General features: G+C 49.4%; 2 protein-coding genes across 2 annotated transcripts in view; both read left to right on the forward strand.

The window, feature by feature from the left end:
* CLASP1 (cytoplasmic linker associated protein 1) overlaps positions 1-4,511 on the forward strand; it is a 262,736-nt gene extending 258,225 nt beyond the window's left edge. The window contains exon 41 of the mRNA XM_044913587.1: positions 1,344-4,511. Coding sequence (XP_044769522.1) covers positions 1,344-1,430 — 87 coding nt within the window. The 3' untranslated portion in view covers positions 1,431-4,511. The remainder of the gene's footprint in view (positions 1-1,343) is intronic.
* Positions 4,512-43,348: 38,837 nt separating this feature from the next.
* TFCP2L1 (transcription factor CP2 like 1) lies at positions 43,349-99,288 on the forward strand. The gene is made up of 15 exons (XM_021695872.1): positions 43,349-43,410; positions 46,809-46,960; positions 76,574-76,650; positions 77,205-77,310; positions 77,993-78,099; positions 79,186-79,338; positions 82,565-82,675; positions 85,467-85,558; positions 87,230-87,278; positions 87,372-87,465; positions 89,754-89,844; positions 90,557-90,657; positions 93,986-94,128; positions 98,108-98,159; positions 99,041-99,288. The coding sequence occupies exons 1-15, from the start codon at positions 43,349-43,351 to the stop codon at positions 99,085-99,087; spliced, it is 1,437 nt and encodes a 478-aa protein (XP_021551547.1). The 3' UTR covers positions 99,088-99,288.
* Positions 99,289-142,615: the final 43,327 nt, after the last annotated feature.

A 142,615-nucleotide genomic window follows, 5' to 3' on the forward strand; every position in this document is an offset into this window, starting at 1 on the left:
TAGAACATTAGAATCCCCGTGTAAAATGATGGTACTGCCCTCTTGGGGTGCCTGGATGGCTCAGTCAGTTGAGTGTCCGACTTTTGGCTTCAGCTCAGGTCATGATCTGAGGGTCACAGGATCGAGCCCCACGTCGGCTCTGCACTCAGCAGGGAGTCTGCTTGAGATTCTCCCTCTCCCTCTGCCCCACTCGTGCACATTCTCTCTCTCTCTCAAATAAATAAATAAAATCTTAAAATAAAATGAAAGGTTTAAAACTTGAAGGGGTGAGGAAGGAGAAGCAACCTGTGTCGTACTCTGCTCAGTTAAAATGGCTAAGGCAGCGCTTCAGGGGCCGGTGCGTGGGGACCCCAGGGCGGGCTGTGCAGTAAAAGCAGCAGACCTGAGACCGCCTGCTGCAGACTCCCTTTGTGGAGAAACACACGACACAGCTGTTCACTTCATTCTCTACATCTGCCTTGGTGTGATACGTCAGGGAGATTTAGCCTCTCCTAGGAGCTCTGTAGAGTGGCTGTTCCAGTTCCTGCTTGTCATGGGGGGCCTGCTTTCTTGTGCACCACATGCTGAGCCTCTCTTCCTGGGTCCCCCTGGAGACCAGCCGCATGGCCTGTTTAGAGCAAGGCAGGTAAAGAGCCGTGGATGGGAAATAGTTCATAATTCCCTCAGTCTTATAAGTTGTGTGTTATGTGGATGTTTATGGGCATTCTGTTTCCACAAATACTTGTTTCTTTTTGTTCTTAATGTGATCAGCCTTGTTTAGCCTAGCCGTCCCCGGGGCGCATGGGCCCGCGCCCCGCTTTCCGCACCAGCTGCGTGCAGCCGTTGGCCGCAGTCGCCCCTGGAATGTGTGCCTCTGCCCTTCACGTATCTGCTTCCCCAGCGCCCTTGTGGCTCACTTTCCATTCTGTTCCGGAGAACCATCGCCGCTCCCTCTCCTCTAGACCCTGACCTCCTCCCACCGCTGTGGCCCTCGCCCCGGGGCACATGTGTGCTGCATGAGCAGTAGGCCCTCAGTAAATGTTCGTATGACGAATTTCTCAACTAAGGATCATACTGTTTTCTTCTTCTTCTTTTTTTTAAAGATACTTCTTTTCGAGAGCACGAGCATGAGAGGGGGGAGGGCAGAGGCAGAGGGGGAAGCAGACTCCCCGCCGAGCAGGGAGCCCGATGTAGGACTCGATCCCAGGACCCTGGGATCATGAGCTGAGCCAAAGGCAGATGCTTAACAACTGAGCCCCCTGGGCGCTCAGAACATGCTGTTTTCTTACTGTCGCCTGGGTTTTTATTGTCTGCTCTCGGATTGCTTTCCTCCTGCTAATGGTGTTTGTGTCTTCTCTTTGCAGATGAAACTACTAAACTTATATATAAAGAGGGCCCAGACCACGAATAGTAACAGCAGCTCCTCATCTGACGTGTCCACACACAGCTAATGGCAGCGCCGGAGTCTCTTCGTGTAGCCCTAGAAGCAGTCGGTGGTGCCTCTCCGAGACCTTCCCCCACCCTCCCCCGCATCGGCTGCCCAGTCAGTACAAGGAGGCCCGCAAATATTTATTACAATCAGTATTTTGGTCCCTTGCAGCTTCTGTGTAGAATCTTACTGGTATTGAATGTAAAGGAAGCAAGGCCTGTAGTGCAGTCCTCAAATGGAACAAATGGAATAAGAAAAGAGCCATACTTAAACGCGTCTTGTACAGCCTGCTGAGATCATAAAACCATGTGTGTGGGGTGCAGTTTCAAAAAATCGGAGCTCTCTGGCCAATACTTGGTAGAAAGTAGCATTTTCTCTTAGTTACTAACATTTGAGGAAGGTATGTTAATTTGTGCTTCTCTCTCATCTTCACTTACTTCCTTCTGGATACGGCCTGTGATGCCAGGAAAGGGTCGTACGTCTTTCAGTTGTATTGTGAGACCTACTAAGAATGTGCGTCAAGTCTTGGCAAGAAACAGAGAAAAGCCTGAAGACGGTCTTGTAACAACCACGTGGGATTCTGCTTGTACACGATCTAGCCTGGAGGCCCAGGGCCCCCTCTGCAGGCTCCTTCCAGGATGGACTCCCCGCCCCTCTGAACGCTCTACTCGCGATGTCCCCGCCCAGAGCTTCCAGTCGAAAGAATTCTTTCTTCCGTTTAAATCCAAACACAAAAATCAAGGTAAATCTGTAGCAGCCGTTCGTGGGTGCCTAAGGTGGCATTTCATGAAGCTGGAGGGTACAGAAGAAGGTGCGTGTGTGTGAGTGTTCCACTCCTCAGCTCTTGGGAAAACACTCTGTTAACAGGGCTCCGCCTTGACCCTGGTGCTTGGTGGTTCGGATTTTTAGACTTAGCGCCCTCTCTTTGCCTCCCCCGCAGCCTCTGCCTCAGCTGCTCAGTTCTGGAGTGTTCTCTGTCAGTCTGGTAAACGGCAACTCTGCCATCCCGGTTTTGACTTCTTGGTTTAATATAGGAGTAAGATCAAAGAAAAGTCCAGAAAGGCCAAGTATCAGAATCTTTTTTTTTTTTTTTTTAATTTTATGGACAAAAGTACTTCCTTGCTCATCTGTTGAAATAGTCCTTCTTGTTTAAGGAAAAAGTAATTTGGCGGCTAGCAAATTGCAGAAAAACAGGATTTGAAACCCAGTTTCAAAGTCTGTTTCCTTTTCTCCAATGAGAAATGATCAGAGAAACTACCCTTACAAATTTTTCTTAAGGGTTTGATTGCTCCAGTAAAAGGAACTCTAGATTTGGAATCTGGTTAAATACATTTCGAGTAAAATTCTTAAAGCCAAATGGAAATGCTTGATGTCATCGCAAAGGCTTCTATCCTCTGTCTAAATGGAACTGGTTTTTCCTTCTGGAAAATGCCTACTCTGGTGGTATTTTTTTAATGAGATGTTTGCTGTTCCGATGCAGAATCCCCTGCAGCCTGCAGCCCTGAGAACAGAGACTGTGTGGGGTCCCCGCGGACATCCACAGACCCCCCTGCTCTGGCCCTCCGCCTTGTGTTGGAAGTTGCGACACCGTAGCACACGTAAACTCAGTTTCATTCGGAATTTATTTTAGATACTTTATTTGGAACTAGGCACTGAAAATGAAGGTCCAGGAACAGTGAAGCCAGGGTGCCTTCACTGAGAGAGAGAGAGAGAGAGAGAGAGCGAGAGCGTGTGTGTGTGTGTGTGTGTGTGTGTGTGTGTGCGCGCGCGCGCAGGGGGTATCTTGCACATGGAAGGAAGTACCCCACTGCTGCTGTTGAAGGAACTTCAGGGGTGCATTTTAAGTGGTTGAATATTGACTTATTTTTGGCTCAGAACATAGCAGGACCAGGCCTTACTTTCATTGATAAATACCGTTTGTTAATATTTCACTAATGGGATTTTCTTTTTACACTCGACAAGTGGGTCAGGGCACCTTTTGATTACTCCTCTGTTGTAGAAACGTGCATTCTGGCTAGGTTATTTATGAGTTCTTTTACACCTGATGCGTTTGGAAACACCTTCCTCCTTGAACTCTCTGACTCCCTGGTCTCCCGGTCCCCGCCGCCTACAGTTGGGAAGAATCTTGAACATTGCCGAGTTGTCCTCACAGTACTCCCAAAGGGCTAGCCTTGAATGTCACTTCCCCAACCTTCAGTCTCCCGACCTAGAGAGAGCTACAATCACTTACAGGTCTCTTGGCCTCAGTCAAAACCCTGCCCTCGCCGCCGGGGAGACTCGCATGCTGCCACCACCTCATGGGGAGGGAGCTGCGCCTGCGTCGCCTTCTGAACCCCGGACAGCCGCCACCGCCTCCCAGCAGGCCTCCTGTTTGGCCCAAACACCACAAAGAGCAAAGCACCCAAAACTGCGAAATGTGTTTGCCTCCCCCTTCACCTGACCGTCCAGGACCCTGACGAACCCACCCACACAAGCCTCCCTCCCGCTGGGGCCGGCTTCCCTCCTGGCTCCTACTTGGCACGGTGCGGCCGGCAGGCTGAGGCCGAGGGTGGGCATGCAGCTTCCTTCAAGTACACCGTGTGTGCTTCGCTGGGCCGGCGCCGCGGACAGCCCGGGACTGCCTCTCTGTGGCTCCCCCCGGCTTCTCCTCTCCTGTGCAGGTGATGCAGCTGATCCTGGTCTCCTCTGTCTTTTTCTTTCCCTGCCGCCCTTTATTTATCAAGCATAATACTACATGTTAACAGCAAGTAAGAACTTTGTAGAATCCCACCAGGACTTTGCTAACAATGATGTTTGGAAATGAAAAAAAAAAAAAAAAAACCCCCTGAAAACTATCGGCCACCAAAATAGTTTTGTCGGCACTGTGTTCACACGCATGGTCCCCACACCCCCAGGTTGGGTTTTTTGGGTTTTGTTTTTGTTTTTTGGGGGCTTTTCATGTTACATCCATATCTGTATTTATATCTTATTTGTTTCACTTTCAAGTGTATCATGGCAAATGTACAGATTTTTTTTGTTAATAATGTGCTAGGATTTGCTAAAAAAAAAAACAAACAAAAAAAACCCTTTTGAGTTTGCCCTAGAATAAATGAAACTTAATTCAGTTTCTTGCCCTGGAGCAGTCTTTTTCCTCCCTGGATCCTGTAGATGGCTTGTCCCGTCTCCTTGACCCCAGAAGGTGGCACATTTGTAAAGAATCTGAGGGGCCTCCATCAAGGGAGTTTTCTTGATGTCAACACATCACTCTCTAGGGGGGTGTCCCACCTGCCCTGAGTGCTTTCGGGAGCTGCCACCTTGCAGTGTGGAGTGGAAGGGTTGGGTGTAAAGACCCAGGTGGGCTGTCTGAGCAGAGAGAAGTTAGCTCCCAGGAGCTCAGCTCAGGAGCTGCTGCTGGGACCAGGCTAGACCTCGGGGAAGGGCTTGGAGGGAGGGGGCTGCCTGGCAGCTGACCGGAGCATGGACTTAGGAGGAACACGTGCAGGACACCGAGGGCGCCAATCCACTTTTTTGAAGTCTTTTACTAAAAAAAAGATGGTGAGTTTTCCATTGTTTACTGTGATGTACCTCAAGTACCACCACCCCATGACTCAGCCCCCTTTCCCTGTGGCCCACCACGTCCTTCCCCCGTTTGACTTGTGACAGCAGGGTGGTAGGATCACAAATGCCTGGGCCCAAATCCCAGCTCCCACCCTCCCCAGGCAAGTCGCCACTCTTCCAGCCGGCAGTTCCATTTTTAAGGTGGAACAAGAGCTACGTCCTGGTGGGGCTGTGAGGGTTCATGCAGCTGAGGTAAGCTGCTGGGACAGAGTGAATGCTGGGATGCCCCTGCGCTGCCTCCTGCAGGGAGAGGGAAGTCGGGGGAAGCCACCACCCGCCACGAGCCTGCACGCGCACTCCATTATTCATTAGCGAATGTGGAAAACCCCTGCTGGGGGCACAGACCACGGTCCTTTGGGTCTCTAACCCCGGGTGCCATTGCCCTGCCTTTCCCAGGACTGCCGTCTTGAAGAGGGTCACGGGCCATGGTTGCGGCGGGGTGGGGGTTCAGAGGCCCACTGCAGTCCACAGCGCTTTGTTCAGAGGGTCTGAAAGGTCGTCGCTCCAGAAAGTGCACCTTTCCACTCAGTTTTGCACTCACTCATAGAAGGTTCCAGGACCCCCTGAACCTGTCCCAGATTCCCAAGGTGAAGAGTTCTGACCTGAAGACCATATATGCTCTTTTTTTTTTTTTTTTTTAAAGATTTTATTTCTTTGAGAGAGAAAGAGAGAGAGCACTAGAGGGAAGAGGGTCAGAGGGAGAAGCAGATTCCCCGCCGAGCAGGGAGCCCGATGCGGGACTCGATCCTGGGACTCCAGGATCATGACCTGAGCCGAAGGCAGTCGCTTAACCAACTGAGCCACCCAGGCGCCCCGACCATATATGCTCTTGACATTCTTGGGTCATTCATGAGGGGGTGGGGACGTGCAGCTGACAGGCAGCATTAATAAACTTCTCTGACATTTAGACTTGGGAGAATTCTCATCTGTAACATCGGACTGGTTTTTCCACCAGTTCTGTGATGCAGATAAGGGATGTGCTGTCCTGTTCAATTGTCAGAGGAGGAAACTGAGTCATGAGGCACGAGGAGAAGCCCCAGTTAGATGGTGACAGATGTTAGGGCAAGACCCCAGGCTCTGCCCCTGTCTAGCTGGTGTCTTCCCAGCCCCCCCTGCCTCACACCCTTAGCACATTTTTCCAGGAACAACAGATGGGCACGTGGGAGTCCCCGGGGGGGGGGGGGCTTGTGAAGCAGCGTGCTGGGTGCCACCCCCTGAGCAGCAGATTCTGGAAGGCTGTAGGCGGGCCTGGAAAGGTGCATTTCTGACAAGTTCCCCAGCGAGGCCGATGCTGCTGGTCTGGGGTCGCAGCTCGAGAACCACCGCCGTGCACTTTGCTTAAAACAGGACGGGTGGTTTGGTCCCCAGCTTTTGGGCGATCCTGAGAGAAGCTGTTGCAGAACACAGCCCTGGGCTGCAGCAGCTGGGCCAGGCCACCGCGGACCTGACGGGTAATGCTGGTGCCTGTCTAACTTAGCCTCCCGACTAGGACTTTCGGAAGGGAATTAGGGGCCCGTTAGCAGAGGGAAGCCAGGAATGTCGGGGCAAACTGGGCACTCAGCCCTCACCCCCCTCGAGCATAAAGCTCCCTGCCCAGGGGAAAGCGCTTCCTGCAGAGCCTTTGCCCAAACCGGTCGGCCTCGCCGTTTCCTCCAGTATTTATTAACTCCCGCCTCAGTGGCTCCAGGCAAGAACGGACAAAGGTCATGTGAATGGGCATCTAACCCCGGATTATGTATTTAAAAAACACTACAATGCTTCCACACCAGTGCCCTCCGCAGACGGCGGGCCTGCTGCCAGCGCTGAGGCCCCGGAGGCTGGCTGTGGGGCGCGGGGCCGTGGGGGCGCCCCGGGTGTCCCCAGCTCCAGTGCCCACCAGCGCCTCTCCTCTGGTCTCCCGCTTCCCCGTCTGCAGGCTGCGACGGCCTCACCCTGAGCTGTTGGATGCCGGGCTCACCGCACTGTGCCTCTGGGCGGGGGGGCGCCCATGGTGCTGCTCAGGGGGCCCGGTGAGGGGGTCAGGGGCCCACCTGGGGCAGGAAGCCTGGATCTTGAACCCTACTTGAGTGTTGCAGGGTCTATGACTTCACCCAGATGACTCCAGCCTAGGATGAGGTCAATTTCTTACTGTAAAAAGAATGGAGGAGTGAGGGGTTGGTCGGGGTGAGGGGTGGGGGTGAGGGGTGGCAGGCCCCGCTGTTCCTTGGCCCCCACAGCACCTCCTGCCGGGGCTTCTGGGGCACCCTCTCCACAGGGCACTACTCCTGCCCCCACTCCTTTCCACACCTGCTGTGTCCTGAGGGCCTTGCCTCGTGTCCCCTAAGCTCCAGCTTCACACCCCGCACTGCCTTCGCGAGGTGTGCGCATGGACGTCTCAGGGGCTGCTCAGTGCCCACAATGGGACTTTCCACCTGGTCTCCCAAACCTGCTACCCTCCCTTGCGGTAGCTCCCCGCCTCGCAGATGCCAAGGCCAGGCCCTCCCCTCATCCTGCCCCCCACCCCCCCCCACACACCCTCAGCTCCCCAGTACAACGAGCCCCACCCCCACAGTGGGTCTCTCTCCCCTTGCGAGGACCACGGCCTTTGCTCTCCCCTGCATGGCCGCAGAGGGGCTGCTCCATCCCCTCCTGCCTCCCCTGTCCTGCCCTCTGTCCTCACTCTTCAGCGGCCCCCTTGAGAGTTTTAAGAACGTTCATCTGATCTTCTGATATGCCATCGCTTTGCTTCAGACCTTGCAGCAGCTACACACACACACACACACACACACCACACACACACACACACACCACACACCACACACACACACACACACACACACACCACACACCACACACACACACATACACACACACACTTTGAAAATCCTGAATGCCACCTACAAGGCCCACCACCCAGCCCTGCGCTCCTCTTTAACTACATCTCGTATCACTGTTTCCCTGCCGCGGGTGGGGCCTTTGCATGTTTGCTCCTTCTGCATGGCCCGCTCCCCTACCCCCTGCGCCCGTGTGCACACACGCCTGGACACACACTTCCCTTGGCTAACTTTGACAGGTGCTTTATGTCTCAGCTTAAATGCCAGGTCATTATTTCTTTGGAGAAGAATCTGAATGAGTCCTTTACCTTTCTTACCTAACGTGTTCATATCCGTTTGTGTGATTGTTTCACCCACCCCTGCGGGTGGGAACTGGGCCTGTCTCATTGACATCTGTATTCCAAGTACAGCCCATGCGCTGGTTGGCGGTAGGTGCTGAATGAATGGATGGATGGATGGATGGATGAAAGAATGAATGAATGAATGAATGAATGACCAGTTTGCAGTTCCTGGAGTAGCCTGTGATCTCAAGGGCATGCCCCATGACCCAGAGCTTTTTCTGTTTCTTCAGGGGCCCTGCCATGAACACGGGACCCTGCTACACCGCCTGGGTCCCAGTACCAGCTCTGGGGGCTTCGGGCAAGTCGATAACCTTTTCCCCTCTGTTTCTTCCTCTGAATGGGCTGAGTGCCAATAGTGCCGACCTCGCAGGCTCTCTGTAAGTCACTTAAAAATGAAAAGTGCCCTGGCCCCTGCCTGGCATGTTGTGTTAGCCACTGCTTTTTATTCGGTGGTCAAGTAAACCAATTAAGTGAGGGAGTGACCTTGGCCTTTGGAGTGGGGCCTGGGTCCCAATGCTGGCTTCCTTCCATTGCTCATCTGTGCGAACTCAGCTGAGTCTTTGGGCTTCCACCAACCCCAAAATGATGAGAAGCCTGCTTCCCCCCCTCCCACTCCCCCGGCTTATGTTCCCTGTGTCTCTCTCTCTGTCAAATAAGTAAATAAAATCTTAAAAAAAAAAAAAAAGAAAAGAAAGACTAATACAATTAAAAACATCCCCAAATCAATAAACACTTGGCAAGATTAACTGAGATTTTAAAAAGACACAAATTATCAATATCAGGAATGAAAAAAGAAACATCTTCAGAGATCCTGTTAAAAAGATAATCAGGAACAACTGGAAAACATGCAAAAGAAAAGAATAAATTTAGATCTTTACTTCATACCATATACAAAAATTAATTAAAAATAAGTTAAAGGGGGCACCTGGGTGGCTCAGTCGTTAAGCGTCTGCCTTCGGCTCAGGTCAGGATCCCAGAGTCCTGGGGATCGAGCCCTGCATCGGGCTTCCTGCTCAGCGGGAGCCCGCTTCTCCCTCTCCTTCTCCTGCTCCCCCTGCTGTGCTCTCTCACTCTCTCTGTCAAATAAATAAATAAAATCTTTAAAAATTAATTACTTAAACATCTAATGTAAGCTAAAACTATAAAACTCTTAGAAGAAGGCACGTGTCAAATCTTCACAACCTTGTATTAGGCAATATGACACCAAAAACACAAGCAAATTGGACTTCACCAAAATGAAAAACTTGAAAAATTTTTTGTACTTCAAAAAACATCATCAAGGGGGCGCCTGGGTGGCTCAGTCAGTTAAGAGTCTGTTGATCTCAGCTCAGGTCTTGATCTCAGGGCTGTGAGTTCAAGCCCTGCACTGGACCCCGCGCTGGGTGTAGAACCTAGTTAAAACAAAACAAAACAAGGGGCCCCTGAGTGATGCAGTCGGTTGAGTGTCTGACTTTTGTTTTTGGTTCAGGCCATGATCTCAGAGTCGTGAGATCAAGCCCTGTGTCTAGCTCTGAGCTCAGCAAGGAGTCTGCTAAATTTTCTCTCTCCCTCTCCCTCTGTCCCTCTTGTGCTTACGCTCTATCTCTTTCTCTCTCCCTCTGAAATAAATAAATCTGTAAAAACAAACCTGACATCAACATCAAAAAAGTGAAAAAGCACCCACAGAACAAAAACAAAAAATTTGCAAATCATGTATGTGATAAGGAACTTATATCCAGAATATATAAAGAACCCTTAAAAGTCAACAATAAAAGACAACACAATTTTAAAATAAGCAAAGGATCTAATAGACCTTTCAGAAAAAAATATGAAAATATGAAGCATGGTCAACATAATTAGTCATTAAAGAAATGCAAATCACAACCACAATGAGATCACTTCACACTCACTGGAAAGGTTAGAGTCAAGAGGCAGACAATTATAAATTTAGCAAAGATGTGGAGAAATTGGAACCTTCATATATTGTTGGTGGGAATGTAAAATGGTACAATCATGTTGGGAAACAGTTTGGCAGTGCCTCAAAGTTGGACATACAGTTACCATATGAACTAGTAAGTTCAAGCCTAGATATTTACCCAAGAGAATATATGTCCACACAATAACTTAGAATGTTTATAGCAACATTATTCATAACAGCCCAAAAATGGAAACACAGATGTCCATCCCCTGATGAATAGATCAATAAAATGTAGTATGTCCATACAATGAACCATTATTTGGCAATTAAAATGAATGATGTCCTGCTATATACTACAACAGGGACCGAACTTGAAAATACTTTGCTAAGTGAAAGAAGTCAGTCACAAAGGCTACATACTCTATGATTCCATTTATATGAAATGTCCAAAGAGACAGAAAATAGACTAGTAGTTGCCAAGGCCTGGAGGAAGGAAAGAATGGGAGTGATTGCTAATGGATAGAGAATTTTTTTTGAGGTAATTAAAATATTCTGGAATTTAATAGTGGTGAAGGTTGTACAACTATGTGGATACACTAAAAACTACTGTATTGCACTCCTAAAAAATAAAAATAAGCAAGATGAGTATATACAATGTAACAATAACAATATTCCGTTAAAATGTGGACAAAATGGACAAATTGTAAAAAAATACAATCCAAAACGGCCACAACAAAAAAGGAATTAATAGTCTTATAGCTATTAAAGAAATTGAATACATAATTTTAAGACTTCACACAACAAAAACTCCAAGGCCAGAGGACGGCATGGGTGATTTTTACCAAACACATAAGAAAAAAGTGCCAATCCCACACAAACTCTTCCAGAAAATAGAACAAGAGGGAACACTACCTGATCAGGTCAGCATAACCTTGATATCAAACCCGATAAGACATTATGAGAAAGGAAAATTACAGGCCAATCTCACTCATTAACATAGACACAAAACTCCCAAACAAAATATTAGCAAACCGAATCTTGCAACGTATAATGATCAAGGAGTGTTTACTCCAAGGTTGGTTTAACAGAAAATCAATTAATGAAATTCATCACATGAATAGGGTATGAGGAAAACTCATGATCATTTTAATAGATATAGAAACAGCACTTGATAAAACCCAACGTCCATTCATGATATTCAACATACTTTTAAAAAACTCAGAATAGAAGGAAACTTTTTTAATCTGATCAAGCTTGCCTGTAAAAACCTAGGGCAAATATCATACTTAATGATGAGATGTTGACAGGTTTTCCTTTGGGATCTGGTACAAAGCAAGGATGCAAATTATTGCTACCTCTGCTGAATGTTTTACTGCAGGCCCTGAAAAGATCTAAACGTAGAATGTCAAGAAAAAAGAGAGTAAAGTCATAAAGATTGGAAGGGAGGAAAGAGAACTATCACAGTTTGTGGATGAAATAACTATGTTAATAGGAAATCCAAAGAATTTACAGATAAATTATTTGAATTAATTAGTTCAGCAAAGTTGCTGGACAAAATTCAGTAGAAATAAACCACATCTATATGTCAACAAAAAACAGAAAATGAAAAATTTAAATAGTTACTGTTTACAACAGAATAAAAATTCTTAGGACCTAGAAACAAATCTAACAAAAAAGTGGACAAGACTTCTCTGAAGAAAACAATAAGAATATTCTTGGGGGAAAATGAAAATTTAACTACATGGAGAGATATGTTCATTGGAAGACATAGTATTATAAAGTTGCCAGTTCTCCCCCAAATAAGCTGCATGTTTAATGAAATTCTAATAAAATTCCCAAGTGTTTTTAACTGTGTGGAAATGCAAAAGGACAAAAATAGCCGAAAGACTTAAGAAGAGAAAACAGGAGGGGCACCTGTGTGGCTCAGTCAGTTAAACATCTGCCTTCGGCTCAGGTCACGGTCTCGGGGTCCTGGGATCGAGCCCCGCATAGGAGGCCCCTGCTCAGCAGGGAGTCTGCTTCTACCTTTCCCTCTGCCCCTCCCTCCCGCTCGTGTTCTCTCTCTATATAAAGAAAAAAAGAAAGAAGAAGAAGATGATGAAGAAGAAGAAGTTGAGGAGGAGGAGAAGAAGAAAGAGGTGGGAGAATTTGTTCTACCTTGATTTGTTCTGGAATTTAATAGTGGTGAAGGTTGTACAACTATGTGGATACACTGAAAACTACTGTATTGCACTCCTAAAAAATAAAAATAAGCAAGATGAGTATATACAATGTAACTTTTAGAAATCAAGAAACTTTTAGAACGATCAAATAATTAAGGTAGTATGGTATTCTGCAGTAATAGACAAACAGGAAAGGAACAAATAAAGAGCCCAGAGATAGACCCGTGCATAGCTGGACATTTAATTTATGGCAAAAGTGGCATTGCAAAGAAGTGGGAAAAGGCAAGTATTTTCAATAAATGGACTGCGTCCACCAGATATACATGTGGAGAAAATGAAGAGAAACTTGACCCCTACCTCATACGATGCACAAAAATGAATTCTAGGGGGAGTTAGGCCTAAACATGAAAGGCAAAACAAGATATCTTTGAGAAGATAATTGGGAATATCTTCACGACCTGAAGGTAGGGAAGATTTCTTAAATAAGACACAAAGAGAAATGGTCATAAAGAAATGGACTGATAAATTGATTCAAAAATAATAATTTCTACTCATCAAAAGAACCTTTATTAAAACAGTGAAAAAGTGGAGCGCCTGGCTGACTCAGAAGGTAGAGCATGTGACTCTTGCTCTCTGTCATGGGACTGAGCCCCACACGGGGTGTAGAGGTTACTTAAAAATAAAATCTTAAATCAAAAGAACAGTGAAAAAGAGAGTGGGAAAATATATTCACAGTATATCTAACGACCAAAGAGCTTAATATCAAACTATATAAAAGAAAAACTCTTGTAAATCAATAAGAAAAACACTAGAAGACAAGTAGGTCACAGGCTAGTGGTTTACAAAACCAAATATCCAAAGGAGAGTTAAGAAAAGGTGCTCAGCCTCATTAGGAATCAGGGAAATGCAAATTAAAATCCCAGGGAGATACTTCAGCACACTTGGACATTTTCCTTGCTATCAACACACCACAGCTTTATCAAGGGAATTCAGCCCTGAATTAGTTCCCAAGAAGGATCAAAAGGGACAAAAGTGTAAATGCTGCCTTCAAAGAGTTTACGGTTTTACTGAGGAGAGAAAGGGACATTTGGTGAAGTAATTGCCATGTTCCCACAAAGAAAAAATGAGAGTCTAGTTCCTAAAGGAAAACCCTCCTTTTTGAAGGGGTTGACCTCACTGTAGAATCCAGACATATCCCCAGTCAGAGAAAGACAAGTATCATATGATTTCTCTGATATACGGAGTTTAAGAAACAAAACAGAGGACCATTGGGGAAGAGAGGAAAAAATAAAACAAGACGAAAGCAGAGAGGGAGACAAACCGTAAGAGACTCTCAGTCATAAGAAACAAACTGAGGGTTGTTGGGGGTGGTGGTGGAGGGATGGGGTAACTGGGTGATGGACATTAAGGAGGGCACTGGATATAATGAGCACTGGGTGTTATATAAGACTGATGAATCACTGACCTCTACCTCTGAAACCAATAATATGCTATATGTTAATTAATTGAATTTAAATTAAAAAATTTTTAAAAAGAATCCAGGCATACCCCATTGAACACACAAACACACACGAGACACAAACATACAGGAGACAGAAACACACACGATAGTTACCTTTTTAAAAAAAAACCGAGCTATCAAAATGGTAGCCAATGGGAAGGGGTGTGAGTGAGTGAGTGTGTAAGGGAGCACGCTTACCCCTTGCTTGGGGGAGTGTGAACTGGCACAGCCCTTCTGAGGGATGTTTCAGCTTAATGAATGAGAAATCTTGAAGTGCAAACCTTGTGACTTAAGAATTCTACTTCCAAGAGTGCCTGGGGGGCTCAGTCGGTTAAGCGTAGGCCTTCAGCTCAGGTCATGATCCCAGGGTCCTCGGATCCAGCCCCACAGCCCCAAGGTCGGGCTCTCTGCTTAGCGGGGGGGCTCTGCTTCTCCCTCTCCCTCTGCCCCTCCCCTTCCCCCTGCTCGTGCTCTCTCTCCCTCTCTCTCAAATAAATAAATAAAACCTTAAAAAAAAAAAAAATTCTACTTCCAGGACTATCCCCTAGCAAAGTCACAGGACAAGTGTATACAGATGCATATACAAGAATGGAATTTAGACTGGGGTCTAAACTATGATATGCCCATACTCTGTGTGGTTATTGGAGTTCAGTTCTAGATAAGTATTTAATGATAGGGGAAAATGCTTAGGACATTAAATGACAAAAGCCATTTGCAAGAGTAGACATTATATGAACCCAAGTTTATTTGTGTATGCTCATATAGGAAGTAAGTATATTAAAATCAGATCATGGGGCACCTGGGTGGCTCAGTCGTTAAGCATCTGCCTTCATCTCAGGTCATGATCCCAGGGTCCTGGGATCGAGCCCTGCATCGGGTTCCCTGCTCGGCGGGAAGCCTGCTTCTCCCTCTCCCACTCCCCCTGCTTGTGTTCCCTCTCTCGCTGTGTCTCTCTCTGTCAAATAAATGAATAAAATCTAAAAAAAAAATGAGATTATGCTTACTGTAATAGCTCTCTGTGGCTGCATAACAAATTACCATGAACAAGCAGCTCAGAACAACACAGATGTCTGATTTCAGTCTCCATGATCAGGAGTCCATGGGTTATCTGAGTCCTCTGCTCAGGGTCTAAGAAAGCTGAAGTCAAGATGTCGGCTGGGCTGCATTCCTTTCTGGAGCCAGATCCTCTTCCAAGCTCACGTAGTTGTTGGCAGAATTCATTTCCTTGTGGCTGTAGGACTAACATCCCTGCTCCCGCCCCTGGGGGCTGCCCTTTCCTGCCCCCTGTCCTGCCCCATCACCTTCTCCAGCAACATGGCAGTTTGCTTCCCCAAGGTCAACAGGAGAGCATCTGCTGCAGCTTTCAATCTCTCTGATTTCCTTTCTCTGACTTGTAGACCCAGGTTTAAAGGGCTCGTGAGATTAGGTCACATTCACCCACACGCCTGCTCTCTCTCTCTCTCTCTTAAATAAATAAATACATCTTAAAAAAAAAACCACACAAATTTGTTTGGTCTCATCCCTAATTTGTGGTTTTAAAATATTTGATATTTAGGGCGCCTGGGTGGCTCAGTTGGTTAAGCGACTGCCTTCGGCTCAGGTCATGATCCTGGAGTCCCGGGATCGAGTCCCGCATCGGGCTCCCTGCTCAGCAGGGAGTCTGCTTCCCCCTCTGACCCTCCTCCCTCTCGTGCTCTCTGTCTCTCATTCTCTCTCTCGCAAATAAATAAAATCTTTAAAAAAAAAATTTGATATTTAGTATTCCTCCCTTTCAGAGATGGAGCCTAATTACTCTTCCTTTGTGTATGGACTGGACTTAGTAACTCACTTCTAGTGAATAAAAGGAAAATGATTGTGTGTGATTCCTGAGACTAGGTCATAAAAAGCACTGAGACCTCCTCCTCATTTTCTCTTGGGTCACTCGTTCTGGGGGAGCCAGGCGCCATCTTGAGATGACACTCAGATAACCCTGTGGAGGGGCCTGTGTGGTGAGCAGCTCAGGTCTCCAGCCAACAGCCACCTGAGCGAGTCACCTGGGAAGCAGCATCTCCAGCCCCAGTCAAGCCTTCCTGTGACCAGAGTGGCGCTGACAAGCTGACTTGCAGCATCATGAGAGATCCTGAGCCAGAACCATCCAGATGGGTGTGGGAGATTTTAAAATGTTTGTTATTTTAATCTGGTAAATTTTGGAGCAATTTGTTAGGCAGCAGTGGATGATCTGTACGCCCTATAACATCAGTGCGATGTGGATTCCTTGCCCTAAGCATTTTCTGGTTCGTAGGTAATGGTAGTCAGCATGGAGGCTGAGAACACAGGCTTTAGTGATGCATACAGTCGTCAGACACTGGTGAGGCCACCAAGTTGTCGTCACTCCTCGGGCAAGTGCTCGGATTCTCAGACCTTCTGTCTTCTCCTTTGCAAAATGGAAATGTGAGTCGTTCGGCAGAGTATGTGGCTCCGTGCAGGGAATTCAATAAAGGAATTGTGTGATTAGATTATTTCACTGTCATCTCTGCCTACATAGCTCTGAGCGGAGAGACTTGCTTCCCGCCCTACTTGTTCCTGTTTGGAGCTGTCTCCACCAGGCTCCTGGCCTCCAAATCCAGGTCACAGTTCTCCCTCTGCTCTTTGGACCTGGTTGTGCGTTTGTTCTGTGAGGTGGCTGGGGAGTAGGAACATCCATGTGGCTGGAGCCTGCCTCTCTGGTGGGTGGCTGGAGTCTTCAGGTTGCAGCTCTGGGAGGGCATCAGCAGCCTCCCCTGGGACGGCCGCACTCAGCCAAGCTGTCTTCCCCGGGCAGAGCCCACCCCACCTCTGCCTCCTGGGCTCCATCTTCAGGTGGCTCTGAGCACCTCTACCATGCTGATCCCTGGGCAGGCACCAGAGATAGGTCAAAAGCTCCTGTCCTCCGAGAGGAGAAAAGCAAGGACATGTCCATGGAGTTAGGGGTACAAGGCCAGAGGAGCCCAAGGGCTGTGGGAGCCCAGAGGAGGGAGCTCCATCCAGCCTGAGGTGAGGAGGGGAGGGGAGGCAAGGACAGAGTGAGGAATGCAGAGAGGAGTGATGACCTTTTCTCCTTCCCTCACATCTGACCCCAGAGCAGACACTCTGCCATATACCCAAGGTCTTATTCTTATTCTCACCCCTAAAGGTTCTTTACCTAATGAGGTGACCCAAAACTATTCCTGAGGGATCTGAGCTCTTAGTGATTCTGTTTATGTTGGATTACTTTTGTCTTCCATTTACTTTACCATTAGACATAGCCATGCTGGGAACAGTCCCTGAAGATTCCCTGCCCCTCATTGTGTAGCAGTAATGATATCTCCTTTTGAAAATTAGGGTCAGTCATGCTAGTTAACATTCTTATTTGTTCAGCGGAGCCCCAAATGGGCCAAGGAAGGGTCTCAAATTCTAATTTTTTAAAAGATTGTATTTATTTATTTGAAACAGAGAGAGAGAGTGAGCTGGAGAAGGGGCAGAGGGAGACAGAGAAGCAGACTCCCTGCTTAGCAGGGACCCTGACGCGGGGCTGGATCCCAGGACCCTGAGATCATTACCTGAGCTGAAGGCAGACGCTTAACCAACTGAGCCACCCAGGCGCCCCCCAAATTCTAATTTAATTTAAATTAACTAAATTCTTCTAGTGAAAAATTACCTTGAGTAACCCAGACTACTTAAATAATAGAGCCCCAAATGGTGGGGGTATACAAACAAATGTCTTGGGGCACCTAGGTGGCTCAGTCAGTTGAGTGTCTGACTCTTGATTTTGACTCAGGTCATGATCTTGGGGTTGTGGGATCGAGCCCTGAATCAGGCTCTGTGCTTAGCATGGAGTCTGCTTGGGATTCTCTCTCTCTCCCTCTCCTTCTGCCCCTCCCCCCTACACACTCTCTCTCTAAAATAATAAATAAATCTTTGAAAAATGTCTTGTGAGTTGGTCATTAGCTGTATAGTGAGGGAGGTGATTAGCCCTTCAACCCCCTCAACCCAAGTATTCTGCCTAAGAGGAAAAAACAGGGCCACATATTGATTCAGGACATATACTGTATTGTGTAAAATAGAAATTCACTTTTGTGAGGTGTTGTCTCTTATCTGGTGGGGTTACAGTCATTGGCCATTCCATTGTTCTAAAACACCAGCTACTTTGGAGTGATCAGGTACGTGGTAAAACCCATGAGTCTCATGGGTATTATTAGCCTATTGTATTACTTTTCTTTATGCCGTGAAATAAGTTTCTTTTTCTTTTTGAAATAAATTTCTTGATCAATAGCAATGTTGAGAGACAGAGACCTCCATTAAGTCTATAGATGGTGCTCCCAGCAAAAACATGGCAGAGAGGGAAGGAAAATTCATGTGCAGAATTGATTTCTACCCCAATAAAGAAAAATCACTGCCACGCCCATGATGAAGGAGTCCAATGCAGTCAACCTCCACCAGGGGGCAGACTGGTCCCCCACTGTAGGGTGCCATATTGAAGGCACTTGGTAGTGATAAGTAGCCAAGTTGGTTTTGGAGTGGTCAATTCCATGCTGTGGAGCCAATATAAAACGCCCATCCTGCCACTGTTCCACTTGGTCAATGAATAAGTACTGGTTGTGGAAAGAGATTGATTATTGAAAACTTCCTCTGCAAAGGGTGGCCTTGTGGGGACCATTCCCATGAGACACAAGTATCTCTGCCTTCAGGGCCCATTCTACCTCTTTCTCTAACCTCCATGTTATCAGTTTTTTAATCTTGTTACTTCCAAATTCCTGAATACTGCCTTTAGCGATCACCCTTATATCAGGAGGGAGTCTCATCTCACATAATCTTTCCTCTGGGCAAAGAGGACCCCACAGTGATGTGCTGCCTGGAGTTCTGTGCTTCGGGAGGACTCCCCATCTCCACTGTCCTTCAGTGCACCACTGAATAGGGCTGTACCCACACCGCTGGTGGGAGCTTGTCATTCAGAGCCATCTGAGCACCAGGGTTCAAGCAATGCTTTCCTCCTCAGTCAGCCAGTCACAGGGTGGTTTGAGGGAGGAAGTGTGCTTGGAGCAAGCACACGGAGTGGGGCAGCCCTGCTCAGTAGCTGATGTGTGTCTCCTGGACTTGCATGAGCCAGATCCCATCCATTTGAAACTGGAACGGTCAGACAACCTCTCCTTTGTCATCTCATACCCCATAGATGTTCACTCTCAAGCAGAGCCAAAGCTGTTTCTCAAAAAAATACTTACCTGCGGAAGAGGGTATGGCTTTGCTCTAAATTTGCCACAGACACATTGAGTACCACTGAATCCACTGGATCATAAGGGCCAAGGGACCAGTCGGATGTCCAGGTGGATGTTGAGATGATCCAGACCCCTGGGATTTAAAACATGGCCCAGAACAGGAGAGTTGACATCGTTTTGAGGCATGGTGCTAAAGGTATGTTCAGGTCTCTGTTAGATACAAGTAAGCTCCGTCTGGATCTTTCTAGGGTCATGAAAATGTTCTGGAATTAGAAAAACTAATTGCACAACTTTGAGAATAGACTAATAATCACTGAATTTTATGCTCTACATGGGTAGATTTTATGATATGCAAATCCTACATTGATTTAAAAGAAAATGTCTGGCATTCCCCATTTCTTTGCCATATCAATAACTGAATACAAAGCACTAGGGTCTGTGATAATTTGTACCAGTAAAGAAAAGATATATGGAAGATCTGTATTTAAGTTCACCACCTTATTTTTTTTTCAAGATTAAAGAAATTTTTTTAAGGGGCACCTGGGTGCCTCAGTCAGTTAAGCATCTGCCTTCAGCTCAGCTCATGATCCCAGGGTCCTGGGATTGAGCCCCACAATGAGCCCCGCATCTGCTTCTCCCTCTCCCCCCTCTCATGCTCTCTCTCATTCATTCTTTCTCTCAAATAAGTAAATAAAAAATCTTAAAAAAAAATTTTGGGGGGTGCCTGGGTGGCTCAGTTGGTTAAGCGACTGCCTTCGGCTCAGGTCATGATCCTGGAGTCCCGGGATCGAGTCCCGCGTCGGGCTCCCTGCTCTGCAGGGAGTCTGCTTCTCCCTCTGACCCTCCCCCCTCTCATGTGCTCTCTCTCATTCTCTCTCTCTCAAATAAATAAATAAAATCTTAAAAAAAAAAAATTGGGGGGGGGCGCCTGGGTGGCTCAGTCGTTAGGCGTCTGCCTTCGGCTCGCGTCACAATCCCAGGGTCCTGGGATCGAGCCCCACATCGGGTTCCCTGCTCAGTGGGAAGCCTGCTTCTCCCTCTCCCACTCCCCCTGCTTGTGTTCCCTCTCTCGCTGTGTCTCTCTGTCAAATAAATAAATAAAATCTTAAAAAAAAAAAAATTTTTTTTTTTTAAGTAATCTCTACACCCAACATAGGGCTCAAAATTACAACCCTGAGATCAAGAGTCCCGTGCTCTTCCACTCTTAATAAGGTGGTCTAAATTCACTGTGTTATTAAGATTTCCAATCCCTATGAATCAGCTGTCTTGTCTACAGGCCAAATAGGTGAACCACACGAAGCTGTGGTGGGCTTTGATTACCATTGTGTATCTCTGATGTCTTTGATGGTGGTATTAATCTTTGAGGTTCACCAGGAATGCAGGATAGCTTTTTTTTTTTTTTAATTTTATTATGTTATGTTAGTCACCATACAATACATCATTAGTATTTGTTTTTTAATTTATAGTCACCATTATGCATATTACATCTACAGGATTTATTTATCTTATAACCAGAAGTTGATACCTTTTGACAACCTTCACCCATTTCAGCCACCCCCTCCAACTCTCAATCTCTGGCAACCACCAATCTGCTATGAGTTTTTTTTTTTTTTTTCTTATGAGTTCAGTTTTTCTGTTTTTTGTTTTCATTTTTAGATTTCACATTCAAGTGTGATCACACAGTGTCTTTCTCTGACTGATTTATTTCACTTAGCATAATGCCCTCAAGTTCCATTCTTATTGTCACAAATGTCAGGATTTCTTTCTTTTTTATGACTGAATAACATTCCACTATGTCTATACATCACATTCTCTTTATCCATTCATCCATCAACAGATACTCAGGTTGTTTCCATGTCTTAGCTATTGTAAATAATGCTACAGTGAACAAGGGGTGAAGCTCTCTTTTTTATTGTTATTATGTTCAGTTAGCCGCCGTGTAGGACATCATTAGTTTTTGATGTAGTGTTCAAGGATTCATTAGTCGTGTATAACACCCAGCGCTCATCACAACACGTGCCCTCTTTAATACCCATCTGAAGGTACCTTTTTTCCCCTACACTTTATTTATTTACTTTTCATTGAGTTTAAATCCTTGAGGGGCACAGCATCACACAGATTCTGTGACCAATGGCTTTAGTAGGAAGGTTGCTTCGGAATTTGGCACGAACCCTGCCACTGTTTCTGGGAGCACGAGTTTGCTTTTCCCCAGATTCCTCTGGTTTTGTTCGATTTGCCACCAGGAGTCACTGTGTTGTGCTTTGCTTCGTACCCATAAGCACATCTCTTGCCTAGATAGTATTCCGTTTCATCTTGAGCATAAACACCTTCGATTTTAAGAAGAGCTATGTGCTCCCTCTGGTTCCCGAGACCCCGCTTACAGCCAGCAAAAATGGCCTTGGACCCCAGCCTTCCAGACATTATTTGGCCATTTAGGAAGTCCTGCTGCCAGTAGGCGGGCAAAGTGCATCCATTACTCCGCTAAGGCCCAAGAAACAACACCGATTACAGGAGAGCCTGTTCTCCGGTCGTCCAGGGACCAGCACAATCAGTCCCACGTCTCCTCAAGTCTGTCCTCCCTATTGCTGGAATCCATAGGAATCACTGGAATCCATAGAAATCACTGGCTGGCACAGCCTCCGAGCCGCTGAGGCATATAGTTGAGCTCACCGCACCCATTTGCTGAAGGTACCTTTTTTTTTTTTTTTTTTTTTTTAAAGATTTTTTATTTATTTATTTGAGAGAGAGAGAGAGCACAAGAGGGAGGAGAGGGAGAGGGAGAAGCAGACTCCCTGCTGAGCAGGGAGCCCGATGCGGGACTCGATCCCAGGACTCCAGGATCATGACCTGAGCCGAAGGCAGTCGCTTAACCAACTGAGCCACCCAGGCACCCTGAAGGTACCTTTTTAAGGTAGTGATTTCATTTCCTTCGGATAAATGCCCAGAAGCGGAATTACCGGATGGTATAGTAATTCCGTGTTAAAATTTTTTTGAGGACCCTCCATGCAGTTTTCTGTAGTGGCTGCACCAAGTTTTCCTTTTTTTAAAAAAATATTTTATTTATTTATTTGACAGAGAGAGGGAACACAAGCAGGGGGAGTGGGAGAGGGAGTGCAGCAGGCTTCCCGCGGAGCAGGGAGCCTGATGCGGGGCTTGATCCCAGGACCTTTGGGATCATGACCTGAGCCAAAGGCAGACACTTAACAACTGAGCCACCCAGGCGCCCCTGCACCAAGTTTTCTTTTCCACCAACAGTGCGTGAGGGTTCCCTTTTCTCCACATCCTCGCCAACACTTGTTATTTCTTGTCCTTTTGAAAATAGCTATTCTAACAGGCATGGATGATACCTCATTGTGGTTTTGAGTTCCATTTCTCTGGTGATTAGTAATGTTGAGCTCCTCCCTACATACCTTTTGCCCATCTGTATGTCTTTTTATGAAAAAGACCTATTCAGACAATGCTTGGTATGATTTCAGTCTTTTAAATTTATTAAGACTTGGTTTGTGGCCTGATGTATTGTTCCTACTGGAGAATATTCTGTGTATTGTGTGTTGTGTGGTTAGGTGGATGTTCTGTACATGTCTACTAGGTTCAGTTAGTCCAAGGTGTTACCTAAGTCCCTTATTGTTTATCTTCTATCTGGCTGTTCTATCCATTATTGAAAGTGGAATTTGGTCTCCTACTGTTATTTTAGAGCTATTTCTGCCTTTAATCCTGTCAATGTTTCCTTAATATGTTTAGGAGCTCTAATGATTGGTACATATATATTTACTATTATTTTATCTTGTTTTGTACTTTATTAATATATAATGTCCTTCTTTGTCCTTTGTAAACTTTTTGGGTTTCAAGTGTATTTTGTCTGACATTACTATAGCCACTTGGCTCTCTTTTGGTTGTTATTTGCAAGGAATATCTTTTTCTATCTTTTCGCTTTCCTTTTAATTTATTTTTAGTAATCTCTATACACAACGTGGGGCTCAAACTTATGACCCTGAGATCAAGAGTCACATGCTCTTCCAACTGAGCCAACCAGACACTCCTATCTTTTCATTTCCAACCTATATATGTCCTTAAATTTAGGGTCTCTTGTAGACAGCATATGGTTAGATCCTGTTTGTTTTTCAGCTTTATTAAGGAATAATTGACAAATATAATTTTAAGATATTTAAAGGGTGCATTGTGATGATCTGCTCTACATATACAGTTTGAAAGATTTCTCCCATCTAGGTAATTAACATATCCATTGCCTCACATATTTATGAGTTCCTGTGTGTGTGTGAGAACATTTAAGTTCTACTCTTTTAACAAATTTAAATTATGCAGCATGGTGTGATGTTATTCATTAGATCCTCAATCTTCTTCATCTTACAGCTGAAACTGTTTTTTGTTTAAAGATTTTTTTTATTTATTTGACAGAGAGAAAGAGACACACAGTGAGAGCAGGAACACAAGACGGGGGAGTGGGAGAGGGAGAAACAGGCTTCCCGCTGAGCAGGGAGCCTGATTCGGGGCTCTATCCCAGGACCCTGGAATCATGACCTGAGCTGAAGGCAGATGCTTAATGACTGAGCCACCCAGGCGCCCCTGAAACTGTTTTTTTTTTTAAGCCATTTTGCCAGTCAATGCCTTTTGATTGGCAAGTTTAATCCATTTACATGTAAAGTAATTAACCATAGGAAAGAACTTGCTATTGCTATTTTGTGATTTTTCTGTATGCCTTATAGTTTTTTGTCCATTATTTCCTCCATTACTACCTTCCTTTTCATTCTTGTAGTGATATATTTGATTCCCTTCTCATTTACTTTTGTGTATACTCTATAGCTATTTTCTATGTGGTTACTATGGGGATTGCATATAACATCCTAAAGTTATAACAATTTTTTTAAAGATATTTATTTATTTATTTATTTATTTATTTAGAGAGTGCACAAGGCGGGGGGGTGGGCAGAGGGAGAGGGAGAGAGAGAATCTCAAGCAGATGCCACACTGAGCGCAGAGCCCGACATGGGGCTTGATCTCACGACCCTGAGATCATGACCTGAGCTGAAATCAAGAGTCAGACGCCCAACCGACTGAGCCACCCAGGCGCCCCTAAAGTTATACCAATTTATTTTAAACTCATACAACTTCAGGGCATCTGGGTGGCTCAGTCGGTTAAGCGTCTGCCTTCAGCTCAGGTCATGATCTCAGGGTCCTTGGATCAAGCCCCACATCGGGCTCCCTGCTCAGCGGGGAGCCTGCTTCTCCCTCTCTCTCTACCCCTCCTCCCTGCTCTTGCTCTCTCTCTCTCTCTCACCCTCTCTCTCAAATAAATAAATAAAATCTTTAAAAAATAAATAAACTCATACAATTTCACTTCAGGTGAATACAAAACCTTTCTCCTTTGCAGGTCGGCTCCCTTCTATATGTGTCCATTTATTTACCTTTACTGCAGAACTTTATATTTTCATATAGTTTCGAGTTACTGTCTGGCATCCTTTCAATTCATTTTGAAGGAGTCCCTTTAGCACTTCTGCAGGGCTAGTATCAACGAACTTCCTCAGCCTTTGTTTATCTGGAAGTGTCTTAATTTCTCTCTTATTTTTTTGTAGGACAGTTTTGCTGGATATAGAATTCTCCATTGATAGGGTTGTTTTGTTTTGTTTTGTCTTGTTTTGCCTTCTAACAGTTTAAATATACCATCCTACTTCTTTTTGGCCAGCAAGGTTTCTGCTGAAAAAACTGTTGATAATCTTATTGAGGATCCCTCATACATAATGAGTTGATTTATTCTTGCTGGTTTAAAGATTCCCTCTCTGTCTTTGACAGTCTGATTTTGATGTGTCTCAGTGTGGGTTTCTTTAGATTCATCTTAGTTGGAGCTTGTCGAGCTTTTTTTTTTTTTTTAAGATTTTATTTATTTGTCAGAGAGAGAGAGAGAAAGCACAAGCAGGAAGAGCATCAGGCAAAGAGAGAAGCAGCCTCCCTGCTGAGCAAGGAGCCCGATGCCGGACTTGATCCCAGGACCCCAGGATCCCAGGATCATGACCTGAGCCAAAGGCAGACACTTAACCCACTGAGCCACCCAGGCATCCATTTTTAATTTTTTTAAATTTAAATTCAATTAATTAACAAATAGTGTATTATTAGGCTTAGAGGTAGAGTTCAGTGATTCAGCAGTTTTATATAACACCCAGTGCTCATTACATCACGTGCCCTCCTTAATATCCATCAACCAGTTACCCCATCCCCTCACCCTCTCCCCTCCAGCAACCCTGTTTGTTTCCTATGATTAAGAGTCTCTTATGGTTTGTCTCCCTCTCTGATTTTGTCCTCTTTTATTTTTCCCTCCCTTCCCCTATGCTCACTCCTGTTTTGTTTCTTAAATTCCACAAATCAGTGAAACCATATGATAATTGTCTTTCTCTGATCAACTTATTTCACTTAGCATAATCTCCTCCAGTTCCATCCACGTCATTGCAAATGGCAAGATTTCATTTCTTTTGATGGCTACATAATATTCCATTGTATATATATATCACATCTTCTTTATCCATTGATCTGTTGATGGACATCTTGGCTCTTTCCATAGTTTGGCTATTGTGGACATTGCTGCTATAAACATTGGAGTGCATGTGCCCCTTCAGATCACTACATTTGTATCTTTGGGGTAAATGCCCAGTAGTGCAATTTTGGGTTGTAGGGTAGCTCTATTTTCAACTGTTTGAGGGACCAGGACAATTGTTTTTAAGTCTTTGTGTAGCAAGTCCACACAGCCTGTGGTTCTTCATGGACAGTTTCTGGAGATTTATTTTATTCCTTTGAATGGGCCATACTTTCCTGTTCCTTTGTATGTCTTGTGATCTTTTGTTGAAAATTGAGTGTTTGAAAAAAACAGTCTTTCTTATCTTCTTTATCTTTCTTTATCTTCTCTCAGTCTTTGCAGATTGATTCTGAGCAAGGGAAGGTCTTCACTAATCAACCTGATATGAAGGCTTAAGACCTTTTCTGGGTGTGTATTTTCCTTGGCCTGTGTGTGTGCTTTTTCCCCCCATCCCTCCATATCCATGACTGCTTTTATTTTTTTATTTTTTATTTTTAAAGATTTATTTAAATCTTTAAAAGAGAAGAGAGAGAAGCGAGAAAGAGAAAAGAGAAAGAGAGAGTGAGCAGGGGGAGGGGCAGAGGCAGAGGGAGAGAGAGAATCTCAAATGACTCCCCGCTGAGTGCGGAGCCCTATGTGGGGCTTGATCCCAGGACCCTGAGATCATGACCTGAGTTGAAATCAAGAGTCGGCTACTTGGGATGCCTGGGGGGTTCAGTCATTTAAGCAGGTCATGATCCCAGAGTCCCAGGATTGAACCCTGCATCGGACTCCCTGCTCAGCAGAGAGCTTGCTTCTCCACCCACCCAGCCCTGCCCCTCACCCCGCTGCTGCCCTCTCTCTCTCTCAAATAAATAAATAAAATCTTAACAACAACAACAAAAAGTTGGCCGCTTAACCAACTGAGGCACCGGGGCACCCCCTGTGACTGCCTTTAAATGTCGTAATTTCCCTAAGAATCTAACTCAGCTTCCTCTCAGGGCCTTAGCGGTATTATTGTAATTCCTCCATCAGTAATCTCTTAATCTCAGGGGTCTGCAGCTCTGTAGTCCCCTTCCAGTTCTCATGAACTGTTCCAGCTGCTTTCTATGGCTTCCTCCAGCCTGAGATCCAAGCCGTGCTGCTTTTGGCCATCTGAGCTCCACATTAGATGACACAGAGACCAATCCCTTAGGCAGCTCCAGGACAGGTTAGAACATTGCAAACTTGGATGGTTTTGTTCTCTTTGGTTTACAGAAGGAACTGGGAACTCGGCTACCACTTCTCCCAAAGTATGCCATGCCAGGGAGTGGCTGGAGGAAGGATGAGTGAAAACACGATAAAATTTCCTATTGTATTTTTGCTTGCTTGTTTGTTTGTTTGTTTTCATTTTTTTTTTTTTTTAATTTTAACTAGGCTTCTTGCCCAATGTGAGACTTGAACTTGTGACCCTGAGGTTAGGAGTTGCGTGATCTACCCACTGAGCCAGCCGGGCACCCCTCCTACTGTTTTCAACATGGCTTTTTCTTGGTTGGGCATTCACTTGTTTGCTGTAGATCTCAACTGATTTCCAGAGCTCCTATAAAGTTATTTTACCCAATCTCTAGTTGCTTATTTAATATTTCAATGGAGAACAAGGATCTGGAGACTTCTAGTCCACCATCTTGCTGGTGTCTTGCCAGCATCCATAGGTTTTGATTTGGACACACACATTTTCATTCATTTCAAAGTATTTTCTAATTTCCCCTGCAACTTCTTTGACCCTTTCTTCATTTGACCCACTTAGGCATATGTTGTTTAATCTCTATATGTTGGTGAATTTCCCAAATTTTCTGCTTTTGACTTAATTCCAGGCTTGTTCAATGGTCTAGCATGTGGTCTATCCTGGAGAATGTTCCATGTGAGCTTAAGAAAACATGTATTCTGCTGTTGTTGGATGGAGTGTTTGATAGATGTCTTTTGGGTCTAGCTGGTTTACAGTGCTGTTCCTGTCTTCCATCTGCCTAGTTTTATCCATTACTGAAAGTGGGTTGAAGTCTCCATTTATCACTATTGAATTATCTATTTCTTCGCTCCTTGATTCACCTTACAATTCTTCAGCTTTTTAATCTTTTCTTGCTGCCATCATTAGCACGTGGCTTCTATATTAGTCAGCTTGGGCTGTCCTAACAACATACCCTAGACTGAGAGGTTTAAACAACAGAAATTTATTTTCTCACAGTTCTGGAGACTGAAAAATCCAAGATCAAGTTTCTAGCAGAATTCAGTTTCTTTTTTTCTTTTTTAAGATTTTATTTATTTACTTGAGAGAGAGAGAGAGAGATAGTGAGAGATAGAGCATGAGCAGGGGAGAGAGGGAGAAGCAGGCTACCCATTGAGCAGGGAACCTGATGTGGGGCTTGATCCCAGGACTCTGGGATCATGACCGAAGCCGAAGGCAGATGCCTAACTGACTGAGCCACCCAGGCGTCCCAGAATTCAGTTTCTAGTGAGAGCTCTATTCCTGGTTTGCAGATGACAAGACTTTTTTTATAAGTCTCTTTATGGGACTCTTAAAAAAAAAAAGACACTAACACTGACATTTGGTGTATAACAGCTTTTATCCTCAAGAGTACCTCATGGCCACAAAATACCTGCTGCTGTTCCGTCATTCACTTCGTGATCCAGGCACAGAAAGCAGGCAAGCACAAGGGCAGAATGGCACTTGCTAGCTGAGTTAGATTTCTTCTTGAGAAGCTTTCCCTAAAGTGCCACTCAAATTTCACTTAGTTTCATGGGCTAGAACCTTGTCATATTGTCATCCCATTTATTAGGAAGACTGCTGAATGTAGTGTTTGTTGTTGTAGCGAAGTGCATTGTTCCCCCAACAAAATTAGGGTTTCATTAATAAGGAGGAAAGGGGATGTTTATATGGGTGAGCAACTAGCAATCTCCACCCCAATCTCCTCCTTGGGCAACCTACCACCCATCACACACTCTTCCTCTCCATAGAACACAGTTAGCCTGCCCTGTGTCTCATGCACCGATTGCATCCAGCTCAAGTCCAGGCCCCTTGGATGGTGTCTTCTTCATCAGGGGCAGATGGAGCTTGTCAGGGACCTAGAAACTGAAAGACAAGTCATCTGTCCCAAACATGCTAAATATACAATGAATGGTAGAGGAAGAATGGGGTGTCCACAACAAAACTCATTCAGAAAAGAGATAGTGAGGAACACAGTGCAATCGCAGACCCAGAACATGGTCAGATCCCGAAGACTTGCTGCCTGGACAATGGAGTGAGTGCTTTTGGTTAGCCCACCAGGTGATCCTGGTTCTGACCTCTGTGAGGATCTTTGGGATCCATTCTCCTCCATTCTCACAGCTGGTGTGGGCACTGGGGAGATGTCCCTCTCAGAAACCATAATTAGGGCTCTAGCAGCCTGTTCTAGCAGACATGAGTTCAGGACCAGAGCCTGTGGCAAGACTTTCATTTTCTAATTTTTGGTAATATAGTATCTTACTCCACTTGGAGGCTATTGTTCCTCTGGTCAAATTCGGGGCACCTGGGTAGCTCAGTTGGTTAAGTATCTGCCTTTGGCTCAGGTCATGACTCCCGGGTCCTGGGCTTGAGCCCCGCATCGGGCTCCTTGCTCGGCAGGGAGCCTGCTTCTCCCTCTCCCTCCACTGCTCCCCTTGCTTGTGTGCGTGCTCTCTCTCGCTCTCTCTCTGTCAAATAAATAAATAAAATATTTAAAAAATATATATATTCATGTATAAGTAACCCTAATCCAGCAACTTGCCTTCCCATGGCCTTTTGTTTTGTTTTTATTGTGAAATGTGTCATACATAAGAGAGTGCATTTAATATCACAGACATTTAAAAACTAAAACAGGGGCACCTGGGTGTCACAGTTGGTTAAGCATCCGACTCTTGGTTTCAGCTCATGTGGTGATCTCAGGGTCATGAGATTGAGTCCTGTGTTGGGCTCCATGCTCCATGCAGAGTCTGCTTAAGATTCTCTCTCTCCCTCTTCCTCTGCCCCTCCTGCCCTGCTTGTGCTTTTTCTCTGTCTAAAATAAAATAAATAAAATTTTTTTTTAAAAAGGAAAAACTAAAATAAACCGCCATTTCCCTTCAGTGGTACTTGCAATCCTGATTCTGTACATATTTATGTATCCCTTTACAACATATTGTTTAGTTTTGCACATTTTATAAATGGATTTATAAATTTATAAATTTTAAAAATTCTTCTACAACTAGAGTTTTTCCTTTTAGTATTGTGTTTCTAAGACTGAACCATACTGATACATGTGGCTATTTTTATTTCATCTTTACTGCTCTGTGTATTTCTGTGTAAGAAATGTGTTAATCCATTCTCCAGCTGAGGATGTCTACTGCTTCTAATTTTTATGAACACTGCTGCTCTCAAGATTTTTTGCAACTGTCCCCTGGTGCATAAGTTCGAAAATTTGGGGCACTTGGGTAGCTCAGTTGGTTAAGCATCTGACTGTTGATTTCAGCTCAGGTCGTGATCTCAGGGTGGTGGGATGGAGCCCTGCATCTGGCTCCGTGCTCAGTGGGGAGTCTGCTGGAGAGTCTCTCTCCCTCTCCCGCTGCCCCTCCCCCTGCTAGTGCACGCTCTGTCTCTCTCTCTCAAATAAATAAATCTTAAAAAAAAAAATAAGTTCAAAAATTTCTCCAGGGCAAATACTTGGGGGTGCAGTTGCTGGGGAGTGGGATGTGTACACATTTAACTGTTTCCTGCCAGACCCTTTTCTGCAGTGGTTTGCCACTTCATCCCACCCTCAGCCCTGTTCCCCATCTTGCCCAACATTTGGTGTTTTCTGACTTTGAAATTTTTTCCAGGCTATGAAATTTTCTTACAGTCTAAATTGTTATTTTCCTGATTACTAATTAGGTTGAACAATGCTTTATATGTTTATGGGCCATTTGTGTTTCTTCTCTTGGGCAATGCCTCTTCAATTCTTTTGCCTCTTCAATGGAATGGTTTCTCTTATTCGTATTGATTTATGAGAATTCTTAAGATATTCTGGACACTGATCCCCACAATTACACTTAACGGCGATGACCTTTATTTTTTAAGTCTGAAAAATGTGGGCCCTGTCACAGCTGACCTCTATGCTGGCTCAGCCCTTGCCCTTTGGCCCCTCCTCCTTGGCCCAGTCCCCTCTGCCCATGCCTTGAGGTCATGTGAAATAATAAATTTAGGTGGAAGGCTCACCTTTATTTATTTATTTATTTATTTATTTATTTTTAAAGATTTTATTTATTTATTTGACAGAGAGCACAAGTACGCAGAGAGGCAGGCAGAGGGAGAGGGAGAAGCAGGCTCCCCGCAGAGCAGGGAGCCCGATGCGGGGCTCGATCCCAGGACCGTGGGATCATGACCTGAGCCGAAGGCAGCCGATTCACGGACTGAGCCACCCAGGCGCCCCGGAAGGCTCACCTTCAATCTGATTTTCCTGGTGGGGTTTTCCCTTGTCCTCTGGCAGCAAACTACCTTGTCTTCACTGGAAGGATTGAAAAAGCCTGAAGGTGAATTTTCTTGTCCTCTGCTAACGTCCCTTCACATTCATTTCACAGCCATGTGGAATAGGAGCAACTGAATTCAACTCTACAAGGTTCCAATTTACAGGACCCTTGATCAATTTACAATTGAGGCTGTAGGCAGAGTGTGTTTCCTTCGTCTCTGACCAGCTGGCTCCCGCCTGGCTGTCCTTGTTCTTGGAGGACTTGGTTCAAAGCAGCCGGAATGAGCTGAGCCAGCCTATGCTGATATTCTTTCCCTTCTCCCATGTGCCCTGACCTATGCCCTTGGTTGGCACAGAGTCCAGTTTCTTTTTCTTTTTTTTTTTAAAAAAACATTGATTTATTTGACAGACAGAGACACAGCAAGAGAGGGAACACAAGCAGGGGGAGTGGGGGAGAGGGAGAAGCAGGCTCCCCGTGGAGCAGGGAGTCCGATGTGGGGCTCGATCCCTGGACCCTGGGATCATGACCTGAGCCCAAGGCAGATGCTTAACGACTGAGCCACCCAGGCGCCCCAGAGGCCAGTTTCCAAAGCATCACAGTCAAGAATTTGACCAAATATTTCACTACCCCGAAACTAAAGGTAACAACTTTCCAGCCTTCCAGCCTCTCACATCTGTACCTCTACAGTTCCGAACTTGACCCTCTCCAGTCAGCCACTTCCAAAACGTTAGATTCTGTAACTTGCAGCCCCCACTCTGTAGTATCAAATTATGGTCAATGAATATCAATGAAGATTTGATGAGCAATCCAGGGCTGAAATGGTGTCTTCATGAGGTTTTCAGGGATGCAGACTCCTTTTGTATTTCTGCTAAGACAATGGCAAAATGAGCATATAGCCTTCACAAGATGGCTGCTTGAGCCCCAGCCCTCATATCTGCATTCAAGGCAATAGGGAGGAGGAAAAGGCAAGGGCAAAAGGAGATTGATCCACTGATTCAGCTCTCCCTCCTCTTGTTCTTTGCTCTGAGATATACAAGCATCAGGTCACTCTCAGGCAGGAAAGATGATGGTCCGATTTCACTACTGGGTTCAACAGAATATAATGTGGAAAAATGCTATTTCCAGTGTGGAATAGGGGTGACACACTGAAACAAATGTGAAAGAACACTTGATCCATAAAGAAATTTTTAATAATAATTTAAAACTTCATCAAGCCAGATTATTCCAATTTAAAACACTAAGAAATAGGACCATCAGGAAAACAACACCAGCTTCTGAAGGTACCAAAGGGATGTAGAGCAAATTTCCATGTAGATGGAAAATTAGTATTTGTCGAGTTATAAATATGGGTTTTTGCCATAAGACAGTGGTTAATTTCCCCCTCAACATTATTGAGGAATAATTGACAAATATAATTGTATATATTTAAAAAGTGCAAAGTGATAATTTGATATACATATACACTGTGGCATGATTACTCAAATCAAAATAATTAACACATCCGTCACCTCACTTAGTTAAGGATGTTAATTATTATTCAATGACAAACCCTGCGAATACAAAATAAAACTCAAATCCACGGTCAGGTAATAATCTACCTGGAAAAAAGGCAAGGCAATAAACTCAGAGTCTAGCCTGTCACATATTTCCTGCACTAACATTATCTACAGAAGCACTTTGCCTATTTGTGTCAGGTGATTCCTTCTGCAGCTGCCTGTGGTTCAGGCACAAAGCTGCAAAGTCTAAACATGTGTATAGAACCGAAAGAACATTCTCCACCAGCTGTGGGGGTTATCAGTAGACAGCAGGGGACCTAAGGTTCCTTATCTTTGTTGTCTTATCATAATTCCAAATATGCATTTTGAGGTGCGATTTTGTTTTGAAGACACTCCTCTTGAATAGGTGCCCTATGGTCACAATTAACAAAAATAAATGAAACTCTAGCTTTGAAGAGTTGACCCATACCAACCCATGGAGAGACACGACCTTGTGGGACACACTGAGGTCAGCTCACCTTCTGAGGAGTTTCTCCAAAAACCCCACCCACCATCACCTTACATCTCATTGGCCAGAACTTAGTCATGTGGTTAGCCCTCCCTTTGAAGGAGCCTGGGAAATGTAGTTGTTAGCTGGGCACAGATAGCTAAGACCCAACAAAATCAGGGTTTTGTTAACAAAAAAATGAAAGGAAAGATATTTCGGGTGGGCAACCCTAACTAGTTGGACAAAAAGGAATGTATTTCCCGCAGAATTATTAGAAGGGAAGAAGAAACAAGTCTAGGCAATGCTCTCACAGTGTTGCTTAATTGTCTTGATTAATCTCAGAAAATTAACTTTGTTGTTTTTGCCACCCATTTTGGCAAAATGGATGACCTCTCCCAGCCTGTCACTTCTTATCCCACCTTCTTGCTATTTCCAAATCAGAACCTTCCATGGGTGCATCTTATTGGTGGGAACTAGGTCACAGGTCCGAAAGGGAGTCTGGGAAATTTAGTTTTTTTTTTTTTTAAATCCGACCTTAACAAGGTAGGATTCGCAGTTGTGTGGACCCAGTGTATTTCATTCATTCTAAGACACATAATTTTTTTCATATTTTCATGTCTCTAAAATTAGGATGCTTCTGACAACCAGTAACGGCTCTTGGCCATTTGGCAATTTTGTAATGCCATCAGCATTGCTGTACAATCATGAGACTTCCTTACAGAGGTTAAAAGCATCTCTGTCAGAAGGGTCAGATGGCCTCACCCATCTGCTTTTCAGATCCCAAATCTTTGTGGCTGCCAGCTCTTCTCACTCTATTTGCCTGACCTAAAAACAGAAGTCTTAACTTCCACTGTGGAGGGTTTCTGGAAGACGCAATGATAGATACAATGGTAGGTCCATCCTCTTTCTGGGCAGGGTTGGGATGAATGAGTAGGAGGGAGAGAGCCTCTGAGGCAGGAGGCTCCTGGGTGTAAAGGCATGGTAGCAGTGGGGACAACCTCTCTAAGGATAGCAGGAGGATAGGTTCCCTGAGTCCCGCTTCTGTCTCCCAGGAGCTAAGGCTCCGCTCGCAGCCTGTCCAACATCTCCTGCCTCCCTGGGGGAGCCATCCCGAGTCTGGTCCCAGCTGGGCACGACAACACTGGGCCCCAACCTGGCTCCAGCCGAACAAGTTTAGACAAGTGGCTGAATGAGCCTGGGTTTTCTCATCAGTGAGTCGGGTGTGATGCTGTCCACCTCCCTAGGATGTTGAGAGAGTTAAATGGGATAATGGGTGGAAGCTTAAACCCCTGGGCTGAGCCGGTGGGGAGGGGCTCTCTGCAGTCCCACTCCTTGCTTTCCCCACCTCTCTGGAGTAGTAGCCCCCTGGGGAAGAGGTGCTAAATCTGGCCTCCCTGCAGAGGCTGACACTTGTAACTGGGGAAGTGTGCAGAAGGAGGTATAAAGCAGATTACAGGGCTCTTGTTTGGCCCCTGGAGAGAAGGCACTGTGCCAAAGTGCCTGTGGCTGACTCTGCCCAAGGCAATTCGCTGAGTGGGAAGCAGGGCAGTTGTCATCACAATGAGGATACTTGACTGCCCAAAAGACTGATGGGAGAATCTAAAGGGAGAGGGGAGAGTCGGTAGAAGGCCGTAGTAGGGTCTTTGGAGTGGGAGGGACTGGGGCTCAGATCCCAGCTCCTTCTCTTGTTAGCCATGTGCCCCTGCGAAGGGCGCCTGGTCACTCAGACCTCCACAGCCTCATCTGTAAAATGGGCACAGCAGCTGTCTCATAGGGCCGTTTGTGAGAACCAGGCTGGCTCGTAAACATAATGTTCCCATACAACTCTTGGAACATGCTAACGGCTGGGTGTACACTAGTTATTTGTTAGAATATATCCGCCCTGTCTGGGCTGTTTGGTGAATGATAAATGTGAGTGGTGGGGAAGCACTTTGCTTTAAGAAAACCAAACCACTCATGCTGAAATGTATCAGCTTGACTATTTGAATTCTGAAGGAATTTTTTTTTTTTAAGGATCTTTTTATTTTGGAATAACTTTAGACTTACAGAAAAGTTGCCAGTATAATACAGAGAATTCCCATATACCGTTCACCCAGTTTCCACCGTTGTTAACATCCTAGCGTTCTGTGTACATTTGTCAGAGCTAAGAAACTGAGATTGGTACAGTGCTGTTAAGTGAATTCCAGGCTTTATCTGAATTTGAAGGCGCATCTTTGAGAAGTTACTCTCTTCCTTGAGAGAGTGAGTGAAGTTCTTGACAGAGAAACTGCCACCGTGGGGATGGAGATGACAATGTGCACAATTGGCCAATGGGATTCGAAGGACAAAGTGTGATTTAGCCAAGTTTGTAGGGTAGCAGGGAGTGAGGAAGAGACAGCTGGGATTCAGGTGCCCTAGGTTCATGCTTGAGTCTGCCATTTAATCGGGACCATTCCCCTTACCTGGGTGCCGGGTTTCTTTTCTTTTTCTTTTCTGTAAAATGGGAATAACATTCCTTGCCTGGTGCTCCTAGCAAGGTATGGCAGATACCAGTCTCCTCCTCAGACCCATTTTCCCGTCTTCCTCAGTAAGAAACTCCTGATTTTTTAGCTGGGCACATGCCACTCCACTAAGGACTGCATTTCCCAGCTTCCCATATAGCAAGATGAGGCCAGGTGACTAGGTTCCAATCAATGGGGAGTAAGCAGAAGTGGTGCACACATCTTCCTTGAGGAAAGAAGGTGTGCCCTTATTCTGCCCTTCCTCTTTGTGCCTGGATAGAACGCTGTCATGATGGCTGGAGCTCCAGCAGCCATTTTAGAGTGTGCCACAATGTTGCCAATGGAAGGCACACATTGCTAAGAAGGTATAAGAAGGCCGGGTTCCTGATACTGTAGAACTCCATGGACTAATGGCGTGGACCTCTAGACCAGGGTTTCTCAACCTGAGCCCTATTGATATCTCATGCTGGATAATTCTTAGATAATTCTTAGGACGGGGACCATCCTATGCATTGCAGAATGTATAGTAGCATCCCTGGCCTCCACCCACTAGATGCCAGTAGCATCCCACTCCCTGAGGTGTGACAATCAAAAATGCCTCTAGAGATTGCCATCTGTCCTCTGGGGGCCAAAGTCACTTTTGGTTAAGAACCACTGCTCTAGCATGGAGCACTGGGTGTTATATGCAAACAATGAATCATGGAACACTACATCCAAAACTAATGATGTAATGTATGGGACGAACATAACATAATAAAATTAAATTAAATTAAAAAAAAAAAGAACCACTGTCCTAGGGCAGTTCTGTCCAACAGGAATATAATGCAAGCCACAAATGCAAACCACATATTTAAATTTAAATTTTAAGGAAAATAAAGTAAAAATAAACAGGTGAAATTAATTTAAATAATATAGTGTATTTGACTCAATATATTAAAACTACTGTCACTTATCACAGGATTCGTATAAAAATTATTGACAGGGGTATATTATTCTTTTTTCATATAAAATCTTTATTATTTATTTATTTTTAAAAGACTTTATTTATTTATTTGAGAGGCAGAGAGACAGTGCAAGCAGGGTGGGGAGGAGCAGAGGCAGAGGGAGAAGGAGGCTCCCCGATAAGCAGGGAGCCCGATGTGGGGCTCGAACCCAGGACCTTGGGATCATGACCCAAGCCAAAGGCAGATGCTTAACTGACTGAGCCATCCAAGCACCCCTCATATAAAATCTTTAAAACTGGTGTGTATAATAGTACCCCCTTATCCATGGGGGATATGTTTCAAGTCCTCCAGGGGATGCCTGAAACCGCCCATAGTACCGAACCCTGTATATACGACTTTTTCCTATGCATACATACCTATGATAAAGTTTAACTTATAGATGAGGCACAGCCCGGGATTCACAATAAGTAATAATAAAATAGAACAATTATAACAATACACTGTAATAAAAGTTACATGAATGGGGTCTCTCTGTCTCTCTCACAATAGCTTACTGTCCTGCACTCACCCTCCTTCATGGGAGGCTGCAAGATGGCAAAATGCCTACGTGTGAGGCGACGTGAGGGGGATGACGTAGGTGCAGTGACGTAGCGTTAGGCTGCCATTGACCTTCTGACGATGTATCAGAAGGAGGATCATCTCCCCGCCCCAGGCCACAGCTGACTGCAGGGAATTGGAACTGCAGAAAGCAAAATTGTGGATAAGAGGAAATCGCTGTACTTTCCACTTATGACACATCCTGACTAAGGCTGGCCATATTTCAAGTGCTCCATGGCCACATGGGGCTCCTGGGTACCGTACTGGATGGTGTTAACTCTAGACTTCTAGAATTTAAGGGAGAAAGAGTGTCTATCTCATTTAAGCGCTCTTTATTTTGGGGCTTTTGTTACTCGCAGCAGAACGAAACTCTAACCAGCACCTGGGGTTTTGATCCACCACACACTTTTGAATATTCGAGAATTAAAAACAAGATTGGTGATGGGCAGCTGGAAAGTGGAAAGTGCATTAGAGAAGGTAGGGAGAAGGTGCTCTGCACGCCCCGGGGATTGTCTCCCCCAGGCCTCTGAAGAGCTGCAAGACGCAGGTATCATCACCTTCATTTCACGAATGAGACTCAGCTCAGAGACCCTGGTGGGTGCTGCGGCTGGCTGAGGTCCCCTTCCCACTGAGACACTCAGGCCCCTGCGGGCCGTTCATACCACTGATTGGGTCCCTCTCCAGGACTCGCCTCCAGCTGAGTCACTTTGCTCAAGGTCATCAACCTTTCCTAGGGGCAACCTGCATCTGACTGTCATTGGTGAGTGTGGGTGTATCCCTTGCTCAAATTCTGGACAATTCTGAGGACCATCCCAGCCCCAGAGTTCCCATAGGGTCCACTAAGACCTCACAGCTTAATTTGATCCTCTGCCCACTCTTACCCTCACTCACTCCCCGACAGCTGCTGATCCCAAGAGCGCTCCTCAGCAAACATCCATCACGCAGTCAGCAACAGAGACGTTAAGTGACTTGTCCAAGGTGACATGACCAGTCTACTCCCTAGAAGTCAGAGGTCACTGAGGCTTACTGTGACTTGGCCCCTTCTTACTCCAGGGGGCTTCCCCGTGGCTCCCCCCATTATCGTATCCCTAGAGAAGCACACTCTTTCCTCCCTCTGCCCCTTTGTACACACTGTTACTCACGCCTGGAGAATCCCTTCTGTTCTTTGACCACAGAAATCCTACCTCCCTCAGGGCTCCAGCTCAAATTACCCCTCCACTCCTTCCCCAGGAAGCCTGTCTGCGCTACCTAGCTCTAACATCTCTAGATAGCTCTAAATCCCTAGTGTGCCTCCCATACATGTTTGGGAAGAGCCCACGGAAACTGCTAACCCTGGAAAGTTGGATGAAGAGAGAAGTGGAGGGGGCAGGGAGGATATTTTCCTTTCCAGGTACCACCCTTTGAATTTTGTGTGCATTTCTATGTTATTCCTAGAAGATTAGTTACTTATGTAATAGACCACACTAGTGCGTTTCCTATTGGAAGCATCCACCAGGGTGTCTCACGGCAGTTTATGTCAATCAGATTAATCCTGCGGCTCCTAAGTAGCCCCTCTGTGATGACCCTGTGTCAGGTGCAGGGCATGCATTTTGGAGGAGGACATGGCCCCTGCCTGGGAGATTCCAGAGCCTGATGGGGGCACAGACTCAAGGAAGATCATTGCCTTCCCAGTAGGGCCATCTGCTCCCAAGGGCCTCAGACATCCTAGCCTTCCCCAGCTGTTGGGTGCATGTTGGGTGTGACCTGGGTTGGGCTAGAACCCTGTGCACAGCTGCCCCTCCCATGCCCTGGCCTAGGCTGAGGGTCACGGGGTTGTGCCAAACAGGGCACTGAGTACAGGGGACCAGAATCAGATGGCCTGGGTTCAAATCTTGAATCTCCGTCACCTTGCCTTAGGTTAGTCACTGCAGCCTTTGGAGTCTGTTTCCCCTCCTTACAGAGGCGTAGTGGGGATTGGTGAATTAAATTAATAGCAGCGCTCAGCAGGTGGGAGCTTCCTCCCTATTCCCCCCCACCCCACCCCTCAGCGGGAGTCAGGGCCATGCAGGCCAGGGACCAGGGCTAGGCGGGCTCCCTCCTGCCAGCCCCAGGTCCATCCCATTTTCCTGTCTGGGCCGTGTGCACAGCAGTGAGGCTCTGTGTTTAGCCTGTCGGCATAACAGCACCCACAGGAGAGGCTCTCCCCAGGAGCAAATGCCTGCCCATGGGCTCTGCAGAGGCACCCTACCTAGGGGAACCTGCCAGGAAAATTGCCAAGGGGCAGATGAGGTGTCTCTCCAGGGAGGGGTGGATAGGCGGGCACCGCAGTCCGCACCTCCTCTTGGCCCTTTGGTCTTTTCCTTCCATCGTGTGGCCTTACACACTCGAGCGGCTCCCTTACTCTGTTGAAGCCTCTCCTTCCCCATCTGCAAAAGGGCTCACAGCCCCTCCCTCCCAGGGCTACTGTGGAAAGTGTCCAGCCCAGAGTAGGTATTCCCAAAATCACAGTTGGGGGGTCTCAGTTCTCCCCTTCAGGGAGCCCCAGTCAGGAAGATCAATGGCTTTTTAGCCTCAGACATTGTTGAGTGCACTAGCCCTGCGCTCCCAGGACGTGGACAGCGGGTATAGATGCCTCCCCACCTCCCCCCCAAACCAGCAGTCCCCCCTCTGTGTGTGGACCCTAAGTGGCTGACATCGGGGCATGGGGCACAGCCTGTCCAGGCAAAGGTCACGGGGTCTGGGCAGATGGCGAGCTGCTTGCTACCTGCAAATACCTGGGAGCATCCATACCTGCCTTTTCTAGTTGTTTTAGAAGGGGCTCTGTCCTCTCAAGGCAAGGCATGTGAAACTTGAACTCTGGCGCAGGGCAAACATGATCCTTTTCTTCTCTCCTATGCCACACCCTGGGCTGCCAATGCTTCTGGCCTTTGCATGTACTCAGAAATAAATCTATGAACGAGGGGCGCCTGGGTGGCTCAGTTGGTTAAGTGTCTGCTTTCGGCTCAGGTCATGATCTCAGGGTCCTGGGATCGAGCCTGGCATGCGGCATCGGGCTCTGCTCCCTCCTCAGCAGGGAGTCTGCTTCTCCCTCTACCCCTCCCCCTGCTCATGCTCTCTCTCTCTCTCAACTAAATAAATAAAATCTTTTAAAAAAAATGAATCTATTAATGAAATATTTCCAATTGCCAGAATATATAAAGAATGTTCTAATGGCCACTTATGGTAATGGCCTACAGTTGAAGGCCCCTGTGTGAGCCCCTATGTGAGCCCTCCTCCCCAGAGGTAAGCTTTGCTCTGAGAATTATATTTATCACTTCCCAGCCACATAGGTAGACTCCTGTACGATAGCTAGTGTTATTCTGCATGTCGCTAACCCTGATAAAGCATACTATACAATATGTAATCTACATCTTGTTACTCTTTGCCTTACCGTATGCTTGTGAGCATCATCCACGGAGCTCTAATTCATTTTCAAGCTTGTAGAGAATTCCATCATGTGAACAGGCCTCAGATGATGTATCTAGCCTCCTACTGATGGGACATTTCGTTTGTCTCCAATTTTTACCATTATAAACAATACCGGGATAAACATAATTATACAGACTTTTCCCTCTGGCTAGGATACCTCCCTGCCTACTTTGGCCATCCTTAAACTCCTGTTCATTCGTGGAAACCATCCCCCCGGGCATCAGGCCCCGGATTCTTCATGGTGACCTCCTTGAAGAGCAGCTGGACACCCCTGTGGCATGGCCAAGAGGGTGTGGTCCTTTGAGGACTCTGGGGGGCCCTGGGCTACTACTCAGGAGCTGACACACATCTGGATCCCAGCACATTTGCCCAATCTTGTTCCCAGAAAGGAATGCAGGGCCTTAGGATAGGAATTAATGGTGGCCGAAGAGCACGGGCTCTCAAGTCTGCATTTTGGGCATCAAGTCTGCATTTTGGGCAGGGCCCGGTGGCAGGGCTCAAACTCATTCTGTGGTGGCGCCTGCTGGAGCAGATCCATTGCCAAATCTGAGATGGCCTGGGGGCTGGAATGGTTGGGGGCTGGCTGGGCTTTGATCTACACTCTCCAGGGTGCTCCAGAACTCCAAGAAAGCAGACGCAGAAAGCTGCCCGGCCTCCTTGGGGCCAGTCTGGAACAGGGCCAGCATCATTTCCACCGCATTCTATGGTCAAAGCAAGTCACAGGGCCCTCCTGATGAGAGAAGCAGCACGCAGTCAGTTTACTCCACCCAGGGTCACATATCCTGACAGAGGCAGGTGGAAAACCCAGGTCTGAGATGCTGTCACCTGTTTCCCACGACCAGAGCCCTTCCTCCAGGCTTTGGCACATGCTGTGTGTGCTGCTGGAGACCCTCCTCCAAGCCCCACTTCACAGATTGGCCTAACTTCCACTTACCCATCTGTCAGGGGACATGACTTTCCCCGGGGGCTTTCCAGAGCTCCACCACCCTCCCTCCTACTCCTAGAGCAGCCTCTGCTGTTGCTCCCCCGGCCTCTCCAGTTAGAGCACCAGTTCACACCCAGCGCCATGTCTGGCACACGGCAGGTGCTCTGGGGGTATCTGTCCAGTGACGGGATCCGCTAAGGGTGTGCTCTTTGCACACTACCCCAGAGAGCCTCCCACTTAGATGCTGCGCTTGTCATGGACCCTGAGACAGAGCTTAGCGTTCAGGATGTTTATAAGGAAGTTTCCTTGAGATTAACACCCCTGTGCAAGGGATGGGAAGGAAGCAGGAGTGGACTGAGGGAGCGCCCATGGGAGGAACCCATGACACATTTGACTGGCCCCTCTGGGAGTCCTAGGACCGAAAGAGCCAATCAGCAGAGACTCCAGACTTTCAGTCTCCTGTCTCAATAGGCATTGGGATGTGGACCTCCCTCCCTGGGTGTGACCTTGTGCGAGAAGGCTCTCTGCAGCAAAGCCTGGCCCTGAAGGGGCTGAGGGCGGAGGGCTCTCTGCTTACAGCACTCCTCGTGGCTCGCACAGTAAGTCCTTCCCTGCGGGGGGATTGGGATGACACATTTCTGTTTTCCTCATGGGGTAGGAGAGCAGTGGGGAGGTAGTAGTCCCTGAGAGCCGCTACGAGGAAGTGCCTTGCCAGCTATGACCCGTGCTGGGGAAGGGTTGCTGCGAGAGCCGAGAGCCGAGTGCGGGAGGGTTCTACCCACATCCACGCTTGGGGGAGCTGGAGTTTCAGGTCTGGGGCTTCATGGGACTTCATTCCATTCCATCAACACTCAGAGACAGAACGTCCAGCTCTTCTGTGCCAGGCACTGTGCCATGTAGCGGGGGATATCACTTGGGTGTGAGTCATGGCTCTATGACCTCCACGCCCTCCTTACTGATCCCCTCCCCCCCGCCATGATCCACTGTCTACACTTCTTCCAGACTGATCTTTCCAAAAGGCAAATCACATATTCACCTCCTCTTCTGAAAACACACTGAGAAATCCCAGCTCCGTGCCAGGCCCTGCCAGGCCCTCTGTGATCTGCCCTGTCCACCTCTCTCACCTTATTTCCTTATCCCCTTGGTCACCCAGCCCCAGCTGTGCTAAAGTTGGTCTGCCTTGGCAATTACTAGGGCCTGAACCCACTTTCCCTCCAGATGTTCAGAGATGCTTCCTCCATGTCTGTAAGGCCTCGGCTCAATGTCACCTCCTTCAGGAAGCCTTCTCTGATTACCCCCTCGATGCACTCCTTTTTTTCATATTTATTCAACAAATATTTATGGAGAGCACTTACTATGTCTCAAGCACTTTTGTAGGCAGTGGGAAAACACGATGAATTGGAGTCCAAGCCTTGCCCTCTTGCAGCTTACATTCTAGTGGAAAAGACAATCAAGGAACAAAAGTAAAAAGTACCGCGATTTCAGAGAGTGTAAATTGAAATTAAAAAACAAGAGCAAGGTAAGTGGGCGGAGAGTGTCTGGTCCGGCTCAGGGCAGCCTCTCCCCAGCCGCGGTGCCACTGTGGGGACCCGCCCTGGGCGCAGCAGAGTCGAGGGCGGCGCGCGGGGGAAACGCGGGAGGTCGTCGGGGCGGCGGTGAGAGTCCCCTGGGCCCCACCCTCGGGGGCGAGAGAGGAGGCCGGGCTTCAGCCCCAGTCCGAGGCCGCACCGCCCCCTCCTGTCCCGCAGCCCGGAGGCGCGCTCGCTCCCGGGAAGGGCGCGCCCGAGCGGGTCGGCCAGGTGCGCGGCCTCCGGAGGCCCCCGCCCCGCCGCGCGGCCCGAGGGGGGGCGGGTCCGGCCGTGGCCCCGCCCCCGGGCCGTCCATAAATGCGCCGGGCCCGCGGGCACTGCGGGTTGGGAGTGCGGCTTCCAGGGGACTGGGCGAGTTCGGCACGGCCCGCCGCTGCTTCGCTGCCACGCCTGGGGCGCGGCGGCCGCGGAGCTGCAGCCATGCTGTTCTGGCACACGCAGCCCGAGCACTACAACCAGCACAACTCCGGCAGCTACCTGCGGTAAGGGCCGCGCCGCCCCGGCTGGACGGGGCGCGGCGCCGTCGGGCGTCCCGGGGCGCGTCGGGAGCCGCAGGGTCCCGGGTCCCCAGCGCCCTCGCTGCGCCCTGGCCTCCCCCAACCCCCCCCGGCTGTCCGCCCTTTGGGGACTGGGAGGGACATCGCCCAGAGTCCCGCCTGGGGACGGACTCCGGCGGGACCCGTCCTCCCTTGACGACCCTGGCGGGCGCGGAGCACACACCTGCTGGCCGCGCCTCCCGGTCGGTCCGCCTCTCCCGTCCCTCCTCTCCCGGCTCGCGTCGGAGCAGAGGAAACTTCCTGCCATCAGTCCGGTGCCGGTCGTGGGGAAGTCTCGCCCCCTGCTCTTTGCCCCTCTCTGCCCGGGTCCCTCTCCGAGCCTCGCGCCCTCTCCGGTGTCCTTGGGCGGGCCGGGAGGGGCGAGTGAGTGGCGAGGGCCGACCCTGCGCTTCATTCTCGCGGCCCCGCGGGCGGGGGCTCAGGGACAGGTTGCCCCCTCCCTCCAGGTGGTCTTGCGTGTATTGGCCTGCGGTCTGCACGTTTATTGCCCTTGATGGAAACCTTTCTTCTTCTGCAGGGACTTGACTAGTGCTCTTCAAAGGGAAAAGTAAGTCCGGCTTGTTTTTCAAAGTTCTCTCCTATCCCCTTTAAGGAAGTCAAGGAGCCCCGTTAGCTTCAGTTCCTGGAGGATTGTTTTTCCCTGTTCTGCAGCTGGCAGGGCACTAATGGGCAGTCATTTCATTTACTGAACTCGCCTGAACCAGCTTTAGCCTGTCTTTATTTCCATCCTAGTCACAGTTTATGAAATGTGCCTAATTTAACCCAAAGGGCATTTGGTATGGGCTCAGAGCAAGTGAATTGTGAGGTGGAAGAAATCGCTGGTGCCGACAGCCCCGAAGTGAGAGCCGTTCTGAGTGCCCTTTTTTTTCCTTCCCTCCCAAGAAGTTCCCACTCAGATTTAGCAGTACACGTTATTTGGAAATCCTGGCTTCTGAAAAGTATGTGTCCACTAGTCCTCTCTGAAGACATCCCCGTTCCAGAAGCAAAGAAGTGATTGGGTTTAACTGATGTGTCCTCTGTTTTTTATTCATGGGCCTGAGTAGTGGGAGGCGGCCAAAGTCTCACATCTTAATTAAGGAATGATGGCCTTCCTTACAGACCATGGAAATGTCACCAGAGGGAAGCTGCTCTGGGGGATGTCAGAAGTCCACGGGGCAGATGTTAGTGTCTGCAGAAAATTGTGTCCATTCACCTGCATGAAATGCTACAATGGAGTCCGCTTTTATTGTACTGTGTGATGGGTTATGGTTGTGGTTTTGCCTAAATTTTAGTTTGTGGCCATTAAATATGTTGCCATATCTTAAAAAAATGAGTGTGAAGGTGACCTTGAGTGGAATGTGAGTGTATGTAAAACTTCCTGGATACTTAAAATGTCATCCCATTAGGAAATAGTTCTCCCCTTGTATGGGAGGTGCTTCTGCTTCTGAAATGGAAATTGGTCTATGGAATTCCTTAGATACCTTTTTAGGATTTTGGTATTGTTTAGGGGTTGGGAGGTGGGGTGGGAATTGGGGTGAAAGGTGCCAGACAGCCATATTGGTTTCTGGGGTCATTTAGGGACCGTGGATAAGGAAGCATTTGGTCCATGCTGTTTAAAAAAAAATTTTTTTTTAATTTCATGTCTTGGAAACTGGGATTTTCACCCTTTTAGAGGCTGACCTCAGTGAAGGCCAAAATGAGGGTCAGTGAATATGCCACTGGTTCCCCCAACTCTAGAGTGAGAGTCTCGTCCTTTTCCTTGGTTTATATATTTTATTTTTGGTCATCTCCTTACTCTGCAGAACCTCTGCAAGTTGTCTGACCTTACGAAGGTAGTGGCCTTTACTCCTTTCTTCCCTTTTTCTGTTTGATGTTCTCGTGACTTTTATTCCTTGGCAAATAAGGATGCCAAGCTTGAAACAAATTACTGTTGAGTGATGATTCTTACCACCCCTACTTTTCTTTTCATTTCTTTTTTTTTTTTTTTTTTTAACTTAAAGGCAGGAGCCCATGGATTATTAACTTAACACGGTCTGGGCAAACATGAAATTATGCAATCCCCAGGTGAGCAGGCCTGCTTGCTTCTCCTGTGTTCCTAGATAACCACTTGGGCTGGGAGTATGCACCAGGGTGGCAAAAGGAAGGGGCGGTGTGGGGGTAGCCAAGACAGCACTGCTCCTGTCTTTGGGCTGGGGATGGTGGCAGGGGCGGCCCCCACACAGGAGAGCTTCCAGGTGTGCTCCAAGCCAGACTTTAACTTTGTTTGGGATTGCTGGGGTGTGTGCCGGGTTTGTGTTTTAGAGACTACTGGTTTATTGTGTTGTACGAGGAACAGATTGTACCAGAGACTGCTGTTTATATAGTGAAGTGGGGTCGGTGAATCTGATTTATAACTCGGGACACTCAGAGGGAGGAGGGTTATCAAGATAAGGACACAGCACTTTTGGGGCACCTGTTTCTAGGCAGCTTGTAATTTAGAGGTCTTAAAGCCTCTCCTGCTCACAGGTCATTCATATTCTCAAGAATTTCTTTTTCCTTTGCGAGGGCACTTAAAAAGTACATCTAGAGACAAGTCCTAGGCTGATGTGAGGCTGTTTTTTTTTTGGATATGGCGGGGAGTTTTGTTCAGAGGTGGAGGAAAAGTATCTCTGAGCATCTTGATATTTTGCATTCGAATAAGAAATTATTCGGAATTAAAACCGAGGTCTTTCCTTCTCGTTTTGCCTTTAGGAGATATTAGTGTTGACCCTTAAAATCAGGATTATGGGCCAGCTGTCCATTTTTATTTGAAGATTGGGGGTGGTGGGTTGTCACAGCCCGGATGAGTGAAATGCAGTTCCATTTGCATAGTTTACAGATCCCTGAGGACAGGGTTGAATTGGTCTGAGAAGCCGCCAAGGAGTAGAATAGTTAACTTAAAAAAAAAATGAAATTTTTTGTTCAGATTCTTAGGCTAAGAGCAAGACTACATAATGAGGCATCTCTTGTGGATGTAAACCATGCGGCATTTAAAGTTCGCTCCATTGCCGCCGGTCCCCTTGTCACGGAGATTTCTGTAATCTGTAGATATTAGATAACTTGGTATTTTTGCCTCCATGATTTGATTCAGTAACCCTGGAGGGCCATTGAGTGAAAAACAGACTCCTCAAGGATTGGTTGGCTGGGTTTGAAACGAGCCTCTTGGAGGACCCGTGACGTGTGGGTCTGGGATGCCCGCGCCCCAGCACACTGCCCCGGGTTTGGCTGTGTTGCCCTTGATGCCCCTCCCTGGTCAGGACCCGCTTCTGCAACTGCGCTCAGTCCTTGCCACTGGGCGCCTGACTGCCCCCTCCTGTGTGTTGCAGTGACGTGCTCGCTCTGCCCATCTTCAAGCAAGAGGAGCCCCAGCTGTCCCCCGAGAACGAGGCCCGCCTGCCGCCCCTGCAGTACGTGCTGTGCGCGGCCACGTCGCCCGCCGTGAAGCTGCACGAAGAGACTCTGACCTATCTCAACCAAGGTAGCGGCCGCCACGCGGGGCGGGGGCGGGGGCGGGCCCGGGTGGCTGGGAAGACCTCCCAGCAGGAGTGGGGAGCGGACCCGGATGACGCGTTTGGGCTTCCTTACCTGGTCACAGTGGGGCTGGCTGGGAAGGAGACTGTCGTGTCAGGGAGATTCCGTTTCCCAGCGCTGAGACCTCCCTGAGCCTCCGCGTCTTCGTCTGAAAGGTGGGCGCATCAGCTCTAGAGTTGCTCAGACAGCCGTGGGTAAGGGAGGCAACAGTTCTTGCACGGGCCCCGACGGGGTGGGGGCTCAGTGATCAGCAGCCGTCGTTAGGGCTGCTGTTTACTGTGACCGTGACCGGTGTCCTTTCCTGGACATAGATTGAGCACCTTCGGTATACGAGGTCTGCGGTCCCTTGTGGAGCTGCAGTGGTGGGAAGGCTGGCCCCATCCTCACGCAGCACGGGGGCTGGTTTCCACGCGTGTGCCGGTGGCGACAGGACCGCCCGCCGTGTCCTCAGGCAGGTGGCACGAGCTTTGCCGTTTGAATCGGCACTCTAGCACTTCCTCATGCCGTGACTTTGAGCTGCCTTTCCTTTTCTCTGTGCCTCCGTGTTAGCCTGTGTAAACTGAGAAGTGTAATTTTGCGACATTTGAAAGAATGCACTCGTGTAAAGTGCCTGGTATGATAATGGCTGTTCAGTTGCTGCTTCCCTTTATCAGGACACGCGGATCAGTGTCCTAACAGATGGCGCTTTTTGTGGTTTCTGTGTGATCGTGTGTATGTGTTTATTGCACTTCCTTCCTGGGTCACCTTGTAGACACTCTGGCATCAAGTGACTTAATTGCCCCCCGGGTTTTTAGACGGGCAGAGCAGAGGGGCAGGGGAACGCCGTGCGCTCTGGGGTGGCACTGAGTTGCGGGGGAGCTGCCGTGTGGAAGCAGTTGGTCTTCCCGGGGCTTCATCGGTTCTGTAGAACTTGGAGGCCTTAATTTGGAGAGCCCCCCGGGGGTGGGAATCCAGCCCGATCATCAGGCTTGTCTGCTGGCTTGCCACCTCCGAGTTAGCAGGTGGCTCTGCGTGGGCCTGGGGATGGAAGCAGCCCCCTGCTGTGGTTGACGTGGCCCAGTGGAAGGGCACGATGCTCCCTGCGGGTAGCTCTGTGGCCTCCGCTGGTTGCCAAGCCCAAGCTCGGTTAGCGGCAGGGCGCCTGATTCAGGCCCTGTGGAGGGGTACCTCTGTGCCTCTGTGCTTGTCTGTGGAGTGGGCCGTTTCTTTCTCGTTCAGAGAGGGTCACATGCTCCCAGCTTGCAGAGCTTTGCTTTCCTCTCTGGGCCTCTGCTTTTTTGCCTAAAGGTAGCCTGAAGAGATTGGCTGATGTTCACAGAGCACTGAGCTCTGAGGCTGGTCTTGTTCCTGGCCCTGTCCTGCGGTGCTGAGGAGTGAGTGCGTGGTCTGCGGCTTCGTGGCTGGCCCGGGACACTGAGGGGGACCCTGAGGGTGCACCGGCCACCCACCTCCTGCCCCCGCCTCCTCTGCAAGGCCTTCCCACCACCCGTCCCCCCTGTAATCAGCCAACTTTGGACCATGTTTGACAGTCTGCATGCTAGGCCTTTTTAAGAGTTTCTCCTTGGCTCAGTATAGAAAAGTTGAAACAGAGGGGAAAAGAGTTGCCTTATGGTGTTACCATCCTGTGTCAGTTTGGTATATTTACTTTAGATATTTTTTAAGTTGCATTTTCCTGATTATTAAAGTAACATGCTCATTATAGAAAATTTGGATGATTTAGACACGTATAAGGAAGAAGATGAGAAGGAAAAAAAAAATTGAAATCTCTTTTTTTTTTTTTTTTTTAAGATTTTATTTATTTGCGAGAGAGAGAATGAGAGACAGAGAGCGTGAGAGGGAGGAGGGTCAGAGGGAGAAGTAGACTCCCCGCCGAGCAGGGAGCCCGATGCGGGACTCGATCCTGGGACTCCGGGATCATGACCTGAGCCGAAGGCAGTCACCGAACCAACTGAGCCACCCAGGCGCCCAATTGAAATCTCTTCTAATTTCACCTGAGGACCACTGCTAGCCTGATTTCCACACATATTTTGTGTATGCGTCTTTTAGAACTGATCCTGCTTCAGATGTATGTCTTCTTTTCATTTATTAGATTTATGAGCTTTTCTCATTTCACTCAAAATGCTTTGAGAACTTAAATTTTTGTAATGGGTGCATAGTATTACGTGTTATAGGACTGTGGCTTTCATCAGTTTCATGGGAGGGACACTTAGCCCTGAGTTGTTGTCTTTGTGTAAAATGTTTTTTAAAAAATAATAAATTACCTTTGAAGTAGGATTACTGGACTGAAGGATTTGAATAAGGCTTTTGACTCATTTTTACCAAATTGCCTTCTCAGCAGAATGCCCCATCTCATATGCTAGCCTTTTCCAATATTGGACATTATGTCTTTTCATCTGAGTAGTGAAACATAGAACTTAAAGCAGCGTTTCTATCACTGTGGTTATCGTAAACTAGCATGTATCAACCAGTGTGGTTGAATATTATAAAACAGGTTTCTCAGTCTTTTAAATTTCTCCACCAATTATGTTCCTGTTCTTTGCACATTTTTCTGTTAGGATGTTTATATCTTTCATCTTGTTGATTGTAAGAGCACACCATATATGAAAAGTAGCGAGCTTTTAGTTGTTATACGTTGCAAATATTTTTCCTTGTTGGTTGCTGGCCATTTAACTATATTTCTTTTGTGATAACTATATTCATGCTGTGGGATCTATGTCATGTTTATTTTTTTCTGTGTAAAAATTTATTTGAAATGTCTACTGTAAAATCCTACAGTCTTTTAGAATAGTTTTTCTTCTCTTCTAAGAATGCCTCCCCACCCAATCACATAGTAGTTTCCTAAATTTCATTTCATGGTTTCTAAATTTTAACATTGAAATGCATTTGGAATGTTTTTATGAAACTTAATAATTAGGTATTTAGTGATGTTTTGAATTATTACATTATATATATATTATTTCAGCTTTACCAGTGAGATTTGTACTGTCACGTTGCATTTGGAATTTATGATGTGATATAAAGGTCTAACTTTGTTTATTTTTCTAAATAGTCAACCTACTAGCTATTGCCTAGTTTATCCTTTTCTCACTGGCTTCAGATACCACTTTGGAACATTAAAAAAGCTGTATTCTAGACTATTAGTCCAGAAACAGACCCTTGTAGAGGTATTTGTCCCGTAGCTAGCCCTGAGATTCATTGATTCTTGCCCCATTTCACATTGAACTATTCATTGTGGCTTGGAAATTGTTTCCCTATTCAAGTATAGGAGTTCCTTTCATCATTTTTCTTAGTAATCTCAGTCATATATTCTTATAGATGGATTTTATAATCACTGAACCTCCTTTGTATACCTTTTTCTTTACATCGATGAGATCATATACGTCATGAAATTGTTTCATGATTTTTTTTTTTTAAAGATTTATTTATTTGACAGAGAGAGACACAGTGAGAGAGGGAACACAAGCAGGGGGAGTGGGAGAGGGAGAGAAGCAGGCTTCCCGCTGAGCAGAGAGCCCAATGCGGGGCTCGATCCCAGGACCCTGGGATCATGACCCGAGCTGAAGGCAGACGCTTAACAACTGAGCCACCTAGGCGCCCCTGTTTTATGATTTTATTAAATACTATTCTTGTAATAACATTTTCTGTCATTATTTATTTTTTTTAAGATTTTATTTATTTGAGAGAGAGGGAGAGAGAGAGGGCATGGGGGGGGAAGGGAGGGGGCAGAGGAAGAGGGAGAAACAGACTCCCGGCTGAGCAGGGAACCAGCCTCGGGCCTCCATCCCAGGAGCCTGGGGTCATGGGATCGTGACTTGATCTGAAGGCAGCCGGCCGCTTAACCAACTGAGCCACCGAGGTGCCTCATTTTCTGTCATTATTAAAACCTCTTTACAGTCATTTAAAATGTCTGCATATTATTTCGCTATTCTTTTTGTTATTTAGGAGAGCATAGTGGCATAACTGCTGGAAGAAAATACACAATGTAATTATTTTATTTTATTTCATGTTTAAAGATTCTATTTATTTGACAGAGAGAGACAGCGAGAGAGGGAACACAAGCAGGGGGAGTGGGAGAGGGAGAGAAGCAGGCTTCCCGCTGAGCAGAGAGCCCAATGCGGGGCTCGATCCCAGGACCCTGGGATCATGACCCGAGCTGAAGGCAGACGCTTAACGACTGAGCCACCCAGACGCCCACAATGTAATTATTTTAATGTCTGTCTCCCATAATAGAATGGAAACTCTGTGAGGGCAGAGCCACATCTGTCTTTTTTTAAACATTGTACTAAGCTTGGTGTGTTGACACTGAAGTAGGTGCTGTATAGATATTCGGAAAATTAAACAATAGGCATGACTTATTTTATTTCCATTTTATTTTTTCTCTCCTCCCTTTTTGTTGCTGTTATTAATAAATGCTGAACTGAATTATCTTCTTCAGCATATCTTATTTAAAGTAGCCTCTACTTCCATGTCATATGACGAACAGTCATTGATTCAGTTAAAAACAATAGTTTTGACACATCAGTCAAAACCTTTTTTGGTTAATTGAAGAGTTAGCTGTTAATAGTATTTGATGTTTATTGCATTGGCGCTATGATGTCTGTTACACTATTTCTATGAGGCCATGCCATATCCTCCCTTGTAATGGTGTTTTTTTTTTTTTTAAGGGATCTTTTTTCTTTTTTTTTTTAAAGATTTTATTTATTTATTTGAGACAGAGAGAATGAGAGACAGAGAGCATGAGAGGGAGGAGGGTCAGAGGGAGAAGCAGACTCCCCGCCGAGCAGGGAGCCTGATGTGGGACTCGATCCCAGGACTCCAGGATCATGACCTGAGCTGAAGGCAGCCGCCTAACCAACTGAGCCACCCAGGCGCCCTGTAATGATGTTTTTAAAGTTCTCTGAAAACGTGAGGGATGTTCCGTCTGTAAGACCTTGAAACCGTCAGATGTTCACTTCTCAGTGCAGTGTCAAGCCAGTGTGTTACCTGTGGTGTCTTATCACCAAGCCCAGTGGCTGATTTTATATATGGTGAAAACAATTCGTAAAACAAATTACGTCGCCTTCTTCTGACATGGAGTCCTAAGGAGTGGGTGGCCAGCTGTTGCATGGAGGTCTGCAACGTCCCAGATCAACCTTTCTGTCATTGGCCAGATCTTTCCTGAAGGTTGGAGCAAGAAGGAAGGGGTAGAAGTGTGCCGTGGGGGAGGAGTCAGGGAGAAGAGTGGAAAGAGAACCCCAGGCAATATCTGTGGGAATTCTGGCTTGGAGATAAGGAACAGCTTTGCAAGAATGGCCCTTCTGTAGAACTCTTGGATCTTAAATATAGTAATGCATTCTTACAGGAATCTTACTTTCATTCATTCATGGAATGAAACTTCCTGTCCTTCAGAAGGAGAGAATGGCTTAGCGAGAAGAAAGAAAAGCCATAAGCAAAGGCAAGCATGAAGTGTGTGTGTGTGCAGGGGTGGGATGGGGCTGTATTTAAGCACACTGTCTGTCCCAGAACCCTGGGTGGTTTGGGATGGCTAAGGCTCGGGGAACACAAAGAGTGTGAATGATACGGTTCGAGCGGTAGACCAGCTGGCCAAGTTCCCCAGCTGCCTTGCTGAGGCTGAGCTGTTGGGCAGCCACCTGGGCAAGTCACTTACCCTCTCAGTGCCTGGCACATAGGAAGCACTCACATATTGGCCATTATTAATAATAAAGTAGACACTTGTTTACCTTAATGCTATCTATATATACATATATAGATAGATAGATAGATAGATAGATTTTTTTTTTCCCCCTACCCCTACCCTAATTCTGTTTTGGAAGTTAACAAGGTTATCAAGTTGGGACTTCGAAATTTACTATTTTTACCCTTTCCCTAATTCAAAGATTAACACAGGGTTGGTTCTAGAACTAAGAATTGCACCTTTTGGAACTGCAGGGTGGTAACTTTGGAACAGATTAAAGCCAAGAAGGCCTGCTGAACTTTTCCATTCTTCATTCACTGTACAGCCAGATAATGGACATAACCTGGAGGAGACATTTCCTACACAGGTTGTTAAAATCCTATCTTAAACTTTGTGATTTCAAAAGGCATTGGACCCCTCCCTAAATGATGTGAGCTGTTTTATGGAGGATTACTTTGCTTGGATCCTCAGCCAAGTAAAGCTTTGCACAAGGACCTCAGCCTTTAGTGTGATCCTTTGTTTGGCACTGTAGAACTTACACTTTCTGATATTCTCTTTTGAATACTTCTCTCAAAAGGTATTATTCCCATTTTACAGATAGGCTGAGAGACGTGAAATCTGCTTTTCTCTCCTGTGTCATGCAATTAGGCAAGCCTGGGGAATGGTTGAGCGGTGTGATGTGATAATGGGAGTTCTGAAAGGGGAGACCCCCCCCCCGGCATTTCTGGGAGCGGTGACTGTCACCTGCTACTCCTGATGCAGCTCTGAGGGTGAGTGGGGGAGATAACTGTGAAGGAATGGAGGGGGTAGAAAATGCCTCCTTGAACAGAAAACCATAATCAGTTGCTCCCCCTGCCCCCCATGCTCTCCACCCACGGTGACCTGAGGGAATTGGCCAGGGAGATAAGAGCTCAGGGCAGGGCAGTCCTGTCTTCCTGCTCCCAGACCGGGACAGATGGCTGCTGCCTTTTCACCAGCTTCTACTCTAGGGAAGGCACTTAATCTTGAGAAGCCTCAGACTCCTCACCTGTGGAATTGGGATGGTTTCATTTGTGTGTGGCCTTGAGAATTAAGTAACAAGTGTCTGGCAAGTGGTAAGCACAGTTACGTTGGCCCCTCTCCCCAGTTACATCAGTGACTGAATTTAAGGAATGAGGCAAAGGATTACTTGTTACACTTTCTCCATAGCTGACGTTTTCTTTCCAGATTAATTTTTAGCTTGAAGTTTGGGAATATAAACTGAGTAAGCCAAGTGATCCTTAAATACATTACTTTTTTTTTTTTTTTTTAAGATTTTATTTATTTATTTGAGAGAGAGAGAGCATGGGGGGGGAGGGTGAGAGGGAGAAGCAGACTCCCCGCCGAGCAGAGAGCCAGATGTGGGACTCGATCCCGGGACTCCAGGATCATGACCTGAGCCGAAGGCAGTTCCTTAACCAACTGAGCCACCCAGGCACCCCATACTTTTTTTTTTTTTTAATGCTTTTTTTCCCTTCTTGTTTTTTTTCCTGAGTAAAAAAGTGGCACATACTTACTATAAAACAGAATGCAAACGGCACAGAAATTTGTACTCTGGAAAGTTTTCCACTTCCCAGATTTTTCTTAGCTCTACATTAACCCACATATGTCTAATTATATAGATGCACAGTAGAAATGTGTGTGCCCCCTCCCTTTTTTTAAGAGAGAGTGCACATGTCCACACGTACGAGTGGGGCAGGGAAGGGGCAGAGGGAGAGGGAGAATCTTAGGCAGGCTCCATGCTTAGCACAGAGCCCTGCTTTGGCCTCAGTCTCACGACGCCGGGATCATGACCTGAGCTGAAATCGAGTCAGACGCTTAAGCGACTGAGCCACCCAGGTGCTCTGTGCCCCTTTCTTTTTAAGAGAAATGGGATCATATTATACATTTTCAGCAACTTGCTCCCCCCACCCCCAAAACATAGTCTTTCTATGTGGGTACATTACAAAAATGAAAACCAGAAGTTAATCTTCACTAGTTCCATTATGGTCCATTGTATGGGTGTCCTATAATTTGTTCTGTTGAGGAACAGCAGGCTTGTTTCCATTTTTTTTTTTTTTTTTTTTTTTTCAGAATGACACCCGGCACTCTGTTGAGCTTGCATGTACACATATCTTATGCTTAAGCAAGAGTGAGAATATCTGCAGGATAAATATCTAGAAATACAATTGCCAGTACAACATTTTGTTAGATACTGCCGTTTTGCCCTGCAGTGAAGGTGTACTTACTTGTACTTTTATGGACAATAATTAGTATTGAAGAATTGTTTATTTCCTCCTGCCATATCATGCAGTCCTCCTCTCTACCACACCTGAAATACGAAGTCCTTGAAGGCAAAGACTTTGTTCACTGCTATTCTAGCTCAATGCCCGGCATACATGACTTCTTTGAATGAATGAAGAATGTCTATTCTTCCATACCTTTGCCAAAACCTTTTAACCTTAAAAACCGTAAAGTAGTGGGGAAAGTATAAGGTATTCCTGTTGTAATTTTCATTTCCATGGTGATATTGAATATATATGTATATATTTTTTAAAGATTTTATTTTTAAGTAGTCTCTGTACCTGACGTGGGGCTTGAATGGACAACCCCGAGATCTAGAGTCGCATGCTCCACCGACCGAGCCAGCCAGGCTGCCCCTGAATATATATAATTTTTATGCTATTTGGTTATTACTATTCTGTTTGCTTTTCATGTGATATACCTATTTTCCAGGTGGGATTTTTTATCCTTGTTTATTCATATAGGCTCTTTTCATATTTGGGATGATGTGTTAGAAGTATTTTTCCAGGGGCGCCTGGGTGTCTCAGTAGGTCGAGTGGCTGACTCTTGATTTTGGCTCAGGTCATGCTCTTGGGGTGCAGGGAACCAGCCCTGTGTAGGGCTCCACACTCAGCAGGGAGTGTACTTGAGATTCTCTCTCTCCCTCTCCCTTTGCCCCTCCCCCTGCATATACACACAATCACTCTCAAATCTTTAAATAAATCTTAAAAAATTTTTTTCCATGTTTTCATTTATTTCATTCATTTTTCATTTGTTTGCTTGTTCTTTTACACAGTGTAGGTTTTTATAATTTTTTATGGGATCAGGTTGTTGGATTTTGCCTTGATTCTTTTTGTGTATTTCTTCATGTCCCATATGGAAAAGAGCTTCTTTACTTTAGGATTTTAATTTATTCACCTGTTTTTTAAAAAAAAATTTTTTCCAAGTCTTTGGCACTTTGGCCTTCATGTTGGTATGTAAGGAATGAAGGAGGAATCCACCTCTATTACATCATATTGTCCCACCTTAACTGATTGAATATGGAACCTTCATTTGTAGAACACTAGGCAAGCAGGAAGAGCACGAGGCAGATTCTTGAGTTTATCCATGAAGCATGTGTTGTTAAATTTAAGAACGTCTTTCCCCTTCTTGGTAACACCAGTTTGGATGACCCTATTAATGATCCTTTCTTAGAAACTCGGTGGCGGATAAAAAGTGGGGAATTTTCTTTTTTTTTTTTTTTTAAAGATTTTATTTTATTTATTTGACAGAGAGAGAGACAGCTAGAGAGGGAACACAAGCAGAGAAGTGGGAGAGGGAGAAGCAGGCTTCCCGCCGAGCAGGGAGCCCAATGCAGGGCTCGATCCCAGGACCCTGGGATCATGACCTGAGCTGAAGGCAGACGCTTAACAACTGAGCCACCCAGGCGCCCCGGGAATTTTCAATTTGTATGCACCCGGGTTCTGGTTCTGGCTCTCTCCTTTCCCAGCTCACTGAACTTGTTGTCAGCCCGTGTTTTCTGTGGAAGACCTAACACCCACTTCAGGTGTTGTTTTGAGAATTTAAATGAAATACTTGTTGCTTGTTTTTCGCCATGCAAGGATACTTTATTTTGGGTACATAAAATTTAGAAATGTTTAATCAGCAAAGAATTTTATAAACAGCATAATAACACAGGTTAAAAAAAAAAAACAAAATAAGGAACAAACACTTTCCCAAGTGTCAGTTCCTCATGATTCATCTGTGAATTAATAAACTAATAAAAATACTAGTAAGTGAGCTGGGGGTGTGGTTGCTGATTGGGTTTTTTTGTTTGTTTCTTTGATTTTCAAACCAACGAACATTTATTGAAATGAATAATGATTATTCATTATTGTGTAAGAATATTTTTGTAATTATGTAAGAATAATACAGATTATTCTTAGCTCACAGCATAGAGAAATGATTTTTAATGTTTCAAAGGTCTCCTGGTTTTGTCAAACTTGAGTGGACCAATTAATTAACATATAACACTTACACGGTCTACTTCCAGAGCGTCCAATGACCTGGGAATGATATATTCATAAGAATTATGTTAGAGGCTCCTGGGTGGCTCAGTCGGTTAAGCATCTGCCTTTGGCTTAGGTCATGATCTCAAGGTCCCTCGGATTGAGTCCTGCTCCTTGCTCAGTGGGGAGTTTGTTTCACTCTCTCCCTCTGCGCACTCCCCTCCTGCACTCTCTCTGAAATAAATGAATAAAATCTAAAAAAAGAATTATGTTAATACCATCTATATTCTGGAAGCACTGTATCAGAAATGAGAACAATGCAGCATCAGTTCAGTAACACGATAAATGAAACAGGCCCCAATCAGAACGAATTTGGAGAAGACACCTCAGAACCCCCGCCGTGCTTTTAGAGGTTCAGAGGATGGTGCCTGTGAATCCAGTCTGTCCAGCACCCTTTGTCCCTCCCTCACAGCTAACCCCTCCAGCTCCCAAGGGGGCCTGATGATGCAGGGGGATGTCCACATCTATTCAAAATGCAGGTTTTCTTGTTTTTCATGCATTGTGAGGCTAACAGATAAAGGAGACAATTGTCATTGAAAGATAGCGTGTTTGTCACTGTTCTCAAGAGGAGGGGGTGCACCTTCCATGCAGGGCTCCGTGGGGAAGCACCAGAGTTGGTCAGGAGGCAGAGAAATTGAGGGGAAAACCTGGGCAAGAGGCTTTATTGTGGTGTCCAGGGGAAGGAATGGGCGAGGCCTCGCGAACAGGCTTAGGAGTGGCTCTGGGGCCTAAGGGCTGTCCCTCCTTTGGTACTTGGCCCTGGAGTGGTTCAGGCAGAGAAATAGTGGTGGGTGGTGGGCTTAAACCCTTGGAGGAGGAGTGGTTGGGGCGTGGTGTCTGGACTGGTTGGTTTGCATATGAAAGGCAGACACAAAGTCTAGGCTTTGATAATCCCCGAACTGTCTAGCCCTAGGAGGGGCGGCCTCTGGGGTCAGCAAGGCCCCAAATGACAAAGCATCAGAAACAAGGTTCATTTAATTACATGACTTTGGGCGCCGCCCTGGGCGGCCCTTGGAAGGTCAGGCATCAAGGAGCTATTTGGAAAAAGCTACCTTTCTGACTTGAATTCAGCCATTTATCTTCTTCCATGACTGAGTTTTCCATCCGTCTGCACAACCACCAGCACGCTTGCTGAGCCGTTTTCTCATGGGAGCTGATCCACCTTGGATTTCTCCAGGTCTTTCTTTGGCCATCTTTCCGCAGGAGCCGATGTTTAGATGTCCGAGCTCGATGCCTTCATACACTTCAGGAAGCTTCGCTGTTTCTCGGCAGTACGTGCCCTCCCCCATGGTTCCCTGCAGAGTTGCATGTCAGGGTCTTGATACAGCCCAGGCAGTGCCGACTCCCAGGTGGAGCTCTCCCAGTCTCCCTCGCTCCCCGTGCATTTCCACACTGCAGAGCCGCCTGCTCTGGTTGCAGACTTGTGATTTGAACCGCAGGTGCTTTGTGGGCGCGGTTTTCCTCACGTCACTTGCGAAATACTCTCTCTAGACTTTGTAGGGAAATGTTGTTAATAGCGTCGTTGAGTTTCTTCAAAATGACCTCTGATCATCTTGGTATCTGTTTTTTGACTTCTTGTCCGATGCCACGTTGCTGTCATTCCTGTAATCTTCTCTAAAGAGAGCGGGGGAGTGTATCATCTCCGGCTCCCTTTATCATCGCTCTCCTGTTCCCTTTGTGTGTAGGTTTGTGGTCACTTTATTCTTTTTATTTATTTTTTATTTTTATATTTATTTATTTATTTTTAAAATAGATTTTATTTATTTACTTGACAGAGAGAGACACAGCAAGAGAGGGAACACAAGCAGGGGGAGTGAGAGCGGGAGAAGCAGGCTTCCCGCTGAGCAGGGAGCCCGACATGGGGCCTGATCCCAGGACCCTGGGATCATGACCTGAGCCGAAGGCAGACCCTTAACGACTGAGCCACCCAGGTGCCCCTATTTTTATTTTTTTAAAGATTTTATTTGTTAGAGTGCGGATGGGAGGAGGGAGGAGGGGCAGAGGCAGAGGGAGAAGCCGGCTTCCCACGGAGCAGGGAGCCTGACGCGGGACTCTATCCCAGGACCCTGAGATCCTGACCTGAGCCGAAGGCAGATACTTAACTGACTGAGCCACCCAGGCGCCCCTCTTTTTTTTTTTTTTTTTTTTAAAGATTAGTTAAGAGAGAGCGCTCAAGCACACGGGGGTGGGGGGAAGGGGAGGGGCAGAGGGTGAGGGAGAATCTCAAGCAGACTCCCTGCTAAGTGCCAGAGCCTGATATGGGGCTGGATCCCACGACCCTGAGATCATGACCTGAACTGAAACCAAGAGTCAGATGCTGAACCCGCTGAGCCACCCAGGTGCCCCACAGTCACTTTATTCTTTCAGCTACCCTCTTTTCTTTAGCGTCTTGGTCGGGGAGCCGCTTTAGGCTTTCCTGAAGCTGACTAGTTTCATCAAAACTGTTCACTATTTCCATCAATGTTCAGCATTCTTCTGAGATGTCTTTAAGGTGCTTTTGGCCTCAGTCACTTGGGACTGGAAGGGTGTTGATGCCCCTGTGAGTGACCCTGTCTGTCCTTCCAGGTAAGCCATCATTACTCCATGGAATGAAATTCTGGGGGACTCACTTTTCTCCTCTCACTCAAGGAGGTCTGCCCTATCCCCCAGTGAAGAGGTGCACCTGTTCGTAGCTTTGCCACGCGCTGCCGGGCACAGAGTTTGCAGCACCAGAGGACTGGTCCCCATTGCAGGCAGGGCTTCGAAGGCTTCTGTAATGCAGTTAATCTGCTCACCAACTTGACAGATTCTTTCACTTGGGCAGAAAATCTTCTGGCTAACTTGTTCTCCTGCAATGTACCTTGGCTTTTGACTATAGAAGAAATCAAAGCAGCACATACCAAAATTTCCAGGGGATACCCAAACAGACTTGATCCTTGTGCCCATAATTCAGACCGGCTCATCAGAGCACTGCACAGCTGCCACATGGCCGGCAGCAATGACATTTCTGTGATCACTGGCGGGCTCTCCCTGGCCCCGAAGGGCATTGCGCTTTGCCCCTGGCCAGTAGCTTGTGGGCTACAGCTGCCTGCCAGGCCCCTGAGGTCCTACCCCTAAACCAAACAAGTGCCTGGCAGCCGGGACAGACCATCAGTGAGGCTGAGGGACAGGGTACCAGGCTTAATAAACTTGGCTCTGGTCACTGCACAGGTGGAAAAGGTTAGAGTTTGTATGGTATGTTGTAGGAAGATAATCGTATTTAAATGCCAGGTATATCACTGGGTCTCAATAAATGTTAATTTCCTCAGCTGCTAAGTTTGGCTGTTCCTCAGGGCTGTTCGGAGGGGAGGAGAGCAGGAAGGTAGGCCAGGGTAGGAAGAACCACCCTGTTCTTTGTAAAATGGCCCGAGTCGGGTTTCGGGGGCCATTGAACTATGGTTAGAATTAACTAGAAGAATGTGTATAGATTCTCTGCTCTGAAGGAGGAAGGTGTTTTGCATTTGTTTTGTTCTAAAGGTGCCACTCTACCCAAGTAGCTACTATGATTGTTTCAACCCCTTCATTTCACAAGAGAAGGAAGGAGGCCCAAGTCAAGATGGAATGTTTCTGGATCATCCAACCTGCCAGGGGCAGGGCCAGGTGTGAGCCCAGAACTCTCAGCTCCCAGGCCCAGGACTTGACAGCTTTAGAGTCTGTAGGGGTCATGGGGAGATGGAAAAATGCTCCTTTATGTTAATTAGAGACTGGTGTTCCTACCTCATTTTTCTCAGGACTCTGTGTCCCTCCGACAGGTCCCTGTGGGATACTTTTCTTGCAGAACTCTCTAGCAAAGAGACACATTGCTTGGGTGTGTTGGTGTTATCTTGGTTGGAGGCCAGAGATGGCCAGCTGGCCTTTCTTCCTACCTTCTGCTTTCACCCAAAGGAATGTCCTTTGGGTACCTTGAGGGACATCTTATCCAGCCCCCTCTTATTGATGGGGAAACTGAGGTCTGGAGAGAGGAACCAACTTGTTAGCATGTGTTCTTGACGTTCTCTTGGAGTGCAAGCCTGTCTTCTCTCAGGAGTGGCTCAAGGATGGTATTTGGTCCTTGGACCATCACATCAGAGTCTCTTGGAGTTCATGGTTCCTCCTGTGATGGAACTGGGTAGGGCAGGAATGTCTTTTCACTAATTGATGCTTAGGTGTACAAGGGTTTGTTAGTCACTGTGTTGAGGGATTGCTGTTCTCCACCTCTTTCTTTCCAGAAACAGAGGATTGGACCTTGCAAGGCAAATGTGGGCCCTGCCAGACTCTTGGCTCTTTGCTTGCAGCTTGGGGACCCCACCTGTGCCTAGCAGAGCACTCTGTGCTCAAGCAGACGTGCGATGTTTTGATCTTTCTCTGCCACTCTAGCCAGTGTTCACGCCCCAGAAGCTTTCATGTGAGTGGTTAGAGGACCCTATGAGTCTTGAATGGGAAGGACTACACATGCTCTGGGAATTCACAGAGGTGGGCAAGAGTCGATTTCCTAAAAGATTAGGGGTAGAGAGGCCTAAGATCTCATCTCGCCTTGCTACTGGAAATGTGCTCCATGAACCAGCATCATCTGAAAGCTTGTTAGAAATAAAGAATCTTGGGTCTGCTGCAGGACAACTGAATTAGAACCTGCATCTTAATAAGTTAGCAAGTAATTTACGAACGTATTAAAGTTTTGAAAAGTGCTGATCTCGCCTATCCCTGCCCACCCCACTCCCCTTGTACTATAGGTGAGTAAACTGAGGCCCAGAGAGGCTGTGTGACTTGCCCCAGGTCACAGAGTGGTACTTCAATCTAGTCTCTGTTTTTATATGGTTTTATTATATACCATATAATCTACCCATTTAAAGTACACAATCCATGGTTTTTAATATATTCAGCTGAACTTACTAACCACCACCGCCACTAATTTCAGAACACTTTGTCCCTCTTAAAAGAAGCTCTTTACCTATTAGCAAGCAGTCAGTCTTCATTCTCTCCCTCGTCCCCACCCCTAGCCCAAGGCAGCCACTCTCTGCTTTCTCTCTAAAAAGTTGCCTGTTCTGGATACTTCATGTAAATGGCATTGTACAAATGGTGGCGTTTTGTGACTGACTTCCTTCACTTAGAATGTTTTGTTTTGTTTTTTAAAGATTGTATTTTTCAGTCATCTCTACACCCAACGTGGGGCTCGAACTCACAACCCTGAGATCAAGAGTCGCACACTCCACCAACTGAGCCAGCCAGGCGCCCCTAGTATAATGTTTTCAAGAGCCATCCATGTTGTAGCATGAATCAGATCTTTTTCATTGCTGAATAATACTTCACCATGTGGGTGGGTCTCATTTTATTTATCCATTCTGTAGTTGATGGACATTTGGGTAGTTTCCGCCTCTTGGCATATTATGAATAGGCTGCTATGAGTATTCATGTACAAGTTTTGGTGTGAACAAGTTCTGGTGAATATATCTAGGAGTGGAATTTCTGGGTCATATGGGGACTCTGTTTAATTTTTTGAGAAAGCGCCAGACTGTTCTCCAGAGCAGTTGTACCACATTGCATTGCCAGCAGCATACAGGAGGATTCCAGTGCCTTCCCACCCAGCACTTGTTATTGCCCATCTCTTGGATGGTGTAAGGATGAGGTGGTGGAGGCCTCTTCTGGTGGCCACTGTTGGCTGTCTTCTGGCATCACACGGACAGGCAACCTCAAGGCGTGGCTGCAGCCGGGCCCCGGGAGCGAACTAAAGCCAGAGGCTCGAACACCGTGAGAATTCTCTGATTCTCCTCGCTCTTCTTCTCTGGGGATCTGCCTTATGCTCTCTCTGCCTCCCAGCTTCCCCGCTCCCATAGCCAGAGGGCAGACGCGGAGACCACCAAGAGCTCCCGAGAACATAGATCCTCAGCCCGGCTGCGCAGAGGGGCTGGTGCTGTCATCCCCAGCCTCTGGTTTGGCATTCCCAAGGGAGCCTTTGGCCTGACTGGGTCCCATGCTCCCCTGGCCGGGTTGTGGCCCTTGAGTTGGGCCCTGTGTAAGCATGGCTGCTCCCACCCTCTCCTTTTCTCTAACCTCTAAGCAGAGGCTGAGGTGGAGCAGTTCCTGGAGATAGTCCTAGGTGCCTGCTCTTCTGGAAGGCCTGGGGTGAGGGGGAAGAAGAGGCCTAGGTTTTCTTGGGGCTGCATGGACAGGGACTACAAAGTCCTTCATCTTATTAGAGGCTGAGACAGAAAATGGGGCTGCCCAGGGCCAGATGTTGGGGGTCGGAATATGAATGACCAGGAAGTCTGGCTCCTACCTCCAAAATCTTGGCCAATAAAGGGCACATGAACACCTCAGCCCAGGACGTGGTGCAGGGCAGGGCTCAGAGGGGAGGTGCTCGAGTGAGTCATGGTTCTGACCTTAAGAGATTGGGTTTTCTACTCTTTACTGTCCTTTGTTCTACTAATTTATGTTCATACCCTTACCACCTGAGCAGGAGGGTACCTGTTTCTCCATATCCATGCCTGGGCTCTCTGTTGTCAACCTTTTAAACCATCCTAATATGCACACACAAAGTAAGCTCCTTATTTTATTTTTTATTGTTTATTTTATTTTTATCTTTTTCTAAGTAGGCTCCACACTCAGCATGGAGCTGAACATGGGGTTTGTTTTCTTTTTTTTTTTTTTAAAGATTTTATTTATTTATTTGAGACAGAGAGAATGAGATACAGAGAGCATGAGAGGGAGGAGGGTCAGAGGGAGAAGCAGACTCCCTGCCGAGCAGGGAGCCCGATGCGGGACTCGATCCAGGGACTCCAGGATCATGACCTGAGCCGAAGGCAGTCGCTTAACCAACTGAGCCACCCAGGCGCCCTGAACATGGGGTTTGAACTCATAACCCTGAGATCAAGACCTGAGCTGAGATCAAGAGTCAGACTCTTAACCAACTGAGCCACCTAGGCACCCTAAGCTCCTTATTTTAATTTGCATTTACTTAATTTCTAATAAATGTTATGGGTGTAACTGAACATCTTTTTATATGTTTATAAGCCTTTACATTTCTTTTACAAAAAACTGGCCATTTATATCCATTGCTCATTTTTCTGTTGCCCTTTTGCTTATTGATCTGCAACAACCATTGTATTAAGTTGGACCATTTGCAGTTACCATTTAATTTATCTTACTGTCAAATTTACCAGTTAATTCAAAATGGGTTGACAGTCTGCAGTTAAATATTGTTCATTTAAATAGATTAAAGATTCAGTTCGGCAGCGTGCCTGGATATAAGCTCAACATACAAAAATTAGTGAATTTTCTATGAACCAACGATAACCAAATAGGAAATAAAATAGGAAAAAGAGATGCCATTCCCAGTACTGAGAGCACATCAGACAGTTTTAAAAAATGCTTAGCAAATGTCCCAGGGCCCAGAAGCCTCTGGCTTAGAATCAGCCAGCAGTGCTTATGAGCAAGACCATTCCTGGGTCCCACCTAGGTCTACTATTCACAGTTCTGGGTGGAACTTGGGCAACCAGAGCATTTTGGGGAGGGAGAAGAGAATAATTTTAGACTTAAAGTGTCAAAGGGGGGCATTAAGAGGTACAAAGTGTCAAAAATAGTACCAAGATTCTTACATACCTTTTGCCCAGCTTCCCATAATGTTAACATCATATATAAACATGGTATAATGATTGAAACCAGGTACTTACGTTGGTGTGATGCTCTTAACCTCTACTACAGTCTTGCATTTTACCGGTGTCTCCAGTGCTGCCCCTGTTCTGCTCTAGGATCCAAGCCAGGATCTCACATGGCATTTAAAAAAATGTTTATTTATTTGGGGGGGGTTGGGGGGGCGGGGGAGAGGGAGAGAAGCTGACTCCCTGCTGAGCACAGTCCCCAACGTCACTGACTCGATCTCACGACCCTGAGATCACCACCTGAGCCGAATAAAGAGTCGGACACTTAAACTGAGCCACCCAGGTGCCCCTCACATGGCATTTTGTTGTCATGTCCCCTTAGTCCCCTGCAGTTGGTAACAGTCCCTTAGTCTTCCCTTGTCTTCCATGACCTTCAGACTTAAAGAGTGCTTACTGGTTAGTTATTTGATAGAATACCCTCAATTTTGGTTTGTCTGATGTTTTTAAGTAATGCAATTGAGGTTTTGCATTTTTGGCAAGAATGCCACAGAAGTGACATTGTGCCCCTGCTAGTGCTAATATTAGGGGCTCACGATGCTGATTTGTCTCATTGCGGGTGGTGCTGACCTTGATGAGTTAGGGGTGTCTGCCAGGTTTCTCTGCTGCAAAGCTGATATTTTTCCCTTTCTAATTAATAAATATCTTGGGATGGGGGAGATGATCTGATATGCTGATGTTTTGATTATCCTCAAACTTCTGCCCACTGTTGTAGCATCCACTAGTTGATCATTTTTGTACCAGTTCTTACTGTAGCATTTGCCTAATCATGATTTTCTATTTCCTTCTTTCTACATTAATTGGAATGCTACTATAAGGAGCCTTTTCTTCTTTACCATTACTTTATGCAGTCACTTATTTATTATATCAGTATGGACTTGTGGATATTTTATTCTGTGTTAGAACTCAACATCATTGTTTCTCTGTTCTTACCCAGTTTAGTCCAGCCTCTGTGTCACTTTGACACGCCTCTTGTCCTTTTTCTGAGCCTGTCCTCGTTTTGGGCACTCACAAGATGCCGAAGACAAGATGAGCATCTTGCATTTTCCCTGCTCCAGCCCTGGGAGCAGTCCCTTCTCTGAAGAGTTTCTAGGACATGGAGACCTTTACTTCTGTACATACACACACATACTTACTATATGCATGTAAGGGATCCATTGTGTGCTGGGCATGGTGCCCAGTCCCTGACATAAGTGGCTATGAGGAGGTTAAGTGCCCTGCCCAAGGTCACACAGGCGGCAGGCCATCATGATTAAGACTTGGGTGTGTGGGGTGCCTGGGTGGCTCAGTTGGTTAAGCGACTGCTTTCGGCTCAGGTCATGATCCTGGAGTCCCTGGATCGAGTCCCGCATCGGGCTCCCTGCTTGGCAGGGAGCCTGCTTCTCCCTCTGACCCTCCCCCCTCTCATGTGCTCTCTCTCTCTCATTCTCTCTGTCTCAAATAAATAAATAAAATCTTTAAAAAAAAAAAAAAGACTTTCAAATTTAAAAAAAAAAAAAAAAAAAAAAGACTTGGGTGTGTGGATGGCAAAGCCTTTCCGCGGAGACCTGCCTTGTGTCGAGTGCTCCGTGTCGACACACTTGCATGATGCCGCACATGGGTGGGTGACAAGACAAACTCCACGTGCTGGACCCAGTGTGTGCGGAGTTCTGCTTCCTCCACCTGCCATTATTGCAGTGCTGGTGGAATCCAGTGCTCCCTCCTCGGAGGTGATGATGGCCTCCATTATGTTTTATGTGGCATTAATTACCCAAAGCAGTAACTGTTGGAAAGTAAACAACCTTTAAATCTTGGCTGGCCCGGGCAATTGCCTCCTGTTCTTGGGAACACCGTGATCTGGGCAGGAGGCCCTGCGCTGGGTTCCGCTCACTGGGCAGAGCCGCTCAGCGGGAGCACCTGGTAGGCAGGGCCCCGGGGGAGGCAAGCAGGGCCAGGCTTGCTCCGGGCAGCACCCGGGTGGCGGTAGCTCTGTCCCCCGCCCTCTCTCCCCCAGACAGCCGGGAAGAGACTCAGGTAGCCCTGGTGGAGTCGTCCCAGGGTATGTCCCAGTTGGGTTGCTTCCTGACTGTGTGACCTCAGGGTGGCCTTGGGTGGCCCGGTTACTGGGAGCTGTTGTGAGGGCCGGAGGGGCCCATCTGTGCTGCAGCACTGAGTGCCGTGGGAAGTGCGGGGATGGAGCTGAGACCCTGAGATGGGGGCCGGCAACGGTGCAGCGCTTACTGCGTGCCAGGCTGGAGGTACATTCTCTCATTTACTCGCACAACCATCCTGCACGGGACCGTTGGCAGACATAGGGGGGAAGGTGCAGGGACGTTCAAGAACTTGCTAGGACACGGGAGGATCTAGGCTCAACTCCAGGGCATCTGACCTGACCCCAACCGCCCTCCTTCTCTCGTCCTGGGCCAGGCCACAGGCTGCTGAGTCTTTGCCATTAACTTGCAGTGTCACCTGGGGCACATCAGTACCTCTCTGGGCCTTGGTATCCTCACCTCTAAAATGGGCACAGTCATACTGTCCTGTGGATTCTCAGGGTGGTCTCGCAGAGAGACGCCGGGTGGAAGGAACCTCCCTGTGTCTGCCCTCATCTCTATGTGTTCGGTGTTCTGCTTATTGGATGAAGACTCTTTTCCCCAAATGCCCACCTGTTTGGTTGGGTTTTGGGTCCTGGCCTGACACTGGAAGAAAAACTACCGATCATTGTCACTGTGGACATCTGTTAGGTGCCTGGAACAGTATGAGGCACTCCCTACTCTTTGTTTTATGTGTTTTTCAAGTTCACGTGTCCTATCTTCCTAGTCCTCAACAAAGTTAATGCTGAAGATGTATGGAATTTAAGAGGGAAGGGTCCTTTTCTATCAACTGTGAGATGCATTATATTAGGCTCAAATAAAAAGGGGATGTGTAGAACATTTAAAAAAAAAGCGCAGTCACATTGTGTGCATATTATTCAGCAACTTTTTAATGGGGCATTTATATAATAGACTGGGTGTATCTTCAGTATTGATGGGTATTGTCGAAATGTCCGGTAGGCTGGTGACGTAGGATGTCCCACCTCCAGCATGTGTGAGGGCCTAGCCCCGTGTTTTGTCTTTTTGGGATGCTGGCAGTCAAAGTTTTGCCAGTCTGATAGATGAAACTGGCATTACATTATTGCCACTTGGCATTTCTTTGACCATTTAGGGAGGCTGGCATCTCTTCATGCTCTTCTTAGGGAATTTAATATCAAATTCTGGCACCCTTAATTACAAGCCTGTCACACACCAGTACTGTGTACACACACACACACACACACACACACACACACACACACACACACCCCCCCCCCCCCCCCCCGGCCTCTCCTTCAGAGCTTCCAGTCTAGTTGATGAGCTCTGATTGAGGCATCATGCAAGAAAGTCAAGGGGCAAAGCATCAAAAGAAGTTGGGAGGGAGGAAGAGGTCAGCAGAAAAGGTGAATGTTACATAAAAATTCAGATTTCAATGTCTATTAAAGTTTTATTGGAACACAGCTACACGCATTCATTCACATGTTTATGGCTGCTTCCTGGTTACAGTGGCAGAGTCAGGAGTTGTGACAGATATCTTATGGCCCACAAGGCCGAACATAGTTACTGTCTGGCCCTTCAGGGAGAAAGCTGGCTGATGTCTGGGCTAGAAGGTGTTAGAAATTATGGCTTGTGGGGCACCTGGGTGGCTCAGTCATTAAGCATCTGCCTTCGGCTCAGGTCATGATCTTAGGATCCTGGGATCGAGCCCCACATCAGGCTCCTTGCTCAGCGGGAAGCCTGCTTCTCCCTCTTCCACTCCCCCTGCTTGTGTTCCCTCTCTTGCTGTCTCTCTCTCTGTCAAAAAATAAATAAAAAATCTTAAAAAAAAAAAAAAAGCACTGTTGTCATTATTATTAAAAAAAAAAAAAAGAAATTATGGCTTGTGAGGGAAGAGGAAGAAAACGAAGGTCTGTTGAGCACTTGTCTGGACCGGGTGCAATGTCAAGTGCCATACATCCCTTCTTTGGAAAAGAAGTTCCTCTTCTATGCCATACGGTCCTTGCCCTCCTTTCTCCATTTCTGCTACTGCTGGTGTGAGGTGGAGGTGAGGAAGGGCAAAGGGGCCGAGGCTGGGCACAGTCCTAAGGTTGGGGTAGAGGGAAGATTCTACACCCTTTGGAATGGCATCAGGGCCCATTGGCAGGGTCCAAACCATTCTTCAGGATGTGGCCCAGCTCCTTACTGAGCCAGCTGAGGGGCCCCCACGGCTCCCTGAGGACTAAAGCTGGAATGCCAAGGTGGGAGGGGTCATCAGGGCTCTGCTGGGGAGGGTGGGGAGGGGATGTGGAGCCTGTGACCACCCCTGGTCCAGCTCACGCCACTCCTGGCACCTCAGCTCCTCTGGGCTGGGCTGGCCTGGTGGCCACCTGCTGAGGGCTAGTTCACACCTTCAAGTGCTGGGGCTCCTTCCCGTAGGCTTTTAAAAGGCCTTGAACAGCCTCCAACATAGAGGATGGGGCCGGGGATGTTGGAGGGAATTGCCCTGAAGGCTTTGGGGGGAGGCTGTAGAAGGACCACCACTAGCTGGTAGGCACTGGTGTGGAGTGGTGTCTGCCAGTGTTCTCACCACTGGGAGGTTCGAGATCCAGCCCAAGACCTGTGCACCACTCGCTGCTGGGTGTTCCTTCAATCCTCCAGCAGCCTTCTGCCTTAAGCACTGATATTGTCCACATTTTGGAGATGTGGAAACTGAGGCTCACAAATGGAGCGATTTGCTGGTGGGTCAGTGGTGGGTCCAGCTATGAACCCAGACTCCAAACCTGGGTGCTAACCAGGTTCCCTAGGTGGTTTTGGGAGCATGCAGAAGAACACTGGGAGGTGCATATCTCTAATTTTTCAGTTACTATTTATTTATGGTAAGTGATTATGATTTTCTGTACGCAGGTATGGTACACACTTTTAAGAACTAAAAAGGGGGTTGATTAAATAAATTGGCTCATCACTTACAGGCAGTTTATTCGAGTCCCAAAATTGTGGGGGGGGTGTGTATAAATGAGTGTGGTGAAGGCTCTCCCCGCTAGCATCTCCGAACACCTTCTACCCAGCACGTCACTGGTATGAAGGAGGTGGCAGTGGGGGGTGTGTGGTGACTGCTCAGTAATGGAGTCCAAAGGACCCTCCCTCTCAGGTGGGGCTGGGGAGTCAGAACACACACAACCCTAATGCAGTGCACATGACAGCCGGCTCCAAGTGTTCTTCCTTCACTCAATCGTGTGTGTGTGTATGAATTTCAGATTGATTGAATGCTACAGAGAATTAGAGAACAAATACTCATGTGCCCAACACAGTTTTCAACCTTGCCAAATTTGCTTCTGATTTTACCTCTTTCTAAAGCCTTTCCGCCCTCCTCAGAAGCAAAACCATTTGTGAAGTTGATGTTGGTTTGAAATGTTGGTGTTGGTTTGAATCTCCATGCAGATTCTTAACTTTTTTACTTCCTTGTGTAATTAACCATAAAAACTAACAGCATCATTTTCTTTTGTCTTCAGAGTTTATATCTAAGTAGTTTCTTATGTGTCACCTTGAACCTTTCTTTAAAAATTTATTTATTTTAAAATAATCTTTACACCCAGCGTAGGGCTCGAACTTACAACCCTGAGATGAAGAGCCGCATGCTCTACCGACTGAACCAGCAAGGCGTCCTTACCATGTACCTTTTTTGCTTAATATTATGACTCTGAGATTTCTCCGTGTTGGTATGTGTCTCTAAAGTGCTCATTTTAAGTGCTGTGTGCAGTTAGAATGAAACTCATTCTAAGTCAAATAAAAGAATTAACATATCTCATTTCCTGGTGCTGGATATATAGGTTGTTGACAGGTTTTCCCCATAATGAGCGATGCCGAAGTGAGCAATTTTCTAACATACATCAAGTGCTTCTTTAGGATATGCCTCTAGACTAGGATTTGCCTGACTGAAGGGTTTGTATATCCTTAATGAAACTCTGTTTTGCCAGACTTCTCCAAAATGGTTATATCAATATAATACTAATATCAACAACGTCCGAGAGTACCCATTCTCTACATTGTAATCAACGCTTGATATTGTCAGACTGTAGTTTTTACCCCTCCAGTGGATGTAAGATGGTATCTTACCTTACTTTGCATTATCCTGCATACTTGTAGAGACCAGCGTCTTCTTGTGTGTATATTGATCATTTTCTTTTTCCATAGGGTGATCATTATGGCCCAGTTTTCCAGGTCAGTCCCCACTTAAAAAGACTGTGTAATTATTAATAGCACCCCTGGCATTTCCTTCCTTCCTTCCTTCCTTCCTTCTTTTTTAAAGATTTTATTTATTTATTTGTCAGAGAGAGAGAGCATGAGCACAAGCGGGGGAGTGACAGGCAGAGGGAGAAGCAGGCTCCCTGCTGAGCAAGGAGCCCAAAGCAGGACTCCATCCGTGATCATGACCTGAGCCGAAGGCAGATGCTTAACTGACTGAGCCACCCAGGCGTCCCTCTTTTTTTTTTTTTTTAAAGATTTTATTTATTTATCTGAGGTGGGGAGAGAGAGAGCACACGAGTGGGGGGAGGAGCAGAGGAAGGGGGACAAGCAGACTCCGTACTGAGCATGAGCCTGATGCAGGGCTTGATCCCACAATCCTGAGATCACGACCTGAGCCGAAACCAAGAGTTGGACGCTCAACCATTTTCAAAAGTGTTTCAATATAAATTTTAACATCGTTTTCTTTGTGATATAAAGGACATAGTTTTTCCTTTGTGTATTTGTGTCTACTTTAAAAAACCCTTTCCTACTGCACAGTCATGAAAGAGTCTCATATTTTCTTTTGAAATGTTAAGGTTTTGCTTTTATTTTATGGTTTTCATTCACCTAGAATTAATTTATTATATATGATGTGAGGTAGGGATGTGTTTTTTCCATATGGATAACCAGTTATCCCACACTCTTAAAAAGTCTGTGTTTTTTCTCAACTGTCATAGATCAGGTTTCCAAGTATCTAAAAGTCTATTTCTGGGTTCTTTATTCTTTTCTTTTTGTCTGTTTCCATGTCAAAAATGATACGGTTTTAGGTACTGTAACCATATATCTTCGCAGTATTTTAAATGGAGTAGGAATATGTGTTTCAGGGAGACTAGTTTATCATGAGGAAACAGATATCACACCTTATGCCACAATGTGGTTACATGTCCATCAGACTTGGAAGGTGCATCTTGCTTCAGGGGAACTGAAGTCACAGGGTATTAGGGATTTGAGCCTTAAGGGAAGGGAAGGGAAGGGGAGGGGGGAGGGTTTAAGTGTGTGGGAGAGGGTCATCAAATAAGATGAATATGAAGAAATTCAGGAGGAAATGTAATAGATGGACTCCTTGAATGTTAGAACCATAAGGGACCTTTGAAGCCACCGGAGACTGTGGAGTAGTTCAGCTAAGTGATCAGTCTTCGGAGTCTGATAGATCCAGGTTTGATCTTCACCAAGACTCTTAACCTCTCTGGATCTTAATTTTAATTTCCTCATCTATAACATGAGGACAATAACGGCTTTCCTCATAGGACTCTTGAGAGGACTAAATCAAGTAGTGCACATAACGGGCTTGAAAATGTCCTGACACGGAGCTGTACAGAAACTAAATGGTAGTTACTACCCTATTTCCTTGATTCTAGGGCCGACTTCTTTTTCTTTTGCCACATTTTACAATTCTGAAATTAGAACAGGCTTTCCTATCATTCCCTGTAGTACTTGTTTTTCTTCCCAGATTGTTGTTTAGAATGTGGGAAACAATATTTTTTATAGGATTTTTTTTTTTTAAAGATTTTATTTATTTGAGAGAACGTGAGCGGGGCGGGCAGAGGGAGAGGGAGAAGCGGGCTCCCCACTGAGCAGGGAGCCCAACGTAGGGCTCGATCCCAGGACCCCGGGATCATGACCTGAACTGAAGGCAGATTCTTAACTGACTAAGCCACTCAGGCACCCCGGGAAACAGAATATTTTATAGACTAGGAAATGGAGCCAACATGCTATATCCAGGATCACCCAGCAAGTTGATTTGGTCATCCTAGGAATCTGGTATTCCTAGAGAGAAGAAGGAAGGAGAAAAAACCCATCTTCACTTGGGATGGGGATGGTTTATATGCAATGAGGTGCTGTAGGCAAACTTTAGTTAGGGTGCGAAATGGAACCTGATGCCTTCCAGAAGAGAGAAGTTGAGAGAGAATCATGTAGAACTACAGATGTCCTTTGTCCAGCAAATGATACCCACCAGGTAGGATGTGGTAGGTTCTGGAAACAGATTTAGTTTCTGCTCCTGGCTCTGCCACTTCTAGGTGTGCAAGCTTGCCCAAGTCGGGTAATCTCTCTGAACCTCTGCCTCCTTCTCTCAGTGGGGCTCATGATCCTAGGCTGCCCAGGTCACAAGCTGTTGACTTACGCTGAGCTTCGGGTGAGTTAATCCGGAGCAGGACTTTGCCATTATGTAAGCACCCAGTGAATGGAAGCTGCTGGTTCTTGCTCCCCAGAGGCACGCCTCTCCCCTCCCACCACCTTGCCTCAGTTTTGCTTGGGATTACTCATTCATTCACCCCCTCCCCTACAGAAGTCCTGCACACTCTTCAAAGTCCATCTTCAATGTTATCTCCTGATTCAGACCTTTTGTCACCCTTCCCACCCTCCCCATTCTCTGTGAGTATTGCCCAACTTTGGATCTCTTGTCTCTTAGGGAGATTTTTCAAATTCTGCCTTATATAAGTGCTTTTCCTGTGTGGTATGATATAGCCCCGAAGACTGCTGACCTTTGAGGGCAAAAGTGTGTCTTAGTTTTGCAAACCCTACAGTCATAGCACAGAACAGCATTGTAAAGAATATGAAATCACAGTTAAGCACTTGCTGAGTACCTGCTGTGTGTCAAACAGTGCAGTGGTAAGCGGAACAGATAGACTCTGTGCCTTCCCAGAGCCCACTTCCATGGCTCCCACCCCTGTCTCGAAACGATGCTGGCCAAGCAGAGAGGTGCCCCTGTGCCCCCGGTCAGTTTTGTGACCTTGCTCATCAGTGTGTGTGACCACAGACCATGGCCTTCTTATGGCACCACACTGTGTGTGAGCTGGGCTTGGGGAGGTTGGCCTGGCCCCAGTGTTGGCATCGAGGCAGCCATGGGAGGGAGGGGCTCCAGAGCGTGTGTGTGCAGGAGGAAGGGACAAGGGCGGGAGATTGGAGAGGCGCTGGAGAACCGCATGGGTCAGGTCTCTGCAGCAGGTGGAGGAGGCCGTAGCCCCGGGCCTAGGGCCCCCACTTAACTAGCACTGATTCCAAACTCTATGTTCAGGCCCAAGAAAGTGCCCTGGATGGGGCAGGAGGAGCCTCTGGCTTGCACGAGCTGGGGCTGCTCTGCAGAGCCGGGGGCCAGTATTAATTGGGTCCTGGGGTGCCCGTAAACCCATGGTGATGACCACTTGGGCCTCAGGCCTCATGCCAGAGCCGGCTACATTTTTCCTTGGAGAAGGAGGAGGAGACTGGAAAAACCAGTTAGGGTGTGTGAGGCTCCATTTTATGTTGCTGTTAAGGGAATGTTGGCTCAGGAGCCCGGAAATGTCTGTTAAAAATCTGGCTTTTTCCGAAAGCTAGAAGTGTTGGTTAGGTCAGCAAGACCCTTCTATGCGTTGCATCTTGTGAGCTGGCAAGTGGGCAGGCCAAGAGTTTGGGGTTTGCGCCTCCTCCCTCTGACAGGAAGGGTGCCCAGCACAGGGTCCTGAGAGGGGCGGGGGCTTGGTGCAGCCTTGTGTCTGCTGGGCCTGTCCCAGGGGCTGGTAGAAGCTGGGAAGGGCACTGGCTGCGTGGGTATTCCTGCACGTGGCCAACCTCATTTTCAGGCTGGGTGGGAGCCATGGGGACGAGCTCTGTGACACACAGTCCTGTGTCCATTCCGCTCTTCTCCAAGTCCCTAGGATTCACGTGGCGTTTTGCAGGAGTTGTCGACCAATATTTGGAATAAATGATTTAATTGCATGTTCTTCGCCCATTCTATTATTCATCGCAGGGAGGAGTATATTAGCTTCCTGTGGCTGCTTTCAGAAATTACTACAAACGTGTTGGCTTAACACAAAACACCAGAAGTTTATTCTCCCATAGTTCCGGAGGCTAGAAGTTGGAAATCCGGTAGGCCCCTGCTGCTTGGCAGGGCTTTAGGGGAGAATCCATTCTCTGCATCTTCCAGCTTCTGGGGGCTCCAGGTGTTCCTTGGCTTGTGTCCCTCCAATCTCTGCTGATCACATTGCCTCCTCTCTATATCCCCTGTGTGTCTCTTACAAGGACACTTGTCATAAGATTTAGGGACCTCCAGATAATCCAGGGATATTTCCTCATCTCAGTATCTTTAACTGCATCTGCAAAGACACTTTTTCCAAATACAAGATAACATTCACAGGTTCTAGAGATGATAATATGGACGAATCTTTTTGGGGAGTGGGCAGCATTCTACCCACCACAGGGGGTCTTAGTATTTTTCTAATCATGGCTGTTTTCGCTATTTTAAAACTGCTAGCCACTGGGTTTGTGCTGTTCCTGATTTGTTGTTTGCATTTAAGTTTCATTCGTATATATGGGTGTGTGTATGTATACATATAAATACACATACATATGTGTATATATATATATATAGGGAGAGAGAGATTTTAATATATGTAGATTTCCCTTTTCCCCGATTTTGGTTTCAGAGAGTCCTTCCCTATTGTCTGATATGTATGATTCATGTTTGCATAAAACCTTGAGAAAGTTGACTTCAGTCCAGTGGTAACTTGTTTCGATATTTGCTGTGAGGTGAGTACCTGCAAAACCCAGGGAGCTCCGTGTTAGGCCTGTAGTGGAGTGAACCGCACTGTGTCATGGGCAGCCTCCTGGTTTCCATGATGTACCGTACTTACCTTGGCTGCCACCACTGGGGAAACTGGGGGACAGGTATTCGGGTCCTTTCTGTACTATTTTTGTTACTTCTTGTGAGTCTGTCTTTATCTAAAAACTAAAAAAATTTCAAACAATCAGATTAATTCATTCTCATAATTCATCATTAAATCATTCTCTCTTAATTTGTAAAACATCCTTTATTAAGTTGTGAAATATGTATGGGTGTTTTAGAGTTGTGGTTACACTTCTTTAATTTGGGGAAGAATTGACATCATTTGGTAAACGGTCTTCCTGTCTAGGAACGTGATGTATCCTATTTATTCAGACTATATTTTATTTCCTGCTAACACGTGTCGTTTCCTTCGGGTTATTCATAGATGCAGTTCCTAGATTCAGGTTCTCTCTGTTACGACTGATGAGTCTTTTCCCCAGGTATATTCTGTAACCAGCTTGTGCTGGTTCTGTGTCCCTAAATAGAATCCCCCACACCCTTTAAATACATGAAATTCTTTTAACTTGGGAAAATGCTTTTCATTCTGCAATTAGAGACAATGTTTAACAGGCTTTTACTCGTTCCTCTAACCTGTTCTCTTAAAGGGTATGGTCAGTTATTTATTGTAACGTGGATTTGAGTGGGTGGCTGTGTTCTCCATCTAAGTGAATGGGGGGGGGGCGTCCTTTATAAAGAACTGTGAAGTTCTGTTCCATAAATTTAACGTTAACTACCTTTTGTTGAATTCTATTTCTTTGAAAATTGTAGAGGTGCTGTGTCTCGGGGACACGTGATTCGCTCCCTGGGGTGTCCTAAGCACAGCCAGGTTGGGGGACAGATGGGGGGTGTGCGGCCCAGAGAGCCGTCTGAGTTGGCTGTGGACTGGCTCCTCGCTCTGTCCCTTGGGGCCGTGAGGCCTGGGTGGCCACTGAGGAGGTCAAGAAGGCCACTGTCAGGGTGAACCCCAGGTCTGAAACGCCTCAGAAATGGAAAATGTCCTGTTAACCCCCTTCTAGGTCAGTCTTACGAAATCCGGCTGCTGGAGAATCGGAAGCTGGGAGACTTTCAAGATCTGAACACAAAATATGTCAAGGCAAGGCTGTGGGCCGCCCTCCTTCCTCAGGAGTTGTTGGCAGGGCCGGGGGGTGGGGGGGGATGTGTCTGGGGACCTGGGCTTGCTGGGGGTGGGGTCAGGAGTGCCTGGGAGGTTTGGGGAGAGCTCTGGAGTGGGAGTGGGTTCCTGTTGCTGTCTGAACAGCCAGGGGCAAGCCAGTGGTGCTAAGAGCCAGAGGGGCCTGGGCTGATAGAATGGGCTCTGGATTGAACAGACTCAGGTTTGAGCCTGGCTTTGCCACTTACTGAACTTTCCTGAGCTTCAGTTGGCTCATCTGCACAAGAAGGTATATAGGTTAGCCGTGTATATAAAGCACTTAGTAATTCTGGAAAAGAGATAGTCCTCATTCTCAGTGTCCTGTTACTGGGGTTCTGAGTGGGGAGAAGCATACAGAGCTTGAGAGCTGGGAAGGAAGGCTCCAGCAGGAGGGGTCTTGGTCTTAAAAGGTGGGAGGTTTGCCCCAGTGGGAGTTTCCTCGGGGGTCCTTCTCGGCCCCGCACTTAGCTGTCCCCCCACCGACCTCTCCTCCCTAGAGCATCATCCGCGTGGTTTTCCACGACCGCCGGCTGCAGTACACAGAGCACCAGCAGCTGGAGGGATGGCGGTGGAGCCGGCCTGGGGACCGGATCCTGGATATTGGTGAGTCTCCTGGGCCATGAGGGGCCCAAGGCACTCTGAGCACGTTGGGGTTCTTCCCGGATGCTGTTGGGCTCATGCCTCCATAGGGCACTTTAATACACTCCTGCCCTGGGTGAAGCGCTGTGGGGGCTGGCAGACGTGCCCATGGCACCAGGCCTGCCCTCAGGGACTTCTAATTCAAAGGCCTACCATCGGGGATTGCTGGGAAGGCTTTGCAGAGGGTTCTGCCTTAAAGGAGTTTGCTCTGTGACAAAGGGAAGCATGGGCATTGCAGAGATGGGCAACAGAAATTGAATTTTGGGGTCTGAGGCATTGGTCTATGCGTAGTCTTTTATCTCGAACCCTGGGAGCCACTGGGTTTTGGAATTCAGACGTTAGAATGACAACAGGGCACGTGGACCCCCTAGTGACAGGTAATGCCTCCCAACAGGCAATCAGGCCCCCTAATATTTCTGCAGTAAGGGTAAAATGTTCACCCAAAATGGGACAAAGACTCTAAATGGCTTCATGGCAGTTCAAGTCGGGCTTGCTGCCAAATGAGTTATGCAAAACTTAGTTTTCAGAACTTTTGGCATTTCAAATTGTGGTTAAGGAATTTGGACCTATAATGAGAGTCCTTCCCGAAATCTTCGGGAGTGGCTGACAATTGCACTTTTGTGTGTGTGTGTGTGTGTGTGTGCAGATATTCCACTGTCTGTTGGTATCTTGGACCCCAGGGCCAGCCCGACCCAGCTGAACGCAGTCGAATTCTTGTGGGACCCTTCGAAGAGAGCCTCTGCGTTCATTCAGGTAAGCGGGAGGGAGGGTGTCCTCGGGGGAAGCCAGAGTTTTGGGGCCTGTATGTTCCTCAAAACAATCCACCTGCGGGGCCCCGATGGGCTCTGTTCTGTGTTGCAGGGATGCACGTTGTAGGGAATGGGGTACAGGAGTGTGGCTCAGTCACAGAGCTGGTTGGTCCCCAGAGCTAGAAAAGGACTTGAAATGTTGTAGAACTCTGTGTGGGTTTTGCTTAACAATATGTAAGCTTGTTAACAAAATAAGTATGTCCTCGCATAGATAACATGTAATAAAATTTTTTTCCAGGAGAGTTTCTATAATTAAATTATTTAGTGATCAAGCACCTGGTGTGGACCTAGGGGCATGGCGGGGCCGCTGTGCTTCTGGGCTGACACACGCTCTCTCCCTTACTCTATGTCCTTTTCTGAGCCTCTTAGCTTTTCCACCTGTCTTATAAATCAGATAATGAACATAAAGTCATTACTGCAGTGCCTGGTCCATAGCAATTGCTCAGTAAAAGTTAGTGATTTTTTTTTTTACATAATTACAATATTCTTATTGTATTTTGAAGTTATGATTACAATATTATTGTATTACCACAATAATATATATTATTGCAGTAGTATAGTATTACAATAAGAAATACGTTACCCAGTGCCTTCTTCTGTAGCAGGTGCTGGTAACTTAGAAATGGTTCTAGCCTCCCAGTCCTGCTCCGGGCCTGGCCCGAGTAACCAGGACGCCAGGGCCACTGGGGACAGAGCTGTGCAGTCTGTGGGCTCTGCCAAGGGGGAGGAGGGAGTGAGGGTGGGGCCGCTGAGGCCGCTGGGGCCCGAGGGCCTGAGCAGTGGCGAGGACGTAGCTGCTCAGGCAGGGCCTCCAAGGTCAAGGGACAAAGGTGGGAGGGCGTGTCCTTTGTAAAGGGGGCATGGGGAGACCATCGCCCTGATGGGAGTGTGGGTGGGAGAGCGGGGAGGCTGAGGCAGGTGTGCACCTGACGAGGCAGGGTGGAAACCTACATTTGGCGAGGGGCCCTTGAGGAGTCCAGGGCCTGGCTTCACCCTTCTCCTTGCTACTGGCCCACATTTCCCCTTCCAGGTGCACTGCATCAGCACAGAGTTCACTCCCCGGAAGCACGGTGGCGAGAAGGGGGTGCCTTTCCGGGTGCAGATTGATACATTTAAGCAGAACGAGAATGGGGAGTACACAGAGCACTTGCACTCAGCCAGCTGCCAGATCAAGGTGTTCAAGGTAGGACGTCCTTGCCACGCTGCACACCTGTGGCCGCCGTGCCCGTGGGGTCCCCGCCTGTGCTAGACAGTGACAGCCGCGCAAGCCCGGCGTCGCATGAGCCTGGGCCCCCGAGGAGTGTGAGCCCGCACGTCGTGGGCTGGCGGGGCTGCCCGCTGTGGGCGTCCTGTGCGGGGGCACCTTCTGTCGTGCCCATCACGGGTGGCTGTGCCCAGCTCTACTTTGTAAGACTGCCGGGACTTGCACGTGTTTAGGTTTTCGTTTTCTTCCCAAGCGCTTTGTAGTTGGCCACAGATTCTGTAGTTGCCCATTAGATTCTCCTTAAAAATCCCGGCAGGAGACCCCGTGCGGGAGTCCTGGCCCCAGATGTTCTTATGGAGGGCCCGAGGCCGTAGAGCTCCCTGTGTCGCGGCCTCCTGCTGGAGAAGGAAACATGTTTGGAGGCATCTCCTCTCTTTTCCTTCCTGCCTGTGTCCCCCCCCCCCCCCCCCCGCAGTAGCCTGTTTACTACTTTTCATCTCAGCTGTCTGGACTGATGCATCTTAGACATGGTCGGTGGCCGGTGCTGCAGCCCAGGGTCCTGCGTGGCCTGGGGAGATGCAGGGTCGCAGCAGAGCCTGTGGTGTCTGCAGGGGTGAGGGAGGGGCGGGCCCTGGCTCAGCGATGCCGCCCCAGGTGGGAAGGCATGGGCCGTGGTGGGAGCGTGAGATTGTCTTTTGTGCCAGAGCGGTAGCACTCTTCAGAAACGTGCTTCGGGACGATGACTCCTTGCAGTCAAGCCCACCAGAGTTGTTTCCTGCTGCCTCTGGAACAAGTGACCACAGGTTTAGTGGTTTCAAGCCACACACGCGTATTACCTCTCAGGGCTGGCGGTCAGAAGTCCGACGAGGTCTCACTGGGCTACGGTCAAGGTGTGAGGAGGGCTGCATTCCTTTCCGGAGGCTCCCTCTCCTTCCCTTTGCCAGCTTCTAGAGGCCTCTGCGTTCCTCGCCTGTGGCCCGTCCGCCTGGCAAGAGCGCTGGGCTCTTGGGGTCACACCGCTCCAGCCTCCTCTCCCCACTCCCTCGCCCACCTTTACCGGCCCCGTGATTACGTTGGACCCTCTGGGATGCCGCAGGCTCATCTTCCTGTCCCCTTCTCCCGCTGCTTGCAGTCCTAATTCCGCCTGCAGCCTTGGGAGCTGACAGCCTCAGGGGTCCTGGGGATTAGGATGTGGCTGTCTTTGACGAGCACTCCTGCACTGAGCCCGTCTACCAGTGCAGTGGGCGTTGCGGCCTCTGGTCTTCCTTCTTACTGCCCGCTCCGGGATCTTGCGGTGCTGACCTCCCGTGGACGGCCCCACAGCTGCACCGCCGGATGTCTCTGCCTGTCCCCGGTCACACCTCTGTCCTCGTCATATGCACCACATCTGTGGTCCTGCTGGCCGTCCTTGTGCTCAGGTCCAGTGGCATCCAGTGGAATTCCTGGGGCTCAGAGGCCGCACGGGGCAGCAGGAGAGATGGACGGTGTCTCCCCTCGCCGGAGCGCCTAGGCCTTCCCATGGCCCCCGCCAGCTCCCCTGTCTACACCTCGAGGCAGAAGTTCAGGGGTGAGGGCTCTGCCCACCAGGCTTCTGGACCACACACCAGCTATCACGGGAATTGATCCGGAAGCTGCCTTGTCTGAGTGACCCAAGGAAGGCCTTGGCATCTCTTGCAGGGGCGTAGGGGCCCCAGTCACCTGAAACTGGCTTCTCAGAATGCCCGGGGAGGTGTGGCTACCCCGTGCACCCAGCCCCATCACAGAAGCAGTTCAAGCAGTTGCGTGCAAGCGCCAGGCAGAGTCTCACCAACTTGGCTGTCATTCTTCCACCCCCAGTCACCCTCGTCACGGGGAAGCCTCCTGCTTGCTGGAGCGAGGCTCAGGCTCTGGGGGGGTGTCAGGGCCTCTGACAGGACAGGCAGGACCCCTGTCTGACCAGCCAGGTCTCCACAGGCCTCACTGGGACAAGTGCCGCCCCCACACGCAGGCTCGCCCTATGGCTTCTGGACGGGGAGGAAGAGCCTCCTGTTAGGGGCAGGAGCTGGGGGGGCAGGTGACTGGGGTATAGTGCTGCATGCCTGGTCTTTCTCTGAACACCAGATCTGTCATCCCTGTCCCCAGAGGACCCCCTGCAAACCTGCCTCTGTCTGACATGGGTATCACATCACCCCAAGGGCGGTCTCCTAGAACGCTCTTGAGCTGGAAATGAAAAGCTGTGTGGCCTGAGGGAGGTGCATTCTGGGATGGAAGTCCCTGAAGGTGACATCACGCTTGAGGACGGGTTGTTTTCACTGATTGCGCACCGTGCACGGTCTACTGCATCCGCAGGGAGACCACTCAGTTCTGGGCTCTGGGGCTGCTTGGAGGCTTAATGTCGGAAACCACCAAGCAGGCTGTGAACTCACAGAAGGTGATAGTCACAGGCTGTCCAGAGTGTCCCAGGAGCAGGGCTGGTGGGCCAGCCTGGTGATGATATATACCTGGACACGCTTTCTTGGATTCTTGGCCTGGTCAACACTTGGTTCTGCTCCGGGTTTTTGTTTTTGAAGACCCGGACCAGGCAGGGCAGGTTCTTCTCCATTCTTGACAAGTCACTTGAGCCTCAGTTTCCTTACCTGTAAATGACAGGAGTAGTAGTGCCTCTGTGAGTTGCTCATGTTTGCCGGGCGCCCAGCATAGGCTCTGTGAGGTTGGAGGGGTTACCCTGTGTGGGGCATGTGAGCGGGGAGCTGCACGCTAGTCCTGGAGTTGGGAGGAGGGAGACCTTCACGATGCGTCCAGGATTTCCCAGCACGCAGGTGCAGACCAAACTCCCACCAGCAGCCCTGACTTCTTCCACTTCCTTCGCCCTCCACTGGTAACCCAAGGAACGCATTGCAATTTGCTGTGGCTCCCAAGGGTTTTGTCCATGAGCCAGCAGCCACAGGTAGAGATTATTTCCAAGCGTTTCCCCCTGAGCAGCTGAGTGGCAGGACCCCATAGCAGGCTGTGAGTTCCCTCAGGTGAGGAAGGGGAAGGGCTCCAGGAGGAGGACCGTGTGCTTGACGCCTGGGAGGTGAGGGAGGATCCTGCCTGGACTCCTGGGCCCTGGGGAGAGGCCGGGAGTGCACAGGCCTTGGAGACTGTCGCCGAGCCCCGGGTCTTTCTCTGACAGCCGCCTCTGCTCACTTTGGACTAATTGGACTCCCGTGCTCTGCACTTGCAGCCCAAGGGAGCTGACCGGAAACAGAAGACTGACCGGGAAAAGATGGAGAAAAGAACTGCCCAGGAGAAGGAGAAGTACCAGCCGTCCTATGAGACCACCATTCTCACAGAGGTGAGCCGGCCTACTGCCGGGGTGGGGTCCACCCCGCCCAGCCTTCTGCCAGGAGCAGGATGATGGCGCGCTGTTGGCTTAGATTCTTGGGAAGAGCGCCCACCGTGGGTAAATGCCTCTTTTGAAAGTGCCCATGAAGTTGTGGTAGGTTCCCGGGTCCAGAGCTGTGGTTCATGCGATGAGGCCCGGGGGCCGGGACGGGGTTTCCGAAATACCTTCCAGCCTAGAGCTGCCGTTTGCACTTGCCAGAATCTGGTGATTATTGTTTAAATAGGTAAAGCTCCAAAATCCAATAGAAGAGAGTGTATATACATCAGAAAATACCTCTCTCCAAACTGTCCTGGCCTCGAGCTTTCCTTTCCCGGGGCACCTGGTGTCTCTGGGTCCTCACGTATGTGGCTCAGCTTTCTCTTCCAGTGAAGCCAGTTCATCCAATTCATCCACGCCCACTGCTTTCACACCCAAGAGTGTACACAAACATGCTGTTCTGTAACTTGCTTGCTTTATCTAATAGCCTAGCTTGGAGTCTGTTCCCCATCTGTTCATAAAGAGCTTTCTAGTTCTTTATCCAGAGGCGTGGCCTCCGTTGTGTAGATGGATGGCCTGTGTGGGTGGACGTTTGGTGCTTTCTGGGCCCTTGCTGTGTCAACAGGGAGCAGTGAGTGACCCTGGGCGCGTGAAGTTCTGCATACGGTAGAGATCTCTGCAGGCTTCCGTTCTCAGAGTGGGCTCGCCAGGTCAGGGGGTGCGAACTACTTTGCTGCCCTGTTGTTTGGATGGATACTGGAATGTGTTTCCTCCTAACCCAGACTCCCGACAGCACCCTGCTCCCACCATCCTTGTGTCCAACATTACTTCTGAGACACTCACTGTCTCAGGTGCTTCTTCCTCCTGCCACTGGTCACCACTGGGCCACTTCTTTCTGGGCTCTGTTGTTGTTTTTTAAACAACTATTCCCCACTGCATTCTGCAATCAGTCCAGCTCATGGGTGTTTGTTTGTTGAATAATTTGACGTGCTCAGAAAGCCCTCCACAGATACATGACGCCTAGCACCGGCCATGGTGGGCGTTAAGACTGTGTTAAGCGAGGAGAGGAGGCCCGGGCACAGAGCATCTAAGAGAATGGTGGCCAGTCCTGCCTGATGAGGTGTGTGTGAGTGTGTGTGTGTGTGTGTGTGTGTGTGTGTGTGTGAGTGAGCATGTGTAATAAACCATGTGCAGAAGGCTATTTGCAACAAGATATAGTACGGAAGCTAATTTTGCGGTAGAGACAGATACGTACTAGTGTTTTATCAGGCTCAGGATAACAGAGGGTCCTGGCGCAGGAAGAGCCTGGCTTACTCGCAGCAGCAAAGCAGTGCTAGGCCCTGCATTTGTGAATTAGCACTCAGACCAGTTAGTTCTCCCCAGGCCCTAGTCCCCTCCGTGGGGGTGCCCCAGGGTGCCCTCCATGCTCCCATAGCCCTCTGCCTCCAGACACCTTTCCCTTCTAGGCTGAGCCTCAACCTCTCTGCTCCTGACTCTCCTCTGACCTCCACCTGATGGCCAGGGGTGCTTTAGACCATGTCCTTCCAAGCCCATCTCAGAGCGTGGTGCCGTTGGTCAAAACCCCCACCTGGCCCATGACCTTGCCAGGTGACAGGTTGTCGGCTTTTCCTCCTCAGCTCCACGAAATTCCAGCCCACATGCACAACAGAATTAAATATTTACCAACCTGTGGCTCGGTGGGTGATAGTAAATCTTAGGAATGCTTCAAATTGGCTGTCTCCAAAGAGGTGTCATCACAGGGAAGGGAAGAAATGAATACTTTGTCCGCTGGCTTCCCCAACAGGCAAAACCTGTATGTCTTTGCTTTCTTTGGGCGATTCTCACATATGTTCATTTTTGGCTTCTGCACAAAAAGTGCCTTGAGGTCAAGGATCATGTCTTTCGTGTTTTCTTTGTCTCCCTTAGCTCCTAGCAGGACACCTGACATGTAACAAACACACGTAGAATGATGTCCAGAGGGGCTGGCCTGCTCTTGGAGGTGCTCACGTGCCTCGTGCTCTCCAGGGCCTTTCGGGCGATTCTGTTTTCAAATAGTGCAGGTTTTAGTACTGAACTTTTTGGTAAGATTTTTATTTATTTATTTATTTTAGGGAGCGAGAGAATAGGGGGAGAAGCAGAGGGAGAGGGAGAGGGACAAGCAGACTCCCTGGTGCGCGTGGAACCTGACGCGGGGCTCCATCTCATGACCCTGAGAGCATGACCTGAGCCGAAACCAAGAGTCTGGACGCTTAACTGACTGAGCCACCCAGGCGCCCCAGTACTGAACTTCACTGATGATTTTTGTTTGGAAGTTATCCATGTCCAGTGCCCCCTCTTTCATGCGTGGGCACACATTCATCTACACCTGGAAACCCTGCCCTCTAGGCAGCTGGTCTCTGTTGTCAGCTCTCTTTTCCTGTGGACCCAGGTGACCGATGAGGTTTCTTTCCTTCGTTGGTTCGACTGCTAGGAAGCTCACGGAGACGCATGCCTTGCTTTGCTTGCTCTGGGAATGGCTGAATCTCAGGTCTCTTCTCTGCCGTGCTTGATTTCTTGGGTGTGGCCCTAGTAAACCCACACTTCGCTGCCTCCTGTGGTCCCTGGGAGAATGTGGGGGAATATTGAGGGATCTGTGGTTTCCTGCACCGGCCTTGATGGATGCTGGTTTGGTGGGGGAGAGGAGCCGGGTCAGCACCTCTGTGGCCCGAGTTCCTCCTGACTACCACGGCCCGCGAGTCACTGCCGCCTTGTGCTCTTTCTGCAGTGCTCCCCGTGGCCGGACATGGCCTACCAAGTGAACAGCGCCCCATCTCCAAGCTACAATGGCTCTCCAAACAGCTTCAGCCTTGGCGAAGGGTACGTCCGCCGTCTTTCCCTTCGGAGGTCCTGGAGTGATGATGGGTCTCGGCTCCTTTCTTGATCTTCTTCCCTGTGTCTTCCCCCTTTGGTGTGCTGACGCCAGTGTGGGCTGCAGGGAGGCACTTTGAATATGTGCACGTTTTCTGTGCTTGGACACGCTTCTGTAAACACTGTCTGCTGGGGCAGCAGCCCAGAACCCGCCCTCCCACCCCTTCCCCCCCCCGTAGAAGCAGGTGGGCAGAATGGCCTTCTAGACAGATGGGGCCTTAGGAGCAGCCGTTCGGGTGGCTCAGCGGCTGCGAGGGCCCGTCCTGGTTCTTTCCGGGTCCTTGTGCGCATTCTCCAGGTAGCATGGGTCAGCACAGGATGTTTCAGGACTTGTAACACGGGAGTGGCCTCACTCCTGGTCACCCGGCTCTGCAAATGCACAGGCCACACAGACTGTAAGGTGACCGTTGTGCAGGGGTTGGTGGGCATCGGTCCGACCCATCCCAGGCTGCGTGGCACAGGAAGGGCTCACGGCGCCACTGTGATGGCTGCGCATATCCTGATCCTGTTTATGGGGGGCAGCGGGGAGCAGGGAGACACCAGGCAGGTTCAGCAGGTAGGCGTGGAACCTGTGGGCTCCTCAAAGCCCGTGCTTGGCGTACAGAGAGCTTTACTAACGGGAGAGTGAGAGTGTCCATGAACTTGATTTCACAAGGTCACGAGGGGCCCCCCTGAGAAGGGGGCGCACATAGCCAAGGTGTCATGCTCAGATTCAGGTGGACCAAGTGTTAAATCCCCCGTTTCTAGGGGTGAGCTCCTAAACCTCCCTCAGCCTCACTTTGTCCGCTACCAAGGGAGTGAGGATTCACTCAGGGACGGGGGGACTGTGTAAGGCGCCCGGTGCCTCACGAACACTGGACGAAGGGCAGCTCTTGTCACTGACGACCGGTCTGAGGGTCATCCCAGCAAGGGCCTGTTCTTCATTGCTACTGTGGTAAGGTGCACGCAAAGTAACACTTACCAGGTTGTCATTTTAAACATAGAATGAGACACCTACGTCCATCCACGTTGTGCCTTCTCCACGGTGTCTGTCTGGGAGGGTCATTTAAAGATGTATCTTTCTCTTAATTTAAAAAAATCCAGGTGTTCAGGTCTGTGCCTTCCCCATGGGTGAGCCCCGGAAGGAGGGCGGTGTGTCTCCAGCCATGAGAATGTTCTCCTCGTGGATGGATGCCACTCTGCGGCCTGCCTGTTCAGGGCGGGATACCTCCCCAGGAGCCCGCAGCCCTCTCCTGTCTCCACAGAGAGGGGTTTGGCTGCCGCTGTCCAGGCACCCAAAAGGCACCTGGGGCTCCTCGGGCAGATTGCCCTCCCCTGGGGCCGAGGCTGGTGGGGGATCTCTGCGTGGGAGGGAATCGGATGCAAACAAACCCCAAGCTCGGGGTGGAGGGGTGATTTGTTGGCCCGGCTGTGTTGCTAGTCAGAACGTCGTGTCTGCCCGGTTGGTCAGGGATTTTGAGGGATTGTGTGGGCGGTTCCGCCTACGTGTCTCTGACCTGGGAAATTCTTGAGGCCCTGCTGCATTTATAAGGGAGTGCCATTCCATGAGGGGAGGGGAGAGCGCTGGGCTGGGAGAAGGGACTGTCCCCGCAGCTGATCACCGGGTCTCTTCCTTTGCAGGAACAGCTCTCCGACGCACCCGGTGGAGACCCTGCCCCTGGGCAATGATGTAAGTGTCTGCAGCAGGGCTCTCTGGCCGCGTGTCCCTGGGCAGACCCGGCGTGGTCATGTCAAGGCCCCCCTCCCCTCTCTCTGCCTGCAGCACCTGCTTCCGTCAGCCTCGATCCAGGATGCCCAGCAGTGGCTCCACCGAAACAGGTTCTCACAGTTCTGCCGGCTCTTCGCCAGCTTCTCGGGTGAGCATCTCTGTGTTGTTCTTAAAACCCACAGGGATCTTAGAAGCACTTCACAAAGCCAGTTGCCTTCCTGGACTTGCCCGCACTCCCTGCTGGGCCGTGGTTTGTTCCTGGGGACCCAGTGTGGCGTGGGTCGCTCGCTCACTTTTTGTTGACCCTGGGCCAAGTGCTAAAATAGGAAGCCCTGCCTCTCGGAGTTTCCAGTCGAATGTGGCTTTCAGGGAGGACCATCTGGGTCCCCTGGGGTGGGCCCTAGTCTGCCTGGGAAAGGCCCCCTGCGCCAGAAGGGCTGGGGCACACTCAGCAAGCCTTCTTAGCACTTTTCCCACCAACATGCCGCCCATCTGTCACGCTGTCTCTGGAGCCACAACCTGGGAGATGGTGGTGAAGGCCACAGGGGAGAAGGGGAGGCTGCTTCTGCCTTTACACTCTTACCGGAGGGGCCGGCAGACAGAGACCTGGAGCCAGGGCTGTCTGGCATAAGGGTAAATGGAGCAGTGAACCCTGCCACCAAGTCGAGTCAATCCACAGTGACCAGGAATAAAGTTTTGACCCAGAACTAGAGGAGTGGCTCCCAAGGACATCTGTGAGAAGGGAAGGAAAACCACACATGGTTGTCTCAGCTCAGCTTTTGCAAGAACTTCGGGGAGGCAGGTACGAGGAGGGTCAGGCGGGGACCCTGTCCTCAGGAGCTTGCAGCTTTGAGTCTGCACAGATGTGTGAACCACGCATTTCAGTGCATCGTGACCCTTTGGTGGTGGGCAGGCTCAGAGGAGGGATCTGGCTCTGGTCAGGGAGGAGCAGGGAGGGATGCTGCCATTTTTGGGGCGGGAGGGGGGTTGCTCAGCATATGCCTTCCCGAGACTGTGCCCTTGAGCAGGGGCTGGGCCCAGGGGAGGAAGTGAGCCAAGTGGGTATGGGGACAGTGAAATGTCCAGGCGGGGGGTGGGGGGGTGGGAGAAGTGCAAGGGCCACAAGGTGAGGGCCTGCCTGGTGTGTTGGCACAGAGCTGGGCACCCAGGTGAGTGGGGCTAAGTGGACTGGGGAAGGAGGTGAGGTCAGAGAAGGACCGAGGGGCCTGGTAGAACAATGGAGGGATTTTGGGCGCTTTTACTCCTTATGTAGTGGGAGCCATTGTGTCTGCAGAATTATGCCTGGAACTGTATCTGAACCATGGCAGGAAAGGGGGTTGGATATCGTCGCTCCTGGCCATGTGGCCACTGGCTGGTTTTTAGCAGAAGGCTGATAGCATACTTGTCCCTTGGAGAGGCCATATGGGCAATAAGGCTCTAAGGGACTCTCTGGGCTTTGAGGAAGGGACTGCATCCACAGATAAGGATGTTCATAGATCTTTATTCATAATCTCTCCCAGCTGGGAGCAACCCCCGTGCCCATCAGCAGAGAATGGACCCATGATTGTAGCGTATTCATGCAATGGATAATACCTGATAATGGCCATGAATGCTTTCTAACCACAGACAGCATGAATGAGCCCTTAAACAGGACTTGGAGGCCGGGAGCCGGACGTGGGAAAGTACATCCTATTCCATTCCGCTTACGTAAATTTCAAAGAAGCCAGCACGACTTTTTTTTTTTTTTTTTTAAAGATTTTATTTATTTATTTATTTGACAGAGAGAGACAGAGCTAGAGAGGGAACACAAGCAGGGGGAGTGGGAGAGGGAGAAGCAGGCTCCCCGCAGAGCAGGGAGCCCGATGTGGGACTCGATCCCAGGACCCTGGGACCATGACCTGAGCCGAAGGCAGACGCTTAACGACTGAGCCACCCAGGCGCCCGCCAGCACGACTTTTAAGCGCGAGGAGTCAGGATGGTGGTTCCCCAGAGGCGGGGGGTGGCCGGCCTGGGGGGCCAGCGGGAGGTGGGAACGTTCTGCCTCTCACTCCCAGTGGCCGCATGCAGATAGCTGTGCACTTGTGCATTTAGACAAGTGCTCGTGTCATCAGCGGCCTGTGCTAGGTTATGTGCACTTGTGTTATATGCCAGTGAATGGTACAGAGGGAGGGACGGGAGCTCAGCTGGTGAGGACCTGTCGGCTTTTGTAAATGTCTGTCTGTTCTGTTGACCTTTGAGAACACCGCTCCTCTCTGGGGCTGTGATTTCCTGATGTTTAGCTTTTTGTTGTTTCTGTCTCCGTGGAACGTCCAGTACCCCCTGAGCATGAGGCTGACTCTTCCCTGTCCCCTGCCCACCGTGCAATGTCTGCAGGTGCCTGAGGACAGAAGCTTTTCTGTGTGTCCCACTAATGGGCGGCCCCACTTCCCTGTTTAGGTGCTGACTTGCTCAAGATGTCTCGAGACGATTTGGTCCAGATCTGTGGCCCTGCAGATGGGATCCGGCTCTTCAATGCCATCAAAGGCCGGTGGGTGTCAGTTTCCAGCTGGACGCAGGGTATGGCAGGGAGCCCCATCTCAGCCAGGGCTGGGCTGTGTCTGCCACAGTGGAAATGTTCAGGGCCACGCTGTTCAGTCCAGCAGCCCTGGCCAGATGTGGCTGTGGGGCACTTGATCTCAGGCTAATGTGACTGACCAAGCGAGTTTTAAATCTCATTTCCCTTTGCACAGTTTTAGAGTGAGGGCGAGAGACTGGGTGTGCATCTCAGGTCTGCCTCTTAAGAGTTGTACACTAGACGAAAGTCCTAACCCCTGTTGAGCCTCGGTTTCCTCCTCTGTAAAATGAGGGCCGTGGTTCCAGCACCCTAGGTGTGTGAGGATGAAATGAGGTAGGCATGTGAAGTTCTGGAAATGGTGCCTGGGGCAGGGTAAGCCAGAGAAAGTGTTTGCTCTTGTTATCTCCCTGAAAAACACCTTGTGTCTTGAGACGCATGTTCTGGGCAGAGCGCCCTCATGGCAGCTTACAGGACTTGGAGGGGTTGGCCCATCCCTCTGCCTCTGGGCAAACCTGCATGAAGCCATAGAGGCCTAGCCAAAGGCCTTCTGCATCCCCGCGGCCTCCTTTCTTCTCCCTGAATCCTCTCTGCTAGTTCCAACCTGTGTTCTGGAACGTTCTGGAACGTTCCTCCCCACCACCCCCCTCCCCCAATACCTGCTATTTATTTCCCTTCCTCCTGCCAGGAATGTGAGGCCAAAGATGACCATTTACGTCTGTCAGGAGCTGGAGCAGAACCGAGCACCGTTGCAGAAGCGGGATGGTGGTGGGGACAGCAGTCTGTGTGGTGAGTTGTGGGGAGCCCTCCCCTGCCCCGCCAACCCAGGGCTGGTTACCGGGTGGCCAGGTCACAAGAAGACACAGCAGCAACGTGGGTCCTCTTGCCCAGAACATGTCCACCGATCACCTCACTCTGCTTTTCTCAGAGGGTTTTTTTTTTTTTCCGAAGGATGAGTTTTTGTTAAACTTCCTCCTGGGATTGAAATGTTTAAGGTGGAAGTCCTGTCCCGGAACAGCTGGTCCAGCTTGCTTATTTGCTCCGTGGGGAGCAGGCCCAGAGAGGGGATGTGTCCCCCGACAGCCGCTTGCTTAGCCACTCGTGGTTGAATTGGTCATCAGGCCTTCCGGCTCCCAGGCTAGTGACGCTTGATGGCCTGATTCCCAGAGCGCTTCCTCCTGTGGTGTCCCCCCAGCTGGACGAGTCTTCCCCATTTGGTTTGGCGGCTGCCCGAGGGCGAAGGAGCATGGCTGCGGGAGCTAGAGGTACCTCAGGGGCACGTGACTCTTCTGGCTTGGCAGTTTGGAGGCAGTTTGGTGAGAGGACAGAAGCGTCGAGGTCAGCTGAGTCTGAACACCAGTGCTGGCCATGCCGTGTGTTGGCCGTGTGGCCTTGGGCAGGGTATCAGGGCCTGTGCATCTGCTTCTGCACGCGCAGATAGCGATGCTACCCCCAGAGGTGGGAGGTTTTGGCGAGACAAGGCGTGTAAGGCAAAGCGCCTTGCTTCTGAGCGTCTGTGAGTGCCGACGGTCTGACCAGCGGCTGGTCTCCAGCTGCAGAGTCTGTGCTCTTCTGCGTACGTCTGCAGAGAGCGAGGGAGCACCGGAGGAGTAGGAAGGCTCACCGAGTCCCTGTCCAAAAGGCTTCCTGTGTGCTCGCTTACTCGCTTCTCCTAGTAGGCACTGTTGGTGACGTTTCGCTGGGGGGGACACTGAGGCACAGCGTGGATCGCTGCCCCCAGATGGCAGCATTGTACGTGGCAGAGCCAGGACCCAAACATTCGGACCCTGGGGGCTGGCTTCTGAGCCCTCCGTCTGGCCCCTCTACATTTCTGGAGAACGGCTAGGTCCTTCCCTGCTTCTCAGCTGTTAGCCCGTGAAGGACAGATCTTGAGCCTTGGGGTTTCCTGCACATGCGGAAAGGGCAGCCTCGTGCATGGCACCTGCTCAGGGCAGGTGCTCCAAGCAGAGCTTGTGATTTATGCTCATGGAGGCCCCGAGTGCTGGTGCTGCCCCCGCACACACCCTGGGGCCCCGGGACGTGTAGAGATTATTCCAGGGCTTGCTTCTAGGGTGGCTGAGTTGGGACATGAGCCTGGAATTGCCTACTCTAGAGCCTCATGTTTCCCCGAGCTGCCGCCAACATGGCCCTGGAGGAGAGGTGGCTCGGGAGGCGTTCAGAGGAGTGTCCCACAGACCCTTCAGCTGCCCCAAGCACTCTTGGCCACCCCCACACTCACCTGGGGCAGGAAAGGCTGGTGACCACAGGTTACAACAAAACGCGCTGGCCTGCAAGCCGTCTGGGTCTTTCTGGCCGGCCTGATTTGTTGGAGGAGTGAACTCAGAAAAAGCGGAAGGGGCTCCGAAATGTTGAAAAGCAGCAAAAGTACATTCGAATCTGTTACAGAAGGCAATGCTAGAGAAGAGCTGTGGCATTCTTACCAGCTGTCCGCACTGGGAGGGGCGGTGGCCACATGCTCTGTCCAGAATCTGATGGAGGGTCAGCCTGTCTGAAATCCTGGGATGGCCGATCTGTCGTGTGGCTGGAACGCCATGGCCTCTGCCACCCCCTCTCAGAGGGAGCTGGTGTGTGTGTGTGTGTGTGTGTGTGTGCATGCACGTGCATATGTGCTTTGGAAATACAGGGCCTCTGAAACCAGGGGTTCCTCAGTTGAGGTAGGAGTTTGGGAACTTCTAGTTTAATCCTGTTGTGCTTTGCTTTTGAGAAACCTGAGGCCCCCCCCCCCCCCCCCCCCAGTCCGCTCATCTGCCCCAGGGCACCCACAGAGCTGGGTTTCCTATAAGGAAGCATTTCCGGCCTCCGGGTCGGTGTTCTCTTCCAGTGGGCTGGTGGTGCTCCCACTGCCCCTCTTCCCTTTGTGGTCACGGTGCTGGAGCGGAGTGGTATTTGTGCTGTGGAGAAGGGCAAGGACAAGACCCTTGTGGTGTCAGGTCACAGTTACCCCTTGTGGAGAAAGGGGAACCCTCCTACACTGCTGGTGGGAATGCAAGCTGGGCAGCCGCTCTGGAAGACAGTATGGAGCTTCCTCCAAAAGTTAAAAATAGAGCTACCCTATGACCCACCAATTGCAGTACTAGGTATTTACCTAGAGGATACAAACACAGTGATTTGAAGAGGCACCTGCACCCCAGTGTTTATAGCAGTGATGTCCACAGTAGCCAAACTATGGAAAGAGCCCCGATGTCTATTGACAGATGAATGGATAAACAAGATGTGGTATATATACACAATGGAATATGATTCAGCCATCAAAAAATGAAATCTTGACATTTGCAATGACGTGGATGGAACTAGAGGGTATTATGCTAAACGAAATAATGACTTCTTCATATGTGGAATTTAAGGAACAAAACAGAGGATCATAGGGGAAGGGAGGGGAAAACAAAAAGACAAAATCAGGGAGTGAGACAAACCGTAGACTCTTAATCATAAGAAACAAACTGAGGGTTGGGGGAGGGGAGAGGGGGTGGAGGATGGGGTAACCGGGTGATGGGCATTAAGGAGGGTACGTAATGTAATGAGCACTGGGTGTTATACACGACTGACGAATCACTGAGCTCTATGTCTGAAACTAGTAATACACTATATGTTAATTCATTGATTTTAAATAAAATTTTTTTAAAAAGTAGCAGTTATCCTTAAATCCCGCTCTTGGCCCCCTGGAGCCATCTAGTGACCCCTCTGAGCCATGGAAAGAAAGGAAAGGGGATGCAGGAGTTCTTCCTCTCGCAAGGGTGTGCGTCTGGCCACACGTCAGAATCACTAGAAGCTTGTTAGAGATACAGAGCTCTCCAGCCTCTGCGCCGCCATGGGCGTCATTGGGTACGGGCTGGATGCAGGAATTCTCCATTTTACGTACGATCTCCCAAGGGAGGCTGGTACAGGAATGAAGAACTGTGGCCTGGCTGCCTTGCCCTTGCCACTGGGCTGTGCAGAGGTTTTGTGCCTGTTACAGCCGGATCCCACGGAATGAGTCTGGGCACGAGTATCCATACAACCGAGGGACTGATTCTGGGGGGGTGGGTTGGGCTTGGGGGTAGGCAGGCTCCTCAGCAGGGGTGTGTTCTATAGAAGGCCCTGTCCCTTGCCGCTCCAGTGTACCATGCCATCTTCTTGGAAGAGCTGACGACCTTGGAGCTGGTTGAGAAGATCGCCAACCTGTACAGCATCTCCCCCCAGCATATCCACCGAGTCTACCGGCAGGGCCCCACGGGCATCCACGTGGTGGTGAGCAACGAGGTGAGCACTGCCCCCACCCCCACTCGTGGCCCGGGGCTTGGGGCCGTAGGGAGGCACGGCAGACCTGCTCCAGAAACGCCCCCGCTGGGGTTTGGGGATGACTTCTGCCCAAAGGTGGCGAACGGGTTTTGTCTGCACGCCACAGGCTCTTGGCTGCCCCTGGAGTGCAGGGGTGGGGGGGTGGGGAGAGTTCCGAGGCTCTGAATAGCTACCTAGTATCCACTCCTTACCCCATCCTCGGCCGGCCGTGCGCCATGCAGGAACTGTGGCATTGACTGCACCCCTGCCCCCGGGATGCTTACAGTCAGGGCTGTGAGAAGTCAGGAGGGAGAGCGGCAGGTCCCAGGGGCGGTGGAATGGACAGCGGTCCAGGTGGTGGAGAGGACGCAGGTCACATGGGAGCCCAGAGCCCTTCTCTGCTGACCCGCGAAGGTGCCACGGCCTTCCTGGGTCTGCCCTTGGCTGCACAGATCTATGCGGGGCACGAGCGGCCTCTGGCAGAGGGCACAGAGTGATCTGGTCCCACTCATGGCCAAGGAGGGTTTGCAGCTACATCTAGGCATTCCTGATGCCTCGTTTTAAGCTTGTTCTGTCCTGGACCCCTCCTCTTGCTAATAATAGTCTGGAGTGCCGGCATTTATCCACTGCTTACTGTCCTAAGTACACATGTTGTGACTCATTTATTAATCCTGACAGCCTCCCTATGAACTGGGTGAAATCGCATTTCACAGGTAAGAAACTGAGGCCCAGAGAGGCTGAGTAATTGCCCCAGGTCACATGGCCGGTAAAGGGTGGAGCTAGGGTGGGAACCCTGGTGTCCAGCTACAGAGCCCACTTCCCCTGAAATGACGCCTTTAGAAAAACAGAGCTGGGCTGATGGGAGCAGGGGGGGGGCACGCTGAGCCCCCGGCAGACCCCAGCAAGCCCATTGTGGGAGCTCTGAGAGCATCTTTGTAGAGGAAATGGTACATGAATGGTGTCTGGGGAAGTAGAGAGAATGTGGGCTCTGGAATCGGACATGTGTTCCCACCCGGACCTTGCTGCTAGGAGCGGTGTGACTCTGGGCAGGTTTGCTTAACCCCTTTGAGCCTCCGTTTCCACATCTATAAAATGGGGATCATTACACCCACTGAGCAGGTTGTAGTAAGGATCAAATGAGAAAACAAAACAGTGTCAGGCACCCGGAGATACCAGATAAGCTGGTGGTCGTGGTAATTGACGATGCTAGGCACTTTTAACTTTGGGGAGCAAGTGATGGAGAGATCTTTAAATTTGACAGTATATAAAGTGTAAGGCTTATAATGGTCTGTATATTTCATATATTGTCATTATCGGTGATAATCCTATTCCCACTTGTCGTTACAATTGCCCAAGCCCCTTGAATGGGAGTCCCCATTTCATGGGAGTTTGGTCCTGGAGGTTGGCAAAGCGCTGGTGGTTTCCTTCCTCTTGAATTAAAAAGCGATTCGTGGAGCACCTGGCTGGCTCGGTTGGGGGAGCATGAGACTCTTGATCTCGGGGTTGTGAGTTCGAGCCCCATGTTGGGTGCAGAGATTACTTAAAAATAAAAAATAAATTCACAGCATAAGTCAGGAAATATAAAACAGCGGAGGGCAAATGTGAAAGGCACTTGTCTTCCCCACTCTTTTCCTAGAGGAGTGCATATTAGCTTGGATGTGATTCTGCCAGATAATGTTTTGTGCGGGCATCTGTCGTGTGCCTGAGCATTGTGTAGGTGTGGATTCCTAAAACATGCAACAGAGATCCAGCTGTACATTTATCTGCCACTGGCTGGTTTTGCCCCCTGGTCAGAATTCCTTCCATATCATTCCATTGAAATCTCAGGCAGCTGTTTCCCTATCCCCACTTCCCAGACAGACTGGAGCCCAGGGTTCCTGACCTGAGCACTTCCTTGAGAATAGCCAGGGAGGTTCTGACACCTGAGCAGTGGGCTGCCGTGGTGACGCAGGAAAACTCGGCACTCTGCATTTCGGAATGAATTTCTTTGGTGAAGACAAAAGCCAAGAATGTGCGGAACCCTTGCCGTGTCACAGGTCCCTACAGGAAGTCCCTTCCCCAGCTCGCCCTGTGCCCTCCCGAGTGGGCAGTTAAGCAAGTGAAGCAGAGAACAGAACCACAGTGCTACCTCAGCTAAGTAGGCGATTCATATTCCCCGAAGTCTCCTTGCCTCTTAACCCTGAATCAATTGGAAACCTTTGGTTCTTAATTGCCCGGACTGCTGGAGGCAGCCCGGCCAGCCGCCGCGGAGCCGGCCCCTGAGGTGCAAGGGCACTTAATTAAACAAGGGAGTTACTGATTAAGCCCATGTGGGCTCTTCGTAGGGCTTTGCATGCCCAAGTGGCTGGGCTGCCAAGAGTCCTAGGGAGAGCAGGCCAGCAGTATAGAATAAATGTACTTCACGCATCATTAGGCTCCGCAGGGAGGGGCAGGGGTCGACAGGTGGATGGATTTGCAGGATTTGGAGCAATAATCCAGAGGAGGCAATGACATGTGGGTTGCATTTTTTTTTTTAATTTGGAAAGGGGTTTTGCTGCGTGTTAGGTAGTACGTGTGTTGTGGGTATGTTTTAAATATTTTTAAAATAGTCTTTTTCCATTTATATTGCGAAGTACGGCATATGTATGCAAGGAGTATATAAAACTTATTTTTACAGTTTAAGGAAGAAGTAAGTGCCCAATACCTGCACTCAGGTTAATGCAGTATTATGTTAGAAGCCTCTTTGTGGGCTGATTACCTCTTCCACTCCACCTCTCCACCTGCTGGTCTGAATTTTGTACTGATTATTCCCTTTTCCTTCTCAATATATTGTTTTGATTTTGCCCATTTTAAAACTTCATATAGGTGGGATAATAGCATGTTTTCCTGTGACTTTCTTTGATTTTACTTTATATTTTTGAGATTCACGCATGTTGAGATGCTGCCGGAGGCCCCTGGCCCACTGGATGGCGTGGCGTGATTAGGTGACAGTTCGTTTGTGCTTCTACTACTGACTGACATGGGGGCTGCTTCCAGTTATCTTTTTTTTTTAAGTTTTTATGCAGGTAATCTCTGCATCCCACGTGGGGCTCCAAGTCAACCCCGAGATCAAGAGTTGCACGCCCTTCAGACTGAGCCAGCCAGGTGCCCCTCCAGTTCCCATTCTTACCAGCCAGTGCTGCTGTTAGTGTTCTTAGGAGTGTTTTGTGTGTGCACGTGCAGGGCTTTCTCTAGGACGCTGGCCTGGAAGAGTAAGGTACCCAATCCTGTGGACAGCTTTGTAAAGTGGTTGTAGAGATTAACGCTCCACCAGCAGTGGGGGCCAATTCCTATCGTTCTGTATATTGGTTCTGTTCTTCTGTCATGGGAGCAGCCCCATTTTACAGATGGGGCACAGAGACCAGAAGGGGAAAGGCTGACTTCTCCAAGGTCATCTGGTAGTTAACCAAAACAAGAATTGCGGAGGCGGCTAATTGTTCTATTCCTGCCACTTTGTGGACATAGGGAGTGGTGCTATGTTTATATTGGTCTTCATAGGACTCTGATATGCAGAGGCTACTAATTACCAAGGTTTTTTTTTTTTTTAGCACTTTAGTTTTTTTCTTTGTTGATATTATACACATACATTCTCTTATAATGTGTCCGTTATAGGGATTGGAGGTCCTAGTAAGTGGGAAAAAGGAAAACGAAAGCAAACAAACATGTAGTCAGTCCTGTATTAAATGTTAACGTTTCACTTCCCTGCCTGGGTCCTTTCTGTCCTTTATGTTCAGGTTTTGTTAATTACGACTGCGATCATCTCGTACATTTATCTTGTTTCGTGTTTCCTTAGTGAGTGTTAAGTGGAACTATTTTCCTGCATTTGTGCAAACACAGTGACTGTCATTTCTGCCTCCTACAGTGGCTGGGCACCGTGTCACTGAGGCTTTTCATATTATGAACTCACTGTTGAAGGGACATGGTCTCTCTTTTTGCCTTCCAGATGGTGCAGAATTTCCAAGATGAGTCTTGTTTTATCCTCAGTACCTTAAAAGGTAAAGCCCCCTCCCCGCACACCCCTTTTTCTTGTTTAATTGAAGTAAGTGGGGCCTGCCTGCACAGTGGGTCCCTCGAGAGACATTACCTGGGAACATCCTCTGGGGAAAAGGACGTTTCCCGTTTCACGTCCTGTGAAACTCTGCCCTGGAGATGTGAGAACTTTTGAGATTGGCTCCAAAATCAGTTCTGAAAGGGAAATCCTGGCCAGGCAACGTGTTCTCCGTGAACTCAGTACTTGAGTAGAAGTAAGATGCATTTGAGTTTTTCTACAATGAGGGTCTCCAGGAGGAGCAAGTGTGGAATACAGCAGCTGAGCCTGCGGGTCTAGTAGGTCAGGGATCTGGGGCAGGGGTGGGGCATGAAGGTTTCACCTGAGGAAGGGGTCTGAAAGGAACATCTTGTCCCAGGAGAAAGGGGAGACTAGCTGTGACCTTCCTTAGGGCTGGGGCAGGTGAATGTATGGAGTATATCAGAATGAAAGCCTATGACTGGGTCATAGACCCTGAACGGTGACAGGGCCATTCTTGTCCTCCCCCGTTCTCTAGATCTAGCCAGCAGCTGCCTTCAGAGTGCTGGGGGCCACAATACCCTGAGAACCACAGTTTGTCCAAAGCTTCTTGGATAGAGAGCCTTTAGTTCTTGGGCCTAGAGCTGTGGTAGAAAGGCCCATTGCCAAAGAGAAACTCAGTAAGGCAGAAGGCATGTGAAGGCATGTGTTAAAATACCTATTTTTGTTAGCACACTTCGCTCTGTGCAGTTGTGTTTGGAGCCAGTATCCATGGTGGGGCTTCTGGTACACCAGTACCGTGCCCTCCCCGATTCCCCAAGGTCACAGCGTCGTGCCTTCCTGTAAAATGCCCAGTGTTTGTCTTTGCAGCCGAGAGCAATGATGGCTACCACATCATCCTGAAATGTGGCCTCTGAGCAGAAGTAGCGTGTGTAAAGTAAAGCCTCCACCTCCCAGCCCCGTGGATTCCCTTGGATGTAGAAGTGGCACCTCTGTCGGCTGCGGCCTCACCTGGCAAGCTGTGACTAGGAGGGCCTTGGCCCCGTCTGAAAACCACGGACCAGTAACAGCAGAAACCCGTGGATGCGGTCTCTGGCATGCGGAAAGCCAATGGCTCCTCTCTCCCTTCCTCTTGGCCTCCAGCTTTTGAATCGTTCCTTGTTCTTTGCCTGCTGTCCTAGAGAGGCAAACAGTGGGGGCATCTTCTCTGAAACCCCTCACTCCCTTGTTGGAGGCTAGTTCACTGGGTATCTTGGTGCCACTGTACCCTTTTGAACCACTCCCCTGCCTCCAGGGAAAGCCCTGCCTCGCCCCCAACCTTCCCCTTCTTTGGTAACCAGCTCCGTGACCAGGACTGCTGACTGGATATAGGTGGGTCGCCTCCATTGTGTCTTAATGTTGGTTTCCCTTCTCAGCGACCCTGGTGAGCATCTGTCTTTCCAGTTCTCGGATGGATTGATGGGAATGGGATTTATTCTGTGCCTTCTGCTTCTTTCACCTTCACTCTCATTTCTAAGGACCTGCCGCCACAGCGCCCAGAAATGGGCTCTCCTGTCTCTGTGTTAGTCATGTAGACACTACAGTGCATGTGTAGGACCCGCCACACAGACCCGTGTCTGTGCCCTTGGGAGGGAGGGAGAGGATAGACCAACTATTTTCAGGTACTTTCTCACGCATATAAAAGGGATGAGAACAAAACGATTTATTTTTTCTTGAACTTATTTTATATAATTTTATTTCCTCAGCAATCATGGGTAAAAGGAGGACATTTTAGGAAATGAGTGTCCCACTGTGTGATCAGATGACCTTCACAGTCATGATAGCAGGCCCTTGCGCATGGACTGAACCAAGTCCCGAATAGAGAAGACCTTGGTTAACCACTGCCAAACTTGCCAAGTTTCCTAGGGACTTTGTCTCCTCTCTGAGGACCCCCATTTAAATGTTTATCTTTTTTCATGTGTAGAGGGAGTGTTTAGGGCATTTTGCCTGCATTGGGATGGTTGGATCACCTCTCTTAGTGGCTTAATTATGGGGAAATTTGAGTATACTCAGGAATTAGTCTTCATCTTGCCTCTGTTTCCTGGGGCCCAGTCATCTAAACCCTTTGCTAACTTAGGTTTATCTTCCAAAGCACCAGGAAGCCCTATGACCAACCGAGCAGGATTTTACAACTTCTAAAGTGCAGCTTTTGGGGAATATAGGGAATATAGTGTTAGGGTCAAAGATGATCAGAACTGGGTAGACCTTGTTTTACAGATGAGGAAACGAGGGGCAAAGCCACCTGCCTGATAATCACGTAGTGACAGGGCAGTGATAGAAATTTATCATATAAATCAAGACACTTCAGATGGCGAAAGGGGCTCTCTAGTCATGGTTATGTTGGGACAACAGGTATGGTGTTCCTCCAGAGTACAACAGGCTCCTGATTCCTTTTCTGTTTTAGGGGAGGATGGGGAGCAGGTAACAGCTTTATTGAGCTATAATTCACATACCATACAGTGTACCCATTTATAGTATACAACTCAGTGGTTTTTAGTGAATTCACAGAATCAGCACATTCAATTTGAGAAGATTTTCCTTAACCCCAAAAGAAACCCTATTCCCTTAAGCGATCACCTTCCCTCTCTCCCCCCAACTTCGTTGGTCCTAGGCAACCGCAAATCTACTTTCCATATAGCTTTACCTATTCTGGACCTATCATGGTGGCCTTTTGTGGCTGTTTTTTGGGGGTTTTTTGTTTTTTTTTTTTAAACTAAATGTTTTCTAGGGTCATCCATGTCGAACATGTATCCATACTTCAATTCTTATTAGAGCTGAATAATGTTTCGTTCTACACTACACTGCATGTGTAGGACCCGCCACACAGACCCAGGTCTGTGGATATACTTACCACATTTTGTATATCCATTCACCGGTTGATTGATACATGGGTGGTTTCTACTCTTTGGCTATTATGAATAATGCTGCTATGAACATAGTTGTACAAGTTTTTATGTACACATATGTTTTCATTTCTTTGGGGTATATACTAGGAGTGGAATTGCTGGGTCATATAGAACTCTGTGTTTAACTTTTTGAGAAACAGCCAGACTGTTTTCCAGAGCAGTCAGACCGTTTCACATTCCCACCAGCAGCGCACGAAGGCTCCGATTTCTCCACGTCCTCACCAACGCTTGCTAATTATCTGCCTTTTTGATTAGAGCATTCTCATGGGTGTGAAGTGGTGTCTCCTTGTGGTTTTGATTTGTATTTCCCTGACGGCTAATGATGTTGAGCCTCTTTTCATGTGCTTATTGGCCATTGTCTTCTTTGGAGAACTATTTAGATCCTTGTCCATTTGTGCTTGGGCCATTTGTCTTTTTTTATTACTGAGTTGCATGAGTTCTTTGTATATTCTAGATGGAGATCCTTTATCAGATACATGATCTGGTAAAACTTTCTCCCATTCTGTGTATTGTCTTCACTTTCTTATGATGTCCTTTGGAGCACAAAAGTTTTTAATTTGGATGACGTCTAAGATATGTGTTTTTGTTGCTTGTGCTTTTCGTGTCGTATCTGGAAAACCATTGTGTAATCCAAGGTCAAGAAGATTTATGCCTTTGTTTCCTTCTAAGATTTTTTTTTTTTTTTTTTTACAGTTTTAGCTCTCCAGTGGCCTTTGATTCATTTTAGGTTACTTTTTGTATATGGTATGAGGTAGAGGTCCAGCATCCTTCTTGTGAGTGCGGATGCCCGGTTCCCCCATCAGTTGTTGACTCTTGCTAAAGGCCCCTGATTCTTACTGGATCTTTTCTTCTGGGGCATGGGGCTGTCATTGGGAAACTCCTTTTTTTTTTTTCCTTCTTCTTCTTTTTTAAAACCCAGTCTATGTGTGACTCCACCATTTTTATGACTGTCTTTCTGTTCTCCGCCTACTGTCTCCCCCTTAACCTTCTCAACAGTACTGGGTCATACCGCACTCCGCTCAGAATTCTGCAAGCCTACTTGGTGCATGTTCTCACTCCACACATTAGTCCTAGGGGAAAGTCAGGACCAGTCATTTCCTTTCTGGAGGAACCTCAGTCACAAGGAAGTGGAATCATTTGGCCAAGGTCACACAGAATCAGGACTAGACCGTCGGTGTCCTGACTGCCAGTCTTTCAGGGTGTCTGTTAATCGCTAGACCTAAGTGATGCCACTTCCCAGGCCAAGTGATGAACAGGCTTGATTTTCACTATAGAAATGTGGTAGGCTAATATTTTTATTTCTTAATTCCAGATAAGGGTCTAATAAAGATCTGTTGTTACCTTAAGTTCTCTGTTAGTGGAGTCTTCCATTTTCTGGAACCCCCACTGCTGTCTGTTTTTTAGTTTGTCTGTTTGAATCTTTTTTGTTTTTTTAATATTTTAAGTAACCTCTATACCCAACATGGGGCTTGAACTCACAACCCTGAGACCAAGAGTTGCAAACTCTACTGACTGAGCCAGCCAAACGCCCCTTTCGCCTTCTCCTAACGATTCTAGATGAATCTTGTAGCTTATAAAAAAGTAGAAAATAAATGCACATCATAATTTGGTACCAAAATGTAAGCAGCTTTGTTTTGGCGGCTTGTCCTCCTTGCACGGGAGTCAGATGAGCTGGTTGTAGATTTAATTTTTTTCATTTAAAAGTACAGAAAAGCCAGAGCCCTCCCCACTCCTGTCCACTGCCTTTCCCGTGAGCTCTGAGGCCAGAGTCTGGGGCTGGGGGCTGGGGCAGCCTGCCCAGAACTGTAGCCTCCACCCCATGGGTTCTAGGCTGTCGCTTCTCCTGTGGCTCCTTCTCCAGCAGCCATTTTTAAAGGTGTGATCCCCGGAGAGAAAGAAGATCTCCCCGTGTGCTCAGGCCACCATCTTGTGAACCAGAAGCCTTGAGCTGAGTTCCTTATTCTCAGGCCATCAGGTTTCTTTTTCTGTTTGCAAGGTTGTGATAAACCTTATCATGTCTGCCAGGTTGCACCTTTAGAATGAAGACACAGGCTTTTGAATGGGGGGACAAGAGGATTTGCTGGGGGAAGGGATGGACGGAAAGAACAGGATGGAGTAGGGAGTTTGAAGTCGGGGCTTAGGGTCCAAAGCAAAGGTCAGCCAGCGGACCCGCTGACCCCTGCTCAGGCAGCCTCGGGCCCCTTGGGAAGAGCTGTTAACCTAGAGGGCGCTTCCCCGGGAGAGGACTGGAGCTGGCTGAGCTGTGGGTCACAAGTTTCCAAGTCCAGAGTGGCTTCAGGGCCCGGCCTGAGTAGCTTAAGCTCGAAAATCATTAACGAGTTGATGAGAAACATGGAAAACCTCTACTTGCTGTTGCCCGTGGAGCGGAGGGAGCAAGCCCGGAGGCTCGCAGAAGGCGGAGGAGCAGAGGATGAGGGGCGGGGGCAGGGGACGTGGACGTGGCAGTGCCCGAGGGAGCAGGAGCCAGGGCCCCCAGACCCTTGCTTGGCCCGAGTCGTGGCTGACTCGGTCAGGAGGTGAATGTGAGGTGTGGCAGGGCTTTCCCACTCTTCCCTCCGTAAGGGCCTACGGCCGGCAGGTGACACGCCGGTGTGAGAGTGTCCCGGTTGTACGGAGCACCGCTCATGCCGCCCTGCGCGGGCTGCTGTGCACCCCGCGAGGTGCCCCGCAGCGTGAGGCCTAGCGCCTGGGCCGGGTCTTTAAGAAGCGTGTCTTGCTCACAGCTGGGTGGCTGCTCCATCAGCGCCCTTAGAGCGGCGACCGGCTGTTCCCTGGCAGCCCCAGCCCGGACTCCGTGCCTGCATTACAGGTGCGTGCCAGCCAGCTCTGTGCCTACATTACAGATGCGCATGCACGTGCGTGTGCATGCGCATCGTCAGCACAGACCCCTTTCCTCGCTCCTGCATCCGGCGTGAGCGCAGCCCTGAATCTTCTCAGCTCAGCCCGATGCGGTGATTCATGCTCTTCCCTTTAGATCTTGCGTGACGCTTGTTCAGGCTCTGTTGATGAAACTAACTGGTCAGGGGTAAAGTTGCCCTAGTTAGCAGGGTGGGGGTGGGGATGCACACCCTAGGTCCACCTCTTCCGGGGATGGGAGCAGTGCTGGCAGCAGACATCTGACAAGGACCCCAAAGCCGGGGCTCACAGAGTCAGTCTTCCACACCTCTGCCTCACATGCCCTTTCTCCCCTCGAGTTACTTGCTCTGGGTATGATACCATCAGTCAGGCTGTAGCCGGTAGGAAGTGGTGGTACACTCTTTCGATCACCTCCCAGCCCCTTCCCTTTGCCCCGTGGGGGCAGGGCAGTGAGGTGCTGGTCAGGCTCCCCCAGACCTTCCTGGGACCCAGCCAGGCCCCCTGGGAGCTCCTCAGAGCTCTCCAGACCTCTCTGCAAAGGCTTCTCCCAGGCGTCCTTCCCCTTACTCCCGTGGGGACTAGCCAGTAGTTCCGAGTGGTGGCTCCTGGGCCAGTGGCCCAGGGCTGGACCTGCCATCCCCCACTGGCTTGTAGGGGCTTTCTAGGGGCAACGTCCCCAGGCAGTAGCTCTGAGAGGTGGGTTTGGGCTGCTGATGGTGATGCGATGGGGAGGGGCAGTCACTGCCTAGTCTTGGGGTGACCAGCCCTGCCATCCGAGCAGCCATCCTAGTCCCTTTCCAAAGGGGCTGTGTGGAGCCTATCTTCATGACCTTCATCTTGAGGAACCCGGGGCAGGGGGGAGCGTGGGCTGCAGGGAGCTAGCAAGGAGTGGAAAGCCTTTTATCATGAGAAGTTTGCAAACCTTCATCAGGGAGAGAAAAATATAATTAACCCCAGTACCCATCACCCAGCTCCCACCAGGATCAACACACACCTGCTCTCGTAGGGGTCAGCAAACTGCCGGCCAAATCCAGCTCACTGCCGGGTGTGTGATGTTGGATGGGGGAGAGCACAATCTCTGAACCCAAGTGAAATGTCCCGCAACCCCCTGTCCCAATTCCATTCTTCTCATTAGTAGACCTGCATTACCAGAAAAAGTATTCAGTTACTATATTTTGAATTCCATCAACAACAAAGTCGTGGAAATTGGTTTTCTCTTCTGACATAATTATCGATTTGCCTCTTGGCCCTCAAAGCTGAAAATAGGTACTATCCAGCCCTTCCAAGAAAAACTTTGCCAACCACTGAGGTAAGGTTTTCTGTTGCTTTCTGTCCCCGCTGGAAATCCCATTACATAAGGACTCTGAAACAATTTTTAAAAAGTATTTGTCCTGAGCTTTGAAGCAAGAGAAGTGTTTGGCTGAGCAGCCCTGGAGCCTCCCCTGCCTGTGGCCTCTCATTTCTGTGAAGCGTCCACCCCAGCCCCTCTGTGGGCTTTCCTTCCTCTTCCCGGCTGCTGGCCTGCTCCTGGAGACCCGGTGGGCCTCGGACCCCTGGGTTGGGTGCTAGGGGTTGGCGTCGGAGGGCCGCCTGCGGGGAAGGGTTCCGTGCTGGTATTAACAGGTCGGCAAGCTGGTGGGCGGTGGCCTCCTGGCTTAGGTCACTGGAACTTTCCTCTCCTGGAGGTCATAGCCTGACCTTCACCTCCAGCTGGCGCCTTGAGGGCCCCGGGGCTTCTCTAGGGTCCCGCATGTTTCTCCCTACACATTCTGCTGGCTCTTCTCATACAAAGGGAACTCAGCTTGGTGATAGAGAGGGGCCACTGCCTGGCCCTGAGTGGGGGTTCTCTGGGCCTGGACTTGCGGTTCTGCCTAGGACTCTTGAGTCCTACATGCCAGGGGTCACCTTCCTGCTGGGGCAGTCTGGTCTTTGTGGTCCTCCCCCGCCGCCCCACTCCAGGTACAGGTGGTGGGACGCTGCATCCAGCCTTCCATTAGTAATAACACCAACGCTAACAGCCATGGTGGACGCTGGCTGTCCTCTCCTGGGTCAGTGCTTTCGCCATTGTCCCTCTCCATCCTCCTCACTGTGCTGTGTGGCCGCTGTGGCCCAGTTTTCAGCTGAGGAAGTCAAGACAGAAATCAGATGCCAGCCCAGGGTCCAACCACTGGTGGATTGAGCCAGGATGAGAATTGGGGCATCCAGGTCTGAGTTCCACATCCACACCCCACACTCTTGCACGCCAGGTTTGGGGGGCAAGCTCTTACGCAGTGCTAGCTTTCATCCTGAGATTCCATCGCTGGGCTTGGTGCACCCTGGTGGGGAAACATTTGTGGGGCTTGGTTGTTAAAGAGAAGGGGAGGGGCGCCTGGGTGGCTCTGTCCGTTAAAGCGTCTGACTCTTGATTTCAGCTCAGGTCATGATCTCAGGGTGGTGAGATGCAGCTCGTGTCTGGCTCCGCGCTCAGCAGCGGGGAGTCTGCTTGTCCCTCTCCCCCTGCTCACGTGCTCTCCCTCAACTAAATAAATCTGAAAAAAGGGAGAAGAAGATGGTTTTGTGTGCCTCTCTCCCCAGCCCTCTCCTTGCTGGGTAAAAAGTTGGTTACTGTGTCCTCTAATGTGCATGTATGTAATGTGATTCTTCCCTAACGCGTAACTTCCCGAGCTTTCTCTGGATTGGGTGACTCTTTCCTGAAGGTGGTGGGAGTCTACTGGGTGGTGTGGACTTTGGATGGGTCAAGAGGGTGTAATGGGTCATGGGAGGTGGGCATCGAGACAGAAGTTGTCATACTGCCACATTGTTTTTGTACCTGAAATAAAGCATATTTTGCACTTGTTACTGTACCGTTGTGCAGATGAGAAATCTGTATGTGGGATCTGTGCTTGGGTCAGAAATGCAAATAAAACTCATTTGTAAGAAACCCCTGTGGCTCAGGCCTCCAGTCTCTCTCTCTTAAAATTGTGGTAAAATACATAATGCTGTGAAATTTACCATCTTAACCATTTTGAGGCGTGCAGTTCAGTGGCATCAAGTACATTCATATTGTACAACCATCCCCACCATCTCCCAAGGACTTTTTCATTTTCCTCAACAGAAACTCGACCTGGTCCCCCCGCCACCACGCAGCCCCCCATAACCACGGTTCTTCTCTGTCTCTGTGATGTGACTGTTTAGCCACCGCAGATGAGCGGAGTCATGCAGTATTTGTCCCTTTGGGACTGGCTTACTGCACTCCACGTAAGGTCAAGGCTCATCCGTGTTGCAGCATGTGGCTGGCTGCCCCCCTTTCTAAGGCTGGGTAGTACTCCATTGTATGTATACACCATGTCCTGTTAATCCATTCATCCGTCTTGGGCTGCTTCCACCTTTTGGCTGTTGTGAATAATGCCACCGTGAACACTGGAGTGCAGATGTCCGTTTGAGTCTCTGCCTTGGCTTCTGGATATAGAGCAGGGGTGCGGCTGCGGGCTCATACGTTCATACTGTTTCCACAGCGGCTGCGCCACTTTACGTTCCCACCTGCCGCGAACGAGGGTTCTAATTCCTCCCCGCTCTGGCCAACACTCACTTTCTCTCTTCGCTAGTAGCCACCCTGGCGGGAGGCCTCGGGTCTCCAAACCTCCATCAGTGGGTGTGCAGGGCTAAATGCTGCGGTGGGCACATTTGCAGTTTCCCCACTCCAGACCCTTGTCACCATCAAGGGCCGAGGGTACAATCTCTGGAGTCACCCACCGGCTTCTGTTCTCTCTCCCAGCCCCTCCCCTGCTCAAACACCTTCCTCCCCAGACCACACCTCTTCCAGGCCGGCCTGCCTCCGGCGCTCCATTGCAATCCAGTGTTGTGTGCTGCGGGGCCAGGGCTGTCCCTCCTGCGTGCCTCCTGCCCGGGCTCTCCCTGTCCTCTGGAGCCCAGGGGTCACAGCTCCCCTCCCCACCGCACTCCAGTAAAGTCCCCCTTCTCCCCCCCAGCTAGCCTGTGTGCAGGGTGTGGGTGGTGGGCGTGGGAATCCTGGAACCACCTCATGTAGAGCAAGATCCTGAACCTCCCGGAGCGTGCCTTCTCATCTGTGAACTGGGAATGTCACCGGCCTTGAGGCCGTGCGGGTGAAGCAGTGAGCACGAGCCTGGGCACAGGAGGAGGTTCCCAGTGAAACTCAGGAGCAGCTTCCCGGTGTGGGTTGGGGGGGGGGGGGCGCGGCTCGGAGGTGGGAAACGGTTCCGTGTTTTCCAGGATCCAAAGGAGAGTGACACTGGGGGTGCGGAGTAGATAGACGGGGACCAGGGAGATAATGTACTGAGGCCCGGCCCACGGCCCAGCTGCCTTCCCAGGGGCTCGAGCAGAACCGCACTGGAAGCCGGTCTCCTTCCCACACACATTCCGCTGGCCCTGCGTGGCCATGAAGCTTCCAGGATGCTTTCCCCTCGGTGCCCCCTTTTCAGGCAGTAGGGTGGGGTGCTGTGGTCCTCAGACGGTGTCAGAATCACCCAAGGGGCTTGGTCAACAGACTGCTGGGTCCCACGGCCACTTTTCGACTCAGTAGGTTTGAGCGGGGGCCTGAGAATGTGTATTTCTAACTGGTTCCCAGTGGACCCTCTTTGCTGGTGGGAGAGCATGCTTGGAGAACCACTGGCCTGGAGGAGCTAGCTTGCTTGAAGAAGCATCCAAGAGGGGAAACGAGTCACTCAAGATGCAGACCTGGGTGTGAGCTAAGGGTGGGTGGTGGTGGGGACTACAGAACGTTAAGAGTCAGCTGATGTGGTCCCCTAGAACCCGAGAAGCAGGGGCCAGCGGTGGCACCCTCCCGTCCTCACTGTAAGGGAAGCTGACTCCAGTTCTGAAACCTGTTGATTGGGCCCCCAGGGGAGGCAGCGGGGCCTCCTGGCTGCAGGCAGTCTGCTCCCCCACCCCAGTGTCTGCTCCGGGCCAGGCAGGGCAGCCACACTCAGCACCCCCGAGTCCAGGAGGTCTGGGCTGCGGCCGTCCCCACGTCACTGACTGTGGCAGTCCACATGGGAGACCAGACAAAGTCAGCAGTGGGGGGTGGGGGCACCCAGTGTCCGGGCCTCCGTCCGTAGGCTGGAGATCCCACCAGGAGTGTGTCAGACAGGGTAGGCCCTAGAAGACTGACTCCCGAGGAGCAAACTTTCAGGAGCCAGAGGGCATCAGCCAAGGGCCAGTGAAGCAGAATCCCCGGAGAGATGTGTGTGTGTGAGCATGTTCTCCCAGCTGAGCACAGCAACGGAGCGAATCGGCTTGCCCTCTGCATCCTTTCTTGGTCAGTTCAGTTTACACTTCCCAAAGCACCCCTGTCCTCTGTCCTCACTTGATCCTTGCGCTGGGAAGGGCAAGTACTGGGGCTTCCATGAGACTGGGCTTGGAGAGGGCTCTTGGACCCGCCAGCGAGACTCAGCCCATCCGGGCAGAGCCAGGACTTGGCAGCCCCCAGAGCAAGCCCCCAGAGGCATGTGCTTTCCAGGGAAGGCTGTGGCGCCTGCGGCTGCTCCTCCCTCAGCCCCGTATCCCTGAACTCCAGGGAAGGGAGCTGGTGGCTAGGAGGCTTCCAGAGCTCAGCTGGGTTGAACATTAACCTGCCTTGATTGGGGGGATCAATATTTAAACTCAATTACAAGGGAAACGGGTTATCTGGAGAGAGTTTATCGGGCAGGAGGCAGCTATTGGAATATCTGATAACCAGGGAGGGTGACCTGGAGTAGGGGCAGGGGCCGGGCTTCAAACACGTCCAATGGGGAAAGGTGGACGAGGGAAACCAGCCAACTTCCCGCCTGCCTGCCTGCCTGTCCTTCCTTCTCTTCCTTCCCTCCCCTTCCTTCCTTTCTTCCTTTCTTCTCTTCCTTCCTTCCTTCTCCCTCCCTCCCTCCTTCCTTCCTCCCTCCCTTCTTTCTCCCTCTCTCCCTCCCTCTCTGACTTCCCACCCTCCCTCCCCACTTCCTCCATTCCTTTTGTGGACTCAGCTCTTTCCTGGCTCCAAGTCACAGAGCTCACCAGCCCCGCTCTTCCCCTGAGCTCCCTTGGGCTCCGGTGCAGAGGCTGAACTGTCCGCTTGTCTGTCTCTCACTGAGCAGAACTCCTAGAGGACAGAGATTGGTTTGCCTGATCACTACCACTCTGGAAGTCCCGCACAGGGCCTGGCAGGGAGAAGCCTCTCCAGTAGTGTTTGTTGAGTGAGTAAATGATAGCAGGATGGTGATTGGCAAGTGAGGAAGGGGGACCCGAGGCTATCATGAGAGAGTCCCGTACCAGGCAGGGAGCCAGCTGGTGTGCCTTCCTAACAGGACTTCAGATTAGTTCATTAGCTTAGCGCACTGAGAACTGGGCCACGGTAGCTGGGGACGGGGACAGGTGAAATCGGATGGGAGAGTAGGGAACTGGGCAAAGTACTAAATGTGGGGCCAAGGAACCCTAGGTGTGGTGGCATGGACAGGGCCTGGGGCTCTGCCAGGGGTTCTGAAGAATTCATCTTGACCTTTTGGCTTTTGACCAAATTGTCCATTTGGAAGCTTGCTGCTCCCCATACCCCGATGTCCCCGATGCCCCTAGAAGAGTAGCCTCTATGTTCTGAAATTGATCAGACTCCAGGAGAGGAGTCATGAGGGCGCCACGCAGAGCCATGTGTCAGAGTTTTGAGTGCCTTTTTTTTTGGCTGCTAGTGACTTAAGAGTTTGAAGGATGGGGGGCGCCTGGGTGGCTCAGTTGGTTAAGCAACTGCCTTCGGCTCAGGTCATGATCCTGGAGTCCCTGGATCGAGTCCCGCATCGGGCTCCCTGCTCGGCGGGGAGTCTGCTTCTCCCCCTGACCCTCCCCCCTCTCATGTGCTTGCTCTCTCTCATTCTCTCTCTCAAATAAATAAAATCTTTAAAAAAAAGAAAGAGTTTGAAGGATGGGTTGGTCTGTAGACTAATTGATGAATGGAACTGTCTGTAAAGTATCCACAAGATAACATTAAAAAGAAGACCATCAAAAAAAGAAGACCGTCAAGAATATAAAACAGCACCACTATGGTAATAATTGTTAGGAAAAAAAAGTCAAGTTGGAAATACCCTGAGAAGAATCAATTAAAATAGCCTCACATTATGCCCATATTGTTAGGTTAGTACCGCTAGGCGCTATAAAAATAATCCCTAAACCTGAGTGGCTTAACACGATAAAGGCGTATTTCTCCCTCGTGTGTCAGGTCCGTTTGGTTCTCCAGGCTGCGTTCTACATGGTCACTTGGGGACCCGCGTGTCTTCCATCTGGTGGTCTTGCCATTTTCTAGGGCCTCAGAGGCTTCCCCTGCACCCTTTGCTCCAGGCAGAGGAAGGGATGAGAGCCTGCAGAGTGGACGGAGAGGTGTCAGACCAGGCCTGCCAGTGGCATCCAGCAGCTTCCCCTCCCATGACAGGGGGCAGAACCTGGTCCCAGGACCCCTGCCAGCCTCGTCCCTGGGTGGCTGGAAAGTGTGGCCCAGCTATAGGTTCAGCATCCTCTGCCACCATGGCATATAATAAATAAGTAAATTAAGCCACCAAAACCAGTGAAAAGAAATTGCCAGCATGTACAGTGTCAGCCCTGTGCCAGGCTCTGTTTGGAGTCTGTAGATACCAGTGCGCCCCACGGCCCGGCTCCGGGGCCCTCATTGACGCTATTGTAGGAAGGAAGAAACTGAGGCCAGGGGAGGTTCAGTGACCTGCCCGAGAAAGACTTTGAACCCAGGGGTTTTGACTCAAGTCTGTGTTCAACCACTACTCCATTCTGCTTTAGTAGACACACAGGCTCAAAAAAAAGGGTCAAAGTGGGCTGCATCAACGTTCATTCATTCATTCATTCATTCATTCTTTCATTTGTTTTTCTTTTTTTTAAACCTTTAAAAAATTTCTATTTATTTATTTGAGAGAGAGAGAGATTGAGAGCACAAGTGGGAGGAGGGACAGAGGGAGAGGGAGAAGCAGACTCCCTGCTGAGCAGGGAGCCCGCCGCGAGCTTAATCCCAGGACCCCGGGATCATGACCTGAGCCGAAGGCAGACGCCCAACCGACTGAGCTACCCAGGCACCCGACTGAGCTACCCAGGCACCCGTCATTTTTTTTTTTTTCTTAGCCAACAGCCATTCCGAGCCCATGGTGCTGCGTGCCAGGCCCTCTGTTGGATGGGGTGGTGCAGGTCCCCCCCCACCACAACCCTGTGGAGGCAGCTGGGGAGATGCAGGAGCTGAGAGGAGCCCTATTTCCTCCAGACCCCTCTTACAGCCTCTGCTTGCTTCCCCACCCTGAGAGGGTGCCGTGGGGCCTTTAAGAAAAAAAGGGCATTGTTATTGGAAAGATGAAATCAGCCTGCAGGTTTCCTATGTCCCATCCTGGGTGTTTGTGTACAAAACAGAGGCTGGGCCTGGGGGTGGTGGGGCTGGGCGGTGGCACACAGGGCCCACTGTGAGGCGGGCGGAGGCTCTGGGCTTGCTTCAGTCCCCACTGTCTCTGGCACAGAAGACGTGGTGGGGAGGACACGGCTCCCGCCTGATGGCTTCGGCACCATGTGGCCCAATTCCAGCCAGACTCCGGGTTACAGGGTCCGAGGGGCAATGCTGCAAGACACGGGCCCCGCCAGTGGTCTTGGGACCTGTCCCCTAATGCCTTCATTAAAGGAAATAGTATGTGGCAAGGCTTTCCAAACTAAGAGCTGTTCTGTGGGGCCTGACGGGGAATATGACAGGGGGTCTGAGGATGCCCAGGAGGTAAGGGACAGTGTGCAAAACTCAGAGCTTTTGTCTAGACTCTGTTGCTGCTACAGCTGCTGCTGGGGAAACTGAGGCCCACAGAAAGGAAGCAACATGCCGAGGTCCCCTGGTGACCCAGTGGCCCATCCAGGCTGAGAAGGAACCCAGGTGCCCCTGTCCGCGAGCCAGGGCTCTGCCCTCAAACTCAGGCCCTTCCCCCACCAGAGATGTCAGGAACGCGTCTGGGAGTGGCTGCTTCCTGAGATGGAGTGGCCACCGAGGGTGCTGCGCTGGTATAAGGGGGCGGCACTGGGCCTGGACCGCAGGGAGAGACTGCCTTCCTGAAACAGGGATGCAGGAAGAAGCTGCAGGGGAGCGAAGATGGCGGATGGCGGCTGCCGAAAGTTGACCATCATGGGGAGCCCCTAGGTGACTGGTGTACCTGGCCTGAGGATGGCGGCGGAGGCAGATGGGTATTGCCTGTCTGGCTTGGAGGGGCCAGGCACCCAGCTTCCCTGTGCCAGGGCTGAGGAGCATGTTGGGGTTGGGAGAGTCTCTGTGGCAGACATTTGTCACCACCACTTACTGAATGCATACACCCAGGGTTTAGGCACCTCCCTGAGCACATGGTAGACACTGGCTGTTTTAACGCTTGCAACACCCATGAGTTAGGGCTGTTGTGCTTGTTCTCCAGGGACAAACCTCAGGCTTACATGCTGGTGTGCTGTGGCAAGATACTCGGCCACGAAGTGTGGGCCAATGCCCTGAACGTGGGGTTTCTGGCGGCAAGCCAGGGCTCCCGCCTTTTCACGCCATCTCGTGCACTGGGGACACCACCTGCGCTCAAGACAAGCAGCCTGACTAGCTGCGTGGTGACCATTGAGGGATTTGAGCAGAAAGTGCTCGAGCAAGGTTAGTTTTCACTGTCTGGGGCCCATGTTATATGTCTCCAGTTCAAGGAAAGTGACCTAAGCCTGCCCTCTCCAGACTGTTCTCTTTGGGGTCCAGTGGTGACGCAGGACCAAGAGGGACATTTGGGGATCTGAGTGTAAATTTTATTTCTCTAAGTCAGTGGGACATCTTGATCCACGGGTGAAGCTGCAAACAGACTCAACAATATAACTATGGATGATTCGCTTGTAAGTGAGTATGTTAAATTTATTCTATTTACTTAGTTGTTGTTTGTTTTTTTTGTGACTGTTCTCTGTATTTTTAAAAAAGATTTAGGGCGCCTGGGTGGCTCAGTTGGTTAGGCGACTGCCTTCGGCTCAAGTCATGATCCTGGAGTCCCTGGATCGAGTCCCGCATCGGGCTCCCTGCTCGTCAGGGAGTCTGCTTCTCCCTCTCCCACTCCCCGTTTGTGTTCCCTCTCTCGCTGTGTCTTTCTCTGTCAAATAAATAAATAAAATCTTAAAAAAAAAAAAAAGATTTATTTAGGGGCACCTGGGTGGCTCAGTAAATTGAGTGTCTGCCTTGGGCTCAGGTCATGATCCCAGGGTCCTGGGATCGAGCCCCGCGTCGGGCTCCCTGCTCCGCGGGAAGCCTGCTTCTCCCTCTCCCTCTGCTCCTCCACCCCTGCTCGCTCACTCACTTTCTTTCTCTGTCTTAAATAAATAAATAAATAAATAACATCTTAAAAAAAAATAGATGTATTTATTTATTTTAGAGAAAGGCAGAAGGGAGAGGGAGAGAGGGCACAGGCAGAATCCAGAGGTCTCTAGGAGGCTCCTGCTGGCCGCTGCTGGGGTCCAGGGCTCCCCCTAGAGCTGCAGACCTTTCCCTCCCATTTCCTTCCAGCCCAGGGCATGGGTCAGGGGCCGAGAAGCATGTTTGCTGAAGGTGTCCCCTGAGCTAGGTGCCATGGTGGCTTTTTGCAGATACCATCACACTTTTGAACATTAAGGAGAAAAGGGTCCCTCTTACAAGTGGTTGCTTTATAAGTAACACGTTATACATAACAGCCAGCTGGGGATGCTCGTAGCTTATAGGAAGTGATGTCTACCGTGTTTACCCAAACATCCGTAATTCTCTATTTACACAAACATCTGTAATTCTGAAAACCACTCTGCGAGGTGAATACTATTATCACTCTTCTTACGTAGGAGAAAACGAGTCTCTGAAAATGAGTACCTTGTTCAAAACTACAGTTAGAAATTGTGGAGCCCGGATTCAGACTCAGTTCTGGAAATCTTCAGTTGGGAGGCAGTTTCTTGTGCCAGGCCAATACACAGGACATCCTCAAGTGTGCTCGCAACATTCAGAGAGGACGCCCAGGCGTGGAAGACTAGGTGGCTTGCAATGGGGACGTGGTGGGGCTGGGACCAGAAGCCAGCCAGCCTGGCTCCAGAACAATGCTTACCTAGTGCTCTTGATGTAAATGTCAGCACAGGGCTCTCAGTGATCGCGCCGATGAGTCTCAGACCTGACAGGGAATGGAAGAAACCAGAAAGAAGGCCCACGGCTTGACCTCGTAGCAGGATAAAGCAAGCACACCTAAGCAGTGTTTAGAGACGGGTAGATGGTAACCGTACCTCTTACATCGAGAGGAAGGCGTGGAGGTGATGGCCCTGAATTCAGGCTGGTGGTTAGCGTCGGGGGGGCAGGGGAGGGCAGTGGGAGAGGATTCAAGTTTGGGGCTGGTTCTGAGGGACCGCCATGCTCCATTTCCTGCCCCAGGCGGTGACTTAATGAGTAGTGTTGCTTTGTGGTCAGTCACTGAGCTGTGTGTCGGTCTGCTTTGTGCCCTTTTCTGTGCACATATTACATTTCACAATAAAACAGCTTTAAACGAGAGAGTAAATGAATCATATCATTCTGCAAAAGAAGGACTCGCCCCACGAGAGCTGCCAGCTGAGGTAGGCAGCGTCCGTGGCTCTGGGGGAACTTCTGCCGTCTTGTCTTTTCTGCACCAGCTTTTCTTCCAGTGCCCTCCACAAACTGGTCTCGGGTCCACGTTCTCAGTGCTCGCTTGAACCGGAGATGTGGCGCTCTCCCCGCTGCAGGGACCCCGCCCAGGGGCAAGCCCATCGCCACCCCACACCCTGGCAAGGACTGCAGTGGTTCCCCATTGTTCTTCCCCATCGAAGCCCCGGCCACCCCTTGCCACCAGGGCTCTGCCTAGGGCCTGAGTCTGGAAGCCCAGCCTCAGGAACAAATGCTCAGCTGCCCACCTCGAGGCAATGCAGCCCACGCCGGGCCAGCTGGCGCCTGGAAGGACTCAGGCAGACCTGGCCCCGACTTTTCCTCTGGGCCTCGGCTTCTGAGTCCATAGAGTAAAGGTAATCACACCCACTTCCCACGGCTGGTTGCCTGGTTTCACTGTGACACCATCAGAAAAGTGCGTGGCGGCAGGCTTGCATGGAGGGGGCCCAACTGCGTGGCTTCCTTGCCCAGGACTGCCTTTCCTTGCTGCAGGCCTAGAAAGTGTCCAAAGCCCCACCCGACGGTGCCGCTCTCTGGCCGCAGGGAGGCCTCCTGACCTCCTCCAAACCCCAGCTCCCACAGTCCCTGGCTTGCCTCAGCAATGGGGCTCGACCCTGCCCTGTCCTCCCACTGCACGGAGGGCCCCTGGAGCCCGGGGACTTGTCTTATTCAGCTCCACATTCCAGGTGCTCCTGCACCAACCTGGGGCCTGGACACAGCAGGAGAATGACCCATGGGTCTCTCGATAATGAAGCCCTGAGACCCAGGAGCCCCAGCGAGTGAGGGCTCGGACCAGGGGTCCAGAGCAATGCCCCTGCTCGGTTCCATGCCTCTGGTTCGGCAGATTAGTGTGGATACCCCTCACTTCCGACAGTTGTCATATTGCTGAGCTTGAATGGAATGCCGGTCCATCAAGTGCTGCTTTAAATGCACCAGCGAGACTCAGCATTTAAGGGAAGCCTATGATGGGTTCGTTCTTCCGGAGAGTAAAAGATTCTTTTGTAACATAGCAAAGCCCACCTCCACGTCCAAAAGAAAAAAAAAAAAACAACTCTTTTTCTCTTAGATGAATTCAGATGTTGGGATTTTGGAGGGTCTTGTTTCCCTGGGAAGCAGATTCTGGGACGGTGATTCGTATGTAGGACATTTACTAGGAATGTTCTTGAGGTCCACCCTGGAGAGGAGGGAGGGGAGAAGCTGGGCTGCATGTAGTCTCAGTGGGGGCCTCTGTGGGCCCGACGGGCAGTTCGAAGCTGGCCCGAACTTCAGAGTTGCCTCCACACGGGGGGCCAGTCAGTCACTTGAAGGACGGGTGGGACTGGCGTGACTTCGAAGGAGGCCATCCTCCTAGCAACAGTGGAGGGCACACCCCCACCCCTGTGCCTGCCCAGCAGCCTGAGGAGAAAGTCTTTATCCCTGAAAGGGAATCTGGGCACTCATCAGTACCCACCATACATACCCTGTCACATGAAACTTTTACGAGGAAAAATCAGGGAACTGCTGTTTCTCAAAAGGCCTTCTATGTGCTAGGCCCTGTGCTTCATTCTCTCAGAAAACTCTCACAATGGCTATATAAGGGGGGGTGTTTTTATACCCATTTTCCAGATGTGAAAATAGAGGAGGAAAAGGTGAGTTACCAGGAGACTGTCAGAACTTCACTCCCACCCTCCTGCCGCCCGGCTCCCTGCCCCTGCACTCTCCCTTCTTGCTCTGTGACCTCTGTAGGCCTGCAGCTTGTCCAGAGGCTGCATCCTGCCTCACCATGCACCTGCCTCCCCACCTTGCCTGCCGGTGCTCAAGTGTGCTCCCGGCGAATGAGAAGCTGAGTCTGGGCTGAGACCCAGGGGTCCAGGGCCCAGCAAGAGGTCCAGTGCAGAGCCAAGGAAAGGCTGTTCCAGCCTGGGGTCAGATGGACAGAGCTAGGCTCCCCTGGAAACTGCCCCAGGCAAGGGCCAATGTGCAGACCTGGAGGTGGGGGGCAGGGCTGTTAGGACATCCATGCCACAGCCACTGGGCACTTACACGTGACAGAGCACGCTTGGCACTGGGCGCCCAGGCAAAGTGACACATCATCCCTGGCTCAACGGGCTCCTGGACTAGTGGGAGATAATGATGGAAAACAGCCAACCAAAACAACCTCAAACACAGCAACAAATCCCCCGAGGATGAAATGGCTCTCGTCTGTCCAGAGGCTGTGTGTGCCAGGCACCAGGCTAGGCACCTGGAGTCCATATGGCTCATGCTCATTACTGACCCTGCAAAGCAGATGTCCTGAGGCCCACTTTTACAGAGGAGGTGACTAAGTTCTTTTTTTTTTTTCCTTAGATTTTATTTATTTGAGAGAGAGAGCACGAGCAGGGTAGAGGTGCAGAGGGAGAGGGAGAAGCAGGCTCCATGCTGAGCAGGGAGCCCGATGTGGGGCTCGATCCCAGGATCCTGGGATCATGACCTGAGCCGAAGGCAGACGCTTAACCGACTGAGCCACCTGAGCACCCCAGGAAGTGACTAAGTTCTAAGGGTCATTCGAGGCCACCACACATGGAGGGTCAGAATTGGAACACAGGTTTCTCTCACTTTCCTTTGTCCCAGCTTTGAACCCTAATCCCTGCATGATGATCCTCTGAAGGGACTTATGCCAATGCTGGGTAGGATGGGAGGCCTCAAGTCCACTAAGGAAGCACCATGCCTATAGCTGAGCTTGGCTATGACTTTGGGGAAGACCAGAGATCTTGTTTTTGGTGATGGGCCAGGGAAAGGGGCAGTGCCTGGGGGAAGAAGACAGTCCTGGCGGAGTGTGGGGTGGTAATGGGGCTATGCAGCTGAGATCCTCTTTGGCTTTAACCAAGGCCACTTCCCCTTCGTGGGAGCTGGAATGTCAAATCACACTGGGGGCCGAAGGCCTGTGTGTCTTCCCTCCAGACAAGGGTGTGTGTGCCTTTAAAAGGAGGCAGGGGACTGGGGTGCTTGGGTGGCTCAGTTGGTTAAGCGTCTGACTCTTGATCTCAGCTCAGGTCTTGATCTCAGGGATGTGAGTTCAAGGCCCGTGTTAGGCTCCACGCTGGGTGTGGAGCCTACTTAAAAGAAAGGAAAAGAAAAGAGAAAAGAAAAGGAGGCAATGGAAGCTCGCTGGTGGCAGCTTGAGGAGCTACTGAGCTACTGAGTGCCCCATCTTCCACAGCTTCCTGGGGCCCACTAATCCATCATTTTCTCTCTGCCACTGGAGCATGCTGAGTCTTTTCCCAGTGACATCCTTTGTTGGACAATTCTCCTTTGACACACTGTCCATATCCTCCTTCTCCTACAAGGGCCACCCCAAGATCCTCTCTTTCATGATGTGGTCTTTGACAACTCTGGTCTAGCTTCCCCCTCTCTGAACTTTGTGCCCTGTCTTAGGATTTGCAAAGTCCTTCGATGGCAAGGAACAGAGAAGTGCTCAGTAGCTCCAGAAATTCGGGCAAAGGTGACTCTGCTTAGCAGGGTCACGTGATGGGCCTCCGGAGAGGGATGGGACATCGGTGCCGGGTGCCAGGTGCCATCCTGGGCCCAGGAAACACACCTGCTCCTGTCTTCACGCTGTGACGTTCCAGGAGGACTTGGAGCTAGGGGCAAGACAAGTGTCAGAAAGGGGTCTGCCTGGTCTTCCCATGTCTTCTCTACACCCCAAATCTGACCACTTCCCCTCAGGCTAATGTTTCCACTAGGCACCATGGGCACTGTGCCGAGGGCCCATGAAAATGTTTTAATTTTAATTTCTTCTGAAATAAGCAGGAAAAAAATGAATATAATGATAATGAATGTTTAACATATATTCATCTTTATACCAAGTAGTCACAAAATATGATTAAATTTTTTTGTAATAGAGGAAGGGGCCCATGAGAGTCATGATGAGTCACGATGTGGCCCTGACCAACAGCATCATCTTGCCCTGGGATGCCGCAGTCACCTCCTGACAGGTCTCCCTGCCCCTGCCCTCTACTACGGTCTGTCCGCTCGAAGCAGCCAGAAGAATCCTAAAACTATAAGTCCGATCACTCAAGAGACTCATGGTCTCTCTAATGTCAGCATCCTCCCCCTTTACCTGTCCCAGCCTCACTGGCCTTCTTGGGCTCTTTCTGGAATGCTGTTTGGCCTCAGGGCCTTTGCACTTGCTGTTCCCAGCTGGGAAGATCTTCCTCCCAGTATCTGCACAGCTCCTCCCTATTTCCTTCAGGCCCCACAGGCAGGGCCCATGGGAATGGTGCCCCCTACAGGCCACCGAGCAGAGAGGGCTTTCCTATCACTTCATGAAGGAACATCCCCGTCCCCACTGCATCCCTCACTCTCTCTGTCCCCTGCTTCATCATACCAAAAAGGGCCAGATACATATAGACCCCTGCAGTTGTGTGGGGTTGACTGTCCCCAGCAGCAGGACGTGGGAGGGGGGAGGATCCATGAGCTTTGTTTCACTCACTGCTGTATTGCCTGTTCATGGAGCAGAGCCCAGACGGGCAGGTGCTGCAGGAAGAGCAAGGATTGAGTGACAGGGTGACAAGCCTGGGCCTCTCCAAGTGTCCCTGCCGCTCTGCCTCTCCACTGGTCAGCCTCCTGCATCATGCACCTGCTGTGATACCATCTTACAGAGCCCCTGATGGCCCTGCCTGACCTCCCACCTTCAGTTCCTGGCCCTCAGCTCCCTGGCCTTTCCTCTTGCTTGTTCCTTTCAACTTCCCTGGAGGGACATTGGGCTCTCGGAGAGCCTGGCCCCAGGCTCGTGGGAGTCAGCTACCAGTGGGTCAAGTAGCAGGGGAGGGGTGGCACGTCAGCTCAGGACAGTGGCCCGAGCCAGGGTGAGCACCAATGTGGCTCACACTCTCCTCTCTTTGCCCTGCATAAGCAGGAGCTCCTGAAGATGGGCACGTCCCATCCTACTCCAGGATTTTCAGGGCACTAAGCCTACTGCCAGGGGACACACAGATGTGAGTTAATCCCTGCCCCTGTTCCCCAGGCGCCCACTTGCTGAGGTGGGAAACAGACCATCCCAGTGAAGTGTGACAGGGAACACGAAGAGACAGTGGAGGTGCTGGGGCTCGCTGGGGCCAGGGAGGGGCCCAACACCCAGCCTCCATAGTTGGGGCTGTTTTCTGGAGATGAGGCTTAAGGTTAGTGCGTTTTTAACTTATTTTGGGCGTTTTTAAAGAAACAATTTTAAGCTTACAGAAAAGATGCAAAATTGGTACAAAGAATTTTCAATAGCCTTCACTCAGGTTCCTTAAAGTGTTATATTTTATCACATTTGCTTCTCTTCCCTCCCCCATCCCCCATATCTATCTACCACCTATCTATTATCTATCTATCTATCTATCTATCTATCTATCTATCTATCTATCTATCTATCTATCCATCTATCTATCTATCCATCTATCTATCTATCATCTATCTATCTATCATCTATCATCTACCCATCTCGCTCAAAACATTTTTTCTAAAATGGTTCAGAGTAATACTGTTGCAGATACAATGTCCTTTTACCTCTAAATACTTCAGTATTTCCTAGAAGCAAGTGCATTTTTTAAAAGATTTTATTTATTTGTCAGAGAGAGAGCAAGCCCACAAGAAGGTGGAGGGGCAGGGGGAGAAGCCGACTCCCCACTGAGCAGGGAGCCTGACGCGGGGCTCGATCCCAGGACCCCTGGATCATGACCTGAGCTGAAGGCAGACACTTAACTGACTGAGCCACCCAGGCACCCCACAAGCGCATCTTTTGACATAACCACAGTACAAAGATGAGCATCTGGAATTTGCGGGGAGCAGCATGGGCGGGGATGTGGAGCCCTGTGTGTATGTAGAAGTCTGTGCAGCGCTTCTGTGCTGAGCCCCTAGTAGGGCTGGTCCCGGAACTAAGTTGAGGATAGGTTGAACTTGACCGGGAAAGCACTGGGGAGCCTGGCAGATTTGGGCTCCGGGAGGGCGCACTTTAGCATGTCCCTCTGCCGCAGGAGGCCCGGGGTCTGGAGCTGATGATCCCAGTCACCCGAGGCCCTCAGTCCACGGGCGAGGGATCGGTTTGCCCTGTTAGTAAAAGGTTCAGTAAGAACAGAATGTTCTCTAGGAGCTCAAGGATCAGGGGAGTGGAAGGGCAGGGAAAGAAAGGGGGAAAGCGAGTGAAAGTGTGTGTCTGGCACAAGCCGGCCTGTTTTGTAACCGGGACAACGTCTTCCAGTGAGTCATCACTCGGCTCCCACGGCCTTCCTTCCCTGTCGCCTCCCCTCCACCTTCTCTGTTCCGCCCCCAGCACCGTCCCCTCTCAGCCTGCCATGTTCCCAGGCTGGGCCCAGGGACTTGGATGTGTTCAGAAGCAGGTTCGGATCCCAGCGCGGCCGATGTGTGAGCCTGGGCAAGTTGCTCGACCTCTCTGGGCCTCAGTTTTATGTCTCAAGTGCAGGCATGGCAGCCCACACCTTGTAGCTCATGGTGGCTGGGGTGAGCGTTCTGCACGAAGCGGGCTCCAGGGCAGGCCCGGCTCAGTCCCTGGTGGCTGTGCGGGTCTCTTCGAGGCCATGTGGGTCTGGCTCCTGCCCTCCTGCAGGGCCCTTCCTCTGCCCCCCAGGGTAACCTGACACCAGCCACCCTCCTGCAGACATGCACATCACCTGCCTGTCTTGGCTGCTCTGGGAGGTTTGAAGGTGTTGCAAATTGCTCTATGATGTTCTGCAGCCAAACCATGTCCCTGGCCTGCAGCCCATCCCCCGGGGCTTGGCATCGGCCACACTGTCCCTGGAAGACAAGCTGCCTTTGAGGGTTTGGTGTTTTGAGGGCTTTGGTTGGGAGGGCTGGGTCGTGGTGTCTCCACCGGACTGGCAGCGGGGAGGGGCCTGCTTGGGGATCAAGCAGAATCAAGGTGGTCAGAGGACACAGCTCTGGCCCCAGCCACTCAAAGATGCTTCCGGGATGAGCAGCGTGGGGGTGAAGGGCATGTGCTCTGGAGGCAGACAGCCTGGGGCTGCTTACTAGCCGTGTGACCTTGGGTGACTGACTGGGCCTCTCGGTGTCTCGGTTTTCTCATCTGCAAAATGGGGGGCGGTAAGAGTCCTTGCCTCTGAGCAGTGTTGTGAAGGTTTCATGAGCTAATACAGATGCACTGTTAAGAGTTCACAACGAACACGTTGTGAAAGCTGTGCAAACGTGACATAGAAACACCCACAGTCCTTTCCTAGGGGTGGGGTGAGGCCAGCCTTCCCTCACCTGACCCTCCCGCTGTCTATGACCCGGCTCCCTCTAATCTCTCCCCTCCCTTCACGGCAGCCACTTGCGCTTCCCTGAGCTTGGGGGGGGGGGGGGGCTCTGGTTACTGCAGGGAAGCTCCTCTGCCAGGAGCAAGTTTTCCCACACGGCGGCCACCCCCACCCTCCACTTCCCTCACCACTCAGCCCCAGCATGCCCTCCCTCGCCCCATACGGATCCCCAGAGTGCTACCTAATAAATGTCCTGTGTGCTGATCTCCGACCCAGGGTCTGCTTCCCAGAGCCCAGCCTGTAGCAGGTTCTTGTGGCAAACCCCAAAATCCTGGTTAGAGGGATTAGGGTGCTCCCCAGAGCATGGAAGGCCAGGCTTGGGGGCTACACAGCAGGAAACACTACCAGGCTACCCAGCATTCATGGGCAAATACTCCCTCACCACTGTGGCTGGGCCCCAGGCCGGACACCAGATCTCTGCCACGCTGTCCCCAGACTAGCGGGGTGCCTTCAGCACCTGCCGGAGGGGCTCAAGGAGGCTGTGAAGGGTGGATTGACTCAAGACTGGAAGGGGGAGGATGCAGGGTGGCTTGGATTAGGGAAAAAGACTTGAAGCCTCCTTTGCAAAAAAGCCATGCCTTCTACACCTCACACCAGGGAGAGTCTCTTAGATCAGCTAACCACAGAACTCCTGAGGGTCGCCATCCCGGCCGATTCATTTCTGCTCCAGGGTCTGGCACTGGACTGAGGACTGAGGGGTACTCAGTGGGCATCAAGTGGGTGAATGAATGAAGTGCGGTTATGTCTGTCCCCACTGGAATGTAAACCCCATGAGGGCAGGGCCAAGCCTGCGTGTTTGCTGCCCCATCCCAGCGCCCAGCAGGGGATGGATACACTAGTTGGATGGGTGAGTGAATGAAGGAGTTCTCCAAACTGTCTTGTAGTCCACAGATATCTTTAGTATTCCACAGTCAGTGTTTAAATGAGTGTGGGAAATGCTGCACGTGGGATCTTCCTGTCCAGGGGTCACCCCACACCAAAGCACGTTAAGGCTCTGAGAAGGTCTGCAGTGAAGAACCTCTTTCACTTTGTGTTATCAAACATTTGCCAAATTTATTCTCCCCCTATTGGCAACTCACCGACAATAGTGCTCCATGGAGAACATTTTGGGAATTGCTGCTTTGATCTGAGAATCTGAACTAGAGGCCATCCTACCAGGGAAGTCAGACCTCTGCTTGGGGGAGAGTGGAGGGGAATCAGCTCCATCACAGAGGGCGGGGGAGAGGCCACCCTGCAAGGAACTGGACTGCCCCTTGGGCTGAGGACGCCAGTCTGTGGGCAGAGGGTGCCTGCTGGGAGCTTCTGTGGGGCGCATTGAGGGCAAAGTGGCAATCTGCTGTGAGAGAGGCGTGGGGCAGGTTTTACCAGGCCCCCTTGACCACAGCGAGATGCCCCTCTGAGTTCTCTGAGCTCCAGCTCCCCAGGCTTCCCCCCCGCTGCCTGCTTCACAGCGTCACCGGGGTGGGGGGGCATCGCTTCTCCACTGCACCTGCTCTGTCCCCAGTTAACAGTGTTTGTCCCTGCTGGAAGGAGCATAGCAGGAAGGAAGGAGAGGGGCAAGGGCGCGCCTGGCCTTGGGCAGCTCTCTCGCTCCCTTGGGGTTGGCAGCAGGGATCCGTGGTGGGCGCCCAGACTGAGGGACAGCTACTCCTGCATTGCCATGTCTCAGGTGGGCCTCGCTCCTGGGGGCAGAAGAGAAAGGGCTAAAGCCCCCGGCTTCTGATATCACACTCAGGCGAGGACACGGGCTGTATGGGGATAGGCACCAGGGAGCTGGTCAGGGGGAGTGTTCGCCCTGCTGGGTCTGTGCCCGTGGAGACGTTGATGGAAACGCTAGCTCGTTAGTGCAGATGACACGCGGGGCCTTGAGTTCTGCCGCAGTGCACATTCTACCCGGGGTGGCCCGTGAACGTGCGACTCACGGCCAGGGGCACACCTGCTGTCAGCGTCCCAAGGAGGGGCAGAGCTGGGAGGGGCTTGAGGAGGAGTTTGGGAAGGAGTGGAGCTATCCAGAAGGCTTCATGGAGGAGGTAGGCCTGGGTGAGTAGAGAAGGGTGGGCCAACGTGCCCAGATGGAGCAGGAGCAGGGGCTTCGCGGACGGAGAGACCAAACATCAGGACGGGAAGCACCATTTCTTGGAGCGCCCCGGGACCAGCTCTGAGGAAAGGAGACTGCCTCGGCATGCGTCCCCAGAGCCGAGCAGGGCCCCTGCACGGAAGAGACATCTTAAGTGTCTGGGATCCCGAATGCCGTACCCCTGGCGAAGCCTTAAAAACGCGGGAGCAGACCAGCTTGTGAGCCCTTAAATGTGAGGTTGACAGCAGAGGTCAGAGAGGAGAGCACTGTCCCTGGAAGAGGACACGCAGCTCCCAGACCAGCCAACTGGGCTGCACCCTGTCCCAGAGTTATAGCCCATCTATGACGGCCACCACTGGTTGTTTGCCCAGCCTCCGTGCTCCCCCACTTCTCCTTGCTTCCCTTTATGAAAACAAAATCACTCACTCGTCCCATCTCCCCTGCTGCTCAGAGTGTACATGTGACACGGATCTGGACAGCAGCAGATGGGTGAAAGTCCCTAGGGAAGGGCAAAGTTTTGCCGGGAAGGGATTTTTGGCTCCTTTGCCCTTCCTTATCTTTTCTGACTGGAATGTGGCTGTGAGGCTTGAGTGGCAGCAGCCATTTTGTCACCATGAGTCAATCAGCAGAAAGGGAAAAGCTCTCACAGTATTTGAAGCCAGGCGTATTCCTACCTGCCACAACATCTAAAGAAGAAATGTTTCAGGGACACCTGGGTGGCTCGGTTGTTAAGCGTCTGCCTTTGGCTCAGGTCATGGTCCCAGGGTCCTGGGATTGAGTCCCACATCGGGCTCCCTGCTCTGTGGGAAGCCTGCTCTCCCTCTCCCACTCCCCCTGCTTGTGTTCCCTCTCTCACTGTCTCTCTCTGTCACATATATAAATAAAATCTTCAAAAAAAAAAAAAAAAGAAAAGAAATGTTTCTAGCACCGCCACTCAGAAAGGGAGTGTCACAGAGGCGAATGCCAGCAGTGCCTGGGCCATGCATCAGCCTGAGCATACACACATGTGAGACTGTTCTGATAGATGCAACTGGAGTGTCCCTAGATCAGATTTCCAAATCCTTGGACTGAGGGACGCTTACCCCGTGAGCTTGGAGACTACAGAAGATGTGCAATAGATGTTGAATGAAGGAAGGAATAAATCTCGCCTTCCCAACAGGAGCTGGGTTCCTGAGGGCAAGGTCTCCCCGGGTGTCCAGTGCAGGGCCTGATCCAGAGGACAGGGTCCATTTGTTCTCTGCTGCTCCCAGACACCTCAACTGACCTTAGGTTCCGGGGGGCCCTCCGCTGAAGGCCGTGTCTCTCCCAGAGACCCGAGTCCCTGGCACAGGGCCCTGGGCTGTGGCGGGATGGGGGGGTGGGGAACAGGTGGGCTTTCCACAGCAGAGCCACTCTCCGAACCCGCTTCGCCTTTGCCAGAGTCTTTCTCTGAGAGGGTGTCTGAGTTCGATTGAGTTACTTGTTGCACAAGGGCTTCTGGAACTTTCCGTGCAGGTAAAGATTGAGGTCTGGGTTCCAGCCTGACCCAGTTAGGGTTCCGTCCAAGTTTGCATTAAGGCCAGATAAGCCTCCCAGATACGGGTAACGTTTATTTAGATTGAGGTTAATATGAGAGCAAGAGCTCAAGGGTCAGCCGCCAAGTTTGAGTCATGTTTTTGTCCATCTCAAGAGATGTGGAAGTTGGAGTCAGAGTTTGACGGGGCTCGAGTGCTCACCGTGAAGCAGGCTTGGGGTCACCCTCTCTGAGCCCCTCCAACCCCCTCCCTGTACCCATTGTACCTGTTCAGGAGGGGGCTGATGGGCTCTTGGAGTTCGTCCAAGATGTGTCTAGTCTGTTTGGTGATGGCGCCATCTTCCTGCGGGCAGGGCCCTGACCTTCTACTTCTGGGCTTTCTTCCTCCTTTGGGCACCCAGGAGGCTTGCAGTAAATGCTGACTGCATGAATACAGGAAGTAAAGTCCACATCCCAATGGCAAAGCTCTCACTCTGGTGGCAAATTTTCAATTCAGTTAATCTAATTATTTTCCACATTTTTATTGATTGTGGAGGATGTAAGGAAATTATGGATCTTTTGCTGGTTATTCATCCTGCATCTATCCATGTATCCATCTGTTCACCCAGTCATCCATCCATCCATCCCATAAACATTTTTTGAGGTCTATACTATGTTCTGGAAATTTGCTGAGCCTACCAAGGATGAAGGAGACATTGAAATTGTTTTCAAAGAAGTCAGACAATAGATGGGATCAGAACAGCGAGCAGGTATGGGTATAAGAGGACAGCAAAGAGCCCAAGCTCTGTGGGGCCCCAAGTAAGAGACCCAGCCCAGCCTGGAGGCATCTAGGAAGGTTTCCTAAGGAAGAAGCTCCAGTCCTGAAAGAAGACTAGGGGATCCTCTGTCAAGGAAGAAAAGAGCATCCCAATGAGAAGAAACAGAATGTGCCAAGACCCATGGCCAGAGAGCATGGTACAGCCTTTGGGGAAGCCTACAGAGGGAGCACAGGGAAGGCAAGGCAAGGGAAGAGGCTAAGCTGTGGGAAGATGAGAGGTCTTGGAGACTTTATCCTGAAAGCCTAGAGAGCCATGGAAGGATTTTTTTTTTTTTTAAGATTTTATTTATTTATTTGAGAGAGAGAGAATGAGAGACAGAGAGCATGAGAGGGAGGAGGGTCAGAGGGAGAAGCAGACTCCCTGCCGAGCAGGGAGCCCGATGCGGGACTCGATCCCGGGACTCCAGGATCGTGACCTGAGCCGAAGGCAGTCGCTTAACCAACTGAGCCACCCAGGCGCCCTGCCATGGAAGGATTTTGAGCAAAGGATCACCCCAACGTGACTCATGTTCCGGAGCCATCATCCTGGAGACTTGTAGAGGGTGGGCAAGCTTGTGGTCGGCATTCCTGTGGAATGACCACAAGAGGAGGGTGTCACTGAGCCTGTGACAAACAGTAGTACCAGCTCCACGGTCCTGATAAGTGCTGGGCAGGCCAGGAGGGTGGGGAGGCGGAGCTTGGAGGGTGGGCAGATGGCTGGGGGGCGCATGTGTAGGCAGGGCTGAATTTGTAGCTGACTCAGGGGCCCTCCTGGGCCAGGGGCTCTAGACGGTTGTGTTGGGTGACCTTACATGCCAGCACGTGCCAGCCTGGTAGGGAGCGCTTGCCTGCTGCAGATAGGCTGGTGCTCCCCGTGCTTCCCTGCTGCCCGCCTTCACATCACCCCCAGAGTGGCTGGACGTGAGGGGGATGCTGTCAGAGGTGCCCTCAGAGCCAAGGCCCCAGGGCTATGGGACCCCCAGGATCAGAACCTGGCTCCGGGCACAGAGTGGAGGCACTGGGTGAGCAGACAGTTAACTCTGGAGCCTCCACTCCGAGCTCTGTTTGTTCGGGTCTACCAGCCAGCCGAGCCACGGAGGGGGAAACTGAGGGCAGGGGGGTGGGAGGGGGTCAAGGTGACAGAGAAGCATGAAGTCTGGGTTCTGGGGCTGCTCCCCACTCCTGGAAAGAAGGAACATGTTGTACGTGCATGACCTCAACCAGGAAACCTGAAGTTTGTTGATCTTGAGCGCCTGCCAGAATCTTGGCCCCGATTCCGGGCTCCCTACCCAGGGCGTGCAGTGTCCAGCCTGCAAACACTGGGTCTGGGGGTTTGCAGAGGAGGGAGACGAGACTGGAGTATGTGTGAGATCTGGGTGGATGTGGGTCCCTCTGCCTTCATGGCCGGCCGGCGGGGCAGCTGGAAACTTCCCAGGGGACCCGCTTTCAGCCACTGCCTCTCTGTGCTCTGTTCAAGCCTAGCGTCGTTTCTGTTTGTTTGCGTTTCATTTACTGAGCACCTAGTGGACACTGGGCATTGCGCAGAGTGCACTATGTGTGTCGTTTCAGTTAATCCTTGGAGAAATTCTGCAAGGGCTCAGCCCATTTTACAGAGGAAGGAATGAAGGGCTGGCGAGAATCAGGTGAGAATCGGGCGAGAATCAGCTGCCACCCAGTGAGTAAAGGAGGCAGGAAGGCAAACCAGCTGTGAGATGAGTAAGACCCAGGCCTTGGCAGTCTTTCCTGGAAGAACATCCTTCCCAGGTCACAGAATAGAGGCCTAAGAAGTTCTCAAACACATGGTCTTGACCTGAGTCCGCCCCAGCCGAGTGTTAGGGAGTGTGACTGCAGGGAGACGGAGCGAGGGCAGGGGAGTGAAGCGGGAGAGATGGACAGCTGACGTCACATGCAGTTGAGAGCAGGCACCCCAGCCTAGCTCTGAGAAGCTCCCAACCTCATCCTAGGGGAGAGAGAAGGAGAATTTACCCACATGCTCCTGCATCCCGCCCTCTCAGGTTGTGACTGTGTGGCCCCCAGGAAAGGCATGTGGATGGGCAAGAATGCAGAGCTGGTCCCTGCAGAGGTATCCAGGTGGCTGGAGGAGGCAGGTGAGGTCCAGAGGGTCTGATGTGGTACAGAGCGGTCGATGCATCCAGTCTCCTCACCGTACAGTTGGGGACACTGAGTCCTAAAGAGGGGAGGTGAGAGGTCATGCAGTGATGGCTGAAGCAGGACGTGCTTGAGATCATCTGACTGCCTGACCACTGAGGTGATCACGGTGGTGGCAGGGGTGGCCTGGCCCTGTGTGTCTAGGTAGAGTCCGTGTTTGTGTGTTGTGTGTATGTGTGTTGTGTGTGTGTGTGAGAAAGTGTTTGGAGTGACATGTAGATGGCCAGAAAATGGAGCATGGACACAGCCCTCTCTAGAATGTTCGCAGGTGTGTGTGCCCCAGTATAAAGGAGGATGCCCCCCCATCTCCAGGGCTGGGATGTCGCAGATCAGGATGTCCAGGCCCCTGTCCTAGTATTCGGAGGGACATCAGGTCAACCTGAGCGCACCCAATGCAGTAACAGCGGTCACTCCCAGGAGGAGAGGTGATGTGCAACAACACATGTCCTGTTCTGGGGAGCCATTCCCGCTGGGTCCTCAGACAGCCCAGGGGCCCAGGGAGAGCAAGAATGATGCACAACTGGGCTGCAGCATCCAAGAAAAACCATCCCAAACCCCAGACCAAACCGCCTTCGAGTGTGTCAGCGGCACTTGCCAGCGTAATCAATACCCATTGTTCCTCCAGTCCAGTGTTCCCTCTGCACTTTCGACCACTGTGCTCCGGGGAATGGCTAGGTGTGGCCTTACACCCTGCGGACAGACACAGCTTAATGGGATCTGTTCCCAGTTCGCTCCACACCCCCAGCCTCCCCCAGCCGAGTCACGGAGACCGAGGCAGCTACCAGGCTGGATCAGGGCGGAGAGCCGGCACCAGACCTACCCAAACTCTAGTCCTTGAAAGCTGGCTGACCTTGGCCTTGGGTTCCTCGACTGCTCAAGAGGGCAATTATAGGTGGCCCACGCCGTCTCACAGTGTTGGCATGGAGGATACGAAAATTCCTGGGAATAGCATTCAGCAGGACTGAAATGCAAAGTGTTCCTGCTATTTCTCCAGTCGTGCTGGGAGGCTTCAGGCTTAGGGCGAGGAGTGCGGGCGTCCTAGTCAGACAGGCCTGGTGCTCCCACACTGGCCTCCACCGTACAAGGCATGTTCTCTCTCCATGGTTCAGCTTCCGCACCTTAGAACGGAGCCAGTGATAGCTGGGAGCGCTGGAGGATACGCACGCCTAGTGATGTAGAAACACAGGCTCTGGTTGCTCTCGAGGACCACCTGCAAGGTGGTTGGCCAGGTCAGGCTGAGTACCATGGACAGAACAGTGGCTGTATCTTTCCTGTGCTTAGAGGCCAACGTCAAGACATTCTTCCATGAAGCCCTCTAGAGTTCTTCCAGCCCTCATTATGGACCCTCCTCGAGGCTTCTAGACCCCACGTCATCTATTCTGCTCTTTTAGTACTTGCTAATTAGACTCTAATTCTGCAGGTTTCATAGGCTTCATGCTGCTTGGACTTTTCAGAAAGGGCATTTGACATCGTATGGGCTTTGGAAGATATAAACTCTGGAAAAATCCAGTTCCCTTGTGCGTTCTCAGCCTCTGATAAGAGTTGGAAATAAAATTGAGCCCACAGTCCAGTGGAGAGACAGATGGGTGTTTAGTCTCATTACAGAGTCATCTGTGTTAAAATAATAATTTTTAAATGAGTGTTACTATTCTTTGCTCAAATGTTCTTTATGCCTGTTATTACACTAAGTGCTCTAAATGTGTTATCTAATTGTCGTAAAACTCTTAGGAGGTAGGTGTTTTATCAACCTGATTTTATAGAAGACTCTGGGGGTCTAGGGACCTGCCCAAGGTCATGTAGCAAATAACTAGTGGAGTTAGGATTTGAACCCAGGTGTGTTGATCCCCAAGTTCACAGCTTGAACCATTGCTTTGTGCTGTTTGATAGAGACAAACTCTGGGTGCAGTGGAATCCCAAAGGAGGGTCATGATACCTAAATTGGCCAGAGAAGACAAGGAATGCTTCCTGGAAGAGGTGGTACTTGAACTGAAATTTTTTGTAAATCCCCATTTTTTTTTTTTTAAGAGAGAGAGAGAGAGCAAGCACACAATGAGGTGGGGCAGAGGGAGAGAGAGAATCTTAAGCAGGCTCCATGCCCAGCTTGGAGCCCGATGATGCAGGGCTCCATCTCACCACCCTGAGGTCATGACCTGAGCCAAAATCAAGAGTCAGATGCTTAACCAACTGAGCCACCCAGGTGCCCCCAAAAGCCCAGCTTTTTAATGGATATTTTCAAACAGTCACAGAAGTAAAAAAATTGTGAACTAAATCTTTGAGAAATGAGGCAGAGTGTAGGGAGACATGTAGTGGAGCCCAGGGTTGTCCAGCCACGTGGCACCTCAGGGCACCCACAGCTAGACCCAAGACCCTCTGGTCTTGTCAAGTGTGAAGTGTGATCAGGGCAGCATGGGGAGAGCTGGGCTGGAGTGGTGAGCAGCCCTTGGGAACTGAGTTACTTACTACACAAGAGGATTGTTTCCTATCTTTGGATTTCCACCCCCGAATGCGGACAAAAAAATGAAGGGACTCACTGGTTTTGGATTTCTCCAGCAGCAGGTAGGTCAATAACTCCTTGGCCTTTGGCACAGTTGGGTTCAATCAAGTGTTGAGGACTTAAGTCTTTCAGCAATGATGGTTCTAGGCAAGGGATGAGAATCTGAGTCATTCCCATAGTCTCAGTGCATGACAGAGCCAGGGGACTTCACGGGAGCTGGGGCAGCCACACAGGGAGGAGGAAGGAGTGGGTGTGGCCCTGATGTTTCCAGCCAGGGTCCCCGGGCAGTCATTTTCCTTCCTCGCATGTTCACATACAACAGAGATGATTGTTGATTGGACTTCAAAAATATTTTATGGCTGGCTATAGTTTCTAAAACTGGAAATGTCCCCATGTGTCACATGAACAGCAAACTTCCTAAGGAGCAGAGGACAAAATTCCCTAGGATGTCCATAGCAATGAAAGCTGTCACGATGCCAGGCCACAGCCCACATCATCAAGGGTCTGGACTTTGGACAACTTTGCAGTGTGAGACTAATTGTCCATTTATTCACCCATCCATTTATTTGCACTACTCACTTGCTCCATATTTATGACCTGATCTTGTTTCTAGTCATTCTTCTGTTCTGACATCCAGGTCTCACAGGCTAGGTGAAAAAAAAAGATGAATAGCCAGGGTGGAAAATTCTCTAACACTCCTTAATTTCCTTGTCAGCTTGTCTTTCTCAGGACAGGCTTTAAATACTGATGAGCAAGGAAATGCAAAAGACAGGGCATATCTGAACTATACTAGGACTTGTAAAAATTACTCATAGTCTCCTTGTGGACAAGATGGAGAGAGAAATGTCAGGAGCATGGGTGTGGCCACTTTCTCGCTGTATGTCCTCGGCAAGTTACTCAATGTCTATGGCTCTCCATTTTCTTCAGAGTAAGGGTAAAACCAATGTCTGTTGCCCTAGATACATGCCACCTGTGGGAGCCTGGGGTAAGTCAGTTACATGTATGATCTGATTTTGTCTCACAACAACTGGATGAGGTGAGTACAGCCAATTCTTTCTTTCTTTTTTTTTAAAAAGATTTTATTTATTTATTTGAGAGAGAGAGAGCGAGCGAGCACGAGGAGGGGGAGAGGCAGAGGGAGAAACAGACTCCCCACTGAACAGGGAGCCTGAAGAGGGACTTGATCCCAGGACCCTGAGATCATGACCTGAGCCGAAGGCAGACACTTAACCAACTGAGCCACCCAGGCGCCCCAATTCTTTCCTTTCATAGAAGAGGAAACTGGGAACCTAGAGGGGTTAGTACTTGTCCCTGATCATAGGGATTTGAACCTAGGTAGTTTGGTTTCAGAGACTCTATTCTTAAACACTTAACTCTACTTCCAGATGATAGGATTATTTTGAAGCTAGAATAATGTCATTGATGTAAAGCACTCAGTGTGGTGCCTAGCACTTAGTAGGTGCTCAGTACGTGTTAGCTGTGTTCTTTGTTACCTGATAATTGGGTGGGATATAACTGAGTCATGGCCTCACTCAGGCAAGCATGACTAAGGGCTTGGGGACAAGTCTGCGGGTTATCTCTGTAGGTAGGCTATACATGTGCTTTGTCCTTATCCCCTTCCTGCTCTTTGTATTTCATGCTGGGATGAGATTGGTATCTGCACACTTGTGATATGTGTCACACAGCTGGTTGGCACTAGGAATATAAAATGCATAGAATGTAAATTCAATGAGCTCCTCAATAGTAATTAAGAACAAAATCTAATGAGATTAAATTTAATAGGGATAAATATATGGTTCTGCCCTTACAGTTGAGTTCAATTTAATAAGCATTTATGTAACATCTTATATGTACCATTTTTTGTATAAAATATTTGGGGTGAAAAGTTGGATAAGAAGCATTCCCCACTCTTGAAGACTTCTCTTCCCTCTAAAACGTGACTGCCCAAGTAAAAGATATGCCTTCAATGTCCTCTTCCTCACACAGACCCTCCTTGCCCACTCTGGGACCAGCCTCCACATCAGACTGGATTGGAGATTGATGGCTCAGTAGCAGCTCTCAGGAAACACACTTAGAAATTCTGGTGATGTTTGTCTTTCTTCTGGGCTGCACAGCACATGGACCCCCCCCCCCCCCCCCCCGCCAATGTGGGAAAAATTCACCACCTTATGTTTTGTGGCCTCATGTTCAAATTGTCCCATGTAGGGTCTAATTCAGATTAACCCCTGAATCCTTTTGAACTTGGCCCTTGTGATCTTTAAAGTTAAAAAGGAAATGAAGAGAAGTGAAAAGGATTTGAGAGACAGTGATGGATAAGAAGACAAAGAAGATCTGATATATGTATGAGAGTGATGTCTGAGGAAGAAGATCAAAGCAATGGGACAGAATGAATATTAAAATCTACTAAATTAAGGGGTGCCCAGGTGGCTAGGTCTGTTGGGTGTCTGATTCTTGATTTCAGCTCAGGTCATGATCTCAGGATCCTGGGATTGAGCCCTGCTGCATCGAGCTCTGCACTCAGTGCGGAGTTTGCTTGAGATTCTCCCTCTTCCTTTGCCCCTCCTGCCCACTTGCATGCTCTCTGTCTCTCTAAATAAATAATAAGAAAGTCTTTAAAATCTATTAAATTAAAATTAAATTAATTTTTTAAAGTTTCCTGAAATAAAAAAACTTGAAACAAAATATCAAAAGCTGACACTCCATACCTAGGAAAATTGGAGCAGAAGGGCAATGATGAGACGTACAGTAAAATTAGTAGATTTTTTTATAAAGATTTTATTCATTTATTTATTTGAGAGAGAGAGCATGAACAGGGGGAGAGAGACAAGCAGACTCTGCTCTGAGTGCAGAGCCTGACGCTGGGCTCTATCTCAAGATCCTGAGATCATGACCTGAGCCACAATCAAGAGTTGGATGCTTAACTGACTGAGCCACCCAGGCGCCCCTAAAAGCAGATTTTAAAGAAAAAATCTTTTGGATATGTAGGAAATAAGGCCAAGTCAATGTAAGGCTGCACAGTCCAGTATGGTAGTTGGCCAGCCTCACGTACCTATTTAAATTAAAATTAAATAAAATAAAAAATTCAATTCTTCTCGTGCTCTAAGTGCTCAGCAAGGACACGTAGTTAGTGGCTGTCACACTGGACAGCACAGATTCTAGAAAGTTTGCATTATCAAAGAAAGTTCTGTTGGACAGCACTTCTCTAGGAAAAAGAAGTCAGGTTAGCATCAGATATTTTGTTGGAAGCATTTCATGCCAGAACACATTAGACAAACATATTTATATTGAAGGAAATAACACGTGAGCTAAGGATTTTCTTTCTTTCCAAAGTGACCTTCAAGTATAAAGACCATGAACTGTTATGAACTTGTAAGAACGCAGGGACTATAATTTCCACGAGCCTGACCTGAGAAGTCTATTAAGGAATTCGTTTCAGGCAACCAGAATCACTGGAGACAAATCAACAAAGGACTAACGGAGACACTAAGTGATGACCTGTAGATTTAAGACTGAACCGTGGTTGGATGGGATGCGGTATAGGATGTAAAGGCTACACGCTCTAATGAGGTATGTAGTGCAACCATCCAAACGAGGCTTCACTCACGCTTGCTCATGCCAGCATGACTCACCGGCCCTTGTGATTGGGAGCCAATGGTGCAGAATTTCGAAGAGCTGCATGGGCAGAGGGGAGAAGGGAAACATTCTGGCCATGAGCAAATGGAGGCTCAGAGAGCTAAAGACACATGCCTCAAGTCTTAGGGCCGGTAAACCACATGCACTGCACTCCAGCACTCGGCCTTCTACATGTACGGGCAGCTTGTATGACCACTTGGCTTATTTCCCAGCAGGCACTGGGGCAGACCTAGCTGCCTCTGTGGCCTCCTGCCCTTGGCAGGAGCTCTTGCCCCAGTGGACAGCATGGCCTGACATGTGAACTTGGAGCTTGGGCAGACTCCCAGCAGACCTGGGAGTGCTCTCTGTTCTCCCCCACCCCCGGAATCTCCTGACACATTCCCTGGCTTGGCATCGGCCCCCTGTTCTGGCAGGCCCAACCTGCCAGTGGTATCTGCCAAGCTTCTGCTCGGCCTGCCTTGATGCTGGGAACAAAGAGACCAGTTTAGCCCAAGCTGTCACCTGCTTCTCAGAGGCTTCAGGCATCATGGCAGGGCAAGCCCCTGTGGCAGCTTCCCAGAAAACAGGTCTGGAGGGAGGATTCAGACATGCTGGTCCATGTTCAGAGGGAAGGGATACTTGTCCTAAGGGACAAGGAGACATGCTGTGGGTGGTGGGTTTGGCAGAGCAGGAAGCCCATTATTGCTCATCCGTGTAGCTACCACTCCCCCGCCCCCCCTGCAAATTTATAGAGTGTGTATTAGGGGCCAGGTCCAGTGCCTGCTCTGGGAAAACAGTAGTTATAAAGGGAGCAACGTCTCTGCCTTTATGGAACTTAGAGTCAAGTGCGGGATACAGACCATAGCTGAGTAAGGAAATGAGACAGGTATGAATTTCATACTCTCAATCCCAGGTGTGCAAGAAAATGTAACTTTAATTTTCTATAATTTACCTTAATTTCTATTTTGAGACTGCATTTCACTGGGAGAGCAAATGTTTAATGATCACAGTTAGCTTGGGGTTCCCTTTTTTTCTGCCCCGTGGGTTATGTCTAGGTTCTGGGAGGCTTATGCAGCTCCATGGAAAATTTATGTGGCAGGGTCCCTGGGTGCAGCCTACTGTCCATAAGTCCCGGCTGCCCTCTTGGGGCTCTGTTCAGAGTCCCCTCCTTGGGCTGTACGCCTCCTCAAGCTCTCAGAGACCTACCCTGGACCTGTTCTTCACTGGGCCTTGGTGAATATCCTAGAAATATGATCCCCCCATAAGCAAACGAATCCATCCTACAAATTACATCAGAGCTGTGAAGGGGAGGAGGAGGGCACTCTGATGGGAGAAGGAGCTTGTTTTAGATGGGGAGGAACCAGGATGGTCTCTTTGAGGAGGTGACATTTGAGCTGAGACCGAAAAAGTCCAGAAATGAGCTGGAAGGATCAGGCGGTCAGAGGAAACAAGATTCTGGTAAGGAGGGCCAGGAGGTGGGAATGAGCGCCATGCCCAAAGGGCCCATGGCCCTTTGGTTCCGAGAGACAGCTGGTGTGAAGGGAGCCCAACCAACCATTACCTTCTAGCGGAGTTCCTTGGGGTCCATCCAACCAGTGTCTGCCCAGGCATCTGTCTGTCCCCCGAGGGAAGCTCGGACTCCCAGGGAGCAGGCGTGAGCTCGGTGGCCATCCTGAGGCTGCTCATGCCATAGACGTTCTAGAAGTTCAGAGAGCAGTTCAGTGTATATGCAGCTTCAAGCCACCCGCTGGCCCGTGTCCTTCCAGACACTGGGGTGGGGTCTTGACCGCCTCCCTAGGGAAAAAATACCCTGGATTCCCACCCCCGAACTTGAGTGCTGCCTGTGAGATCAGCCCTGCTGGTCTCCTTCCAGAACCACACCCCCCTCACCTGGGCCTTTCCCTCCCTGACCCCGACCCCCCTGCCCCCCTTGGCTCCCTCCACTGCATCGCCCTTAGGGAGATGGAACCATTAAAAACAGCAAAAGCTTTCACACTCGAGCAGGAAGGACTCCATTTGTTAGGCCTCCCAAGGACATTCGTGTTTTAAAAAGATGGCTTATGTCAAAAGAACTCCCAAAGAATGGTGGGATCTGGGGCATTCGATGAGGCGGAAGCTCTCTTGAGCCCTTTACTCTGTGTCCCGCCGGCCGACCTCGTCTGTACACACATGAGCACACGCACGTGCACACACACACCTGCGTTCCCATGTCCCGCTCGGCAGTCACCTCTATGTCCCTACTTGCCTCCGGAGGCCCCCTCTCCACCCGCAGGAATGGGGATGAGGGGGCCCGGTGGGGCAGACACAGCCAGGGTGTGGAAGCGAAGCCAAGGAAGACCAAGGGAATGGGTGTCAGACAAGAGGCAGCCATAGAGCAGACGTAGGGCCAGGCACTTCCAATGTTTCCTTTAATCTTTACCAAGGCTCATTAAGCTAGGTAGGCTCTTATACCCACTTTCAGGTAAGGAAATCAGGGTTCCGAGAGGTTAAGGGATTCATCCATGTCAGCACAGTGAAGATTCTGACAGACCCCGAACCTCTTCCCCCGCTGCCCCGCCCTGCTCTCTGCCTTGCTGTGTGTCCCGGTGCCCCAGAAAGTCGAGACCTGGGAAGGGTGTTGGGCTCAATCCATCCTTGCCCTTCACCCCCCAGAACAGGGGTCAGGAATGTCTGCAGGAAGTGTCTGGGTACCAAGTGTGATGCATTCTGACAGCTCTCCAGGTGTTCAATGACAGACTGGTGGAACCGTGCAGGGGAGAATAGGCCCTTAGCCAAGGCACTTGAACCACCATGAAATGGAAAGGGCTCAAGTCTGTGGTTTTCCTGATGCATGAATGGGCAAGGTTGGGGGAGCAGTTGAACAACCCTGGGGGCTTGGGGTGCCAGGCAGCACCTGGGCTGAGTCTGCCTGACCCTGGGGCGAGAGGGCGGCACCTCCCCCACTCCTTCTTACACACCCTATGTGCTTGGAACTCACTTCTGTCTCCACTATGGAAGGCAAAGCTAGGAGTGACTAAATCCTGTCTCGGTTCCAGCATGTTTTGCAGACATGATTTATTTTTTTTTATTTCAAGTTTTTATTTAAATTTCAGTTCGTTAACATATAGAGTAATACTAGTTTCAGGAGTAGAATTTAGTGATTCATCTCTCACATACAACACCCAGTGCTCATCACTATTGCAGACATGATTAAAGAAACTGAACCGCGAACCCCAGGGCAGAGTCCGTCCCAGGCCTGGAACCTGGAAGATTCCAATTTTGTTAAGTAGGGGATACCTCCATTAAGAACATCAACAAAATGTCAAGGACCATGATAGCAGCTGGGCCTCTGTATACATGGTTTGATAGATTATATAATGAAATAAAAAAGCATGATATATAGTTTTTTAAAACATGAATTTATACCTATTCACCAAGATAACATTCAACTACTTTGGTTGGAAAAATTGGCACCAAGTAAATGTGTGTGATGTTATTTATTTGGAATGGAGGCGATCTTTGGAGTGACTGTGGATTCACAGGCCCTTTGCAATTACTCTGAGCAAACTCTTCCGCAAGGAGAGCCTCCCCCAGGGCCACGGGTGTGTCCGCCTACACCATCTCACTGCCAGGGTCTTAGATTTGAGGGTTCTTGGTGACACCCTCCACTGAGCTTCCGTGTGACCTTAGGCAAGTGACTTGAGTCCTGTGTGCTGCAGTCTTCCCCTTCTTACCTATGCCTAGGGGTGCAGGGGCAGAATGAGATGCTGCGCATGACAGAGGTGTCTGGGAAGACCCAGGCTTACAGCCTCAGCGGCTACACCTCTCTTACTCTTCCACATGGCAACAAAACATATACCCTTTCTCCCTTATTTTTTATTAAACCTTCAGACTCGGAAGGGAAGGGAGAAAAGCAAAGGCTACTTAGTGGAGGACAGTTGTGGCCAGGATACTTCTGCCTCAGCTTTCCCAGAAGTTTATCAGAGAGGACTCACTTTCCTGAAACCAGAGACTGCTGGCTTTCCCCTTCTACCTTACAAAGGGCTGGATCATGTCCCAGAGGCAGAGTTAGATTAGACAGGTAATTTACTCAGAGCCACAGGAAACTGATGGAAGCAGAGGATGAAGCTGGAGACCCAGAGGCCAACCTCTGCCATTTAGTTCCCCATTCATTTCCTTACTGAGCTACCCAGTAAGTCTTCCCTGCTGTTTGCTCTGGGCTGGGTGCATGCTAGGTGGGGGGGGCCACAACGTGTTTGAGGACCAGATCCTGTTGTCAGAGTTCCCTATCTGGTTGGAGATCAAGACATACCCACAAAAAGAAATTCTATGGTTTGGGGATAGTCCACAGTTTACAATTCTTCATGACTCATGGAGGAGAAGGAAGAGTACATAAACATACCCATGAATATATGGACAATTGATTTGTGACAATATGCTAAGGCAATTTAGTGCAGAAAGGATAGTTTTTTCCTCAAGTGGTGCTACAACAATGAGATATCCATAGCGGAAAAAACAAGAGTTTGATTCATACCTCTCACTATACATAAAAATTCACTCAGGGTGAGTCATTCCTAAACCAAATTTGAAATGAGCTTAAGATAGATCACAAACCCGAATGCAAAATTGTTAAAACTATAAAACTTCTAGAAGAAATCATAAAAGAAAGTCTTTGTGACATTGGATTAAATGAAGATTTCTTTGATATGACCCCAGAAGTATGATCCATGACAAAAAAAAAAAAAAAAACCAAATTAATATATTGGACTTCACTAGAATTAGGAAGTTCTGCTCTTTGTAAGACACTTCCAGAGAATGAAAAGACAAGCCATAGACAGGGAGAAAAATCTTTGCAAAAACATATATTTAATAAAAAACTTGTACCTAGAATATATAAGGTATTATCTATATATTGAAAATTATATAACTATATTGAGAAACACTATAATAAGAAAACAAACAACCCAATTAAAAAAGATAGGCATAAGATTTGAATAGACACTTCACCAAAAAAGATAAATGAATGGCAAATGATCAAGTGAAAAAATACTCAACATCACTGGCCATTAGGGGAAAATAAATGAAAACCACAACGAGTTACTACTGCTCACTTATTAAAATGGCTACATTTTATAAAATGGCTATATTTATATACATTTACACTGACCATATAATTAATGAAGACAAAGGAGGCAAGAATATATGATGGGGAAAAGACAGTTTACTGTCTAGAATGGTGCTGAGGAACCTGGACCGCTGCATGCAAAAGAATGACGCTGGATCACTTTCTCACACCATACGCAAAAATAAATTTGCAATGGGGGCACCTGGGTGGCTCAGTTGGTTAAGCGTCTGCCTTCAGCTTGGGTCATGGTCCTGGGATCCTGGGCTTGAGCCCTGCGTCAGACTCTCTGCTCAGTGGAGCGTCTGCTTCTCCCTCTCCCTCTGTGATCTCTCTCACTTTCATTCTCTCTCAAATAAATAAGAAAATCTTAAAAAAAAAACAAAACCTTGCAATGGATTAAAGACCTAAATGGGAGACCTGAAACCATAAAAATCCTAGAAGAAAACATAGGCAGTAATCCCTTTGACATCGGCCATAGTGACATTTTTCTAGATATGTCTCCTCGGGCAAGGGAAGCAAAAGCAAAAATAAACTATTGGGACTACACCAAAAACCCCCACTTTTGCACAGCAAAGGAAATTATTAACAAAATTAAAAGACAAACCAGCTGACTGAGTGGGAGAAGGTATTTGCAAATGATTTATCTGATAAAGGATTAATATCCAAGATATATAAAGAACTCAGACAACCCAACACTAAAAAAACCCCCAAACAACCCACCGCCTTTAGATAAAGTACACTCTCCTCACTGTACATTTGAGGGCTCCATGATTTGGCTCTACTTCCCAGAAATCACTTGTTTAAGAAAACTGGGAAAGCCTATTTATAGTTCAGGACTGAAGAGCAAAAAAGGTTGACCTACAGTTTGGGGCAGAAATTTTGGGAGGTAAATAACACTGCTTGGAGATAACTCACCAGAGATATCCTTCTATGTAGCTCAGAGTTTGAGCACAGATCAAGGTTAAGGGTGAACAGGAAGCAGATCAGATAGGAAAAAGTGGGAATATTCTCTATCAAATAATTTGCTCAGCTGAGGAATCATTTATATCAATATCAGTTACATATTTATATTATTTTCATTATAGTGATTGGAAAGTGAGTCATGAAGAATTGTAATTGTGGACTATCCCCAAACCTTTTCTCTATTCTAATTATGAGTCGGGGAGGAAAAAACCCAGGAAGACAGCTTCTTTTTGGAAGAATTTACAAGCGATTAAAAAAAAAAAACCTTTGAGCTAAATGGGGATTTTCAAGTGACATCTCATTTCAGCAAACTGCTACCACCAAGACCCCAAAAGAGCTATAAAGCTACAACAAAAACAGACAGAAGGCGACCACAGTCAACAGTGCACAAGCTCAAAGCAAGAATGAGTGAAGAAGTATACAGTTTGGAGGGTTGTTGTTGTTGTTTTTTTTTACATCAAAGAAAGATACATACAAAATTCATAATAGAGAAATTGATAAAAGTTTAGATTGACTGAATGGTATTGGTGTATCAATGCTACATTTCTTTAAGACTTGCTCTATAGTCTTACCTTTTTCTTGTTGACATCCATTCCTTAATATTTATATCACTTTTTAAAAGAATTGCTGTTTTATTAAAAAATAAGCTAGATATTAGATATTTATATTGTTTCCACTGGATTATAAGTTTCCATGGAAAACACTTCTGACCAGAATATGTGCCAGAAAGATCGTTATGTTTGCATAGGTGAGGGAAATGAGTCATAGTACAATGTTTGAGCCTCTAATGTAGAGATTGGCGAACTGTAGCCCGTGAGCCCACTCTAGCACATGGTCTGTTTTTGTATGTCCCGCAAGCTAGAACGGTTTTTATGCTTTAAAGTGAGTGTTTAAAGGGCGCTTGAGTGGTTCAGTCAGTTAAGTGTCTGACTCTTGGTTTCCGCTCAGGTTGTGATCTCAGGGTCGTGAGATCGAGCCCCGTGTTGGGCACC

The sequence above is a fragment of the Neomonachus schauinslandi genome, chromosome 3 (assembly GCF_002201575.2).
Source record: "Neomonachus schauinslandi chromosome 3, ASM220157v2, whole genome shotgun sequence".
Taxonomy (NCBI): Eukaryota; Metazoa; Chordata; class Mammalia; order Carnivora; family Phocidae; genus Neomonachus; species Neomonachus schauinslandi.

What these genes read in the sequence shown, in the direction of transcription:
- TFCP2L1 (XM_021695872.1), top strand. Translation starts at nt 43,349, where the DNA reads ATGCTGTTCTGGCACACGCAGCCCGAGCACTACAACCAGCACAACTCC. An exon ending in CCCTGCCCCTGGGCAATGAT is followed by an intron (nt 87,279 to 87,371) that starts GTAAGTGTCTGC and finishes CTCTGCCTGCAG; the next exon opens with CACCTGCTTCCGTCAGCCTC. An exon ending in GCTCTTCGCCAGCTTCTCGG is followed by an intron (nt 87,466 to 89,753) that starts GTGAGCATCTCT and finishes TTCCCTGTTTAG; the next exon opens with GTGCTGACTTGCTCAAGATG.